Here is a 144,179-nt window from a genome sequence, read left to right as displayed (position 1 = left end):
ACAAGAATAGTTCAGCTACAGTATAACAGAGGAGATACAAAGAGGAGGGGTGGGCTGGGGGATAGCAGATGCTGGGATCATGCACAAAACAAGTATGAAAAGGCATCACTCCTGTGGTCTGATTACAGAGCAGCCACAGGGGAGCGCAGCACGGAAACTTAATTAAAACCCATCTTGATGGAAAATGCTTTACGAAAAAATGGCGGTTTGTTTGGCTACCAGCAATGAAAATATGTGGACCTAATCATGGTTTGTAAGAGGCAGAGGATTAAGAATGATGAGAAAATAAACGTCATGATTCAACACCAAAACCAGACGTCAACAAGTTCCACGTCGCTGAATAGAAGCTCAAATCTGAATGAAAAAGGTTGACCCCATGAAAGGACATTATAAATACAATCCAAAGATAATTAATCATAGAAACGGCATTAAGATATTTAATTAAATCAAAGCCCAAAAAACCATCAAAGCATTGCAAGACAATGCTGAAAAAAAGGCAGAGAAGTAACAAAGTGCTTTACAAAATGACAATAGAAATGCAAACAGTTACACTCAAAACATGATGGTAAAAACAACCCACAATCTGCTGGAATCAAAACGCTTTCTGAAGCAAATAGTTTTTCGGTTTTCTCTTAAAAACATCAACAGCAAGTGTAAGAAGGCGGAAGATCGTTCCAGAGCGTTGGGGCGACCGCCTGGAAGGAGCAAACTCTTCTGTTCCTGAAATGAGTACGAGGGGTTCTGATCCAGAGACCTCAGCCTCCGAGAGGGGTATACTGTATATATATATATATATATATATATATACCTCAGTTCCCATTATTGCTAGCCTGGGAATACCCGTGCTGCTGTGTGCGCTCGGATCATTTCAAACAGCACAGCCTGGGGACCATGGCTGAAATTTTTGAATGGATATGGGGACCAAGCATAGAACAAGGAGGGATGGCAAGACGATGACGCACTATTCGACATACGTGTTCTAAATAGTTTAACTTGAAAGTTACAGCGGGTACGTCATACGTCATCGATATGATGATATGATTGGCTATGGCTACGTGCAGACGCATTTGATAAACATTCGTAGCGCCCAATAAACGGCTATGGACAATCATAAACCACACGACCTACGAGAAAATGAATTGGTGGTCCCCAGACTAAAAATAACTTGTGATATTTAGGCTACATTATAGCCAGATCTCTAGTGCAATATTGTGTGTGTTTTAAAAGGGGGGCCCAGCTGACCTCGCTTACACAAGGCGCTGAAGGTCAGCACCATGATTTTAAAATGGAAACAAAAAGGGACTGGGAGCCAATGAAGGTCTTTAAACAGACTTTGAAAAACTAGGACTGTTGCGTTGAAAGTAAATGACAAACATTTAACATCAATAGACAACAAGCTTGTCTTTCCATTCATTTATCTTGTGATCAAAGGAAATATACAACAGAGGCATCCGTAGTTGTCACAGTGGTTCCGGCCCAGCTCAAACACCAGAAAGTACTCCCCTCCCGGTGTGACACCTCATCCATATTTCCCTTTCATCGTGCACTCAGCCCAGGCATTTAAATGACAGCATGCCACAGCAGCTGGAGCCCATCTTATACATCCATTAAAAATAATGAGATGGCGATTTTCACGGGCTCCATACAAACAATCTATATCCCCCCATGTAGGCTCCAAAGGTGACAGTTTTGCATACAGTTCATTGAGGTACTGACGTCATTTTGTCCATGGTCCCAACTGCTGAGCAAACCAAAAGATTGCCATGTTAGGTGAAATCTCAAACATTATCCAGTTGTGCATTTTCATTTATTCCTGTTTCCAATTACAATGGCTGCTCTCACAGTGTTCCTAATGGGCTGTTTTTGTTTGGTTTTTTTTACTTGCGTATTGAAGCGTGGAAATGTGTGCTGCTGTAATAGTTTACCAGCAAATGATAAACCAAGCCAGAGGTAATTTGTAAAACACTGGTTCAGCATCAGCAATGTACAAAATAGTGACTCCATCTTTAGATGAGTGTGTAGCCAGCTTTAATTTAGTTTGCACTTGCATCCACTCAAATGCCTTACAGATTAAAAATTGTACTCATGAAAATGCTCCTTAGATGATATGCTTTGAATTGAAACCCATTCTCCATCAGTGGTGAAAGTTGTCTTATGTAGTCACCTTTACTATGGATATGAAACTCTAAGACTGAAAATGAGGTAAACTGTGCTTCAAGTAAACCACGCCTTGATTTGCTTTGTCTTCCTCAAATCACATGTCGATAGGTTCCAAATGTTGAAAATTAGACAGATTAGTGTGAAAGACGCATTTAGCGGAGAGATCTTCAGCAAACCGACCGGGACCAGAAGCAACAACGCTGAGGAGGGCTTGATGAGTGCTACGGCACAACCTCCTGACTGCATTAAAGCCCCCCAAACACATCATCTGCAGGTCTCTACATGAAACTTCTGCCATAATTGGTCCCGTAATTGTTCTTTCAGAAAACTTCAAGGTGCAAATCACAGCACTCTCACTATGCCTTATTTTGCCAGCGAGGTGTCGTAACAGGAACATGAAAACAGTCGTTAGAGGGTAGCACCCAGATGTTTCACCTGCTCTCTGCTATTTAGAGGAGACTTTGAAATGTACTGATTGGAGAGATGGTAGAGTCTATCTGTCCTGACCAAAGCTACTGTTTTGACCTGATGTGATCCAGTTGACAGCTCAGTGATTGGTCATTCTGATATGACCCGTCTGTGATTGCAAAAGGACTGATCAGGAAGAGGCAGCAGATCAGGCTGAATCAGACCACATGGAAAAAGAGGTGTGACTTTGGTATGTGACACTGCGGGCAAACTTTTAGGATTCAAGACAGGTTTTAGTCTGAACATTAAAAAAAATCGCACACACACAAATGCCTATTATACACATTAGATAACGCATTTCTTTATTTAAATGTTTGTGTTTTATTATCACACTGAATCAACATTCCTCAAATAGGTAGTTTCAAAGACCATCTTATCATTTCAACATGACAAAATGTTGCCTGCATAGTCAACAGGTGTGTAAAAGAGCAGAGTACATAACAAAAGAAGCTCTCACACACACTTTTTGTGATCCCGTTTGTGGAATGGTTGGGTCCAACAGATCAGCAGGCTTGAGGAGACGCTTTCATTTGACCACATCTATTTTGCCTTTTGTACTTTAACCTTAAAAAACAGAGAAAAACATAGATTTCCTACATATTTTTTTCATTAATAAATCAGGAATTCCAAAATCCCATTTTAGGGAAGCGTTGTATCTAATATGCCGACAAAGTAAATCTGAACCTGGCTGTATGCATTAGTATTCAGATCCATCGCTGAAAATGCCGAAATTAATGTACTTTTTTTTTCCACAACAAAACTGACAACGTTTGCAGTTATCCCGCATAACTAAGTGTGTTGATCCCTGTTTCATGAACTCCTCCAAAGGGAGTGTTTTGTTGGACAGACGCTCAGAATGATGTGCTCTTTATGTTGCTGTAACTTCTGATTTAGTACCAATGTCTAAAGTGGTGGAAACCATGAAAACGGTTTCATTTTGAATCCAGAGCATTGTCTTCACACCTCTCTCTCTCTCTCTCTCTGTTTTTCTGTCAGGTAGAGTGCCAGAATCCCAGGTGCTCTCATTTACACAGTAGCACCACTGTTTCCATGTTGTTCCAGGGTCTCTTTGATGAATATTTCATTGCAGCTTCTAAAGTTGCCACAGAACAGACAGTGCAGTTACTAACAAACTGCCATGAAAAGGTTGACATGTAAATGAGGTATAAATGTTGTTTAACAAAGAAATTCCAGGCCATGTGTTTCGGTGGAGAGGAGGCGCTTTGATTAATTCTCAAGATGCCAAGTCAAAACGGTTTCTGATCAAAGATGGTCCCTGCGACTGCCAAACCAACTGGGACCTTTTGAAACGAGAGTTTGCATGTTCGCCCCATGTTTGCAGTAGTTTCCTCTGTGTGCTCCAGCTTCTCTCACCACGAAAAACAAGGTCCTCTCTGTGGGCAAGGAGAGAGACCCATGTAAAATAGTTTCCGATTCTCAGAGGAACTTCCACTTTAAGTTAATAAAAGAAAACGGGGCAAATGCCATTTATTTCCATTATTTTTGGGGGTTAAAAGTAAATTCTTATGTTGGCTTTCATGACTATTTGAAATTATGTGTTTTGTATTTGTGATGTTGCAGGGAAAGAGATTATTAATGTAATTCTATTTTTGTAGTGTATTTGAGTAAAAAAACAAAAAACAAAAAGCATACCGAACAATATCTGCAGTTTATGTTAACACTCTCTGAAGTGCACATTTTGAAACTGTAGAGAAACCAAACAAAGCTGTCCGTCAGAGAATGAGACCAGTGCAGAAGCAGAGAGGGAAAAATCCATTTGTAAAGCACTTGGTATTGAATTGTGCAAACAGCTGTGCCCGGCCGCACCCAACACAAAAGAAAAGAATGGCCCCGTCTTTAACAAAATGAAAGCAATTTCCCGCACATTTCCTTTATGTTTTCATCAAGGAACTACAGGTCTGAACAACTTTACTTTGAGCTTCACCTTGAACTGACAGATGAATATGAAGAGGAAGGCAGAGATAAGAAGGGAAAGGAGAGTGATGTGGTGTCATGGAGGAAAGGTGACTTCAATGAACTCTTTAAAAAGTTGCCTTAAAGTTGCAACACAGGACCCCAATGCCAGATCAACGAAAAGTGTTTTTCTCATGAATTATTGTTAATGTTCGGTAAATAAAATGTTCAATGTCATAGCAAATTGCAATTCAAAGCATTGCTTTGCTGTTCTCAGAATATTTGTATGGAGTTTTGGCCTAAGTGAGGAACTAACATCAGTCAATCAATCAAAACATTATTTATAGAGCGTGTTTCAAATAAGGTTGCAGTGCAAAGTGCTTTACAGATTAAAAACAATTCCCGCCCACCCAACCTCCCTTGCAAATAATACATGCTTTTAGTAGGGGAAACATTTGTTCGATCATTAAACAAATGTTTGTACAGGTTCCAATGTTTGAGAGGTTTTAAACATCTAAAGAGAAGAATAAGTATATCAGCCTGTCATGAGAGGTAGGGCGGGGTGACAAAATTGAAAGCTATTGACATGAAGAATCAAGAAGAGCAAGGAGCACAGCAGAAATGCTATGCAGGTGACAACACCTTCGCTTACAGCTACATTCTAACAAAGGCATAATGATTTATTGAAATCTTGTCTCACCAGTTAGCATGGGAATGTTTGGTTCTGTCATCATACACCTTGTCATGGATGTAAGAATCCTTAGGATTGTCCTTGTTTAATGTTAGATGCCTGTTCACCCCAGTGTCTAATCAACAAGTTGAATGTAACATGCTAATCTGGCCCCTGCCATTCACCACATGCCCTGGAGGACAGTTGAACAACATGCGGCTGTCTGTTTGAGTGTCTAACCAAGCAGCAAAACACAGTTGGCACCGGACTCTCCGTTAATAAATTAAGCACAACAGGCTGGTGCCCTACCAGCTGTCCCTATCACACACACACTTTTGGTACACAAGGATGTGCCACTGTTTGCCATCGCTTGCTCATGCACAGAGCAGGCACTTCCCCTCCCTTGCTGGGAGATGAATCACACTGGCCATTAAACTCCCACTGACTCAAAGTCAGGCTTAAAACAGGGACATACTAGTTTTATCCTGTTTGAGTCTGATTTGCCTCTGACATTTGGGGAGGAGTGGCCTGAGTAGAGTTCATTGCAAGTGATTATTTGTGGTTGTCAGGTCACTTTCTCCAAAACTTTGAACCTTGATCAAACATGATTGATATTTACAGTTGCTGTGTGCTACGGCCAATCTGTGTGCTCACCTGCAGAGATGCAGGAAGTGCCAAATGTCATGTCTGTGTTCTATTTTAAAATTGCAGAAGAAGACAAAGTACTGTAGGACACTTTTGATTTTGTTCTATTATTACTGTAAAAGAACAAGCCAAACTAAAGTCGCAAAGGAAAAATAAGGGCTTTAGCTGACAGCATTTTGTCTGAGCCTAATAGTAGACCATAAGTACAGCAGAAGCCTCATACATGTGTCTAGTTCTATGCTGTATGAAACAAGTTCTCATTTGTGATTGTTGTGATTGATCAACCCATATTGATCAACCCATATACAAGAAATCAGTTGGAAGTCATGCATTTTATATATATTCATAGTTTACGAAATAGTTGTTTTATACAAGCACTTTTTTTTGTTTTTGATACAAACACATTTACTCTAATACTGTAATCATAAGAAAAGCACCATATTATGCTATTGTGCTCTAATGGTTCAATACTGTTCAAAGAAGTTGCCATTTTAGCATAGGGTTAACTGCATGCACTCAAATGTTAGAAAATGAAAATGGTGTAAAATTGCAGGTTGTGAGTCACACTGTCCATGGACTATGTAACAAAGACACATAGACAATAGTTTGATTACAGCATTGATGCGATTCGCTCTGTTAGGAGAGATAAATAATAAAGATTAAGTAATTTCTGCACTAATTGCTGTCAATTCCAAAATTAGCAAGCTGCTAAGACATCAACCCTGATAATGGAGTCTTTAATGTGCTGAAATGTGAAATGCAAAGAAAAATACCATTTGTCCCACATTGAGGAAATGTGTCGTCAGCACAGTTAAAAGACGACAGCCAGATGGTGAGACATTTCCTAAAGTTTAATTTTGAAGGGATTTTGGTGGTATCTACACCACGTTCCAAATTATTTTGCAAAGGACATTTTTCTCTGATTTTCTAAACTGTCAACTCAAATGAGAGTCAGCATAATTTTCAAGTCTTTAACTGCTAGAGGATCATTTGAATGTGGTTGAAAAAACCTCCCAGTGATAACAGTATCTTTTTCAAAAAATAGATATCGTAAAAAGCTAAAAATCTACTGAATATGGAACTCATTGTTTAAATACATTTTAAAGCTTGTAATTAACTGAAAATGGTCATTTGTTGAATTTGCAGCATTAAGAGGTCATATTTACTGAAATCAAAAGCTATTTTAATCAAAAACATGGTCATGTTATATTTTAACATATAGGAGCACTTCTTTGATAGCAGCTTCAAAATTCTTTCTGCTTGGATTTCTTTGCAGGATGTCAGAGTAGCCTCCCCATGCTGCTGTTTGGATGAAAACTGCCTCCCACCCTCATAGATGTTTTTCTTGTTGAGGCTCCAAAGGTTCTAAAAATAGGGTTGAGGTCAGGGGAGGAGGGGGTCCACATCATGAGTTTCTCTCCTTTTATGCCCATAGCAGCCAGTGATGCAGAGGTATTCTTTACAGCAGGACATGGTGCGTTGTCATGCATGAAGATGATTTGTTGTTGGTTCTTCTTTTTGTACCATACAAGACAGCGGTCAGTCAGAAACTCCACATATTTTTCAGAGGTCATTTTCACACCTTCAGGGAGCCTAAAGGGGCCGACCAGCTCTCTCCCCATGATTCTGGCCCAAAACATGGCTCCGCCCCCTCCTTACTGACATCACAGCCTTGTTGGGACATGGTGAGCATTCACCAACCATCCACTACTCCATTGATCTGACCATCCAGGGTTACACGGCCTCATCAGTGAACAAGACTGTTTGAAAATTAGTCTTCATGTATTTCTGAGCCACTGCAGCCGTTTCTGTTCATGAGCTTCAATGAACAGTTTAGGGGAGTCCGGATAGAAGGTTTATGCACAACTGCAGTCTCTGGAGGGTCCTACACTTTGATGTTAGGGAGACTCCAGAGGCAGCATCAGCAGCTTCAAATACCTGTTTGCTGCTTTGTAGCAGCTGTTCTCTTAATCTGATGTGTTTGTCTGGCAGAAACCGTCCATATTGTGCCTTTATCTGCACAAACCCGTGTGTGCTCTGAATCAGCCAGTACGATGATAAAGCTTAATCTTTCATGAAATATTGAAGGTTTTCATACCTAGACCAAGGCATTCAACTATTTCACACTTTTCATCAGCAGAGAGATCGTTTTTCTTTCTCTTATTGCTTGAAAATGATGATCTGCTTAATAATGTGTAACATTCTTTTTCAGTACCTTTTCCCTTAACTGGGCTTAACCTGACAACTAATCATCCCAGGTGTCTGAGATTGATGTCAGTGATTCAAAGAGCCCTGAGACACAATGCCATCCATGAGTTTCATCAAATTATTATGTATTTTTTGTACCTTTTTGACACTGAAATACAATTTACATAATAATTTGGAACGCGGTGTACTCAAAATCTAAATTATAAGGTGGAAAATAAAATAGAAAAGGCTTTGTTGCCCCTACATTTTTGCCACTCTTATACAAAGGTGCGCCTAATAGATTTTTATTGTCATACTGAATATTGTGTCATCCTACTGCTGTCTTCAGGAGGCCCTCCTCCGCTATACTAACGTGGCTTCAAAGAGAAAAATCTAGTCTTTCCAGCGCTGATAAGCTGCAGCTTATAGACCAGTGCGGCTTATGTAAAAATGTGTATTTATTTATTTTTATTTATAGGTTTATTTTGTATTGACAGTGCATGTTAATGAACACACCACGCTGGATTGTAGCCTTGGGCTAATTTGCATCCATTGTCCCACACTCACGCACACTCTCATTCTCATCCTATTGTACATGTTTTAGTGGTCGGGAAAACCGGAGTGCCCGGAGGAAACCTACACAGACACGGGGAGAACATGCAAACTCCACAGAAAGGTCCCGTCCAGGTGGGAATCGAACCCAGGACATTCTCGCTGTAAAGCATGAGCGCTAGCCACTGTGCTTCCGTATATTCAAATGCACGCAATAGTTTACGGTAGATAAAATACACATAGATTTGACTTAACATGGAAGAAAATGGGCCTGGTGGACATGTTTTAAGTGAGTTATCTTGGACATTTCCACAGAGACCAGAGAAGATTCCCAAAGGCGCATGTGCTGCGTGCTGGAGGGAGATCATATCCTATCAGAGCTGGAAAGCCCCTGGGCATGGCCTGAAGAGGAGCCATAGTCAGAGGCTTGTCTGGATTTGAGTGGGCTGCTACTACACCAGTCTGACCCACGGCACAGAAATCTGAAACGTTTTTGAAACGGAAGGGATGACTGCTTTGATCAAAGAGGGGAGCAGATTGACCATTATCCAATAGTATGTGATGTTGGAAAAAATCTGGCCTTTGATTTCATTGCAAAGCTTAATATCATATGTAAAGGTTTATCACTGCAATAGATATAGAAGAATCTCATCCATGGGCAAAATAAAAAGTTATTTATTTTCCAGTTCTTAGAAAATTCTCTTGACCTTAAAAACAACCACAACAAGAATGAGGCATATAAAATGTATGGCTACTCTGAAGAGAGAGAACATGCAAGGTCATAACATTATTAAATGGTAGGCTGTCATCTGTATTCAATTCTCCTGTGTAAGCTCCTTTAAGTGGACAATAGTGCCATTAGTTTGCTCCTTGTCCATGTCCGTTATTGTCGGATTGACTGAAATAGCTGATGAGGAGAATGAGAATGAATTGTGTCCCATAACGTGTACTCTATGCCAAGCAGCCTCTGACGTAGAGATAAAGAAGTGTAATTCAACAGTGAAGAAACCTTGTGCCAAATTGATTTTCAGTCCTTATATTAATCGGATATGTCAGCTTAAAAAACAATTAGCTTTGGTTAGCGCCTGTCTTTTGGGGAAGTTGCTGGGTCAGTAATGTAGTACGCTCCATAAGCTCCCCATGAGACCGGATTGATTGATTGATCATGTTGTTTATTTGTCCATTAATTTGTGTGTAATTGTTTGATGGCCTGCTCCCGCTGTCAGGGTAGATTTTATTACAGCTGCCTAATTATAAAGAGTGTGGGTTGCAAGACACTTCAGGACTCGCTTTGGTTTTGTCTCATACTTGCATGCCTTTTGTGAATAATTGCAATTGAAAAAAATTAATGCTGTGTTGCCTTTTAGTATTAATTACAACGTAACAAATAGTTTTGATCATTTTTTTTGTGGTTGTGGCCTCAAGACTACTAAATCTAAAAAAAAAAAAGTAAATCTCCATCAAGGACAAACATATACAATAGGATAATTCTCTCTATTTCTGAGGTTCCTGGATGGGGAGACGCTAAGGCCACTGCTGGGGACAAAATAGTCAGCAGTGTCCTTTGCGCTCCTGCACATAGTGGCTGATGAGGTGAGAGGGCGCACTATAAAAAGGAGGGTTCGCTATGCAGCCCGACCTCTCACCTCTGACGTCACCCGCTGCACGGCTGAACACAGGAAGCAAGGGCTGACACTGCTTAGGCCGGCTACTTTGGGCCAAACATGCGCTTCAGTTGCCGACTTTGTGCGCGCAAAGCCATGCAGCATTTCGGGCGTTCTGCTCTCCCAAAATTTCATCCGATGGGCGGGGGAGCGACTGAATTTTGCGGTGCATTATGGGTAACAATAGTCTTTGCATGTTCCGGTGTTCTGCCGGAGCATTTTCGTTCGCGCTCTGCTTGCTTCATACAATTCTGTAGCTGATATTTTATGATGCAGACTTCGACTGTTCCGACTGTCCCTGGGAGACTATAGTAAAAAGCAGCCATTTCATAAGGACTGACAGCCTCTGATTATCTCTCTCTGCCCAATACAACTTTATTGTGTCTGTGTTTTCAACATGAGAACATCAGCCATGTCAAAAAATAAAGCCGTAGCCGAGCTGCTAACCGCTCGCCCGGATCTAACTAGCTCCTTAGCAGTGCATAGCTCCTGTGAAAACAAGCATTATGCAATAATAACGTCAATAAAGCCGGTATAAAGCAGCCTCTGAGATGATCACACACTGAGCCAGGCTTGATGCATTTGTAGTTTATTGCACACTTTTCATCAACAATGAGCTGTAGGCGATTGTAGCAAGCTAACCATTGTCCACTGGCACAAATAATAGTCCTTTATTCGAACATACAGTATGGGCTGGATGAGCTTAAATACTAGGGAGATCCTTGCGTAGATCGTGTGTATAGCTATAGTTGAAGATCCATAGGACATGGCAGTAGCAAAGATGGACGAGTTAGAACCAAAACAGCAGTTATTTCTCAGTCCAGAGCTCCTTCCTACGCTTCAGAACACAGAAGGATTTCCAAAAACGTCCTTATTTACGAGGAACGCTTCGAACACTGTTTCTTGCTCTGGTTTTAGGGATTTAATTTTTTTTTTTTATGATTTAAAACAGACGAAAGAGCAGAAGAAAACATCGTATCACTTGCCGAGAGTGTAGTGACGGCTTTCGCTTCTTGGGGGAATGAAGTCCCGCCTCTCGGTGAGAGATTGGACCGATGTGGGTAAAATCGTGAAATGATAGGCAACGAGGAGCTGTCTAGACGGTTCTTCTTTTGAACAGAAAGAAAGAGTGAAGACTTTTATTTCAATGTTAGTCTAAAACCTGGTTGTTTTTAGCGCGGGGTCCAGTGCGCGTCCTGCTGCGTCTTATAACTGGGCTTTGCATGTGGCACTTAAACTACATATGGCACTGAACCTGCAATTGCAGTCATTGTGGTAATGGTATTCCAGCTGAGATGTGGCACAGTGGCGGCGGTTGAATGTTCCTAATGTTAATCACCATAGTTCTGTAAATCTTAGCTACTGAAAAAGAGATTTTCCAATGGTTTCTCTTCACCTGCCCTCTGACTGAAATTACACACAATCTAAAATAAATACTAAAAACAATAGACATTACGGTATAAATAAATTGGAGCTGATCTGACAGATAAAGTTGATAGCATGGTAAGCAGCAGCAGACTTTGACCATGCCATAGCTTGAAAGAACTATTGAAAGTGGACAAGCTATTACACACAAGATATTGATATTTGCTTATTTCTTTATGTGGTCTTATATAAATGTAATTGAAAAGGTGTCAAAGTTTATATTAACTTTAGACTTGTTTTCTTTGCTAAATTTTTTATCTCTTATTAAATTAAATTAAATGGTTTCTTCTTATGGCACTTATACCTCATTCAAAGACTATACATTACAAAAAGGAAATTACAGTCATAGAGGTCCTGCTGTTCAGGTTCCTGCTGAGACGTGGTAGGATGAATGTTCCCACTGCAAGTTTGAAGAAGTACAAGAAAAAGAAAAAAAAAACAGGGTTATGTTTGTTGGATTGTTCAAGCAAATGGCAAAAGTACAGTTGAAATGCGGCTATTTTTCCCATTTCCAATTTCCTATATCGACAAAAACAAACGTTTTTTTTTCGTTGAATTTCCGATGAATAGTTGATAATTATTTGTATGTAGTTTGGTTTTGAAAAATATGTGATATTATAAGCTCGACAGCTTGTGCTTCTACTTTGTTCTCAGTACAAATAAGCAGATTATATCAGCATCTTTGGTCCTTGGAGAATGTAAATATACTTAAGGTTGGCATCTAGATAGCGAGTCTCCATATTGATTAAGCTAATTAATTCAGCTCTCATCAGTCGCTTCACTGAACATGGATTAGTCGTCCATCACATCGACATCACAAACACATCTGATTCATTTAGATCGGCTGATTGTATTCAAATTCAGCTCAGCTAAATTTTGATTACACATAATCCTTTATTTAACGTCCGCTGTTGCAACCTACTTCTGTCTGTACAGATAAAGTGTTTGTGTGATCTGCAAAGCTGCTGTTTTCCTGTCCCGTAAATTCAATGAACCAATGTAAGACAAAAAGACGTTTTGGGGGTTTACTGTGGGTTCACTCACTTCGATGTTTTCAACTCGTTCAGGGGTTGTCGAACTTGTTTGGAACATGAGCCGAAATTCAGCCCCCACGGCAGGTCACGGACCGCATATATTGTAAAGGACTAATAAATAAATAAAGGGCTTACTCTTATTGCGCTTTATCAGCCTGTGTCACACGTTTCTCAAAGTGCTACATAAAGTCATTATTCATTCACTCCACAATTGATGGCAGTAAGTTACTGTTGCAGCCAAAGCCGCCTTGGGGCCGACTGACAGTTTACCACATGGCTATAATGTGTTGTTTATATCCTGATCTCTTATTATGTCAGTGCCCTCGGCTGGACATGTGTGGAATTCTTTCCTTTTTAAAAATTGGACCTGCCCCTAGTGCCTGGAGTGAGCATTCTGTTTATTTCTTTAAAGAGGCTCGATGCAAGTTAGTCATTTTATGCTCACTACTGCCACCTCAGGTCTTATGTGTAACTGCAGCTTCTATATTAAGCTTGTGCATGACGGCACTTCGGACCGAATTAACACCTTTTTGAGTGACAGTGCAGGATTTTAGAGGCAGTTGTGGTGAACAGGCCTGAGCTCATTCTACACATTAGGACATGCGGCTGAAACATGTAGGGGGATGAAAATGAAAATACCGTATAGTCCCTTTAAAAATCTATAACTCCTGACAGGGCTAGAGGGCTAGAGACTTACTTACTTTTTTTTTTTTTTTTTTTGACATTCTTGTGTTTGACACATGTGAACTAGTTGGATAACCATAACCTGACCTGATCTCATCTTGCAGAACATTGTTGTCCGTGAGGAAGAAGTGAGTAAGAGTCCTATAGCTGAAGATAAAATCAAGCACGGCGTTCAAACTCCTCTTTCAGCGCTGCGCTCAGGATTCCTTTAATATTTATTGTATGCACACGCGCAATTTAACTATCAAAGAAAAGTGTGCTTGTTACGGGGCGTGCATGATGCCATTCATCTCTCATCCCTTCTGTGACAACTTAAAGCCGCGAAATGACAAGTAGAACGTATTGCGATGTACAAAAATATGTTTGTTTAGCAGCTTGTCGTGTTTAGGTTTTGTGGTTGATCATCCAGGTGCTTTGATACTTTCATTTCTACTTTTATGTAGATTAAAAGCTGTATAATTTGTTTTTATTACTTTTGGCAAATAGGTATTATTAGACTGGACAGTTCAGCATGAATGGATGTGAAGAGCTGGGACACCATTTTCAGAACTTGAGTGTTCAATTGTGCAGCAACATTGTAATAATAATAATAATGGCTTACACTGTATTTGACGCTTTACAAGTTCCACAAAGCGCTACACTGTCATTATTCATTCACTCCATGCTTTGTGGGATAGACTGACGATCTGCGTGCTCTTATCATACCCAGTCCATCACGCTCATCACATTCATACATAGACAAGGTGGGTGGAGTGTCGTGCCCAAGGACACAAACAACAACAGGGTTCGAATCGCACACCAGTGGATCAGTGGTCGCACTCCTGTGAACTGAGCAATGTATGTGTGAGACAGTACAGATTGCTTTACAGAAGTTAAATTCTAATATCAATATTATACGAGTTCTTTCGATGAGGGCAAGCGCAAAATGTAAAATGCCATGACCTATATTAATTTATTTAAATGTGCAACACATGGCCCGGACAAAGTCATTTAAATGTATATTGAGACGAGCGTGCCTTCCCTGCTCCCCAGACACCGGCCTATGACTTTGGCAGGAAGACGGATGAACTGTCTCATTTTCATTTTAATGAAAACAGATGGAAGGAATCAGTAGCAGCACAAACATTGTTTCAGAGATTGATTCGATAGCGCTATGATTTTTTGCGCTTTGTAACTGTTTGCTAATGGCATTTCTCGGTGTCAGAAGTGCCATGCCTCTCTTTAATGAATTCTCTGATTCAAACATACAAGCACGGCGCCCTGTAGCCTCCAAGGGCAGCTCGATCCTGGCTGCTTCGTTATGTTAATGCAGGTCCTCAACCATGGACCCCATAATCAGTCATTTATCGCCTGACTAACTCATTCCTATTGACACTATTGTACATCCAGAAGACCTGCGGTAAGTGTCACATTAATTCTGGTTTTAATAATTGTTTTTTTTTTTTTTTTGCAAGAACGACTGTCACTTCAAAGGTTGCTATTGAGTGTTGTGTTAATTTCTTTATTTTTCTATAGCCCTGTTTATCTATTTTACCCTGCTGTAGTGCTGACCTTCATGTTACAGATGTAGTTTATTAAGATGCTTTGTCTCCCTGCTATCAACTGGTGTATTCACGGTCATCATTTGCAAGTGTCAATAGTTGCATTTGCGTGAGTGTCTCTGACTCTTCGATGGACATTAAAGGGATATTTCAGGATTTTTGACATAGGGCCTCATTTCCTAGTTATGCAGAATGTTGTTGATTTCTGGAGATATATATATTTTTGAATTCATGCAGTCCTTATATTTGACGAGTTTAGTGGTACTAGGCTAGTGCTAGGCTAGCGCATGTCTATAGTAACCTGCATTAAAAACCTCTTCAAAATCATCGGGTAGTCCTCCAAACCATATCTGATTTGTAGAAAGCTCCTTTGTGAATTCCACATCCTCTAGAAATCAACAACACTCTGGATCTTCTTCATGCGCTAAACATGGTGTTTCCTAATGCCGCAAATACTGCTATTGACCTGGCCTTTTTGCATTCAGGACTATTGTAAAGTTACTAAGTTAAGAAAAAATCTCTGTGAACTTTAATGGTAAACAATTATATTTGAACGAGAACAATTTTTGCTCTCGGTTTATTATTATGTATTGTACAACTAATCCCAGAATAGAGGTTATGCAGCTTCTTTATCTATTTAAAACTAAATAATCTCTATGCAAACAGTTTTTAGCCAGTTATCTGCCATTTTAGGATAAGGGTTACTTTCTCCAATTATGCCTATTCAAATTCCAAAGCGTATTGACAGGAAAGCTTATAGCGTATAGTGTGATACCTCATTTTAAGACCTTCTAGTTTCTAAAAATATGTGTAAGATCTGTGTGAGCGAAACACGACTTTCATCACATTTGAAAGAATAGAATAGAAACACGTTATCGTCTACCATGCACAATGATGGCAGAAATGTGCCTTTGGCTTGCTCACACATTCAATACATTTACCCAGCAATGTAATAAAAAATACATAATACATTTAAGTCCATTTTAAAATCAGTTTGTTGCAGACACAGCAGCAGCAGATTCCCTTCATCAAAATAAAAGGAACCATCCCTTGCCTTAACCCTAACCCCCTGATCAGGGGGGAAACAGGGTTCTGCATATCTCTGATTTATATACCTAATCCCTTATGAAAAGAAAAGCAGTGAATATACAGAGTTACCGTAAATAGAGCCACTTCACCATCTAAAATTATATGCAGCCTATCATTAATGCAGTTTGACTTCAAATGCTAGATCTGGGTTTTACATGCCAGTAATACGGTGTGTTTTTGCTACAACAGACATTAGGCTGCATAGTATGAATAAAGCGCATCAGTCCCACATTTGGCAGGACATTCTCATTTCTACATTTTGATTGGAGCTGATGTTCTGACAGCTAAAGTTAGCAACAAGCAGCCGCAGACTCTGACCATGCATTAACTTTAATGCGTTTTTATCAAATCACAGCCATGGAAATGGGACATGCTATTACTCGCAAAAGGCAGATATTTTGCTGTTCTTTATATGAGCCTATATTTGTAATTTAAAATGTGTCAGGCTTTGTATCAACTTTTGGCTTGTTTTTCCTTTGCGCTGTTATTTTTCTTCTTTTACTTGTGCTTTTATCAGTTCCCTCCATAATAAAGAGTGAAAATCTAAAACCTTAGTGAATAAAATCTTTTGGTGAATAATGAATATTTTATGGCTCTGTCAAACCACATTGCCTTTGTATCAGGGAGTGGATGACGACACAGAGAAGCCACAAAGACATGTTATTTATTATTAAAATTGTACAGGCTTGTGCATCTTTAGCAAGTGTTTTACTTAATCATTTATTATTTAATAGACACAAAATAGTAGTGGTTCTCAGATATTGTAGCTTTCAGTCCGTAATGGTACAGTATATTTATTATCTAAAAAAGCACAATATTTTTTCAGGAAGTCTGTTAACACAAGCAGTGATGATCATAAGGCTGACTATCAAAGCAGTTCATAAACAATTGTTTTTGGGCAAAGGCCTGTCAGTCCGTTTTAAGTTCTAACCCAGCAGTTGATTTAGACTCACCAATTCAGATATATCACCAAAAGTCAAGGCATGAACATAATTAAAGGGGGTTTTCAGGATTTTTGACATCGGGCCTCATTTCCTAGTTATCAGAGAGTTGTGGATGTCTGGAGATTTTTTTTTTTATTAATTCATTTGGTCCTTGTATTTAAAGAGTTTAGTGGTGCTAGGCTAGTGCTAGGCTAGCGCATGTCTATGGTAACTAGAAGCCTGCATTAAAAAAAACGCTTCAAAATCATCAGGTAGTCCTCCAAACGTTGCCATATCTGATTTGTAGAAAGCTCCTTTGTGAATTCTACAAGTAGTAATTCCAGCCGCAGGTAAACAAACTATTGTAGATCCGGTAACCTTGCAGATCACTCCGCCGCTGTGTAGCTTACAACCAGGAAGCTGATGCTGCTAAAATAAGTTCTTTTAAATGCAAAAGGGTTGTATTTAAACAATTATTCATTCAACACAGACATTTATATCAGTAGTTTGGTGTTATAAGGGATTTGCCTCAGGTGCACTGTGCTTGGGTCAGACTGTTTTTAATGCAGGCTACTAGTTACCATAGACATGTGCTAGCCTAGCACTAGCCTACACCACAAAACTCTTCAAATATAAAGACTGCATGAATTAAAAAAAAAAAAAAAATCTCTATGGCCCTATGTCAAAAATCCTGAAATATCCCTTTAAACCTCCACATAGGTCTGGCAGGAGAGCTATGCTAACTCTTTGGTCACGAGCAAGGTTCTGCGTCCCATTGCTGTTTTTCTCCTTCCCACAGTACTCCATGTATTAGCAGTTCCCTCAGTTCAGATCCCTTCCAGCCTCAATCACACGCAGCCTGCACTCTGAGGATGCAAATGGACCATGAAACCATAGTGCTCAGCAAAACATTTATGCTGTGGTAATTTTTATAATTACCCTAATAGGCCTCTATCTTTACAGTAATGGCTTATCTAATACGGTTAAAACTATGTGTAAAGAAGTGAGCTTGAAACGCTGTTAAATTATCAAGTTCATTGTTTCCATTTGAATGCAAACTGATAATTGTATATACAATGAATATATCATTATACACAAAGAGAATACAGAAATGATGTCTTGTGGTATTACTATATTACTAGCAGTAAAACAGTGATGTAGGAAGCCAGGGTTTTTAAGCCAAGGATATTCAATTTCATCAGAATTAAAAGTACAGGGTTCCCTTTGGACATGCAAGATTTTTTTGTTGTTGTCATCTTCATTGATATAAAGGCAGAATTTCAATCAGACAACCAAAGAAATTGGTTTACAAGAGAATGTGGGAGTGACGTAAAACAGGTGAAATACAGAGCAGTGGCCAGGCAGAACTCTTTTTGTACTTTTTACATATTGTCTGGTACTTTGGTGTGAACTCGGATTAAAGGGGGCATATCCAAAATCAATTAATTTTAGCTTTAACCATAATGTTCCCTAAACAAAAACACACCAGGAGAAGTCTTTCATTGCTCTCTAACAACTTTTCTTAATCCAGCTTGATTTGGTTTGTTTGTTTTCCCTTTCACTGCTGGAATCTGTATCCCCTGGATTTTTTGCATAGATAGAACACAAAACATGTCTTTTCCAAATTGTAGGTCCATAAATTATTAGTTGACCTTTTCTAAACGCATTTTATCACAAACAAACGTGGTCGACGTTTACAGTGTTTGCGTTTCTAAAAGGCCGCAGCGCAAACTTAGCGTATAAGACCAGATGAATATGCAAAATACAAGTAGGGCAATTTTTCCACAATGCACTATCATGACAATATTAGATAAAATGGTGCAAGAAATTAGTATCTTAGAGAAACGTCCTTTTTGCATAAGGACAGCAAAATGCATTTTGCGCACCAATGTGGTGTTCAAAACATTTTTAATTTGTGTATCTATATCTCATTTATAAAGATAAAATAATAATTGTGTTGTTTTGATTATGTATGGGGTTACACAGAAAACGCACTTTACTTGTGACTTTGGCTCTCATTCTATAGAACTGGAGCGGTTCACAGCAGCTGTTCATCAAACGGCTTCAGGAGTCTGTCCCATATTTGAAGTCCTTATGCAAACCGTTTGGTCTGTGTACGGTGTGTTGATGATACTGACGCAGCTCGTATGGTCTACTGTCACCTGTTCCTTCCATCCCGGGGCGTCAGTGCGCGAGTTTGCACGTGTTTCCTCTGTGCTTTTTCCCGTTTCAGTCCATGGCAAAATCCTCATAATCTTCGGACTTCGGACACGCATTCGGCAGCTCTGGTCACCTTTTCCTTAAAGTTTTCCATTCCTTTTATTCACAAACTTTATTTTCCAACTATGTCACACAACAAACTATTCATACTGCTATTCACATCCATCTAAACTTTTCATGTTGTTGCTATACCATCAGAATATCTGAAAATGCATCTGTGAAACGGCCTTCGTTCTCTGCTGTATTTTTGGTTTGTAAAAATCCATGTTTGTTGCCTTGAACTCCACTTTCTTTCATGTGCTGCTCCTCATGCCGCTCTCTTTGTGCCACTTGAGGCTTGCGAGTCTGCTGTGGTCTAACATAAAGCATTCTTCTGATGTCCTTAAGTTGAAAGGATTACCTGTTTCTATATGCATTAATACTGTTGTCAGTCTTGTTCACTGTAACTGTAAGTAAGAGAAAATGGTACAGTGCCCAGCCACATTGTTTTCCTCAGCGTGGTAGGTCCATTTAAGTTTGAGAACTACAGTGTATCTTCTTACTAATTCTCATTCAAGCTTAACTTCAGCAGTCACATAACACAGTTGACCAAGTTCATCAGATCTCTGCTCACTGATCAAGTCTTCTCGCCATACTCAGGAGGGGAGGACTGAGGTCCACTGGAGCAGATAACATACAAAGCACAGTGTGAAGGAATTTGCATGGGTTCAGTTGTAGCACTTGTCATGAGGTCAATCACACATTCTGTAATTGTCACTTGGTAGCTCCAGTCTTAAAACCTCATGTAAATCAGGTAACTTCAACCATAGAACTAGTCTGTTTGCCAAGTGTACAAGGCAGAGTTCTATGTAAAAAAAATATAAAATCCTTCTCACCTCCATGCAAAAAAAACAAACATCCATCAGCAACACATATAACTATACAATCAATAAACAATCTATCCATATAATTCTGTCCTAATCCAGTGAATGCTAAATTGAGCAAAAACATTTTAGTCAACCTGATCATCCAAAACCTTGTCATCCTTTAAAGTAAAAATGTGTACGAGATACTTAGTGGGATGACATCTAGTATACTTTTTTCTTTGCAAAACATGCACGTCATCCCCCTCTTTCTCATCTTGTAAAGTAAATTCAAGTACGTTTAATCTATTATGCAAAGCTTAACAATTCAAATTATAAAGCAGGTATGCAGAATGTGAAATCCACTTGTTTTTATATAAAGAGACTGTGTGTGTTTTTCGTACGCTGACCACTGACAGGCGGCCTGACTGGCCTCAGCTCAAAGCTCTCTCTGTCTCCTCTGCTTCTCCTGCCAGTGCACAGTAAATCCCTGCTGTTTAATTAGGCTCACTGTATGCACTGTGCATTACACACTATCTGCTCAGGCCAATTGCAGCTTTTTTCCACTCATTTGCATTGGGTTTTCAGTAACATAGACAAAATATTTTTTTTATTTTTTTACATAGTTGTGAGTGGTGTTTAAGTATCCACAGTGGGATTGAATCTCCTGGCCCTCACACAGACTTCATTTAAAGCTCACACACCTCAACACCTCGTGGCTCGTGGACAGTTGTTTTCATGTAAGAATACATAAGTATGCTGCTCTTGTTCCTGTGGCTGCAGCCATCTGCGTTAAGTCTGAGCACTAATGTGGCGTAGTAAAGAGCAGCATCTGTCACTGGACTCTGTCAGAATTGTCCTTAACAGCAGCACGTCACCTTCACTGACTCCATGACATTCACAAAAGGAAGTCTGTCTGCTATTGTCTGCCTTGTTATGTCTGTGGTCTACTATACTTCTGTCCATTGCCACCACTTTGGACCTTTATCTGAGGGGTGTGCTGGCGAGGTTGCTGTGAGGTGAGGACATGGATCTGTTATAATAAACGGGTGAAGGAGGTGCGTGGTGCAGCGCTGGTCTTCTTCTACTGTTTGCGAGTGTGGCGCACATGGTGGCGTATCTAAAGGCGCTTATTGGTAATGCATCGGTGCCGGACCGGCTACTGAAAAACACACACTTAAGAATTGTCTCTTGTTGAGAAGCATTTTCATTCTGTGGACTGATGAAACTAAAGGGAGGGAGGATCACACAATGTCATCTGTGGAGGAAAACTTGCTATCATCAATAGAAAAATGATTCAGAAGTTTATCAACATGTTTTGCAGAAAAGCTTGAGGCCATCTGTCCAACAGTTGAAGCTAAAAAGATGATGGGTGCTGCAACAAGACATTGACCCAAAGCACAACAGCAAATCAACCTCAGAAATTGTTTCAGAACAATAAAATACGTGTTCTGGAAGTCCTGATCTAAACCTGATTGAGATACTGTGGCATGACCTCAAGAAAGCTATTCACACCAAACCAGGAATCGTGCTGAACTGCAACAGTTAGGTAAAGAGGAATGGTCCAAGATTCATCCTGGACATTGAGCATGTTTAATCTGTAACTACAGGTAACGTCTGGATGAAGTTATTGCTGCAAAAGGAGGGTCAGTTATTCAGTTATTGAATCCAAGGGTTCACTTACTTTTTCCTCCCTGTCATGTTATTGGCAATAAAAATATGACAACATGTAATTGTTTGGGTGGTATTAGTTTAGGCAGACACTGTTTACTCATTCTTTTGATTTTAATAAAGATCAAACCACATTTTATGACCAATTTAGGAAAAAAATTAAGAAATTACCATGGGTTCTTTTTCCACCCACTGTAAATCCAGTGCATATTGTATTAAGATGTTATATTGAGATTAAGACGTAAACAGGCCTTTTAAAACCTATGCTTAGTTTCAACCAAGTTGAATTCTTTATTTGTTTATCAAGAAAATATATAATGCAATTCTAAAGCCATTAGTGCTGGACCAAGGCAGGATGCTGGTATTCCCTCAGTGTTTTCAGCCTCTTCGCCTCATTACATTCCCCACTCTTATTCTTTCTGTCTGTAGAATCACACCTCCTATACCAGATCATAAATCAGACTCCTGTGTTCTTCATTGTGCTCTACCACCAAACTCCTGCCACGACTCACAGCACTCTGACAGCATGTGTCAAAGAGAAGTTGAACTTCTGCACAGTTGTTGAACTGTACAATTCTTTTATACCATAAAAGAAGCATTTTCCAGGGAATATGACAACCATTAATTATGTAAGGGATAATGTATAGAATGCTAGTTCATTCCATCAGGGCAAAACAAGACGGTTCGTCCTGATGTTATTTATAGTGTTCTATACATTACTCCGCTTATTATATTTGCCAACTGAACACACACAAAATAAACTTCATACACTTGTTTAATGATTTTCACGGCAAATAGTTCCCAAACGTTTGGGCGTTTTTGGCATCGTTTGTTGTGATTCCAGGCAGTGTGGCTTGGCTAGTAGCAGCTAGCCTTGCTACTTAGTTGAAGGTGCAGTTGGAGAGGAGGAATGGTGGTGAACAGTGCTTAATTTGTATTTTAGTACTTTCAGGAACACTTTTGATCTGAAGTGATGGATTCGGGGAACAGGCCAAAACATTTGCCGGAAAACTCTCATTAAACACCATTATATCAGATAAATCTAAATACCTAAATATTTCCTGGATCCTTTACCCTGAAAAACTGGTGGTGAATCTCTGGGTAAGTTGAAATCGGACTCCGGTCAACTTCACAAGCGATTCCCCAACTTTTATATTATGTGTATGTAAACATCTGGTAGGTCTCAGAAAAAGTAAAAATCAGCAAAGTTTGAAATGAGCTATGGCTGCACCTCAGTAGGACACTTTTGATTTTTTCTTTTTTTTTTTGGCCACATGAATAAACACAGATTCTTGTGGTACCGCTCTGATGAATGTTGGAACGTACTGGATTTTTTTTTTATTCAAGTACCCAGGCTTTCACAAGGCTGTAGAAGCATGTTGTCGCTCTCCGCAAATCTGAATTGCATATTAGCACCCACCAGGAGACAGCTGCTGCTTGCAACGCCTTCTGCTCTCTCCTCTCAACTCCTCAGGTCCACATAATTAGACACAACTTCAGCCCTCAGATCTTGAAATGTAAATTTGTTTTTCTGCACAGTCAATTAATATCTACAGATGGAGTGGACATTAGGAAATCCTTTGGAGCTAGAAGTGTTTTTTGATTGCATACAAAGAGGGCTCTGAACAATGGGCATGTTTAGGGGTGCCGCAAATTCCAAGTGACAGAACAATACTGTAGATATTTTGTGTATAGAAATGAGACAATGGCCACTGATGACACATTTTATGTTTTGTGATGCAATGATGCTTCAATCTTTGTAATAGAATGACACATTTCTCCTTGTTGTCCCATTCCCTTTTAAATGAGTTAATGCCGCTGGGGTGACTTGTCAGGAGCAGTGGGCAACCACAGAGCAGCGCCCAGGGATGATGGGGGAAAAACTCTAGAAACCCACACAAGCTCCACAAAGAAAGGCACATGGTCCGGGAATTCAACCCAGGCTCTTTTTGCTTTGAGGTAAGAGCGCGAACCACTCAGCCACCTTGCTATCATGCCACTATGACAACTTTGCTGTAACAGTGACATCACCTCAAATGTCACGAAAGCATATGGAACTGATGATTTATAATGACTTTGTTTTTAATTAAATCATTCCTACCACTTGAAGAAGAAGCTACTTGAATGGAGAAGCCGAGGTTTAATTTGCCGCCATAGCCTAAGGCAGACACGGAGCTTGCAGAGTGGAAATGAAATTCTTTGTTCATTTATTTTGTCATTTTGCGACTAAATGTGAGTAAAACGCTTGAGTTAATTATTAATTTGAAAAAAAAAGTCTTTCAAGTTATTAAAGCTGGATTTAAGCAAAGGTTCAATCATACAATATAGTGTGATTCATTGCAAACCCAAGCGAATAAGTTATTTCCATAGGTTGATATTTTTCGGGCTGGGACAATGCACTTTTGATCACAATCCGATGCGTAATACAATACTTAGGGGCCGATCTGATACGTATGTGTACAGTAAGTAATTATGATAAGTAATATATTTACCTTAAAGCAGTACTAAGTAACAATAATAATAAATATAATAATACATCCTTTTCGCAGTCCCTCTGGGGGTAATAAAAGTGTTGATGGGATGATTGGGGGGTCTTTCATCTCCTCCTGGTGTCCTGTCCGGAAAACGACACAGGTTTCCTACACACTAATGGAATCAAAAAGAAGCTAACAGGCTAGCGGGAAAAGCTATCTGTGGGCTAGCACCACTTGAACAGTATTTACAGCCGAGTTTGAGTGAAAAAAAAGATCTCTATTGTGCAATTGGATGTACAATATCCCTCTCTCCCTTTGTCTTTTCTGTCAGCGTATATTTACTCTCACGGACAATTAATGATCAAAAAAAACATTACGTGCTACGACACCTGCAGTGGCGCTTATGGCCTCTAGGGGCATGAGTTACTAAGTACTGCTTTAAAATGTGTTGATAAAAAACAGTCATGTGCTGTGTAGGAGTGCATAAAAAAAAAATACATAAACATGCTTATTGCAAATGGCTTAAAATTTAACCCATATTATAAAATATTGAAAGACACGAAGCTTTGAGGAAAAGTATCAGAAACTGGATGTGCCCAAAAATCAGCTTATAATAATAACTAGGACAGTTTTGATTGGTTGTTCATCATCATCATCATCCTTTTAACTTGACATATTTCACAAAAGTATTGAAAGTATAGGGATTTTTTGATAAAGTATCGATACGTGGCAAACCGTAACCACGAGACCAAAGCAGCAACTAGCATGGTCATAAACTACAAGCTTGAGATATTCAAGTTTCAAGTTCAAGTTTCAAGTTTCATGGTTTTGTATAGCCCCAATATCACAACACCTCACAGTCGCCTCACAGGGCTGTTCCAAGCTCTGTTCCCTCTTCAATCAATCATTCATCATCATCAGCTAAAAAATTTAAACTGCTTTCAGATACTGGATTATGCAGAGCTACTATTTGTTTTTCCACACAAAACTAAACATTACACAAGGTTCCAAAACTGTACATCCTCCCACAGATCTGCATTTTTCTAAATCTCCTCAGCAACAGTTAGCTCTGACCTCCAGCGCCTTTGCTTGTCCTTGTGGTGAGGATTTTGTTTGTTCTTTTTGTATGCCAACGCTGGGAGAGGAGCGCGCGATCACGGCGTGTATAATGAATGAGTCCCGACACCGTGCCAATTAGTCAAGGTGCGTGCAAATTTCTCTCTCCCGATTTTCAAAGGCTGTTTAGTATTATTCATAAATGGCAGGAAGCGGACGCCTAAAGAGAGAAGCCAGAGTCGAATCCCCAAATGGCATCAAACACTGAAGGCATGAAGCGGTAAACATAGAAGAACATATTCAGCCACATCCATCCATCAGCATTAGGGCATTCTCTTTTCTTGCATTGATCTAATTAAGTTCCAGCGCGGCGCTTCCCTGTGTGTGGTTGGAGACTCGAGGGAGGTGGCTTTGCATGTGCAGAAAGAGCGGAGAGGGATTTCATTAGGTGTAAAAAAAAAGCTGACTTTATAGTGATCAATGATGGTGCTCATCGGTCACCTGGAGTGGCCTTACTGACCACTGCATTAAGATGGATGAAGGCGCCGGGATGGAGTGGAAATAGAAGAATGCATCTGATGAAAGTATGGTTAAGTGGATTGGGAGAGAAGACAAATAGACACGACCTTCGAACCTCTGCTGTTCACACATAAATCTGGAACTGAGAAATGGAAAAGAAAATGGTCATAGGTTAGGAGAACTTACAGTAAAGAATGGAGAACAAATTCATCCTGGGAGCGCCAAGGCTTCCCTGATTCATTTGAGGTGTATGGATATAATGGGAATCGTATGGCATAGCTGTCATAATGCTTTGCGCAAGAGGTCAGGGTTAGACGCCCTATAAAAAGCAATATGTCCCAATAATGCAGCCTTCCCTATACGCGAGCGAGGCTGTGTGGTCACAGCTTAAGATAAAACCTAACATTAGTCCTCTGCTGTGACTATTTTTGACATCATTGATTAGCAGTGCTTTCACTGTAATTACAGGATTTTCTTTCAGACATGAAGTGTTGCATTTATTACATGTCTGCTGTACAAAAAGAGAATTCTAAAGTACTGTTCACAGTCAGAGGTACTGACCACCTAACTAACTTATTTGAGTACTTATGTTTCTAAGATCTGTATTTTTTATTGAGAACTAATTACTTTTACTCCATTACATTTTTTTTTTTTAAAGGCTCTGAAGTAAAAAGTATGAAGTCAGTGCCAAGTTTTGTCTCATTTAAGAGCCTTTTGACAGTACAAGACTGCCAAAGGTAGCCTAATGATACAATAACAACAATGAGCATAAATTTACATTAAGGAATATGTATGGGAAAAGTATTTGACTGTGAATTATAAGCATTATATATCATTCTATCGAGGCACAATATTGTTGTAAAGATAATTTTCTGGTTTTGGGACAATTTGCGGTCTGAAAGGAATAGGACACCATTTTCCCATACTGAGATATGTTCTTACCTGAGCTTAGAAAAGTTGATACGTACCTGTCTGGTCTTAGTACGTGCCCGTGGAAGACCGTGGTAGCTTCAAGCTTCACCCTGTTTGGAGCTATAGGAATACATTGGGAGAGGCCAAATGCTAGCATCATCTTTGGTCATTTTGCGTGACTGAGGGCACGCACAAAGACCAGACAAATATGTATCAACTCATCTAAGCTCGGGTAAGAACATCTGTGTGTAAAAACGGTGGTCTGTTCCTTTGATATTTACATTTTCACCTGGTCTTCACAACAAGGTGTGTAATTATTGCACTTATTCAATGTTTATATATTGATTCACAAAAAAACGATGTAATGGCGTGTTACAGTTAGTAAATGTTAAACTACCTGTATGACCCACAAACTCCCATTAATAGATCAAATCTACCCAACAACGCCACCCTGGGTTATAGTGCCAGGGACAGTTCCAGAAAGGCCTCACAAATTCGTGATTGAGTGGACCAGGAGAGTAAATATGAAAAGTTACAATATTTATTTATATAGGTCAAATGCAACAGAGATGCAGGTTTTGTTCTATATTTAAAATATCATAGGCCTCATTCACACATAAAATCCAACATCTGTACCATAGTTAGACCACATTTCCCAAAGCAGCAACCCCCCAAATGTTCCAAGTCTGTGCTAATATGTCCTACTGGAGGGTCGCGCCAGTCCACGCAGTGGCAACTGGCTTGGCACGGCGCGTCAGCTGCGCGCACCGGTACAGCCGACCTGGGACCAGGTCAGTGTCCGCGCTAGTCTCTAGCAGTCTTTACACAGTATCGTTCAGATTGGGGGTGAGGGGCAAAGGGGGCGAAGGGGATCTTGAGCCAGGTGAGGCGGGAGAGGGAGGGAGAGGAATTGGGGCCAGGAACGAAAAGCCAATGACGGGAGAATGGACAAAAGGAGGAGAGGCCTTCTCGGATTCCAAACCCATAAGCGCTTCGGCGAGCTGCACGTATTCGAAAGGGATAAAGCTAAACGGATGGTTTAAACTGAGTGCCACGCGGAGTGTGGCACGAGCGTTGCGCGGCACGAGCCTGGTGTAACACCGTCGTGCGTAAAAGCGCTCGCCTGACGCTGCGCACGGGACTTTGTTAACGGAGATGCGTGCAGCACGAGCCGAAAGTTGTTCCAAAGTGACTGAGCCAAGCTGTAGAGACAACACACCCGCTGTGTGTCAAAGGAAGTGTAGAAAGACAACGCTTTCGGATAAATCGCTGGTTTTAAGCCCAAATCGATTGGCAAAAATTGTTTGGCAAGGCTCGGCTCGTGCTGCTGCCAGCTCCCAGGCAGCGGGTGACGTCAGAGGCGAGAGAGAGCTCGCGCAGGTGAGGTACCCACCTTTTAAAGGCTCAGTCGGCACGCAATAGGCCGCCCGCGGTTAAAGGGCCCTACTACCACACAAGCAATTGTAATGTTCAGGTAAATGCAATGTCCAAATAAATCTAATAAATCTAAATTCTGTGTTATATGTTTTTATGTTTAATGTTGCATGTCTTCACTGAGAAAAAAAATCCTAGTTTGTAAACCTGTTTACAAACAATGGCAAAAAAAACAAAAACTATTCTGCAATCTATTAGCAAGTTCTATATTTTCACTTAAAAGTACTAAGTTCATTAAAAACACTTAACGCAAAGTGAGTGGCTTCTTCTGCTCATTTACACATGATCATGATGGATACTGCTGAATACATAATCCTTTAAAGTGGTACAAGATTATTGATTTTTTTTTGTGTGGAAAAGTTAGTGCTGAAGAAATTATCAGGAATGATTCATTGTTCTTGATTGATTTAAAGTGCACAGTGTGAAGAGTCTGACCCTACATTATTTCATTAGGCTTGAATAGCATGAGTTGGAGAGAGTTCTGATGAAAAGCCATATTTAATGGCTGCCTGAGTCACAATGGGATGTATTTTAGATTACTTAAAACAGACGAGTCTTAGCAGGTGGGAGAGAGTATTTTTAACCTTGCTCGTTAGGCCAGTTTTTTATTTTTTTTCATTCAGGTCCTTACACCTTATATGTGTAAAAAGTAAGTGTTAAACTAGAGATTTGAATGTGCTTAGTACTGGAGCATTGGGATACGTAGCTCTTCCAGGATTGTGATTTTCTTAATTTAAGAGGCTATAACTAGAAAAGACAACACATTCTAGAGTTCATGCAAAACAAAACAAAATCAGTTTGGTTCAGATTTTCAGTTTTACTTTATTTGAGTACACAGAATCAAAAATCTGTTTCTCTTAAACCCTTTTGGAAAAAAGACAATGGCTAAATACTGAGAATATCAACTATATTTACACAATGGGAGGCAGCAGAGCGAATGATGGGAAGAGTTCATGATGAATTAAGTTTCGGTCAGTCAGTTGGACCTGGTTTGAATTGACCTGAGCCCTAACCCTATATATCTCTGTTTTTGTTTGTTTGTTTTCTTCATTTAAAATGTCAATACTATTTATCTGTCTATTACTCTATTCAGGGTAAAACTAAAGTTTGGTGGATTGGGACTTACAGTGGGAGGAAAGAGTAAGTGAACGCTTTGGAATTTCTCACATTACATGGTCTGATCTTCATCAAAATCATAACAATGAATAAACAGTGTTTGCTTAAACTAATAGCACCCAAACAATTACATGTTATCCTATTTTAGCGCTCATGCTTCACAGCGAGAAGGTCCGGGTTCGATTCCCACCTGGACTGGGCCTTTGTGTGTGGAGTTTGCACGTTCTCTCCGTGTCTGCGTATGTTTCCTCTGGGTAAGTTTCCCCTACCACTACAAACATGTGCAATAGGTGAATCCTCCAGCCAGGTGTTTCTGACCATCAGCCTGGCTCCACATATGGAGGTGGGTCCCCTGGCGTAGTACTGCCGCCGCCCACTGCTCCCTACGGGCTGTAGAGGGATGGATCAAATACAGAGGATTATTTTCGTTGTACAGTTGATGCATAATGACAAATAAAGCACCTGTTTTTGCAATATACTCCCCTCTGCGTAGAGCGTAGTTCTGTATTTGCCAAAGAAGCATCAGCACGCAACAGGAAGTGGGTGTGGCTGTGAGGAGTGCGAGGCGTTGACGGATGCCACTGGCACACAGGGAGAGAATAAATCAACTGAATGAAAAATAAGAAAACGCAATTTGTCACCGCATTGTCGGCTTTTTCACTTGCAGTCGCTCCTGGTGCAGACGAGGCGCCCCGCTGCTTCACAAGCCCGGGCCCGTTTGTGCATGTGTGTGTCGGCCCCAGCTGCTGCGCCTATTTAGATGAGACTCTCGGCTTCATGAAGTGAGACTGTGCAATATGCAGTGCCATGAGCCGCGATGCGTTGATGAAGGAAATAAGGCACAGTCAAAACATGGGGCACAGGCTGAAGAATAAAGTGGCAGAATACAGTAGCTTTGCAGAGTGCAGGGGGACGATAATCAGTGGCAAGGGTGAATGCATCCACTGTATAAAGACAAATCGTGTTGACAGGGAGAAAGCCGCCATCTCATTACTTGTTGTGTCACCATCTGAGACTTCGAGGTACAAGTCTCTGGTGTTTCATCAGATGCAGAAATAGTATATCGTACACACGCAGTCAAACTAATGAAACACTTTCATGAACTTTCAGGAGTATATAGAGAGTGTAAATGTCATACCATGGGTTGTTGGGTGATCTATGTTCTCTTGCAACAATTACCCAGTATTCCTTGTTATCTTAGGCGCTGAATTATGTTTTTCCCAGTGGTTGCCCAGTCAAAAAAAAGAAAGAAAAGAAAAGAAAGATGAGCGTCAGAATCTCACACTCCGGACGGACAACACGGACGTGTTGGCTCATGATTTACAGGTTATATCTATTGAATCATTTTGTAAATTTGTGCAAATTTGCTTGGGTGCCCAAAGCTTTGAGTGGCTACTCAAGCCTCGCTGCACTCACGGGACTGGCACCTGTGTTTGTTATTACTGTTTGGTCAAATAGCTACTACTGAATTACTGCAGCTGGTCCACTTGGACTTGAAGTATTACCTTACAACAACAACCACGAGAACATTGCATAAAAAGTTGTTTTGCCATTACAGTTGAAATGAGGTGCAAAATTGGTTTCACTTGGTCCAGTGATTTAGTGGCGCTGCCTCACAGTATCACAGGCTCCTATAGGGGCACCAGGTTTTCCTTGGAATATAGTTCAAGGTTCAAGGTTCAACTTTATTACTGTCCCGAAGGAAATTATTATGCAGCAGGTGTCCACATTCTGAATCTTCAGGTTGTAGGCACACTAAATGTAGTTGTCATACCCTAGTAAGACATGCCTTACTAATAAAACACTCAAAAACGACAACATCATGTCAGTAAGCATGGAATTGTTTCATATTGCAGCAGTTTTTAGGTCACTCCAAGCATTAGATCGACAGCATTGTTCAATATGTCATATTTCACTTCAGGGCATATGAGGCTTTTTTATTGCCCCAATAACCCAATGGATTATTTGTCATATCCCTTTTCCTATTGGACAATAGTGACAAGTAAGTACGATCACAAATAAAATCACAAAGTGCTGTACAAGAGAATAGTTAAAAATATACATATATATATATATAAAAATGTATATAGCACACATATGTAAAATTAAAGTGACACTAGTGAAGCTTTCTTGGTTTCTTAAATAAACACCCTTTCAGATCCTTTTCAAAAGAGGCAACAGAGTTGGCTAGACGAAGAGACAGGGGCAGGGCGTTCCACAGTCTGGGGGAAACAGACTGAAAAGACAGGTCTCCTTGGGTCTTATAAGGAGTCTTAGGGACTACAAGCAGGTTCTGGCCAGAGGATCGACGAGTGCGGCCAGGGGAGTACGGTCTCAAAAGGTCCTGGATGTTCTGTGTGGCCTGCTCATTTAAGGCTCTGAAAGTCAGCACTAAAATCTCAAAAATCAATCCTGAATTTTACAAACAAAATGATGTTACTGTCCGAGCAGTCCAGCAGTGCATAAAGCTACCGTAAATGCTACAGCACACTTACCATGAGAAAATTGAAATGGGCAAAGACACTCACCATCTGTTGACTGAGTGGATACAGCTGTGACTTATCCACATTTACTCCAAAACATGGACGTTGACACATTGTGCACGCTAAACACCAGACTAGCCCTTGGGGGTGTCAAAAGACCAAAAGAGAGAGAGCGAAATATGTCACCAAACAAGCTCTTGCCGTCTGTCAACGGTGTGATTGATGAAGCCACTGTCATGATTCAAAGCCACTGTTTGGGTGTCATTTCAAGCAGCTGAACCAGGAAGATGCTTTTCTTCACTTTAATCATGTGTCAACACTATAAGTTGTGATTCCTTGAACTGGTTTGAACACAACTCTTTGGTTATACAAGTAGAACTATCCTTCTCATCCGCTCCATCGGCTTCTCCTACCACCACCACAGGGCCTCTGCTCTTACGGATATATTTCCCCAAACAAATCTATAGACAATAGTGCTAATGAACTTCGCAGTATCTTTATGAGGTAGATCTCCATAGAGCAGGGATCTCCAGCGCTACAGCCTTTTACAATACAATCTGAAACCTTTTAAAGTACCGGTATTTAGAAGGAAAAAAAAAACTCAAGTTATTTTATTTTAATTGCGTTGCATAGTATTTGCCAGGTGTCTTTGAAGATTGATCTCTGCCATTTTTGTCACATGAACAGCTCACAGGCTACTTGAATTTAAAGAGCACTGTCAAAGGTACATGCATTGATCAGTCAGCAAGGAGGCAGACTAAGATTCAGAATGAAAAGATAAGAAAGTGCTTGTAAAGATAATAATATAAAAGTTATTAAAATTTAATCAGCTTTACTCCACTTCTGTGCCGTGTTTCTGGCATCAGAGTTTGGTCTCATTGGGCTTGGGCGGGCAATATTTATGAAAAATGTAATAATTCGCAATATTAGAAATCAGCACACTCTTCTTGAGTTGAATTTTGCTACAAGCACTGCTCCCCCGCATACATCCTACTCAGTCTAAAATGGAGTCAGTAATGAAAGAACCATTCACTGCCTCCTCCCTCTCAATCGCCAACCTCTTTATACAAAGATATGAAGACATGTTATATTTAGTCTATACTGCCATAAGTAGATCTCTATTTTAATGCCATATGTCCAAGTTCATGGGTTTTGGTCATTCTGTTCTTTTTATTTCTTAAACCAAGCGCGACACTGTGGAAACATAGTGATTTTGTGGAACTGTCCCCGACCTTTGCCTGAAATGCATTTGCTTTTGCCTTCACTTTGATGAGGACCCTTTCATCTTTTACTTTGTAAATATTCATCATCTGGTAAAAAAGCACATTTACAATTTAGACAACCCTTGTGTCCTTCTGCTCTTGTTCTCTTGATAAATAAATAAATGAATAAATCATCTTTATGTTGTCTATTCCCTTGTCTTTTCCAGTTCTCTTTTGCAACTGTAACATGTAACACAACTCAGTTTCAACAACCGCTTTGCTGGTGTCTGTACCTAGGTTGTTATCGAAGTTGTCAAAGAGTTTGCCACAGAGGCTGAGGGTGTCAATCGAGCAAACAGGGTGCGATGATGGAAACCTGATAATGGGTTGAACCTGCTCTTGTCCCTAACCTTAACCATGGGGAGCAAAGGTACCTACTGCACTTGGAGTTATATGATCCATGCCGGAGAAAATAGAAAGGATCCCCTTTTGGGTACAAATTTGGGCTCAAGAAAATTACCATATCATTCTAATGTTGTTTTACACCTGATCCAAACAAGGTCAATAGATCTCTCATGGCTTGAATTCCTTTCAACTCAAAATAAATCACAAAATGCCAACAGGATATTAGAGACATATATTTACCGTATTCCGCTTGGCCCACTTTTGCCTCTTTTTGCTTTGGATTGGCACTTCTGTTGTTTATTGACAATCCCAGTATAGCGCAAAGTCCTTTCATAAGCAGAGAACGAGAAGGGAAACGCTAAAAACCTCAGGAATAAAATGAATTAACTAAGTGTACTAAGTGTATGTTGCCTTTAAATGTAAAATGGCAATTCTAACAAATCAAAGATGCCCTCCACCTCATTATTGTCCTCTGTGCTTTCTAAAATACTACGTGTACTCAACCAAGAGCTCATCAGAGGTTGATCAGCTACTTGGTAACAATATTGACCATAATGCAAATATTTCAATGTAAAAATAATGGAAAATGTACTGAATGGAATGAATATTTATTTAAAGGAACAGGCCACCGTTTTTACATATTGAGATATGTTCTAACGTGATAGATTAGCTGATACATACCTGTCTGGTCTTTGTGCATGCCTCCAGTCACGCAAAACCACTAAAGATGTTGTTAGCGTTTGGCCTGTCCCGATGTATTCCTACAGCTCCAAACGGGGGTGAAGTTGGAAGCTACCACGCTTTTCCACGAACAAAGACCAGACAGGTACGTATCAGCTCGTCTAAGCTCAGGTAAGAACATATCTCAGTATGGAAAAACCGTGGCCTGTTCCTTTAAGTGTCATACACAAACAGTATGTGCCCAGCCCCCATGTGCTTATATGACACTATCGACAATAAGGAAGACAAGCCAACACCTCAGTAAACACAAACATACTTTCTCTCTTTTAAATAACCCGGGGCCTGTTCCGACGTGGGCGGGACTGTTGAGACATTTTTAATCGTGATGACAGACAACAAAAAAGTAGATCACGGTACAGTGTCCATTCTCATGATGCATGTGTTTATGAGATCAAAGTCACATTGTGAGATGGGGCCAGTGTCTTTGCTTCCTCATTCAGACATTTCTTCACTTTTCAGTCACGAAATGAAACATGAATAACACTGCTTACACAAATATGCAACTAGGAAGGATTGCTTTACCATGTATAAAGTATAAGATTTCTTCAAGTTGGCCATGACCAAAGGTGAACGAAATTATGCTGTGGCCTCAACAAGTCTACGATAATATTTCTGAACTTTCCCCCAGGGATCAGAAAAGTTTCCAAACTGAATTTTCAATTAGATTGAATTTCAAACTGTACTTGACCATAAAAATGATATGTGAACATTGCTGGATTTGTATTGTCAGGGCCTTTAGCTGAGCAGCCTCTCTGTAATAGCGCGTGGCATGGACAGTTATGGCAGTTTGGAGCTTGTAACTGGAAAAGGGCAGCCGGCAGCAGGCGCTTGCCAAACTGAATTTTCTGGATTCTGCTTGGGGGCTTTTTTTTTTTCTCCGTAAAACTCGAACTTTTAAATAAGATCACTACTTTGTGTGTGTGCCTGTAAACACAAACCTCCCAAGCATGGCATAATTCAGTATCATTTCATACACATTTGAATTGCAACAAGTAAATATGGTCTTCTCAAAACTGTCTGTCCTGTTTTGTCTAAAACTTTTCAAAAGTCTAAACTTATGCGTTTCATTCAGATATACTAAGTGAAATTGCTTTTTTTAGGCTTTAGTCATTGTTTTAGTTATCATTAATTACTTTTTAATTAGTTTTAGTTGGGAAAAATATGACTTTGACAAAATTACAAAACGTTTTCGTAGGCGACACTAACACTGATGTGAATGTGTCGTATAAATGGGACAAAGTTGATTCTACTGGTCGAGCAGGGTAAAAATCCCAAATCCCTGCAGATTATCCTGTTGATGGAAGCATCTCCTTTCTTCATCGTCACAGCAGAGACCGCATCACCCGATAAACAAAACAAATGGTTAAATAATGGTTCCACTTTAAAGAATCTGATTAAAAAAATGTATTTGGCCTCGCTTGAGAAAATGAATGTATCTTATTGTGAATTAGCAGACCCCTGTGTTTGTTTTTTTGTTTGTTTGTTGTTGTTTTGTCTTATAGATTGTTTATTTGAACATGTTGCATCTATGTGTAAGATGATTTTGCTTGAATATGAGCATATTGTACTAAATTGTATAACTTTGCACTGATGTTAAAAAAAAAAAAAATCAGTGAGGTGATGTAAGGCAAAAAAAAAAAAAAAAAAAAACTCCTTTCCAAGCTTCATACTAGTCATTTACAGCAGCCTCGCTTTCATCCTCCCAAAAAAAAAAAAAAAAAAAAAAAAATCCACGTTCTCTTTCTCTTTTGGCAGCATGAGAGACACAGGCTGGGCTTCTCATTTCCATCTGTCTGTTAGTGTCACCCGGGGGGCGACACCGCTGCAACCTGCACCTGTTTACCTCACTTTTATTCAATCAGCCAGAGCGGTCCTACACATCAGGTCAGCTAATGCGCGCTAATTGCTCTGGATGAACAGGGGCGGGAAATGGCATCAGTGGAACCAAACGAGTTTTAATTACTGCCCATAAGCAGGTATATAGACTGTACCAGCCTATCTGTCAATCTCCAGCTCCGCCGTGTTACAGAGAAGGCGTATATGCGGAGGGGAGCGAGCGGCTCGGAAACAAAAAAGAGAGATTACCGCGAAACGCAAGAGTTTCTCACCGAAAGAGCGCTGTCCCTGTGAGGGGAGGCTGCATGACACACTGCTGCCCTCTAAAGGTGACAGACGGGACTGCTGCTGCATGGGTGGAATGGTTGTGACGAGTGTTCAAATGTGAGCTGCTCTCAGAAGAATCCGATGCGTAAAACTTGAAAGGGAAAGTATAGCTGATGTCAAAAATCGTTCATAGCGTTTGGCTTTACCCAAATCTAAAAGCTTAAAGGAATAGGCCACCGTTTTTACATACTGAGATATGTTCTTACCTAACCTTAGCCGAGTTATTATATCCCCGTCTGGTCTTTGTCCGTGCGCTCTGTCACGCAAACGGAGCACATACGCAGCCTCTCCCACATGTCACATAGCTCCAAAAAAGCTCACGATAGAAGCTACCAAGCTCTTCCACGTGTTCACTATTTAAATAAAGTTACGTGAAGTGTTTTCAAGCGAAGTATATTTACACAGAAATGGAACATGTCGATTTTATAAGCAGATACAAAGGGGGACTATATTGTGAGGCGTAATGATACGAGGAGCACAACGTCCGCACTGTAACCCCTAAAGACTTCCCCCGCTCACTTCCGTCAATAACCTTTAGGATTAACATTTCTCAGTATGTAAAAACAGTGGCCTATTCCTTTAAAGGGACTACGGAGTTTAAAAATGTTAAAATTATGTATCTTCCTCCCCCTACATGTTCGAGCAATGTCCTATGGTGTTGAATGAGCCCAGACCTATTATAACTGCCTCGAATTGCCATAATGCACGAGCTTAATAGAAGTTGCAGTTACACATATGGCCCGAGGTGGCAGTAGTGAGTATAAAGTGGCCAACTTGCATCTAGTCTCTTTAACAAAAAAGCATCAAAATAGTGACGAAAACGAGGATGAAAACGCAGCTGTGGAAAAAACATGACAAAAAACAAGAGAGACGAAAACACGTCAAAAATGTGACAAAAAACGGGGCGACAACGTGACGAAACATAGCTATGATCACTTTTGTAAGTCTTAGCTTTCAAATGAGGCGTTACTCTGTTGCGCTCCAGTTGAGAAGCTTTTCGATTTGGGTAAAGCCGCACTGGAGAAAATGCGTTTGGTTAAGGCGCGGGGGTAAGGTTAAATATTCCATCTGTGCATACATTTTTTTGAATATTTTATTATTTTAGAATAATTACTATGATTACGTGTACATTTGTATCAAAGTACTCAACATCCACTGCTTTCATTTAACTTGAATTTTCAACACTGAATGACACCACACACATTTAATTTCAAGATTGATCTGGAAGTTTATAAACCAAAAGATAAAAGTATTTTGTCATACTTTTACCAGTTAGCTGCCTGACTGTTGAGCTTGAAAAGTAGAAGCTAAGTAATTCATTAAGAAGCAACTGCATTAAAATGTAAAATGTAAAATGTAAAATTCTCCTTGTGTACAGAAAATGGAGTGCTTGGTCAAAAGGTTTAAAGCTTTAGATGAGGGTTTACGACCTGGGATATGCAGGTGGTGAGGAGGATGGCGATCAGAGAAACAAACACACATCAATGTCCCTCTGGTTAGGTCAAGCTCGCAGTATTTCTTCTCCGTATGTGTGGTGATCGTTCACTTCATCATCACATACAGGCTACCTGTGGTGTGAATGGAGCTGCTGTGACATTTTCAACATGCGCGTGACAATCTTAATCAAAGGCAACTCAAGCTGAAAAAGAAAACACATTGATTTTTTTTTAAATGTCAAGATGTAAAAACTAAAATGGCACTCACGCAGGACGGGCAATAACATCCCCTTTACACATGACTTGATGCAGGAAGTCATTGAGGGGAGGTAACTAAAAAGATGTGATTTTATAGATGTATATAGACTTTCCCTTTGCCCCTGGAATTATGCAGGCCCAACCCAATGTGTTGATTTTCTATGTCAATTTCCGCTCTGTTGCAACACTATTACAGAAGAATACAAAGCAGCAAGAATGTAGAAGACTGCAGATCAAACTGAAGCATTCTGCCCGTCGAGAATTTCTGTAATGAGCACAGGATGGAAGTAAAATACACCTTTAGAACATCAAATTTACATAGGTTCAATGAATATTTCTGGTGTATTCCAATAATCCCAATTCCTTTAATGAAAAAGCACAATACACCACAAAAAGTGTGTGTGTGGTGTGTGTGCACAGTTGTAAATCAGTGTTCATATTGAGCTTACCGTTCACTCACATGTGTTGAACAATTCCAAAGAGGCTGGTGCTCCATATATCGGAGCAGAGAAGTCACAGTAAGGTGCAATAGACCTGCAGACTTCTTCAAGTGAGGTTGTGGCTGTAGAGCCATAAAGCACCATTCCAGTACCTGAATCCACTATACGGGTAAAAGGGAAATGCTTGAACAATAAATCGACTGAATGAAGCTTGTGACCAATAGTGTGGAAATTATGGGGGCAATTATTTACAGAAAATTTCTCACACTGTAAACTGTATGTTTTATGAATATCCTTATATTCAAAGGTGGTCACTATTGGCTTAATAAATGCTCAACATAATTTCTAAAAAAAGAAAAAGAGTCAGACTTGTATTACAAACTGTCATGGCCACCGCTTCCATTCCTCTGACCACTCAGATCTGTAAAAAATGGATTAGCTTCATTTGTAAAGCAATTTCCTCCCAATAAGCCACAAGGAGGGAACGACACCCTTTAAAAACCCAAAGATAGCGTGACATTTTTTTTTTGAAGGGGCCGAGCAGACATTTTCCAATCAATTCTAATTATGTTTCAGCTTGCTTTTTGGCAGAATGGGCTCAAAGACGTGTCCAACAGCTTACATGTACAATATTGAACTACGTCGTAGTGTGGGAATCCATTATCGACATGTCCGGATTTGAAAAATGTGACAAAACTGTAATCCTATTAGATATTAATGAAAATATGCCGCTCACTGTGGAAGAAGGAGTAGTGATCAGAATAAGTTGTTTGATTTTAGCGTTGACAGCTGGACAGAAAGCTCTTATGTATTAATTAAATTTGAATAGTGTTTGATCATGGATTTTCCTGTACTCCTTTGTTTCTAGTGATACATGTATAATCAGAAAATTTTAATTAACTCAAGAAAAACTTAATCTCCACTCTGTAATAATAAAACACATTTAAAACTATTGTTAAAGGCCCTTCCTGCTGGTGTAATACTTCAAAGTAACTCATCATACAATTTTGTTGAACCTTATTATTTCCATTAATCAGATATAGGTGGGTATCTGTCCTCCCAAAGCTGTCTTAGAGGTGAATAGGAAACATCACTGTCTCGTATTGCGTATGGTAGCCCAAGAAGCTCATTAAAATAAACCTTAATAAAAGCCACAACAATGTGAAGAACAAATTCTATCAGAATACTACTGTTTTGCATTGTGAAAATAGAGCCTTAAGGGAAACAGGCCTGATTGCATTATTGTACATTTACTATGTACTTATTTCATAATAATTCATTTGAATGAATTTAATTAGTTACCCATTTCTGCGCTCCAAAACACCACTGTTACCAGCTGAGGATTTATAGCCTCAAGAGAAGCAGTTTAAATAATTAAAAAAAAATCTTATATCTCAGACAAACAAGAAAGTGATGTCACTGTGCTTTTCACGTAATCAGTTTAAAGGAACTGTTTTTCCATACTGAGATATGTTCTTACCTGAGCTTAGACGAGTTGATGCGTACCTGTCTGGTCTTTGCGTGTGCGCTCAGTTACGCAAAAAGACCAAAGATGTTGTTAGCATTTAGCCTCTCCTCCTCTCCTCTATGGGGCCAAACAGGGGTGAAGTTAGAAGCGACCAAGCTCTTCCATGTTTTCCCTATTTAAATACAGTTATGTGAGTAGTTACACGAAGTATAGTCACACAAAATTAATCATGTCGATTTTCTAAGCGGCTAAAAAGGGGTACTATATTGTAAGGCGTAATAACCTTAGGAGCACCTCGACGTCCGCGCAGTAACATGTTCACTTTACTGCGTGGACATCGAAGTGATGGTGTAACCACTCATCTAAGCTCAGGTAAGAACATATCTCAGTATGGCAAAACAGTGGCCTATTCCAGACTAAAAACAATAGTGGGTGGCACCACCTCATGGGGCACAGCATTTTTTATCTCTAGGCAAAGAGAGGGAATGAATGTGCACTTAACATGCACTAACATGGAACACTTACTTCACAACAAGACAGCACCATCAATCACAGGGAGAAACAGAACAATTTAAAGAAGTACAAAACATAAACCACACACAGTGCTAAAGTCAGGGATTTTTTTTTTTGTAGAAGAGATTTAAAAGCAGTTTTATGAGAGCCTTATATCATTTTGGTGAAGGTGACAGGAAAGTTGAGGCGCAAAAGGCCTGCTGTTTCTATGGTAACCTGTAGTCCACCGCGTTATCCTTCTCATATACGATGTATGACAGGAAGGATCCACCCCACACACATTAGGGATACCCCCTCCAGGGAGCATCTCTCAAGGGCATCCTTTTAACAACTGTCCCCTTTATGCTTTTTTATCCCCCTCTTACTTCACAACTCAGCACCATCAATCTGCCCATTTGCTTTAACTTTATTTCTCACCCCATTAGTTTCCAGGACACATAGCAGTAGCACAAAAGGGGGTGCGGGGCTGGTGCCAGTAAGTGCATAAAAAAATATATATATATATATATATCAAGCCAATGGAAAGTTTGACTCCTTTGAGAGATAAAATGTAATTTCACAGTCAACTTGGCGTGCCGTATTGTTTTGTAACAAAGGGATGTGAGCCCCGCTTGGCAGCTAGAGAGGCAACAGTTACAACATTAGCAGAGCATCTACGAAGAGATACCGTGAGTCTATTGTATGTGTAAATAACGTTGCATAAACACAGAAGTTGTGCAAATACCTAAAAGATTGAATTCAAGGGAGGGGTTTATGTGTGACCTTTCTGATTTTTTTATTTATATGATTTTTGATTTTTTTTACCGAATAATGATTTGTGACTTGCAAACCAAAAATGCATGTTTAAAAGTACTTAATTACATAAGTATCTGCGTCTGCTTATAAACAGAATGATGTATTGTTATATGATTAATGCGCCACATTAAACACTAAAACACTAGCCAACTCGCCAAACACGGCATGGCTATTTTTCCAAAACCAGCAGTGGCCAATGAGCAAAAAAGTTAATGTTAAGCCCTAATGAGCCGGCTATTGCAATTCACCACAAGAAAATCTATCTGTGCTCTTGTCGGATAATGAAACGAGAAAGAAAAGGTCACTCACTAAAATAAAAAATAGAGTGCACAGTTGGTTCTATATTATGGCTTTTTAAAGCACAATAGCACTTAAACTTGAGAACAGGGTTAAGAAAACCAAACTAAACTGGAAGTAAACCAAAAAATCTTTACTACACACTATAGGAAACCTAAAAAGATCCCATGGTTCAGCCTTGATCATTTATTCTATTATTTGCCCTTTCGAAGTTCCCAAAGGTGACTTAATATATTAAGAGTTTTATAAATCCATCAAATACAATACAGATGGGGGGCTTTATTCACCCGAGGAGTAGATTAAATGAATAGCCTCCCAGCAGTCAAGACAATTGAGCCAAATTACAGCATTACCACACTGTTTATTTCAATAGGCCCGCTCCGTCAAGCCGGTTTCCGGAAACATGGGGCTCCATTGATGGATGCCAGTGTCTGTGCTCCATTAGCCACAATCTCTCAGTCTTTAGAAGCACGTACGCAATTTCATACAGCTCTGTCCAGAGACAGCCATTCTGAGCCCCATGTACACACTGAGAGACACAGCAACATGAAAGAAAAGCGCTCCTTGGGTTTCATAATGCGGTCTATAAGAGGCAGAAGCACCATTCTGGTTTTTGAGTAAATCAAAAGTGCAACATCAAAGATCATATTCTTATCAATATGATTATATAACATGAATAAACAACACAAAGCACGAATCGCTAAACAATCGTCATTCATTCTTAGATGCACTTCATTTTAAGTCGAACAGTCGCTTCAGTCACTCACTTTTAAATTGTTGAATTATTAATTAGAATAAATGCCTTTACTTTTTGTTAAATGTATATATTATATTTGTAAATGTTGCCTACATACAGTTGAATTTGAGGAGTTCTAATTTGTAAAAACAAGCAGAGAGGACAAAAATTGAATGATAAACTTTTTGAGTACTTAAGTGCACATTTGTACAATTTTAATATCATAACTTGCTGTTCTTCTGAAACTGGGTCACTAAACTGAGGACCTGCTCAGATGCAGTAATGACCTTGTTCTGCAGGTAGAGTGCACTGTTCTGGGAGGTCTCCTTTAGAAAGTAGCGATAGTTGACCATGATGCCGCAGGAGTTAGCCACACCCCTGGGGCTGGTGTCTGCGTGCCAGTTCAGCCTCCACATAGTGGCTCCATTCTGAAGGTGGAAGTTAGCCACAGGGTTGAGGGCGTAGCCTCTCCTCTTCTCTCCGTAGAGGTACCAGGCACACAGGCGCATAAGAACAGGCTCCAGGAGCAAAGAGAGTCTTTCAGAGCGCATCCAGTCACTGGTGCCAATGAGTTTCCTCAGGGCATCCATGGCCCCCATGCCCGGTGCACTGTCAGTGGCCTTCTCCACCTCCCTCCACTCCTGTTCCGACAGCAGCTCCAAACCGCGGCCCTCCTTCCGACACTGGCTCAGCAGGCCCTGCAGCCACATTGTGAAGCCCGGGATGGGAGACAGGCTGGAGAACAGGCACATGTGTGGGAACTCACTCTGAAATCACAAGGGGGTACATGTATGACATCCTGTTCAGCACTGAAGGGATGATGAATAGGGCTGTTACATGGGCCAAATGCAGTTGTATTTTCAGATTCAACATGTGAGCTGGAACAACCTTGTTCATTTGTGTTCAAAATATATATGTGTGATGATACAGTTCTTAGCTAATGAAGGAAAGCTCACAGGAACATGTGAACCCCACCAGAAAACAAAAGCCATTATTACAGCGTCAGACCACAGCCACTCAAACAGGAAGTGAACCCTTCGCAGCAGATAGAGAAAGACAATTGCTCCCTCACTTCTGAGTTTCTGGTACTTTTACCTCTAAAAATGGTGCCGTCCTTTAAACCCTCAGTAGTTCTTTTACGCTGATCCTCTCTCTGCCTCTCGTCTGGTAGTCTAGTTTGATAAATGACAGAGCCATGAGGCGAGTGAGAGGAGTGAAGATCGACAGATCAAGGTGTCTAGGCATCCCCCTTAAGGGACCAACCGCAAATACGTATGTATAGCTCCAAGCATAATGTGGTTTTCCTTTCCACTGCCTTGATTTTGCTCCCACCTTCACAAATTTTTCACAGTGAAAATTCAAAGGTTTTGTGCTGGGTGTACCTCTGGGCATGCTCTCAATCTGTGGAGTCACGCTTTGTTGGCTCTAACCTTTACTTTTACCTGCCGACAGCACCCGTGGTAAAATTGTAAAACAGTGCTTGTCAAACAGTGGTAAACCAATTAACCAGGAGGGAGGCTAGTTTGTCAAGGTTTACTGGACTAGTTTAATTCTCATTCAGTCCAGGTGTACACAGATTTGCCGGGTCCACTTGTTTAATCTGAGTTCTTTTTGTTATGGCTAATTAAATTTAGCATCATTTACTGGTTGCCTGACATGAGGCCTCTCTGTTCTCTGAATCTTTATTGTACTTTAAAAACAAACATATCTCATTGGTATGAATAGGTGGCAGGATACAAGGTTTTCAGATTACTCTCAAGGAGCAATGAAAAAGTCATCATGCCAGAACAGCTCCCTTGTGTCCGATCCACCAAGACAAGCTGGACCACCTACCTTCACCTCAAATCACCATTGCGACCTTTTCTTTTCCACTCCATCATCCCTCTCTCATCTTAGTGTTCCCCTTGTGGCCTGCAACCCTCTAGTCCTCATCTTGTACATACAGATAAAGCCTGCCAGGTTTCAGTCAGTTGCAAGCTCAGGCATGTGAGAAACAATATGCAATTTACATCGAATGAGTCCATTAGGTTCACAAAACATGTACACCAGCAGGCGATCAAAGGCTACAAATAGTAAAGGACATATGAACTTATCTTTGTTGAGCTTAAGTGATCTTTTCCCAGTAGAAAGTACACAGCAGGACTGAGGTCAAGGGCAAGTGGCTCTGAATAATAGCATTACTGATAAAAAATGTCTGTGAAATCTAGATTCAATAACAACTTTTTGAAGGAGTAATGTGAAGTGTCGCACAGTAAATGGCTTAGTTTTGTTTGTGGAAGCAGGAGACAACTGTTTTCAAGTGCATTAAAGGGGGGGGTATTATGCAAAATCGACTTTTTCAAGCTTTACATCATGTTATTATGTCATTCCCTCATTAAAAACATGCCTGAAGTGTTGCCTTGGCACATTCACGTATTTTTGAGTAATCTGTAAAAACTCTGAAGGCAGCCATTTTAGGGATATGCATGCCTGAGTCCTCCTAGGAACGCCCCCACCTCCTGGAGACGCCTCGGAGCTTTCGTCACCAGCCGAGCTTTCGTCACCAGCCGAGTAACCAACCACTGCTCCTCAGCAGAGCCCCCTCCCCACTGATGCCACAGACAGCATGTGGAGGGGGCGTGTCAGAAAGGGTCAGAGGTTCTTAAAGAGACAGAGGCCTATTTCAAGACATTCACTACAGCCATTTTGAGTGAGCAATTTTATACAAGGCAGTTATTCTAATTTACTGCATTTACAAACCAACAGAAAGTTTTGTCATCATTATAGTGTGCGATAGACTGGTGCTATGTGATTGAAAAAAGCATAATACCCCCTCTTTAACATGATGAGCGTGCATATAAAAGCACAATGTCATATGTCTAATACCATATAAGAAATGGTAGATGGACTGTTCAAGGTGGCAAGTTGCTTTTGAATATATTTCCCTCTATAATTTACTGTCAAATGTTAATAGCAAGTGTATTTATTGCCATGCACTCTTTACACTGACACTCACGACACTTGATGAATGTGGCAGTGCAATAGCAAAACGTCTAGTCAACATATTAATCGATGGGCTTCTACATGATGTTTATTCAAAACAATGAAAACAATGACGGCGCAATGACTGGACCCGGCTTTACAAGTGCCTAATTCAATCAAACATAATTCCAGACCGCAATACCATTCAAATTGGCAAACTTGGCTTAAATGCATGTGTATAATTGGCTTTTTGGGGCCCAAAGCGTGCATCCAGGTGTACCAAGTAAAACTGCCAGTGAGCATAACTGTCGAAAACAGTGTTAGCTTTTACACTCTGAATAAATCCAATGCTGAGAGCTAGAAACAAAGCCATATAAATAAACGAACATTTGTACTGTTTGGCTGATAAAAGATGCACCTGCGTGGGTATCAGGTGGGTCTCATGCATTGTTTTGTTCTGCCCTAATTTGTGAATTGATGCCCCTGGTAGATTGTCATTACTCTAATGAACAAACTGGCCGTGTTACAAAAATCGTGCATTTTTAGTCATTTGCTTGGCATAATTAGTCATTTGGAGTTTTTGGACTCAGCAATGCAGTCATTCACACTATTTAGTCAATTTGGTTTCATTTCAAAAGCTAATAGGAGAGTACTCCATAGTGCCAACAGAGCTATACGTTTAATTAGCATCTATTTCAGTTGAGCATGTGAGGAAGGAAGTGTTAGGTGTCGGTTTGGCGGAGGGGCAAAACACCTTAAATGAGTTAACAGTGAACTCCCACTTGATTGGGTATATCGGATTTTCACAAACACCACACACACCTACAACAACAGCACCACAGTCAAATACAGATTGGGAAATTTACATACATAAGGTGAGCCTACAAAAGCACTAAAACAACTGCGCTTTTCCCATTCTCTTTCCAGGTATTGCAATTTACGCATTTTAATTTAGACCTTGGTTTTGAACAAACAGCAAACACAAAGGAACTGTATGAATATGTTAGTTCACTATTTTCTCACACAGTCATCATTAAAGGGATATTTCAGGGAGATTGCAGTCCTTATAGTTTAGTGGTGCTAGGCTAGCGCATGTCTATGTTAACTAGTAGCCTGCATTAAAAACAGTCTGACCCAAGCACAGTGCACCTGAGGCATTTTGCATTGAAAATAACTTATATTTGAGCAGCATCAGCTTGTGTGTGTGCTTGTGCTTGTGCGTGTGTGTGAATTTGGATCCTATAGCGGACTTAGGACTTTCGTTTCGCACAATAGCTACTGATTTGGACCTGAAATTCTCGAAATGGCTTTTACCGTCGCTGTCACTCACCTGCAACTCCCGCACCACTCGCTTGATGAGGTAGTTGCCCAACTCCACCCCTTGCAGACCGGCCTGAGTGGAGGAGATGGAGTAGAAGACTGCTGCGTTTATTTTATTCACATCCTCTTCTGCATCCAGCGTCGAAAACTCCCGGACAATCCCCTGTTAGAGACACGAGCACAAACTGTTTATCTTATCCTTGTCAAGTTAAGAGCGCTTTCAGAGAAGCGATATACAGACACTACAGCTATAGATAAAGTTATTGTTTCATTTTTTAACATTTTATGGTTGTTTAAATGTCAAGACCAGATAGGCATGCAAGAGGCTCAGTAGCTCCCAGGGTAATCCTCACTTTAAAGGTCTTGTCTTCTGTTCACTGAGCAATAATGCATTTGTCACCTGGGAGTGGGTACAAACCAGTAAATCTGGAAAGTATCCTTGAAGGTGCACTAAAGTGAGACAGAGTGATAAACCATGATACGGCTGTAGCTCTCTCTAACCTGGATGTTGTTGGATATCTCCTCAGTGAGGGCAACGTGAAGTACGACCAGCGGCTCTCCGGGCATGGCGGCGTGTGTGAAGGCGTAACAGCGACGGTACGGCCCCACTCTGCGCTTCAGGTCAGTCCAGTTCCTCATAGGATGCACGGCTTCATATCTGGGTGAGGTAATAGAATATGAAAATAAATATAACCCTGTTTTAAACCTCTTAGCCCCCACCTGAACCCACCAGATTTTCTCCAGTTTAGCAGTACCCAAATCTGAAAGCTTCTTAAAAAAAGCGGCAAAACAGCAACAAAAAACAGACAGAAAAAGCATGAAAAAGTGACAAAAATGCCAACAAAAATGTGACAAAAACGCAACAAAAGAGCGACAAAAATGTGATGAAAACGCAAACAAAGGAACCACAAAATTGCAATAAAAACTCAGCAAAAACATGACAAAAAAGTGACTAAAAAAGCTATGAAAAAGTGACAAAAACACACAACAACAAACTGATAAAAAAGCAACAAAAATGTGACAAACGCAAAAAAAAAAGTGACAAAAGGAAAAAAAAGTGATGGCATCAATGCGAGGAAAAAAAGAGCAATTTAGAAGCCGTTAAACTGGCCTATAGGCTATAAACTCCAGTCAAGAAGGTTTTAGATTTGGGTAAAGCCGAACTGGAGAAAATGCACTCTGTGAAGGTAGGGGGTAAGAAATTAATGTGAAAGTAGACTTGCTACAATGTGTGGCTAGTCCTTTTTTTTTTTTTTTTGTCTTAGCGCGTTTTGTATGTTTTAGATCTATGGCTAAAATGAAAGATCGAAAGGAAACTTTTTAAGGATGGCAGCATCCTTAAAAATCCATCATCATAGGCTACATGGTGCTGGAATTAAACCAGAGAGCGTCACATGTAAACCATAAAGCAAGTGTGCCACCAGTTGTGCTGTACACATGGGTAGGGTTAAAAGTGATTCAAATTTGACTGGAGGAAAATTCAAGTGTGGATTTGTCTGTGCAGTTTGTGTAAATGTGTTTGTCAAATTTGCATAATTGTGAGAATGTCCGTGTACTTACTGGCTAACTTTCTGCAGAATATCACAGGGCGACTGCCAGGTGATCCTCTCCAGTTTTAACAGCCCCACTGAGAACCACTCTGAAAGCAGGCTCTTCAGAGTGCTGTTCAGATCCTGTAGAGGAGGAAGAAGCAACAATCACAAAAGGGCAAATCACTCAAACTGTATTGCAGCAGACTAAATGAAATCAAAGCTAATGCACAAATAAGTTAGACTGATGTGACACTTATAACATTAAGTACTTTCATTCAACTTCAATGAATGGACTGCCATGCCAGTATTTGGTTTTAAATAAAATATATTTTCCCAATCCAATGTTTACAATGTTTTATTTCCTACCAAAAAAGTTGCCTCGGCTTTAATATGTTTTCGAGCTGCTCCAGCACATGCCGTGTACAATGTGGGATGAACCAGCCCTTGGGAGTCTGGATGCTGTTTGGGTGTTTTCACATTAGAGGGGGTGATTTGTTTGAGCTTGCAATTGGTGTCGGAGATCCACTCCAATAAACAACTTGCCATTTCAGAGGAGGCCTATGCGCCTGTAAAGGTCAGACTTCATTTAAAGCGAATCTCTTGTAAACACACAAACAAACCAGTGGTTCGACTCCGCATGCACATCGCACAAATAGAAATCGAGCAGATTCACTTGCTTCCCTGTGATGAAAGGAAATGTGATATTTCAGCTAGGGTTAAATGTTTTTACAGCATGTAGCTAAAAGCAAAATAAAATAAATGCTGCTGATACAAACTGAACTCAAGCTTCTCTTTTCTTACATTGTGTGTGTAGGCCCCAATTTCTGAACATCAACAGCTTGGGGTGAAATAATCTTTGATGGTAGATAATCCTAAATCTGTGCTTTCGGGGGGGGAAACAGCAAATCCGCAGTCCATGAGAGGAGCCTTTGGCTTTGGGAAGCCAATTCCCACTCGCACAATAGCAAAGCCAAACAGAGATGTGCATTACTTTGACCTCAACGAAAGATGGCAGAAGTCTTTTGAAATGGTGTGGTGATGGGCACATCATTCAGAGCCAAGTAAAGGAAAATAAAAATAAATCTTAACTGCTCACTTACAGAAAGAAATGGGAGCATTTTTTGTTCAATAATATAACTTTGTAAAAGACCATTACTACTTTGTGCCCACAAGTTAAATGCACTTTGGTCTGCTTGGTAAAAATCACTTTCAATTGTCTAAGAAATAGTGGAAGATTAATAAAATACAATGTCAAACTTGCCACCAGGGTCGGCAGGAGCTCAGTGGGTGAAAGGTTGACACACTCACTTGTTGGTTGCAGCTTGATACCAATAGCCAGTGCCAATCGCTGAAACTGTGTGCGAGTTCTTTCTCGCCTGACAGTAAATTTCATGGTGCCAAAAGTGCTAAAAAGACTAGTTTTTCCCTTAAACTCCCAAGACTGGGTCTTAGCTTGGGCTGGCACAACCTTGGTACCCAACTGAAGCGGCAAATGTTATCGAAATTAAATGCAGCTCTGCAAAAACAAAACTGATAACATTGAGCAAAATGGCAAAGTCTGGAGATCCACAAGCAATTGTCACAGGGGTTCAGAAATCCACAAATTGGCACAAAGCAATGAGAACTTAGCCCATTCTGTTGTGAACAAAAAGTTCTTCAGCCGTTATATTTGCACTAGACCTACAATGAAAAACTTGCTTGCACAAACATTATTCTGTATTGTTGTGTAAATAGTGGATAGTAAAGTAGTTAAAATGAATTTACACATGCTCACAAACACATCTGGAATGATATCAACCAGAAGGAAATATGTACATTTCATTATTTGTAAATAAGAAACTAAATATATTTATACATGTCTTTTTGAGCTCCCAATAATTGCAAATATAAACTTTAACAATGTAGAATATATCGGCATATTTGTGTATGAAGGCCTAATCAAATCAAGCCAATGCAAGCAAGTCACTCTTTCAAAAATAATCTGCATTTTTCTATTCAGTGCGCAAATTGCTCGGATTATTGTGTGATTCCACAGTCGGACAATAGCAAATGAAATTAGCATATCAATATTGTGCTGGACAACTGCCTAATATGAATCCTGCGCGCCATCTCCACTGCAGGTTTAGGCAAACAATGCCACTCTGAATAAAACGTGCATGCTTAATAAGGATACAGTGATGGCCCAAATTGTAAACAGGGCTGAAAAGCTTAATAACTTCACGAACTGCACAGCAATCTAAAAATGCAAAGTGCCACCGAGTGAAACAGATCTGACCTGCTCATAGCCTAAATCAGGATGGAAGGACTAGGCGAGGAATACAAATGAGGTAGATGAGGGAATGAAGTAGATGTGATACATACAATCTGAACTAGCCCAAAAATACATTTCTAGATTTGTTGCTTGCCATTAATCTGGTGCCTATCAAATGTAAAGTGTTGAAGCTTTGAGAACATGTCTATAAATACTCTCGAGGAAACTCTGTAGGCTATAGTGAACTGGGTGAAGGGTCAGGCTGTGCGTCACGGAGCAGCTTCACGGGTGCCGTTATGTTTGGGTTTGCAGTTGTAAATAGCTCCATTGCAATGCCCCCATCATCTATTTTACGTAACAGTTTCAACACATTTTGATATTCTGCTTGAATGAAACTGAAAGCAACTTGGCTCAGACAACCATCTGTGGAGGAACATCTAAACACACGGGTCATTCCATGTTAAATCAACAATATATTGTAAAGAAAAAGGGGAGACTCTGGGATGCCAGTTAAGATATTCAACATCAGAGCATCAGCATGAGTATTACAAAGGGAGCTCTTTTCGCTGGTATGGTTGTTTTTGTCGTGAAGGGTGATCTGAAGCTTGTTAGACTGAAGTTATGGGATTGAATTATGGAATAATAATAGACTATTTTCAGTGTTTTGCAGGCCATAATGGTTACATACGTTATACAAGATTTTCAATGAAGGTTCTTGCCTATGTTTTGTATCCACTGTAATTGATCAATTAGAGCTAGTCATAGTTTAGAATTTTACAGCAGATATGGATGGACATAACACACACAAAAAAGGACTAACTCCAATTTCACACTGTTGGCTATATCAACTACAATCATGCCAAGTTTGAAGCAAATCTGAGATGGAGAAAAATGCATAATTTCTTGATTTGACATGGAATGACACTTAATGCCTTCACCCCAAGGATGCATTTATAAGATGTACCCTAATTTGCGGACTCTCGCTAGCTTTAGATGAAATTATTTCCAACAGCTCGGCCCGAAGATCCACCAAAAACTTGACTCCCCCCTCAACTCTGCTGATATGGCTGAGAAGCTGTCTGTAACGGGGGGTCAGGCTGTAACGTAGCCGGTCTTCAACTTGCAAAATTGTTGCTACGTCTCGGAACTTAGAGTCCAAAAGCTTAACCGTGAGATCCGACACACTTTGGTGGTCCACCCCGAAGTCCTGTGACAGTTTTGTGAGGAAACTGAGCCTGTCTTCCTTGTCCAAGCTTTTGTAGAAATGCATAAACTCCAGGCTGTTGGATTCAGGCGGAGGGGGAGCCTTATCTCTGGTCTCGTATGTGGGCAAAGGTGCAACCACTCTGGACAGTATCTCCTCCATGGCCGAGGGACCGCCGCCACAAACAGGTGCGGAGAAGCAGCGCCTGCCGCCGGACTGCTGGGCCTGGACAAAGGCTGGACGAGGGACACGATGTCGCCAACACCTCGCACCACTCCGAAGAGCAAATATAAGGCGTTGGGGTAGCATCGCCGGGGAGAGCACGGTGCTGCGAGAAACTCCAAACAGAGACAGGAATAACTTCCGGGTCTCTTAAAGTGACAGTGATCAAACACAGAAATCGCAAAGATTTTAGTGAGGAGAATGTATAATTTAATTTATTGATTTGATCTCGATACAAATACACCTTAAATAGTTTTTTCTTTATTTAGAACGGATACGTCAATTTGTATTTTGGTCTCTCTCAAAATATGAATGACTTTTGACCCCAGACAAACATGGCAACTCCGTCAGCCAATCACAGGTGTCTTCATCTTGAAACCACGCCAGAGACGATTTGGTCAACGACACGGTGAGTAAAGTGTATATAAGTTCATCATAAGGTTTTTTTTTGGCGCTTTTTTTTTTTTTTTCATCTATATTTATTTTAGGCCGGCCTACTTTGCATTGGTTTTTCGCCGAATCTGTCTCGTGGCGTTTGCTAAAAGCGCATGCATGATCAAGCTAGCCAACGTTCATCTTTGGTAAGTGCGTTGATCGATCAAACACGGTTGTTGATCGCTCCGTTTTGATTAAAATACGATGTTTTGTGTTTTAATGAAGAAATGGGAAGAGAGAAAGAGGCTGACGGAGAAGAAAAGGTCAAACACAAGTCGTTGAAACTGAAAAGGCTGAGCGGCCATGAAAGCGCTGGTGCTGGTGGGGGAGACGCAATCGGAAACAGGTGAGCGAGAGGACCTGAAAAGTACTTTTTGCTACTACAATGCCAAGTCATATGAGTCACTCGAACAAGCAGTTTACACCGAAATCTATATTTTTCTCTACAATTGACAGACAGTGGGCTCGCTCTTCTCCACCCCTTTTCCAGCTAAGTCCCCATTGACTCAAGCTACATTGACGATGTTGCTAAATCAAATCACTGTCTTCAGGGGTCAAAGTGGATCGCCCTCTTTGCGAAACTAAATGCAGTAACATAAACTAATACGAGAAGCTACTATAAATGAACTGTCTTTATCTTGAGATTACAGCATTAGCATTAACACTGACCATTTTAACCGCAGTCCTCCATGTGATTTTAATAAATTAACTTTGCTTTCTGATGCTATTATCTCCATGCATGTGAGGCAGACAAATGAATATGAAGTAAATGATAAAAACTGATTGATTGCACCTCTCTGGAAATTGTTAAAATTCTGGCAAAATGTCCTTAACCGAAATATTTTGTGCTAAGACAAAACGCTGAATACTGATGGATGAAAAACGTGTACCCCTGGCCTGTACCCTAACAAAGTTCTGTATGTGCAAGTTTTAAATAAGCCAAAGTTTGTGAAAGGAATCGACCACAAAATAACAAAAATACAACACGTTATAAATAGCAAACTAATGGTTCGCTATATTTTTGTTCCATATACCCCCTTTTCATCCATGATTTCAACCTGACTTGATTTCTTTCTTTTTTTTAGGGGGTGGGATAAAAAGTTTACCCATGGGGCCGCCTCAAAGCATATCTTTGGCTTTTGCTGAGCACACACTACACAATGTTTGCTATAAATTTCAGTTGCCGCATTGTTTTCAGCCACGACTCATTCTCAGATTCAGATTCATTTATTGGCCATTTGCAGTTTGAAAAACCACATTGGAAAAAAATGTGCAAAGAGCTCAACTTTACAGCAGCTGTTTGACGTAAATATGCGGCGGATTTTTATAAAATAAGCAGCGTTTTGCTGATTGTGAACCAGAGAACACATTTTCCACAGTATTTGTTTCTGTGCATGAGTTTATCAAACAAAGAGGCCGTGCCATGACTTCTCTCCACTGTTTCTGGCGTCATGAGGCCGGTGCCTGCCCATCTGCTTTTCTTATTAAATCCACTGGAAGTTCTTTGTGTCGCCTACTTTTAATTTCTATTTGAAATTTCTATAAACAAGTTCAGGAAGACTTGTACCTGTGCAATTGAACTGTGTTGTTCCACTGCCAATAGTGATCACATGACACTGACCTTTCTGGACAGGCAGTTTTTTTTCAGCTGTTTGACAGACTCGTGTAGTTTGGCCGCTCTCACAATTCCCATTCTTTACAAAATCTTTTAAGACTGAAACAAATCGTGTAGTCTGTGCTCAGCTTTACTCAGCACCTTACAGACTTTACGTAATGCCTGTATTTCTTCTTTTGACTACTGGTTGTGCTACACTTCCCAAGCTAACAATAAATGTTCTCCTCCCTCAAGCGCAAATTCAGATAAATCCTCCAAGAAGACTGAAAATGGAAAGGTTCGAAAAAAGGTATTGTTGAGTTTTCATTTTGGCTGAAAGCCTTTTTTGAATATATTTGAATACATTGTTTTAAAACTTCCTCTAAAGTGTGTTATGATAAGGATAGGGATGTAATAATGCGCTCAAGCCCTGATTCAATTAAGTTCCCAATTCAATTATTAGATTTTTTAAAATGCGTTTTGGCTTAATCGTTACAACCCCTACTATTATGCAACTTTTGATATGTATACCCTTGTATATTATTTTAAAGACATAAATTACGTATTAACTAAATAAATATCATTCTAATCTAAAAGAGCAACTATAATTATTTGTGTGAAAAAAATTTGTATTGCTGCTTTTGCTTCTTTCCTTCAAACTTTAACACTCTATATGGACCATGGTATCTGCGTCCTTAAAGTCTATATAATGGAGAAAAAAAAATAATACATTATTATCATAATCATAAACTTACTCTTCTTGTCCTTCATGTGCAAAAACTGTGGCATCAGAATTTGATTTTATGAAAATCACCAAAATATTGAGACCACTGTAGATTCAATAGCCTTTGTTGTAGTTTTCAGATGACATTTTTTGGGGGGGTCAAAACACTTAACAAGTGTCACTTGCGATGGCACACCCTTGTTCCTGCACTGTCTGTATCACTGTTTTCTTACATTAACAAAAGTCTGTGCTTTGATTTACAAATTCTCATCAGAAAGAACTGACTCTGAAAAATGATACATTTGCTGATCTGTAGATTTGAATAAACCCCTTTGAAATGACTTAGTTCACAAGCTGCTGTTCACTGTCTTTTAGTCACAATCACATTGGCAAATAGAGTGGCAAATCAAAGCATAGCGCTCTGTTGATGAAATGCTCTCTGCCGTGCTGTTGCTGTGTTATGACATCACACCTATAACCTCTATTGTAGATTGATGCCGTAGTATGTCACTGGATGAATATTTATCATTCATTCTTTTTAGGCTAAGACGGCAAGTACGCAAGCAGACAACAGGTGAGATTTGCCTTGTTTTTTTTGTAGAACAATTTTACAACAATGAATAGGTTGCATCATCACAACATTGGTGGGAAGGTGAGACTTCCATGATGGTAAGTGACTAGGGTCTAAAGATCTATCGGTGCACCAAATATTATTGACCGATATACTGTGTACATCGGCCAATAATTAGTATCCCTAGTCTCAAACAGACAGATTTGGTTTTACAATATACATTTTTGCTTCATTCATTAATAGGGCTGGGACAAAATATCCGATCGGATTTGGATCGCAATACTTTGTGCTGCAATACCAAGTATCGATACTTTTTCAAGTATTGCAATACTTACAACTTTACTTGTGTTTGGAGGCATTTTTATCCTGCACTCCTGTGTTTTCCAGTAACAGCACCTTGTTACATTTTGTGTTAATGCACTGTTCAATCGTAACACTTGAATAACTGTCAAATTGGGTTTATAAACTTTGGACACATGACAATTTTCTTTTTTACAAATGTTAAGGTAAACATTATTGCAAATCATAATTGTCGCAATACGTATCGGATCGGCCCCTGAGTATCGTGATACATATTGGATCAAAAGTGGATCGTGCCCAGCCGTAATAAAATATCTTTGTAAATATCTAACCAAAAGTTATATTTCACTCAAATTGTATTTGATCCCTTTAATATTTTTCTAACAAACTTGAATATTTGTCCCATCATAATCTCTAAAGATATCTGTGTGAAGCACTGTGTCCCAGACAAATGCATTATGTATTCTTTTGTCTATATGCATTGTACATTATACACAACCTTAGTTTATGTTGACTCTGTTAGAAAGAGTTCATGAACAGACGAGTCAATAATAAAATATATATAATAGTGAAAATATGCAGATGTATTTGTGACACAAATGTATTTGGTGGTGTTAGTAATATATTACTTATTACTGAGTTTTCTGCAATGGTCAAAATGTGGTTTGTGCAGTGAGCAGGCAGAACCAGCTAATGAAGATTTTGTGATGAAGAAAAAAAGGTTGAAAAAGCCAGTGAGTGTTGAGGATGATCCATTGGAAGGTCCTTCAGTGTCAGTTACGTAAGTCAAGGAAGTTAGTGTAGTACTTTGCCATAGTAGACCTTCATTTGGATACTCAAGTTTCAAAGTGCTTTTGGTAATCCTTTTTATTAACCATATTTTTTTTCTCACTTATTGCTTTTGAAGCAGTAATTAAGTATGCAAGTTCATTTGTGGAGCACAATTACACAAGGCAAATCAAAGTTCTTCAAAGTATTACATTTCCAACATTGTGTAAGACTGTACCTAGTTCTACCATGTATAAAATATTTCTTTTTGTCAAACGGTTAAAACCTGTGGAGTGTTTCATTAAACTGGCGCATTCTAGTATCTGTCGAGTACTTTTTGGGTCGGAGTGTTCACTCTTCACTTGTTTCATTCCTCTCCTTGCATCTCAAAGACAAATGGCCACTCCTCCATGAATGCCCCCCTCGTATCCTCAAGGGATTGTTACTAAGGTGGGCGTTTCCTCTGTTGTTTTGGATTGATGCTTGATTGTATCTTGGCTCCTTTCCCAAGAGCTCCCTGCACACGGCGATAGCGCGGCTCATTCAATTGGACTGGGCTGAGCACGACTCAGGGAGGCCTGAGAGAGTGTGGTGAAACAGGCTGAACTTGTGTGTTAATGCTCATTTTAGAGAGAAGTCAGGCCACAAGCCTCGCTTTTCTGAGCCAGTTTAATGAAACACCCCTCAGAACTGATAGTCATTGGCAGAGAAAACTAATTATATTCTTCATATGCTCCTGCTAGTTTGGATACTCCTTCTCTGACTAATTTAAACTGAAAAAAATGTGTCTAGTGAGCGCATAAAACAGGAACCTGAGGATGAGAATGAAGACTTTATTCCAAAGAACAAAGGCCAGAAAAGGAAAAGGATTAAAGAAGAACCTAGAGAGTGTCCTTCACCTACACCGAGGTAAGTTGCCTTTTTTATTTTGTCTCATTGCGTGACATGGCTTGGCTATTTCTGCTACCTGAAACTTTGTGTCAGTACTTCCCATCCCATGTATTTTTTTTATTTGTTTATTTGGTCGGGACAGTGCTTGTGAGGCCGTTTTCACACACATTGGAGCGCTTGTAGGTCGCCCCGAGACCGCCCTAGTTCCAACTGCATTTACTCCAAAGTTAGTTCAGTCCACATTCACACATGTCTGCACCAAACATCTCAACATCAGCCACGTAACAACAATCAGCTGTTCAACAAACTTATTCCCATGACTACGGGTAGCAACCTGTCAATGTGCCGACGTGCGTGCACATATGCACACTTCCCCGATGCTACGGTCACTCCTCTCCCTCGTAGTTAAATACAGCGAGGGTGATGTAGGCGAAGCAAGGAGAAATGCTCTTTAATTGGCTCATGAAGAGGAAAGTTTCACTACAGCAGGAAGGGAAAGAAAGGTGTACCTTGATGATTTAAAGATGATTCTTTAAATTCTTTAAATTCTTCGCACTCTCAAACACTCTCATTAATCCTGGCCTATTACATTTTTGTAGTGGTAGGGGAAGCCGGAGTGCCCGGAGGAAACCTACGCAGACATGGGGAGAACATGCAAACTCCACACAGAAAGGCCCTGTCCAGGTGGAAATTGAACCTGGAACCTTCTAGTGGTGAGGCACGAGCACTAGCCGCTGTGCCACCGTGCTGCCCGAGTTCCTGTTACTGTAAATACTTCACTGAAGGAGACGTCTTGAAGCTAATACAAAAAAAATTACAACTATAGACAAGGTGTTTTTAAGAATTAGTTCTAATTTGCAGCACTATTTAAAAATGTATAATGCGGCTACTTGCTGATAACTTTATGACAAACTCGCCTACCTTTTTATCAACGTCTCATCTGGTTAAGTATTTATCACATGTCAAATTTTTCCCCCGAACTCGCTGTTTAAAAAACGTTTGGATTCTAATTCTACACTGGCGCACAAAAGTTTAGGGTTGCGGAATTTGCATTTTATGCCACGTGCCAATAAGTTCTCAGAATTCATGTTTTTGATATATGCAGCTCAAAAAAACCCAAACCGAAACTGGAGGTTGAATTCTCTTCCCAGAAGAAAAAGAGTAAAAAGAAATCAGAGAAGGTACTACTCTGTGCTGGATGGACTTACTATGATGCAAGTGCATGCAGATAATATGACACGTTGTTTCTGACAGTCAGTCAAAAAGGAGGAGGAAGAGCCAACCACAAGTTCAAAAAAGCCTAAAAGGACAAAGGAGGATATTAAGGAGGCCAAACTGCTAAAGATCAAAAAGAAAGAGGAAGAGGAACAGAACCGCTGGCGTTGGTGAGAATTTTAATTTAATCGCTATAGACATGCTTATTCACAACACAGTATACGGTATTGTATGTAACCATACAGCTTCAATCTCTTTGGTAATTTTTTTTTCATTTTTTTTCATTTTTATGAAAGTGTTTTTTTTTATTGACTAAAAACACACAATATGACCATTGCATCTGTAACAGGGACATTCATTGTTGGACTGCCGAGTTTCAAGTAAACTGTGTTTCTTTCATCTTTGTCAGGTGGGAGGAAGAAAAGTATGAAGATGGTGTCAAATGGAAATTCCTGGAGCACAATGGTCCATACTTCCCGCCAGAATACCAACCTGTTCCCGACAGTGTTCATTTCTACTATAATGGTCAGTTCTACTTACTATAGCCTTCCATGAATAGCATTTAAAGACTATAATGCATTACTTCATGCAGGTAAACCTGTAAAGCTGAGTCCAGCTGCTGAAGAGGTGGCACTGTTCTTTGCGCAGATGTTGGATCATGAGTACACCACCAAAAAAGTGTTTCGGGAAAACTTCTTGAAAGATTGGAGGATGGTAATGTGCAATAATTATGGGATGGAAGCTTATTTGTATAGCGCTTTTCACATGGCAATTATTTGTTTAATTTGTTAATTTAATGACATATTATGTCATGTCATCTTAACTGTCGTATGAAGGAGAAAAAAAATTGTATTGTAAATATTTGCATATTCGCTATAAATCGGGGGGTCTGTGCAGAGCAAACACTAGAAGGAGTTGGCAACCAACCACTGCTTGGTGCTCAATACACAAATACAATTTGTGTGCAAGCAGTGCTATGCTAATCCACACAAGTAGCTCCCTTGCATATGAACAAATCCAATTAAAGTGTTTTATTATACCCGGAAAAAATGTCCACGCTTCGCTGCCCTCAGTGCCCTCCCACTACAAAGTGTCAGTCATGCTTAACACATGCAGGCGGCCTCTGTCTTAGTGCCTTTGAAGAGGAGATTCACTCTTGTTGCTTGTAGCTATAGCTCATATTAGAATACATTAACTCTATTACGGTTTTACTTTTTTTTTTGTTCCAATTGTAGACTGTGCAGCTTTAATATTTTTTTTCCTGTGGCCTTGGCTTTCACACACTGAACATTAGCAATTAAATGAAAAGTTACTGATGTGCTTGGATCATGCTTATTTTGTTAGGTTAGAATTTATACAAAGGCTGTGGAAGTGAGCTATTGTAAATATACTGAACCTAACAGTGCACATTCTCTATTGATCTTTCTCCCAAAGATTTGTGCACACTTTTTTCCTTTTGATTTCTTTCTAAACTCCATCTCATCTCTGCTTTGTTTTTAAGGAGATGACACCAGAGGAAAGGTCACTTATCAAAGACCTAAACAAGTGTGACTTTGGGGAAATGCTTGCCATGCACAAGGCGAAGGTGGAGGCTCGAAAAAACATGACTAAGGAGGAGAAACAAGTAAGTCGAGATTTCTAAACACATTTACTTTACTAACTGATCAACTTCAATTTATTGCAGGCTCTAAAAGATGCCAACCAGAAAATTGTAGACATGTTTGGCTACTGCCTTCTGGACCACCACAAGGAAAGAATTGGCAATTTCAAAATTGAGCCTCCAGGGTTGTTCCGAGGAAGGGGGGAGCACCCTAAACAGGGCATGCTGAAAAAACGGATCCAGCCAGAAGATGTCATCATCAACTGCAGCAAGTGAGTAAAGACTCTGACCTGGGACAGATTTAAGTAAAAGACAGTCCATGCTCTGTGCAGGATTGACATTAGTTGTGTTGTATGACCATATATAAGCATATCAAAAAAATCAAACATTTGTTTCAACAGAGGTTCCAGTGTCCCAGTACCACCTGCTGGTCACCATTGGAAAGAGTTGCGTCATGATAACAGTGTGACATGGCTAGCCAGTTGGACAGAAAATGTCCAAGGCTCCATCAAGTACATTATGCTCAATGCCAACTCAAAGCTAAAGGTAGGCAGTTAATCGGTGAAGTCCTACTGATGCCATGGCGCCTTATGAATGCACTTTTTTCCCATTAATTAAAGTGGCTAATGCACTAGATGCCATGCTGATAATGTTGACATCCATTCTGTTCGATAATTCTACTTGTATCTTGTAGTTCTTGTAAATATCTTGTAGATCTTGTAGTTGTGGTTCTGGGAGACTTACCAGTGGCTTCCTTAAATGCAGGGAGAAAAGGACTGGGAGAAATATGAGGTTGCACGGAAACTGAAGACATGTGTGGATGACATCCAGTATCAGTACAACCAGGATCTTAAATCCAAACAGATGAGCACACGCCAAAGGGCTGTGGCCCTGTACTTCATAGACAAGGTTTGTATTGATCACCGTTTTTTGTTGTGAGGCAATGCTGTCAGTGTTTTTGATAAAGTTCTACAAAAAATGTAAGACTTCAGTGTTAGTAAACAATTTCTGTTCTTTGTGTTGAACGTCAGCTAGCTCTAAGAGCGGGTAACGAAAAGGAGGAAGGGGAGACGGCAGATACTGTCGGCTGCTGTTCTCTCCGCGTGGAGCACATTACCCTGCACGATCAACTGGAAGGCAACGAGTGTGTAGTGGAGTTTGACTTCCTGGGAAAAGACTCTATTCGCTACTACAACAAAGTCCCAGTCATAAAGAAGGTAAGAAAAATAGTCCTGGATTTGTCTGGAGTTCTTTTTATTAAAAAAAAAAAAAAGCTTGTATGATTGTATCAATGCTGCTACATCCTGCAGAATGATATTAATGAATAGTAGTCCAACATAGGTTTCAATGAAAAAATTATAATAAGGCTTCTTGCTGAGTTGGCACACAGCAAGAGGTGGTACTTTTTACTGCAGATTTATTAATTTTCCATAATTCTCACCTCAATGGCTAACATTTTTGTGTAATGCAGAGCTGGCAATTAAGCAATGGCTTAAACCTTTGCTAAATGTACCCGCCATGTCACTTGTCACTTTCTGTCCTCATGGAACTTACTGGTACTGGCCTGTGCTATCTTCGCTCAGGGAATTGGGAAAAGAAATGTTAACACCTGACAGCCAAAGTGTTTTGTTTCTTGGCTGGACATATAATTATTCAAATGAGTCTATTCTAAATCAACACATTAGCTCAAATTAATTAGTCTTCTGCATATTTTTGCATCAACAGTCCCCATAGAAGAAACTGTGATTGCTGCTAAATGTCACTTAGACTGAAGTGTAACATGAAAAGCAGAGACGAAAATGTTTTCAGTTGTCAGAAGTCACCCTTAACGTTCTAGCCTTATATTGAACTACATATTTTAATTTCTTAATAGAGTAAAATAGTCATGTTTTATGTCTTCTTATATTGTAGGTTTTCAAGAATCTTAAACTGTTTATGGAGAACAAGGAACCTGGAGATGACCTCTTTGATCGCCTTAATGTGAGTATTTTTCTCATATATTTAACCGTGTAAAAAAGCAAACCATCCATACATTTTATTTAGTGATTTTTTTTGTCACACTGCCAGGTATTGCCTTTTGGAACTAAGAGTTAACTATTGTAGAAACTGAAGACGTATGTATAACATTGTTTGAGAAATTGTCCCCTCCCTGAAATTACTTTTGGGAACAATAGTCCAATTCAGTTACTTCGCTCTTGAGTTTGAAGATGATTAAATGGACATAGTGCAGCAAGATGAAAGTGGAGCATCTGAGGTGAGGAGAAAGGAAGAATATTGAAAGCAGGGATACTGAGAAAAGCGTTTGAGTTTTGAGGGAGTGAGGGGATGAACTCTGGCTGATAAATATGAAACTGCACAAGTGAAAATTGAGACTGAGCATGCTGCGTGGATAAAATTTCCACACATGAATTTGCTACATTTTTCCTTACAGGCACCAAGGCCGTGCAGAGTAGGCGGTTTTATGCATGGTTAGGTCGATGCATGCATTATTTTTTTTAGGGCTTCAAATTCAACAGCATAACATATTGGACTTGGCTACCAGTTAACATTTGTCAGTGGGAACATATTTTTAAATGTTTGTGCACATAGAAATCAAGCTGCTGCTGCTTCCTCCTCCTCATACTTCACCGCTTGACCTTGGGTTAAGTGTATGAAAAACAAACACACAACCTATTTTAGCTCTGAATGACATCACGAGGGTAAGGATTGGGTGCATTATAGAATGAATGAACATCACAGAAATCTAAAGAGCCTATAGTTTAAAATTGAGGTGGAGGGCAACTGAAAATTACATGATGGTAACTGGCGAAGGTATTAGTTTTTTGCTAATACCTCAGTCATTTCTGGGAGAATCTACATGACACAGAAACTGTCTCAAAGTTCATTGTCTTCTTTGTCAGCACATATGAACTAATGTCCAATTATTTTCTCTGAAAGGCGTCATAAAGTGGTGACCATGATGAAAAAAAACAAAACGTGAGCCTCAGGTTGGTCAGTAGTAGAAAGGACTTTCAGCCATAAGAATAATGTGCCAGGTTTGTGAATCCAATCACTGTCAAATACTGATGAGGGGAAATAATTGGACATTTTCTTTTGGGAGATTTCTTAGTTTTTCTCCCATAGAGTTGTATTGGCCCCTGCCCTCCAAATAATATGACAACCAATGCTTTAAGTGGACAAAAAGAAGTGCCGGTACTCTATTTTTTGCCAAGACCCCCCCCCCCTCAAAAAAAAGACCAAAAATAGGCCTATATATAATATGTTATATTTTTCCTTCTTTTCTTTATTATTTTTACAGCGTTATTACAGTATAAATTATGTTGTAATAACGCTGGACTGTGTCATTTATATCATGTATTCACTATAATTTGTCAGATCTGCTCAAATAACTCATGATGACAGCCCATTGCAAAGAAAATAATCTTTGTGAACGTCTATATGCATAATAAAACAGTAATAAGAGCCCAGTCTTACCATTAGAAGACAGACTGTTTTAGTTGAACTCTTACAGGTGAATGTCTCTGAAGCTCTGTTACAGAGGTGATTCTTACAGGCTAATGTCTGTGCTTTCCAAAGTGTCCAGCAAACACTTCCATGTTCTGTGCTGTCATTGCAGCTTGTCAGGCTCCGTTCTGTCTGCAGTCACCTCATCTCAGTCCATAGAAGTTTGTTTCAATCCATATTTACCGCTTTGTTTTGTTTTGATCGCATCTACGAGGCCAAACGGGGCACATGGCTCTCGTGTTCGTCGCCACTTGTGAGAACCTCAATGACCGCGGTTTCAGGTGGGGTCAGCCAACGCAGCCAGCCTTGTTCTTTTACTCCTCTGAAGCAGGAGAGCATAAGTGTTCATTGTTTTTTAACCGAGCAGCGATGTTTGCGTTTCACACCTCCCCGCCACTTGTTTGTGTGGACGAGCACCACGTTAAGTTGTTTACAGAGGCTACAGTGACGCACCGCGCTTTTCACTCATACAACTCAGGGGTGTCTGGGTAATGTAGTCTCTGCTCATGGTGGGACGAAGTAGGAAGCGTGCATTGTGAAGGGCGCTCTGAAAAGCAGCGGAGCAGCCAAAGGATTTAAACAGATGTGCAAATGAACGTACCGGTACGCTAAAACACGCTAAAGAGCTATTTTTGGAAGTGGCGGTACTGCATACCGGTGTGTACCGGCCCACTTAAAGCACTGATGACAACACAACTTATTTAACGGGAAAAAAACGCTCCCATGCGTTGAGTGCCAAAAACAGAAAAAAACAGGTTTTGCAGGTTTTTTATTATTATTGCGAAACTAGACACTCTAATACACCTTATATGCGATTTTGGTAGCTGTGATGAACAGAAGTGGAATAAATTACGATTAAAAACTTGTGAAAAGTCACAATCTGGACATTTTATTTATTGCGTTTCTTTTCCTTTTTTTTTTAGTCCGAGGGGGCGTGGTGTTGCGTAGCTAACAGCTGTAAAGCCGACACTTCTCTCTCGCTCTCTGGAGCGCGTTTGACAAAGCAGAGCAGCTTCCCATGGAAAGATCAAATTAGAGATTTCAACATTTCTCTGAGTTTTTAAATGGTCAAAATCAGTCCAAGGACAGCTGAGAAACATTCGCTTAGCTTAGAAGCTTAGAAGAGTTGACTTACCTGTCTGGTCTTTGTGTGTGCCCGTGGAGTGTGGTAGCTTCCAACTTGACCCCCGTTTGGAGCTATAGGAATACATTGGGAGAGGCCAAATGCTAACAACATCTTTGGTCATTTTGCGTGACTGACGGCACACACAAAGACCAGACTGGGACGTATGAACTTATCTAAGCTCAGCTAAGAACATATCTCAGTATGGAAAAACGGTGGCCTGTTCCTTTACGTCTTCAATCTGAGAACCAGGCTGTTTAAATGCACACACGATACAAAGCGATCGATAACACGCAGTGTCCAGAGAGGATAGAGGAGGAGAGAGTTGGAGGGAGGAGTTAATCAGAAAGAGTGTTGCATAAAACCCCCGTTATCTCAGTTTCTAGAAAAAAATCTGTGATTTTGATCAAAACTAGCCTCTGCTTAGCTTAGACTTTTCACCTACGGAGAGCTTAAACGAGCCATGGCATATGTCCATAGCTATAACATAGAATATGCTGTGGTGTTACAAATATCATGAAAAATGGTCTGGATTGTTGGCACTCAACAGCTAAATCCCCAAAACAGTGCAGCACTCAATGTGTTAAGAAAATAGTAAATCATGTAATGGGAGGGTAATGCAGCTACATCTTGGCGTACAAAGATTAATTGGTAATAAATATAAGAAAACTGGATTAGTGACGAGACAAAGAAAACGCAGCTGAAAATGGGGTGCCTCCTTCCTCCATCTTCCAGTGTGACACAAATGTCAGACAGTGGTGGAGGTGGAATGGTAATGGCGGTTGTGGGCAGGACTGATTGACATATGGAAAGGCCAGGCCACTGAGAAGTAGGGGTGTGCAGGAGCAGACAGGAGCAGACGGGAGCCCCAGGGATGCAACAACTGGTCCAGGTGAGGGCTGGCTAAGAAGAAATGCTGTACAATGATGGCCGGGATGAAAGGTGGAAAGGAAAGACGGGCTGTGGTAGAAAGTCGGAAATGCAATGTGGAAATGAGAGAGTAAATATATCCGGCCCCGCTCTCAAATTGAAAAAAAAAAGTGGACAGGGAAGATGAAAATTGAATGGGGGAAGTTATTTTTCTGTAGTGATTCATACAAATATGTGAGATTGAAAGGAAAGTTGTAGAATGGTCAAAAAGACACGGAAGTTGAGGAAATGAGAATAGGTTAACAATCAGTACATGTAGGTCATGTGGACCGGCTTTGAAGATGAGGAATGAAATGGGGAGGAAAGAAAATACGATATAAAGTGTGAATATATGGTGGGCTTTGTTTTGTAGTTTCTACAATTTGGACATAAAAAACAATGTGTTGCTGCCTAAATAGTTATTTGTCCGTTTCAAGAAGTGAATGAGTAAATGAAATCTTTATGGTTCCTGTAATGAATATTTGTATTGTACATCTTTATTGCATTAGTATATGGCATTATTTGGAATGGTCTTCTCTTTGTCTTAAATGCTACATAATTTGAATAAACCTTGCTGTAGGATTATTAAAATACTTAGAGAAGATATTCACAACACTTGCCTTATGTTTAAATGATTGCAGTTAATATGTTAGGTTTTAAGATATTTTGTTATAATAATAAATATGGCATATAACAAAAGTGGCAGAAGTGCTCATCTTTGTCCGCAGATAACTTGAATCTCAGGAAATGATACCACAGTGCCATCTAGTGATTCATACATGTTTTCGATGATGGTGATGAAGTGATGTTTGGAACGGAAAACTGTCTTGTAATAACCATGTTGTTCTACTTTTTAGACACAAACGCTCAACAAGCATTTGACCACTCTAATGCCAGGGCTCACGGCAAAGGTTTTCAGGACATACAACGCTTCCATTACCCTTCAGCAGCAACTGAAAGAGCTCACAAACAGTAAGTCATTCTGATATCAAAGTGTCTCATATTTTGACAGTTTATATTTTTAGCTTGATTCAAGATAGACTGGTGTCAGACATCAATCAGTTTTCCAAGCTGTGGCAGCAGAAACCGTCTCTGCCTGACTCTTATCTAGGCCCTGTAAGCTGCCTGTGCCACTTTTCATTCAGAGATAGAAATGTCACATCATCTTTGACTTGCAGAAGTAGTGTTTCAATTCACATAGCTCAGTGCACGCCTGAAGTGTGGAATAAAACAAATGCTGGAAATGGTTGACTGTAATATTGTTTGTTACTGTAATCTTAAATATGATATGAAACATTTTTAATTAAAATAACTGGTTATTCTCTAGAGGGGGACAATGTGGCTGAGATGATTTTGTCATACAACAGAGCAAATAGAGCCGTTGCAATTCTGTGTAACCACCAGCGTGCGCCGCCAAAGACCTTTGAGCAGTCAATGGCCAACCTGCAAGCCAAGGTAAGTTATGTGATCATTTTTCGTTTGTCCTTTTATATATTGATACTTAATAATTGTCTTCTAGATTGATACCAGAAAAGAACAACTTATTCTTGCAAAGTCTGAATTAAAACAGGCTAAGAAGGAGGCAAAGTCCAAAGGCAACTCGGATCCCAAACTGCAAACGCAAGTGTTCTTTTTAGTATTTCTCCAGAAAAAAATTCAAACAGAAATGAGCGGAAGCAATAAATAAAAATCACCGCTGTAGTGTCCGTAATATTCTATCATAATATGATAGAATTCATTGGTTTTTTTTTATATTAATAAAAGAACATGTAGTATAATGTTCTTTTATTCATATTTTCATGTTAAATATATTCGGCCTGTGGCACACCCTGACCTTGGAGTGAAGCATGATTTCTCCCTGGGTGATATTGACAGTATCCCCATCAAATAATGATCTGAAATCAATATGCCGTAAAAATTTTGTCCCCTTGTCTACTGCTGAAGTGTGTCAACAGATTAATTACAAAAATTTAACAATACTTTCATAGTTCCGAACCTGGAATATGGAAAAAATAATCATTATCCCTTACTTGCAGGCTGGTGGAGCGGAAGAAAGCAGCAGTGAAGCGTTGCGAAGATCAGCTGCTAAAAATGGAGCTTCAGGCAACTGACAAAGAGGAGAACAAACAGATCGCTCTGGGCACCTCAAAGCTCAACTACCTTGACCCACGAATCTCTGTGGCTTGGTTAGTACAAAAATCTTAGCTTTTTTCAAACGATAGTTTTTATGTGAACAAAGATGATTTCACTGTCGCGTATTAGATTTGTCTTCAGATAATTTTTCATTAGACTTGACATTATTCTGTTATACATATTCTTTCAATTTGCAGGTGTAAGAAGTATGGGGTGCCCCTAGAGAAAATCTACAATAAAAGCCAAAGGGACAAATTTGCTTGGGCCATCGACATGACGGATGAAGAGTTTGAGTTCTAGACAGTAATGTTAAAGGTTTGAGACAAAGCACCTGAGGAACTGAACGAATTAGTGATGATGAACATACAGCACTTTCTATCATTTTACAGGATGGCTGCATGTGTCACTTGATACTTATTGAAGCACTTATGCGCTCTGGTTTGACATGTTTTTTGTTAAAATCTGTTCAATTTGTTTGAAGTATTTTTGGCACTTCATAAACTGAAGTGCTCCTTAAGCATCTATTATTTTGGCTTTTTTTTCCTTTTTAAATAAAAGTTCCTATGCTGCAATTAACACCAAATTAACTTGTATACTGCTTTTATTTTAGATGGGAACGTTGCACATACCAGTGATGGCGACAAGTTAATCCTCATGTTACTCCCTGTATGTGTGAGGGACTAGTTCTATTTAATTTGCGTATCTTGTCGCTTGGGTGGTGAAAAAACGTATAAACAAAACAAATTAACTAAAGTTGATCAACCTTGCTACACTAGTTCACAGCTTTAGGTTTTGTAAAAGAAACTGCATGCATACCAGAGAACTGAAACAAGACACATCAAATGACCAAATATTTACTTTTTAATATGTGGTACAGAAGTGTAGCAAATCCTATTCAGATAATGGTCTGTTTGGAATGCTATAGAGATGGCGGTCACAGACTCACAGGTTGAAAAATTTGTGGTTGTACAATATTAACAGAATTTCTATTTCAATTCAAATGAGTTTTGAGACATTTGTGAGTGCAACCGGTGGGGGAGTGACCCACATTTTCATGTACAGGACTTGCATAAATAGGATAGAGGTAAACTACCTGCTGTATGTGAACCAGCACCCGGTACAGAAGGGCATAATCACAATCTACCAACAAATAATTGTTTCAAGTCATTACACAACTGTAACCATTTCACAATATTCAATATATAAAAAGCATTTCACGCAAAACACATCAAATCAATAAAACTCCGGTCACTAGAGAAAAGTCTTCCACTTCTGAATACTGGACCGACTCCGCATTCATTAAAGAACCTGTAACAAAAAGGGTATATCTAGTGTTATACTGTGTGCTTCTTTTATACAATATAGACTTATTACAGTGAATAGCAAGTGTCCATATTGTGTCTATATTACCTTCAAGAGCCTTGACCCTCTTTAGGTTTTTCTGGTGTTCCTTCGATCTCTTCAACACCTGCTTGTGTCATCAGATCAGCAATGTTTTTCTCCAAATCATCAATGCGTGTACTCATCTCATCAAGTGGGATAACAGTTAAGGCACATTCAAAATGATATGTATAAACAATGCATCACTGGACAAACAACAGATTATGTAAGGATATTCCTTCCAATGATTTGATCGGACATTGTTTGGAACTTATCTTGCATTTGTTGCAGCAGAGTCTGAACCTACAAAGGAGAGAAAAAAATGTGGGTAATTAAACATGACAATATTTGTGTATGTAGTGGAGATTGTTGGAATTTTTTCACCATTCACAAACTAAACAATATTGATGGCTTCGAGTCCACAGGCGGGAGAGTACCCTTACATACTGGCCTACTTCAGTAGTTCACTTTTTGAAGTAACGACTATTTGGAGTCATTTTTATTTCACAATACTTTTACCTGAGTAAAATTATATGGCTTTACTCGAGTAAATATGTTGCTACTTTTCCCGACACACTGGTAGAAAAACAAAAGGATGAACAACCAACTTGCTGGGAGTGTCTCCATGACAACCATAGATTTGATCAACATTGCATTATTATCAGTCTCCATGTTTTCCCTTTCTATACTATATAAATGAACCGGAATTAATAGCCTACAGCTACTAAATGTTTGTAATCATTTTATGAATGCACATGATGGCCATTTCATCGAACTGAATGAGCGATATTCAATTTTAATGCAATGCTATGTTGTTAGATTGTCAAGGACAGTTCGACAATTTATGCCACAAGCACACTTGACGGTGAATTAATAATTTAAATGAAGGGGTATGTTTAACGTTACTATGTAAAAAACAAAATGTTAGTTTGCTGTTATCCTAGCGTCCTCTAGCATAGGCTAAGAATGCTAGCATAGGCTGAGAATCACGATCTGTACTCACCACATTGGTTAGATCCTGCACAGACTTGGGATCCGTCTCAGCCATATCTTATTGGAAGCACCGTATATCTTTACAAAGGTATGAAGAATGTATGTTCAAAAGCTAGCCAAGAAGCCTGTAAACTCAAATTAGCAGCTGGTCCTGTCCTGGAGCCTCCCTCTGTACGGTCAGCTGTTCTCAACACAAAACTATCGCGAGATGTATACCAGCAAGGAAAAATGCATTCGCAAAGCATTGTGGTTTATTGAGTTTTAGCTAGGCAGGGAGCGCTAACGCTGCACTGCAGTTTATGGTATCTTGAAACACACAGTAGCAAATTAGTCATCGCGTGTCGGTGTTGTTGTTCTTGTTCTGCGAAATGCAATGCCATCAACTAAGTGAAACTTTATGGAAATGTTCTTGTGTGTGCGCGCGTGTGTGAGCTGCACATACGTTCTTGGGATTTGAAAGTTGAATCTAAACCCCAAGTGAGAAACAAGATAGGCTACTCGCGTTTGTCTCACTTGGAAAGAAAAAAACAGGTAGGCAAAATCTTTCAGTAAGTTCAAAGTTGATGTGCATTTTCAAGAATTAACCCTTTGATAAGCTCAGCCAAAATATTGTCCTTTCTCTGGATGGTCTAAAATGCTGGCATGTTGTAGAATAGCTATTTCGCCAATTCATTGATACGAGGGTAATACCATTTACATGGGTGCTGTTCTATGCAAGTTTAGGCTGTGCAACCCAGCCCCACAGAACTATGTACGGGACGGGATACTACTAACAGACAGTTGCCAACTTCAAGATGTATTTCAAAGGATGGAAAGAAAAATCTTTATGTTCTACTGTATTACTGAACGACTGAGAGCGCTCATCCCCATCTCTCTCTCTCTCTTTCTATTTCGTGTGTGTGTATATATTTTTAAACAATGGCTTTGTCAGTTTTAAGCTGCAATGACTGACTTGTCAGCTGACTGTTAACACCAATGTTGAACATAACACTTGCATTTGTGAAAGAAAAAAAAGACAGTTGGACCTCCTCAAGGTGATTAAAATCTTCTCATATCCTTCAGCATTTGTAGGTCATGCCTTTGTGTACATAGCAACATACAACATACCTGCCAGACCATAGGAAAAAGCACAAGCAGGTGAGCACAATGTATATTTTCATCGTTGACATGTTGGAAGTGACTAATTATGTACTTATGTAACGCAAACCTGTGTTGAATTTGTAAAAAAAAAAAAGGCAGTGAGGCGTATACGAAGTCAAGGGAACACAGACACGTGTTAAGGCTTGTTATCTGTACACACCACACCCCCCTCAAACAGGCCTTCATCAACCACAAAAGTGTCCCTAGGCCTACTCATTTTCATCATTACTGTTCCCCTTTCACCAAAGTTTGTGTTTGTAGGATGATAAACTCTGATCACAGACTTTATTTTGATATCTAATGTGATAGATATGTGTGGCCTAATGCATGATTGTGACATATGCCAAATGTTCAGATGCTCATACTTTTTTTGCTCATACTTTTTATTAATGATGAAACACTAATATCATATCATCATATCATATAAGAAATATAGGCTGCTGACTGAACTGATCTTGTATTTCTTTACTGACAGTGTGTGAACAATGGATCCTGAAGTGGGCTTGCAGGAGGAGGATGTGGAGGCCTCATGGACACTTCTGTCCTGGTTTGCGTCTTGTCTCATGGTTTTTGGCGCGGCCCTGCCATATGTGCCTCAGTATCAGGAGATCCAGAGGTCCAGCAACACAGAAGGATTCTCCACCAGAGTGTGTCTCGTGCTTCTCATTGCCAACATCTTGCGCATTTTTTTCTGGTGAGGAAATGAACTTGTGTAATTTAAACTTAAAATGAGATTAAAATTATCAACCTGAGCTGCCCCATTCATTTGCCCTGGGTGAAAATGGTATTGCGAGAACACACCAATGTGCAAAGTTGCAAAACCATATGGCACTCACTTAGTTTTAGAAATTTCTCCTAAACTGTGCTGTGTAAAAGATGGTAGGTTTTGAAAAACATGTCAGATCAATTTTGTTCATTTTGTCTGCCTCGTGCTTACACAGAATGAAAATATATATATATTGTTTTTTTCATCAATTTTTTCTAAGCTTTTCCTTCACGCTTTTGCCTTGTGTTTCTTTGGTAGGATTGGAAAGCAGTTTGAGCTGACTTTGCTTCTTCAGAGTGTCGTGATGATCTTGACAATGTTTGCCATGCTCCATCTTTGCTGTGCCATCCAAAACACCAACAGAGTGAGCACAAAACTGCATAGACTTACAGGTAATTTTACACTAATGCTTAAGAACTTGTGTTCTGACCGTCCCAAAACCTCTGCTCTTGCCAAAAGAGGGAGCCATTGTTGAAGATTTCATTGTCAATCCTGTCAGAGTCATCTGCTGTTAGTTAGAAAGATGAAGGCATAGTGGCTACTGGGATTCGAAAAATTAACTAGAACATACTGCTTTAAAGAAATGATTTGCAAGTAGCTCTTTGTAGGGATTAGCAAGTACTTTGTACTTTCCATGCTTAAGTAAATTGGGATAGCCATAGAGAGCTGCCAATACTAATAACACAAAATGACTATTGTGCAGCTTGTTCTCTCTGCTATCAGCAATGGCAGGAAACAGAACACAAGTTTTCAAAAGTAGTCCCCTGGACTTGTTTTTAAGTTTAAGGGTCAATGCTCCCATTGCAATTAAACCATATATTTGAATTGTCCCTTTCTAGATATTTTAGACCCTGTTTAATATTTCCTTGCATGATGTGGATTGTGTCTTCTATCCATAAAAGCAGCTTGTGCTAACCTCTTCTTCACGGCCCTAAATGTTTATGATAGTGTGTTTGACATGAGTTCCTCGATCGTATCACACCCCTCCCCTGTGAGGTCATGCTGGAGGTCCAGTTTCATTGTGGGCTGTCATGTGTGCGAGGGCTGGTGGGTTCAGGACTAAAATAGCACAAGCCTCTGTCCCAAATGTCCCAACACTCTGCCCTCCATCTTGCCCAGTGTCCACTGATAAGTCCTTTCAGCTAAACAGTTTTATTTTATGTGAAGTAGTCGCTTTTCCCCAAGACTCATGTTGGCATGAATTCAGAATATTAGGAATCTTTGATACATGCTTCAGTTTTTTCACTGCAAGAATCCCACTTGATTTCAATTCCCTCACATTCTTTCATCTGTTTTTTTCTGCTTCTGTTTCATCTATTTTCACCTCATTGTTCTCATTTGTTCAAACGAGAGCATCGATATCATGTGTGTCACGAAAGGGTCAGCGGGGATTTCCTTACAGCTGAGGGCAACTGTTCAGACAAAATGCTCTAATCAATAATAATTTTATTGTACTCATTTGTAAAGACACGTTTTATGCTTTGTTTAGGACTGTAAAGCAGTAAAAGTACAAATCAAGGAAGAGAGTTTGCAAGTATCTCTTTTTCCTCATTGGTTTGAATGTTTGTCCTTCAGGTCTTTTTGGGCATGAACCAAATGATGCAGCATGATCTATAATGCTGAGAAGGCACTTTCAAAGTGCTGCCTTTTTATTTAAGGCCAAGAGAAAATCAACTTAATTAGTGCAGAATTGAATTTTCTCGGCGTCTCCTTCATTATCAATAATGAGCAGTGCTTGGAGAGAGGTGAAAAAGAATTTCAGTCCACTCTGCTACCTTTAGCACTCGCAAGGCCATGCCACCTTGTGAGTGCTGATCCCGGCAAATCTCAGAAACAAAGCTGGGTTGGGCCTCGTTATTACCTGGGTGGTACACAGTGAAGGAGCAGTCTTCACTGTGAGAGTCCGTTACGTGTGTGCCTCTGCTAGTCTAACACAAGGGCAACTGTGGCAACACTTTTTAAGTATCACATTGATTTCTATATCTAGGCAAAATGATGTATTTTAGGACTACCTTATTTAATGTAATAGTAATTTTTCAGCTCTTGGATGACCGACTGACTTTGTGAAAGGACTTAGGGCTGTATTGAAGTTTAAATTCATGACATTGTCTATGCATTAGTCCTCTCTCTGAGCTGACTCAGAGTTGTGACTTTGCAATGACTTCTAGTGAGGGCTCCAGGGTGCCACGGGAGCAGCCCGGGCCCAATGACACGGGGATTGGGAGGCTGGTCCAAGGAGATGGACTCTGCTCAAAGCCAAATGTGGCCCCGGGCTCAGCATGCCGCTGCAAAAATAGAAAAGACAAGAACTACAGAAATGCCAGAAAATCCTACTTCTGGTATACAGTGGGGAAAAAAAGTATTTGGCCAAAATCCAATAGAATGTCTATGTGAAACTGACCAAATACTTTTTTTCCCCACTGTATATGTATGTATATATATATATATATATATATATATATATATATATATATATATATATATATATATACACCTGTGGCCCCTCTATAGAAAGTGCACACAATAGGGGCTAGTAGTTGCACTACAGCAGTTCATTTTAATACCCTTTTCAATTGTAATACTTGTCATTTGGTTTATAAATACTATAAATTACATCGGCCTCTGAATATCGTGATGCGTATCGGATCGTATGTCCCAACCTTTAAGGCAATGCTAGGCTTCAATGAGATTGGATCAAAATCTGATGTGATAACAGCCCCCTCCATTGGTGACTTTGAAAACTTACACCTCTTCTTCAAATGCTCACAGTTTTTGTACTGTTTATGGGAAGTTTGCAGAAGGTTATGATTTAAACACATTTACTCAGCAGACAGCTCTCGCCCACTGCAGGCCTCTGAGTCAGCGAGCATGTAGCCCACTTTTCTATTGAGCGTCCTGCTTGTGTGAGGCAGGAAGAAGAGCCTTTACTGCAGCTGTAAACAGAGGAAGGGCTGCTTGAGAGTCAGTATTGACCCCCCGGTCATCCTTAAAACCTTCACCACTCAAGAGCTGAAAGCATTTCAATTTGTACAAGATAACCTCTCTGGCAGAGGTGAGAAGTAGACCTTAGAAGCATGAGGGGAATTACTTAAGGAAAGAACAGTGCCCAGATCTTAATTTAATCTCAGAGTTTTGAATTGTGAGTCCTTTAAGTGAAGACAAAACAACACTGAAGTCTTTAGATGTTATATTCATTATTTATTGTGATCATTTTTCATTTACAGGTTGACATTTCCAAAAATGTCCAGTGTTTAGCATGGGACCAGATGAGAGCAACAAAAACGCATAAGAACTTGATTCACGTATGACATCCATTTAAATTATTATTTAGAATTGGTACACAACTGCAGGGTCTTAGATGTTATTGTCAGCAAGGTCAGATTGAAATGGTTTTTCATTGGTGTATACCACCCGATATTTCTTGTAGGATGCTGTGTTTTGTACAGTCTAAAGTGAAAGAAGACATTAAGTGAGCTACTACTGAGGATGTGTTGGATGAAGTCAGGCGAGTCTATCTTTATGCTGAGAACTAAAACTAAAAGATTCAGGGCAGTGTTTACATTAAAGCTACACTGTGGAACATTCCAGGAATTCATGTTGGTGCATCTCAAGAGCAACAAACAAAGCCAGTATAGTCAAATTTTTGGGCCATTTTCCCCACATAAACCCCTGTAATTAAATACATATTTAGTCTATTATAGGGTGGAATGTTTAACAATATGACTGTAAGTTGAAATGTATGAACCTGATATTTTACTTTAGCATTGGCACATTTGATGTTTTTGCCCTCTCGATATCTTTCTCTTGATGCTACTGTCGTCATAGAGTGTGTCCAGTTAAGCCCCTGCTAACGGTTTAAGATGATTCAAAGCAACTTAGGCGCGAAGTGTCATAAACTCTATCTATTCGATTACATTAGCATGGGGATAATGTTGTGTGCCTTTTAGAAAACAACAGAAATATTCTATTGTGCTTTGGTGAAGTAAAGTTGAATTGAGATTTTAATCTCTGAAGTGCTTTTGTCCTGATATCTAAAGAAGGGGTGGTGGCATTTACAAAATATTGATAGAACGTTGATTCTGGAAGCTACACAATCTTAATTTGATGTAGAAAATTGTGTAATTTCAGTTTAATGTTGTGGCAAACCTTTGTTTTGATTCAGTAGGGAGTGGACCCTTGCACAGATTCAAAGTCTGAGATTTTGGTTGAGGTACCTTTTAAAAAAGAGCCTCTGATTTAGGCAACAGTGGTGCAAATAGTCTAAGTAATGGTAGGATTCCATTGAACAGCTTTGCTTGAATATCTTGGCACAAGATCCCAGCTTCACTGTAGCTATAACACTCTTGTTAGTAACACCTGTACTTTTTTTTCTCCCAAGTTTGGCAAGCTCCAAATATGCAGTGAAAAATGTTCCATTAGTTCAGTCGCTTTAAAGCCGTTCTTCATTTGCTCTGCCAATGAATTTGCATTTTAACACCTTTTTTGACAAGACCATTTGGAATAAAGGAACTTGTTGTATACTTAAACGCATTAACCAATCGTTTCCAGTGATGGGTTCAAAAACAAGGATCACTCTAAAGTATTTATTTAAGTACGCTGGTGGCTCATCATATGTTGTTTTAAAACTTGCCCAATAAAGTTTTTACAGTGAGCACCTGTTCTTTTTTTCCTGCTGTATAATGCGGTTGTACCAGGAAGTAGCCTAGTTTATTCCCTGTGTCCTAATTGGGGAGATAATGTTGTGCTCTGGGCACTGTGCCCTCTGTGAGAAACTCAACTTTTCTAACTTCCAGCAAGTTTCCACAGGTACATGAACTACATGCATTCAAAAATATGGATATATTAATGCAGAAATGTTTTGTTCTTGTAACTTACTCTGCATACTTACTCGGCAAATTGGAACATTTCCTTGTCTGCGTGGAAAGACAATTGTTTGTCCTCTCTATATTTAAATGTGCTTGAAAATCTATTCATTATTGCTGTGTCTGTTTGTTCTTGCCATTCTACCATGAGATATCAACAACAATAAAGTATGCATTTATGTTTTGAGTGGTGAAACAGGCAGTGCCCAATGATGTAACCTCCAGCAATAACATTTGCGCTTGCTTGGTCTTTGCTGGATTTTTTTTCCTTCTGATTCTGTCTGGTCATACAATCCTCACTATCCTTTAATCCTTTTTGGTGGGTAGTTCATCATCTTTATTAAAAACAGTTCTCCCTACTATAACCTGACATTGTTTATTCCCATCAGTTGTGCACATCTAAATGAGTTACCCGCTATCTAATTTAAATAAGCCTGCATATTTTTATTATGGGTTTACTGTAAATACGTATGTGTAGTTTGCATACTGAATGTTAGCAGCAGTGCTTGTTGGAGTGATGTGATGAAAGGGGACAATTGTTCATGTCCATAATATTAGGAAATGTCAACATGTGCCCTAATGCGTTTGGCAAATGCATAATGATATTTGCACAAAACCCCGGGCGATTATTGCCTTACTGCATCAACTAAATTATGTTGTGTGTAGAAGGCACGCATGCAGAAGTTCAGGCAGTACTTTTATTTTTTTTATCTTTGTATTAAGATCACAACAGGGACCACAGATGATAAATGGCCCTCTGGCTTCTTGGCGTTTTATTGTCATGTCACACTCTATGTTCAAGCATGAGTTAAATTGGAATATTCATTATCAATTTGACATAGATATTAACGACTTCTGTTTCCATTTGACACAATAATTTACGGTGAGAACCACATGTTTATATACACTTCATAAAAAGACGCATTTGCATTTTTTTATTGCTATCACTGTGATTTAGAATTTTTTCAATCATTTCTATTTGTCAAATGCCAGAAGAATGAGATATAGAATTTTCTACTTTCTACAAAACCAAAAGTTTACAGACACCTTTAAACAATTTGAGAAAGCTCAGATGACAATGCCATTTGCTTGGAAGCACAAGTCTGGTTCATCCTTGGGTGCAATTTCAAGACACTTAAAGGTGTCATGTTCATTGGTTAAAACAATGATGGAAATGTCCAGCCATCATCCAGATCAGAAAGAAGGCGGGTTCTGTGTCCCAGAGATGAACGTGCTTTGGCCTGAAATGTGAATATCAACCCAAGAACAAATGCAAAAGACCTGGTGAAGATGCTGAACCTGGTAAGAGTTTGTCATTATCCAGAGTGAAACAACTACTGTACCGACATGGGCTGAGGGCTGCCAGGATGGAGCCCTTACTCCAAAAGAAACACAAAAAAAGCCAGTTTGGAGTTTACAAATAAAAAAAGGAAAGGATAAAGACTTTTTTGGAGGATAAAGGGGGAATCTTGCAAGCCTGAAACACCCTCCTTTGAAATACGGGGATGGCAGCATCATGCTGTGGGGTTGTTTTGCTGCAGGAGGGACTGGTGCACTTATGCACTATGTGGAAATATTGGAGCAACATCTCAAGGCATCAGCCAGGAAGTTAAAGCCTGGGCACAGATGGGTCTGCCAAATGGACAATGACCCAAAGCAAACTGCCAAACTGGTGGCTTCACAAAGTCAATGTTTTGAAGTGGCCATCACAAAGTTCTGATCTCAATCCAGTTGAAAATGTATTGGCAGAGATGAAAAGGCACTCAAGGTGGCCTACAAATGTGGCTCAGTTACACCAGTTCTGTTTGGAGGAATGGACCAAGACTCCTCCCAACTTGTGAGAAGCTTGTGGAAGGAAATCCAAAAAAAGTTATGCAGTTTAAAGGCAATGCTATCAAATGTTAATGAATATTTGGAACTTTTGGTTTTGTAAAAAGTAATAATGGATTTATGTCAGACTGTGAGTAAAAATGCAAATGTGTCTTTTTAAGTGTATGTAAACATATGGTTCTCACTGTATATATTTTTTGTTTTGTGACATTTTGCCAGTGGTAAGTGGTACCAGGACCAATGTTTTTTTTTTTTTTTTACTGTATTTTACTTTGGGTTCTTAATGTCACCACCGTTCGAAGTCCACCGTTTGACAACACGGTGTCATCCATGTGAAGGTGACATTATTTGATTTGGCACGCTTTAGTATGGCACACACGACACAATGCAATTACGGATCCAACAATAGCACTGCCGGCCCTGCCCCGCTTACTTTGTCTGGCCCGTCATTATGTTTGATTCTGCCCGCGCTTATCTCTATAGTATGGAAGCCTCCCGTTGATAATGTGTCTGAACAAAGGGTCTTATTAAGTTTAAAAGCCCTCTGGTGCCCAATGCTGTTGTGTCCTTATCTCAACCTCAACACGCTCATCGACTACAGGGTTATTATCGAAGCAGATCACCTTCATGCACGTATGGGTTTAGCTTTGGCTCGTTCTATTACGGCAAATGACCGTCACTCCCCGTTCAGCCCTTGTTCAGACGACTCTCATTAACACAGTTTATTCAGCCTATTAATGGTGAACAGATCACTCTGAAAATAGTAAGGCCAAGTAAATGCCTCTGTGACTAATCTGGTAGCACGGAATGTGACTTAAGCTTCGTGCCTCATCTAACGGTCAAATGTTTGGAAACACTTTTCATTTATTGGCATTTCTTTATTTTCAACACTATTTACATTGTGTGATCCATTCTCAATTCTCAGTGAGCTTCTTAATTCAGTCCCCTGACATGTTTCTTAACAGTCTAAAGAGAAAACTTTCTGATGACATATTGTGAAGCCCATTGAGAAAATGTCAAAGGTGTGCAAAGCAATCACAGCAAAAGGCGGCTATTGTGAGGAATTTATCAGGGTATCCGCAGGGTCGTTATTAAAATGATTAAAAATTGCCAAAGTAAGACCTTTAATAATTGTTGAAAAAGCTTTAAAGTGATTTTCTGAGGTAATATTTTTAGTTTTTTCATTGACTTTTCACTATTATCCATGAAATTGATTATGATAAATGATATTAATGGATAATTAGTTTACTCTTTTCCCCCTCTATATTCACTTTTGCCATGTGCGGTGTCACTTAAAGTTGCTCCTCTCTCTGCGGACCACCATTCTGTGAAACTACTATGAAACTTGTCAGTCATAATAAATAGGGAAAGTCTAAGTTTGCCAGTTCCTGTTGAAGTTGAAGAATTTTAAACCTTTATAGAAGCTGGTCAAAGATGCCGTGAGGCCTGAAAGTCTTTAAAGGAAGTCTTAAAGTCTTAACCCTCGCAACCCTCAAGTGCATTTTCTCCAGTTCAGTTTTACCCAAATCTAAAAGTTTACAGATCTTTTTCCTCACATTGTTGCCGTGTTGTCGCAACCTTTTTTGACATTTCTTTTCATTGCTTTTTTTGTTGCTCTTTTGTGGTGTGTTTGTCACTTTTTCCTGTAACATTTTTGTCACTTTTTTGTCACTTTACTGTTACTCTTTTGTGGCTTTTATTGTTGCATATTCGTCGCTTTTTTGTCACTGTCCTGCTGCTCTTTTGTGGCATTTTTGTTGCTTTTTTCGCCACACATTTGTATCACTTTTCTGTTATTCCATCATTTTTGTTGCTAATTTGACTCTTCTTTCAAGAAGCTTTTAAATTTGGGTTTAAGAGACTAGATGCAAGTTAGCCATTTTATATTCACTACTGCCACCTCAGGTCATATGTGTAACTGCACCTTCTATTCGTGCATGACGGCCATTCATGCACGAATGGAGTGCAGGATTCATGCAGTGCAGGATTTTAGAGGCAGTTGTGGTGAATAGGTCTGGACTCATTCTACACCTTAGGACATTGTTGGAACATGTAGGGGGAGGAAAATACATAATTTTAGCATTTTTAAACTCCAAACTGAAGAAAATGTGCTTGGTTCAGGTGGGGGTTAAAGAGGGGGTATTATGCTTTTTTCAATGACATAGCACCAGTCTATAGCACACTACAATGATGACCAAACCTTCTGTCGGTCTGTAAATGCAGTAAATTAGAATAACTGCCTTGTATAAAATTGCTCTCTCAAAATGGCTGTAGTGAATGTCTTGAAATAGGCCTCTGTCTCTTTAAGAACCTCTGACCCTTTCCGACACGCCCCCTCCACACGCTGTCTGTGGCATCAGTGGGGAGGGGGTTCTGCTGAGGAGCAGTGGTTGGTTACTCGGCTGGTGACGAAAGCCCGGAGGCGTCTCCAGGAGGTGGGGGCGTTCCTAGGAGGACTCAGGCAAACCTATCCCTAAAATGGCTGCCATCAGAGTTTTTACAGATTACTCAAAAATATGTGAATGTGCCAAGGCAACACTTCAGGCATGTTTTTAATGAGGGAATGACATAATAACATGATGTAAAGCTTGAAAAAGTCAATTTTGCATAATACCCCTCCTTTAAGAGGTTAAAAAGGCATTACATTTGACTTTGTTTATGTCAGCTTTATGGTGGGGTTTAAAACATCATTCCATATGTGTTCATTCATAAATTAATGACTTCAGTGAGAGTCTACAATGTTAATGGTTTTGAAATAAAAGAAAAAAACAAAAGAGTTTCCAAACCGTTGATGGGTACTGTACCTCTGGTTATCTTAGTTCATTTCCCCGTACCTGCTGTAACATGAAGGGACAAGCAATATGAAATGTAAATGTACCAAATATTAAAATGCCACTGCTTCCATTAAGAAAGTCCTGCACTACTCACTCTTTGAATATGTGTTTTAAAGGACAGAAAAGTAAGGGGAAAACATGTGCTAGTTGTTTGTTGGCCAGAAGAAAGCTGGGAAAGGGAAAGCAAAGAGCCCAATTTGCTCACCTGTGCTGCTGTCCGTCATGCCCTCTTACTGTGTTCATAAAAGAATAGAGTGCTGATGCTTCACCTCTTCTACACCTCCTCTCCCCCCTCTCGGCTCCAAGGTCACTGCGGCTCAACGCTCCAGGCTTTGTGTCTTATCTTTTCAAAGACAACCAGAGGCGCCGCCACTTTCTCCCAGCCATTCAGAGCAAAATGAGGATGACTTTTACAAGAATTATACAGCATGCGTGTCTGTAATGGAAAGTCACAACTCAGCAGTGAAGAGAAGCGGTTGCTCAAATCTCACCTTGACGACATTTTACTTTCTACAGAAAGTCAGTGAGGTATAGACGTTTTCATACTTCAAGGTATCTTAACATTGTCGACGCAGCTTTTATTCTGTTTGGAAAATATTGCTTTACTATTTAAGTATCATCAGTATGTCTGCCACAAGCTTGTCCCAAACTCACATAGAGATGGGTCAACAAAATGTAGACATTTTGTTGACCCATCTCTATGTGTGTTTTCCTTTTCTCTCTCTGTCTCTTAATACATCTTTATACAGTATCTACCAAATAACCAAAATTGTTGACACCATAAACAGAGCAATAAACTTCTGCACATTTGGGGGCAGCATAAGGAGGAAAGGGAGAGTTCAGCTTCCCGACAGTCTGGTGTAAGACGCAGTCCTTAAATCAATGGTTCCCAACCTTTTTTAAAGGTACTCTCCATGTACCCCCTACCTCAAGGTTGTTGCAGATTATTTATAAGGGATATATAAAATTACTCTCAATTAGTATTAAGACAATGTTGTGTGTTCAAAGTAAAGCTAAAATTCAAACACCCAAAATAATGTACTTCATGTAATAATAATAATAATGCATTGGTTTTATATAGCGCTTTTCTGGACACTCAAAGACGCTTTACATTGCACTATTCGTTCACTCCATACTCGGTGGTGGTTAATGTAGTCAGTTTCCTCTTCCTTTTTAATCTGAAATAATTCCAAGTACCCCCTGATAATTCCTTTCAGGTCCCTGTGCCCTTGGTTTGGAAACACTGCTAGTGGGATAGTGGGACCTGACACAAATCAAGACTCTTTTAAGTATGCACATAGTTATTTCTTTTACATGATATACAAATCATTTTTAACAGATATTGGTAAATGGACTCAACTTATATAGCGCTTTTCAATATAAGCACTTTACAGTAAGGAACCAGGTCACCCATTCACACTCTCATTCATACACCGGTGTACGCAGACACTGGAGGCAAGTAGGGTGAAGTGTCTTGCCCAAGGACACGACGACGGTGTGCATTTGCGGGAGCGGGATTTGAACCTGCGACCTCCCGATCACGAGAACTGCGCCAGGGTCATACTTTTGTACTCCGCCTTGGCATCGCTTTAAACTCCCTTTTAAAGGCAAAAAAATATAACTAGATTAACCATGGTTCCCACAAGTTTACTGTTTATACTAACAATATGAACTATTATCCTAACCTACAAATACTTGCACAATGCAGTTATCAGGGTTAACACTAATATTGTGTAAAATGAAGTCATGTAAACTAACTGTAGAAAAGCACAAGTCATCTCCCTCTTTTGAAATGTACACAGCCACAATTACAGATTGAAGCCCAATGTGAGAAGGCAGCTTTCCCTGCTGGCTGTCAGCTCAGTGTCAGTGCACTGCTGTGATGCTCTCTTATCAAACCAGCATTCAGCGCCTCAGTGCAGTGCAGCCTGACAGGGAGAGCTGCCATATCGCAGTCGGACAAAGAAACAAAGAAAACAGCAGAATGTATTGCTCATCTAAATCTCACCAGCGCCGTGCTTTATCAGCTATTTTTCTGATCCCAGTGGCAATCATTATTATCACTCTTTTGAAAACTTGTGTTGCTTTTTCGAGATGGATTGTAATTGCCATTATCTTAAATTGAGCTGTTCTAGTGATTGGTGTTATCAGATTGCTGGTAGTTTCTGTTGCTGTCCTTTTCAAATAAACATCTGAGTTATGATTGCTGTTGGTGGGTTGCAGCAATTATTTTGAGGGTTTCTGGTAGGTTTACTCTGGTGGTGGAACTGTCTCCATGGTTAAAGCAGTACTAAGTACCAATAACTTGTTTACCTCAATAAATCCTTTTCATAGTCCCTCTAGGGGTAATACAATGGGATGATTGGGGGGTCTTTCATCTAACCCTGGTGGTTCTTGCCAGAAAACCACAATTTCAACTTCGCTGCCTCCGGGTCAAAGCCACCAATACACACTAATAGAATCATGAAGAAGAATCTAACAGTGGGCTAGCACCACTCAAACAGTATTTACAGCCAAGTTTGAGTGAAAATAATGATCTCCATTGTGTGATTGGATGTACAGTATAGGGATTCCTTTGTCTCTTCTGTCAGCGTAGTATTTACTCTCACGGACAATTAACGAGTAAAAAAAAAAAACTACATGCTACAACACCTGCAGTGGCGCTTATGGCCTCTAGGGGCATGAGTTACTTAGTACTGCTTTAATGCATTCCATCCAGAAAACCTACCAGAAACTGTAAAAAACCTGAAATAAAATTGGTCCTGGAGCATCATGACCACTAAGCTGGAAAGAAAAAGTGCCATGTTGACCACCCATACAGCTACGGGGTCACTGAAAGTTCAAATGCACACTAATATTAACTTTGCATAAGAAGTTGCATAATGCCACTTGCATAGACTTGCCACTCTGCTGATTTGGCTTGAGCGTCGCCAGGTCTGAGTGCTTTTGGTAAGGAAACTATAACCTGCAGTGAAGAGCGGAGTCGTGCACCTGGCTTAAGTGGTGTTTTTGCATAGACAGGCTGACACACATTTATCTCTGAGCTACAGACTACAGGCCACAGACTGTCAGGGACACAAGTGGCCCAAAGCACTCGAGCTGGAGTGAAACATAAAGGCAGCTCCTATGATACTAATATCCCAGAACTGTCTCTGAAAACTGAAGTGGAAATGTTTCAAAGTGTCGAGACATGACATGCCTTCTGTACTGACTTGTGTTTGGTGTTCTACCAGAAAGGCCAGATGGAAAATACACACCCATTATTTATTCTACTACAATAATGTAAAACAATTGGACATAGATCTCTCTCTGCCAGGGCATTGGTTCTGTCTTGGAGGCAAAAAAATAATTATTTAATTTTTATTCACAACCAAAATGTGTATATCTCATGTTTGTGCTGTGTCTTTTTCTGTCGTAGATACATTTACAGTAGTAATTGTCTTTTATTGTGTAAGTGCCTAAGTGCCTGTTATTGTTTTTCTTTTGTGCGTAATTATGCAGCTCATTATAACATATGTTAAAGGTTATTGTACTTGGGAACATGTTTACAAATGTGCACTACATTAGTACACTGCAGAGGTCACGTGAGTCACCAAACAGGTATGGAGAGTTGTTGATGCTGATGTTGCTCATTAGTGAGAAAAACATTCAAACCGATATCCGGGCAATGTTAGATAATGTAGTTAAGAGTACCACATGCAAGGTCAAAGCTGTCGCTGCATTGGGAAAAAACACAGTATATACAAAGTGACTTCTAACAAATTAAATTACACCCTGGAAGTGTTTTGCTAAGTCTACTGTGCTTTTAAGAAATAACTGGATTTAAAAAAAAATCATTTTAATGGAAATCTTGGCAATCATTGAAGCCTTTGATGCCTTTTGTGTCAAAGCCAAACACTAATTCCACTGAATCAAAGTTGTCTTTCACCAAAAAGTAATAGTTGATGCCAAATGTGGTTGTGGTTGGAGGGTCCCTTAGTGCAGATGTGTCTCAGGAAAAACTGGCTGCATGCGTAGCTGAAGACCAAAGGCTATGTGGTAAATAAAATATCCCCTTCCTTACTTAGGGTGACTTGTGTCATGTGTAAAATTCTCTTCCCTAACTTACCAATATTTTTATACAACACACCTACTTTATTGCTTGTCAGTGTTCCCTTGACTAAATAAAACCGAAAGCCTAAAAGCAAATCACTCGCCTGTGTATAGCTATAATCATGTGGCAAAGTTGAACCCATGCAGTCTTTGTTACCACAAATAGCCGATGAAACGCATCACTGAGATGGAGTGTCTTTTGTAAAAAGCATCGGTGTTAGTACAGCCTGACATTTAGCAGAATTACCTCTAAAATGTACCTCCTCCGGGAAAAAAACAGGACGGGCATGAGACAGCGAGTGTGAAATAAAGTGGATAATGCAAGACAGATAATGCGGGATTATTATTTTAATAGGGAAACGGTAGATATAGATTTCCCTAATTGTAAAATACAAACAGCTAGTAGTGTGCATGGGTGAATGAGTTAGGGCTTTGAAATTAGCCAAAGAAATTACTTCTTGTGCTGTATTTCACTTCTATTGCCAATAAAAAGTCCCCTTTGGAGTCAGGAAATAAGCTGGAACGGTTCAGTGGCCCCATGTCTGACTAAAAGACTGTAGAGTGCTTCTGCGGCCCTATTTAAAAGTTTACAAGAAGGTGCCAGTCAATATCCATCCAAGCCATGTTGATAAATCGGAAAAAAACACACGCAAAAAATCAGCTTGTTCGAGTGACTGAGCATGGCTTCTGTGGATGGACTTCATCATGGCCCACCTGAGTAGATGTATCAGAGATGTCAAACTGCAGCCCTCACACTCACACGCAACACACAGAAGAGTGGCTCTTCAAACTGACAGTGCTAAGTCATCCAATCTACCTGCGCTACAACTGTCAGACTCAGTTGGCATCTCTGTCTTGCTTTGGACTGGGGGCTGCATCGTATTGTGCTGCCTGCTTGGCCTGCTGGGAGTTTGAGTCCATCTACTCAACTCAGTCAAGGTTAGCCTTTACTCTCTTCTCATCCATCCAGCATCTGACAGAACATCGACCGTGCCAGCATTGCACCCTTGACTGTCATCTTTCTCTGTAGCCTTTTGCAGATATTTGGCCCTATTTGGGGCATATTTAATTGTACAATAAAGATACTTAATGACAACGTGTTCTTAATAAGGCTTAATGTTCCAGTAGTAGTGTATAAATGTACAATCCACTTTTTTCCACAATTGACTTTTTTTTTTTACATGCAGTATATTGTGAAGTAACTGCACTTACTTCAGTTAAAGCAGAACTAAATAACTTGTTTACCTCAATAAATCCTTTTTGTAGTACCTCTAGGGGTAGCACAAGTGTTAATGGGATGATTATAGTGTCTTTCATCTCCCCCTGGTGTCTCTGGCCAGAAAACCACCCTTGCAACTTTCTTTGCACCGGGCCAGAGGCCCCAATACACACACATGCAATAGAATGACGAAGAAGAAGCTAGCAGGTAACTGTTGGCTAGCGCCACTTTTGCAGTATTTACAGCCAAGTTTGAGTGAAAAAAATATATATATCCAATGTGTCACAATGTACAATATCCCTCTCTCCCTTTGTCTTTTTTTTTGTATTTACTCTCACGGACAATTAATGAGTAAAAAAATGTAACATGCTACGACACCTGCAATTCCGCTTATGGCCTCTCAGGGCATGCGTTACTTAGTTCTGCTTTATGGTTTCTTATCTCAATGTTACAATGGTGCAAGTAATCTTTCAAACTCAGTCATTTTTTAATTTTTTTTTATTGAATCACTACTTTTAATATCTTCGTGTATAAAATCCTTTGAAAGTACACTCCAAAATACTACAAAAATACTGGAACACTGTTAAAGTTTTATGTGCAAACCATGTTTTTTGAAGGGAAGACAAGTGAGGGAACTGTTGAGTTTTTGTGCCTTGTTTGAGGTTAAAAAAGTTCTTCTCGGGCCTGTCTGGGGCTCCCTCCATTGCCACCTTTGTGATTGAATTTTATAAACAACGACAAAGCGTCTGGGGTCTTTGAAGAGCGCTATCAGCCCTCATGTCACAACACAGACAAGATGCTGCGCGGAAAGGTCAAGTCACCTTTCTGTCTATTAGATGACAAGGACATGTTGTGTGACTTCACTATTTTTAGATGTTGACTTGTCTGACAAACTGGGAGTAAAGTAGGTCGAAGAAGTAGAGGTGGTGATGTTGGGAGGGGATGCAGGGCAAGTAAAAGAATGGAGTTCATGAATGATGCATTGGTCTTCATTATCCTTCTCAGCGCTCTTCGATCCTGCAGGTAAACACAGGATGTTAAGATGGAATTGGAGACTGCTGTAATATGTGGAAGAATATTGGATTGTTCCATAGAACGGCAAATGGAAGTGAGCAGAGTGTTTGCTGTGCATTCATGATGGAGGAAAGTATATTAAACATTTAGTGATGGGATGGAGGGAGGTTTATGGGTCAACTAAGTGCTTCCCGCCGTAATAACTGAACTTTTGTCCCGTTGGATGTTATGGTTTTACAACAGTAGGTGTGTTTTTGCACAAAAAAGATATGATGACCTTGACATTGAATTTACGTGTTTACATTTACAGATGAGTTTTTGTATTTTATAATGTTTAATGTTTATAATGTTTTGTGTGACCATTTTCCCCACACACCCTGAACTTAACTGATCCGTAATCACAAAAATGTTACTTTTGGACTTACATATAGACGGAGACGAGTGGTCTGGCAGTTCTCTGGAGAAATCAAACTGCAATCAGAGTAAATAAGAGAAAAAGGAGCCTAGTCGGACTACTCTGTACAAACAATCATGGTGAGTGACTATTCCAAAAAGCCCCTTGTCTCGCTCATGACTTTTTACAACAACACTTCTGCTCTTGTTTGCCGCCTCCAGTCAATTCAGCCTTCACCAAACTGACCCTTTTTTTTTAAACAAATGAAATCCTTTCTTTTCTATGATGCTAATAAACAATGGCCTCTAGTGGTTTTCCTCATTGACTCTCAGAAAAAGCCGCTTGTAATTCATCGGCGTAAGCAGGCACATGTGTGTGTGCGTAAAGGAAATCACGCCCCAGCAGCTGATGGTATGTTTACTCGCTTTCCCACTTTTCATATTGTCAGCTGGCCATGTGTCTTGTGTGGCACTTTGTAATAAAGCAATTAATCACCTTGGCCATAAACATGTCCCAGTGAAGAGGAAGATGTCTCTTTCCAGTTTCCAGGTTTCAGTGGCAGATGCCGCCTGCCGGAGTGTAATGAAAACAGCCTCATCTCACGCTGTTTAGGGCTGGAGCTGGGCATCTGTACACGTTTCAGCTTACATTCAATAACACTTTAGCATTGGAAACTATAAATGGTAGAATTTGGAATGTGTGGAATAATTGCCTGATATTGCCTGATAGAGCTTGAGAAAAAAAAGATGATAAGAAGAACTGCACTTGAAAAGTCATTGCAATTGTCAAAAATACAATTAACAAATTGCCAAGATGGCCAGAAAAAACAAAAAGTCCTTTGAATTTCAGGTTCTTCAGGAGTTGTTTGAAATTCTGTTACTCCTGATAAGTACTATCCAACCAAGCAGCGATGTTTTATGTCTGCAAAAGCACAATGATTTATTACACTATTAAATATGCATCCTAAACAATCAGAGGTTATATGCCAAACATTACAATGATATGATTTGCTCTGAAGTGGATGTTCTGGGCCAGTGACAAGCAAGTTCTGCTGTTTAATAGTCAGTTTGGGCGTATGCAGTGTTCCACCTGAGATCCTTCAATAACTAATGTTGTCTTATTAGTCTGTCACTCTTTCTCTGCTGAGGTCAGCCCCTTTTTAACTCTGTGGTTATACATAAGCAATGAGCTGCCATCAATCATGTCACTTTACGGTTTCCGGAGGAGATGATTCGCTCTGTCAGGAAGGTTTGGCAATGCATAAACTTTCTATGAGGTCTTCAACTATTTACCAGACTTTAATTACTTACATATTGGTTTATCGACGCTGAAACTAAAGAAAACCTGTCGCCAGCTCATGCTTCAAAGATCCCACAACCGCTCGAGACAACATTGGTTTTTGTAGTCATTTGAATTGTAAAAGATGCAGTTGAATAATAGGTTTGTGTCAGTGAGGAGATGGCTTGAGACTAAAGGCAATAAACTTTCCAAACATATGGTCTAGCTGCACCAACAGCAGGCTTATTCCAAAGTAATACAAATGTAAGAGCTCGGGCGGATCTCATTTATCTCTGCTTAGTTCAGCTATGTATGTGAAATATATTGATTTAGGAGTGCTGCCTCTGCAGAATTCTCCCACACTAATGAAACGCTCATGGTGCTGCTCACCTCTTTCTTCTATAATCATTATGACTCTCAATCTGCCTGTCTGTGCCGCTCCTTTACTTCTATTTGCAAATGTAGTTGCCAAACAATCACCTGTAGATCTTTCCATCCCTTAAACCCTGAATGCTAAAAAGGGACACCACCAGGTTAAAATATAGATCTTGGGATTCTAAGTGTTATGGGAATAGGGGTGCGTTCCAAAATAAAATGCTTGATTCGTTGTTGACATAAAAGCGTATGAACAATAGAGTGTTTCAGATGACTTTATGTGTCTTATAATGTGCAAGAAAGAAAGACATTTTTGAGAAACACACTCTGAACTTATATCACGAGCTGTACCCACAGAAATGTGGCTTTCGGACCTGCACATAGAACAAGATGAGCGGTCTGACCAGCTCTCTGGAGAAATCAAACCAGGATGGATGAAAAGCCTAGTCGGGCTTTTCGCTGTATGAAGTCACATGGTTAAGAGGACTTTTCGGGACTGTCACTCACAGAAATGGCTTGGCATATGTTTTTGGTCCTCGGCCACTGTGGATAATGGTTTACAAAAGTTATTTGTCACCAACTGCTTTCACTTGGCAGAACAACATTTTAAATCGTTTTGTCATGTACTTATGTTTCAATTTCAAATGCAATGTTAACACATGATAGATTCGCACAGAAGAAAAATAAACTAACTATAGAAAGACTGCTTATTTGATAATGTTTTATTGTTGCAATATAGTACAATGGTAGAGCTTTAGCAAGTTCAGTCATGTTTTTTTTTTCCAACCATTTTTTAATTATATTTTTCAGTTTATTTCTGACCTACAAGGAACATTGTGCTTTTCGAGGTGTAAATAGCAGTCATTTGGGCAAAGCAGCTTGTGGATTTGTATTATAGAAATTATAGGAACATTGCTATTAATCTTGCTTTTCTGTTTTCTATCAAAGAATAAGTAAATTTGCACTACTCGAATCAAACCATGTGAAAGTCGGAGGTTGTTGAGCAAAATCTGTCTGTTGCCTATATGCATTTCTAGCTCTCACAGACTCTCACACGTCCGGAGTGTTCACAAGTTAATTAGAAACTCGTCTCAGCCGGGGTTCATTGACAGAGGGTTAGAGACAAACTTGACTCTACTACAAGAAAAAGAAAACAGTTTGATTACCATAGCTTTAAGCTTGCACATAAATGATAAGCCTGCATTCACACTCTGTTTTCTTTTATTTATTTTCCAACAGTTCTTTATTGACCTGTGCAATTCACTTTTCCCTCTGACAGATCTGGACTTGAGCTACTTCTGGAAGTGGAGCCTGTTTGAAGACTACCTCCTGTTCTGTTTCGGCTTCACGGTGCTGTGTGCAGTGGTCACTCTGCTGCTGCTGGACTCTGCTGTGTTTGTGGAGGCGCTGGGCTCTCTGGCTCTGCTGTTTGAAGCTATGCTCGGTCTGCCACAGCTCCTCCAGAACTTCAACAACCGCTCCACCAAGGGCATGAGGTACAATTCACACAAAATCATTATTCATTTCTTAGATTGTCATACTGCCAGTGCTTGTAGTGCATTTGACAAGTTTAACTACATTTTCACCAGAGTATATTTAACACAATTATATTCAGCTTTCTGAGCTCTTGCAAAGCTTATTCCTCCCATTGCAGAGCACCGGTAGTGTCCGTCAAAGCTACATTACACGACAGTCTGCTCTGATTATTTTGGCTTTTGTTGTGAAGGGGCGGCACGAGCTTGTTTGTTCTTTGAACCTGGAAAAATAGCTAAGGGAGCATTTGAATAATACGACCTTTATGCAATGTACTTCCATTATGGAGCAGTGATGTATGTATTCTCATGAAAACATACTAATAATCCTCTTGTAATGATGAGTGAAATTAAGTAATAAATATCTCTCAGTATTTTGAGATGCTACATCCAGAGACCCATAAAGCCGTGTCATATTTCATTTCTCGCAATGAATGGCTTACGACTAATAAATTCAAATTGACTTTAATTTGATGATGATGATGATAAGGTTCTGCGGTCCAGAGATTTGAGCATGTATTGCTACTTTCCAGAATTGGCTGTATTTCTTTCAAGGTCAATGGTCAGTATATAACAGATAATATAAAAGGTTTATTGCGATGGCTCCTGAGAATGGCCAGTCTTTCAGAGGTGGACAGAAAGAAACATGTAGCTGTCATAAAATGACAATTTGTGGGGAAGCTTTTTTATTTTTTTTTATCACAAGGCCAAGGTTGTTTGCTTTCCTCACCTCTATTCATCATTATTCACTGTCCACTGTATACAAGCTGTACATTTAACTGTTATTTCACTCTATTTTCCCTTTAGGTGTGCTGTTTGTTGAACTGTACTACTTTGCTTTACCACTACTTTACTTTTATACTACTACTAAGCACTGAATAAAATAATATCACACTGTAGCCAAAGTCTAATAGGTTTTTACAATCAATGTGAGAATAAATCCAGTGTGTCCCAGCTTTGCATCTACTGTATATTTGACCCTTTAGTCCTCTTCACCTCTGCATCTGGGTGTCCGGTGACTAAAATAGCCTGTGTGTTCTTTACGGGAACATGACCTAGCACCGTGCAGAGGTCATAGTCATGCTGTGATTAAAATAATACCCTATTTACGCAGTGTGTGTACAGGTCATTGTGCATACTGATTAGCCTCTCAGGTAGAAGACTATAGGATCAATTACGCCCCTAATGGCACAGAACCTCACTCTAATTATGATCATTAGTCCCCCATTATGCGTCTTGTCTGTCATCATCAGTGCTGAATGGGTGCGCCCTGTGCTCCGGTGCTGTACATGGATTTTGCATACTGAATGTATTACATGCTTCACTAGTTTGTGAAACTGTTTGGAATAAGTCGTGTTCTTTACACCACCAGACAAGAATGGAACCTGACACGCGGGACACTGCTGTAACAGTGGCGGGTTACTGCCACCCTCATGACTTAATGTACTGTACTTTTTCAAAAGCAGCCGTGGATATGGTGTAAACTCTTCCTTCTTCTGGAGCTCAAATCTTTCTCCGCACTGGCATGTCAGAACATTGTAGTCCCTGCTGAAGCTCCTCTGTGTTTTTCATCTTCACCAGACAAAATTGTTAGGCATTTGATGGTAGCTATGTATTTCTTTTTGAACAGTGTCTCTCTCATTACACAAAACTATTTGCTGGTGTTTTATACAAATGTCGTGACTAAGACTGGGGGGATATTCTTATATAGACAAATATTATAAGCTATTTAAGCTACAAGAAAAAACATGGCTAAATTGTCCAAACTAGTTTAAAATTTCTTTAAAATAATTGTGACCAGCTGCATCCCTGTGTGGTCACTAGACCTGCACCCAAAGACAATATTCCTCTTTTAAGTCTTTTAAGCATTTTGACTCCACTGTAGACTCTGAAAGTGGTTTATGGTTTTCCACACTGATTCTCTAAGTGCTGTGGCTCATTTCACATGTAGTATCCTCAGGCTGCACATCTGCAGCTCACTCTCACTAAACATTAGAGCTAAGATTAAGCATATGATGATAACAGCAACACAATATTAGTGCCTCAGAGATGACTGATACTTAAGTTAGGGACATCAATTCATCAATTGCAGTTTTTATAGTCCCAAAACAAACGTGTATTCACAAAATATCTGTGTGGGTATCATCACTCATGTTTTCCAAAACGATTTGATCTTCAAATTGTCAAAAGTTGTGCACCACTTTGTGCTTGTTAGTTGACAGTTTACCAGTGGTTTGGTTTTCAGCCCCAGCCCTGTTCCATATGTCATAAGAATACCTTGTGTACAATCATTGACCTTTCGGAGACAATGACACAGTCCGTGGTTGGCACTCCAACTCATACTATCCCGGGTGATGTTTGTTTATTACACACAATTTTTCCCCTGAGCCCCATTACTGAGGTGTGACTGTATAGACCACTATAATATGTGCTGCGTATGGGCCTATGAAAAGAAAGAGCATTCTCTGTTATTGTTGACTTTGTGGCTATTAGAAAAAGAAACAAACCTTCCAAGTGCATCCAAGTCTGGTGGTTAAGACGACAGCACATATGGTGCAGACACTTTTCTATCCTCAGCGTTGTTAGTTCGACTCAAAAATTAGCTGAATTTCTTTCCCTCTCCTTCCAGAATCCATTTTCACCCTGGTCTGTCTTTTTAAATAAAGTGTATGGGCCAAAATATAGATGGAAATAAATGTATTCATATAAAATTCACAGCTGTTATGTATAACAAAGCAGCTAAAACATACTTCAGCCGGCGTTGTTTGAAGTTACATTACATGTTGAGCATTGATGGTACTTAATAATGTATTTATTAGTGAGAGTTTTTTTCAAAGAGTGTCTGTGTTGATGTGGTGGTATTCGAAAGTCCTCATTACTCTGTTTCAATTGAACGCTGAAGGTGGGATTTGTTTGCATACATAAAGTGTGGTGCCCGGGTGATTGCTCAGCGCTCTGCCTGGCTGCCCGGGGAGTCGGCCTGTTTTTCTCTTCTCTCTCATTAACTTTATCTATTTTGCCGCCTCTCCTATTTTCCCGTGCCAGCTCTGCAGAGAGCTGCCAACCTTCTCAATGTCACTCTCAGACGTGAGGGGACATCGGCGGTGGCAATGTGTCTGCAGCTGACGGTGTGTGCACAAGATACACTTTTATAATAAATCCATCCTATTTGCATTTCCTGGACATGCTCATGGTCATGTTTGGATTTGTAGACAAAACAGGATTAGTTTATTTAACAGGGACAATGTGCAAAAACATTATTTAAAGATGCTTTACCCCAGATTAGAGCTTAAGATATAAGCCCTGTGCAGGCGAGTCAGTACAATATACAAAATGTGTCCATCCAAATACACAAACACACTATTTTGAATACAATCATATAAAATTACATCAATTAAACTGAAGTAAGACCATAATTCCAATTACTATTATCAGTGCTGACAGTGCTGGTTCAGATGAAGAGGAAAGTTTCAGAATGTGTGGGAGTTTGTTCCATTCTTAATTGTCTTGAATGAGAAAGCTGTCTGTGCAAAGGCTGAGGTACATTTAGGCAGTTTGCAGTCGTGGGGGTGCAATATTATTCATCAAGATTTTAAAAACTAATCGCACATTGGATTACACAATTTAATTATCCCAATTTATGTTTAATAGGTTACACATATACATGTAGCATGTTATATGTCCATTCAAAGAATAACACAAGAATAACATTGCAGAGATGGCCACTCAATTTTCTTATGACATCACACGCATAAACTCTTTTATTACTATTATTCACAATATTGCATTGGGCCTCTTTACTCAAGGGCACTCGTTTAAAGAAAGTTCCTTCAGATATTTTATAAGTTGCTATGTCTTGTTACATGGTCATATCATGGTCAGAGAGACTTTCAGTATTGATATTAATTCTTGCTATTCAAAAGCATAGTGTATAATTGCATTTCTTCAGTATGAGGTGAAATGTAGAGCCTTGTTCAAGATAGATATTCTGTTTCTAATGGCGTAAACATCCCACAGCATTCTTGCTGTTAAGGCGCTGAGACACAAGTTAATTTACTTTCCCCAGCTGAGGTCGTATGCTCTCCTATGAAAGCTAATGCTACACTGTGTATGTAATGGAACTGCTTTGTCACTTTGCTTATCCTCTCACCTGTCGTGCTTCTATAACAGGGATTTTCCTCTGAGGCCTTTATTGTTTGTCTGACTTTGCGCAGATGATGAGATCAACTGTTCATGACATGTATTCGATTCATTTTCTATTTATTGTAGCCAACATGCAAGCAGTGTACCGGAGCCTATTGTGTTTGGCAGTTGTTAGAGATCATGTTTAATCTGCATCACTTTCAGATAAGACTTTATAAGTGACTGCAGGTTTCCTTTTGCATTCCTATAATTTAACCCCCCTCCCTTATCCAAAGCTACACCCTATTTTCACTGATACTGGGTAAAAATAGACATTGCTAGAATATGTTGCCTGAATATTATCACAAATAAAGTAAATAATCAAAAATATCCCTGGGCTAACTCTTCCTCTTATCCGCCCCCGGTTTGCTTCCTTTCCTCAAGTGGAATCCATCTTTTTTTCCTCGCAGGTTGGGAACTTTTCTGTGTTTGCCTGTGTGCGATCGATCAGCATGCATAATTCATAGTTAGTGGGTTAAGAGCAGTTCTCCTCTCCAGGTCTTTGATATCTGTCTGTATGTTTGCCTGGGGGAGTTTTCCGAGCCTGCTGGTAAATCACCTCACATACATGCCCTCTTGTGTGGGCAAACACGTACGTACCAATGTGTGGGTGAAACGCAGCAGAGCTCATATGCATGGATGAGCCACAGAGTGCAGGGAAATGCTGAGTGTTTGAAGTTTGAATCTGCAGACCATGGATGAATGTACAGCTGTTTATGTCACGGAATTGAACTTGGTCAAAATAAAGTCAGTTCCACCAAAATATACAGTATATTATAGAAAACAGTGAGTACTCCAGAGAATTGTAATATATTCCTTTTACTGTAATACGACTATCTCAAGATTTCAATATGATACTTACTGCAACTTCTCTCGACTACTAATATTACTGCCATTGTTAACACAGTTCTACTAGGTTTAGCCTACTGCAGTACGGGCCGGGGTCAGTCCTTTGTTCCCCGGTACCCATGTTCCCCCTCTTCTTTTGATTAAGCCCACTATCCTCAAAGGTGCACTACGTAACTTGTTATGTGAAAAAACACTCTTGATATTTGTGCATATTTAACCTTTTAGTGACTCCGTGGCGTTATGGGTGCAGCATGGCACCTTTGCTTTCCCTCACAGCATCACTATGATGCTCCAGAATCAATAGTTTTGAGGTTTCTGGCCAGTTTCTGTCCAGTTTTTGGTACAAACCCTGAAAAATAATTGATCCCGAAGCGTCATAAAGGCCACTGTGAGGGAAAGCAAAGGTGCCATGCTGCACCCATAACGCCACTGAGTCACCAAAAGGTCAAATATGCACAAATATCAAGTTTATTTTTTTTTTCCACAAAAAAAGTTGCATAGTGCTAAGGGGTTAAGGTATAGGTATAGGTTTAGGGTTAAGCTGATTGATATATATATGACGTTTCACTCTTATGACTAGAGATTGGCTGATGTACCAACTCACGCCCGGGGAACATAGGTACGCACCCCTGCAGTACAACTTCCACTTGGCTAATCTCACTCCTTTTCAACAAGATCCAAAAACTGATTTAAAAAAAAACATTCTCTAATCGTGTGTGTTGTGTGGTGATGAGCTAATATGGCCGTCCTCTGCAATGGCGACGTTTTCTTTATGACTGAGATACGGTGCTTGTAATTTAGTGTTATGCAGTTGTCTCTGTTTCCAAACAACCATTTTATTTTCCACACCGTTTTGAAAATCAACAGTGGTTGATGGTGTTCTGCATACTGCATGAGACGCTGAAATCTTTCGCTTGAGCACTGGGATGGTACTTTTTGCCGTCACTGAAAACTTTCCTCCTCCGTCTTCCAGCTAATTACGTTCAACATCAGTCAGCAGCGCCGTAGCTTACTGTACATCTATGTTTGATGCACACATGAGCTAATCAGGAGCTAACAAGCTGCACCTGTCTCATTAGCTGATGAGCCCCTCTCTCCAGGTGTTTATGCTGTGTATGTAGTGTCACACTGAGCTGACTCACGGTGCACCTTATTACAGATTTACATTGGACATGAACATTCCCAGCCTGTCTCGATAAATTTGTGTCTTTTTTATTGAATTGGATGATGAAAATGTCAACTTCGACCAGTAAGTTAGTTAGCTTGTAACTAAAAATGATTGTTGCTACATGTATGCTCTTCATCGTGCGAGAATTTTCCAACGTAGAAAAAGGTTCCAGTCTGTCATCTGTACTGGGTTCTTTTTGAATTGAAGGCATTTTGCTTCTCAACACAAGAGGCTTCGTTGGCATCTAAACATCTGGAGCAGTAAGCTAGACCTTTACTGTCTAATAGGGAGAAGCATATCTTGTCATCAGCTTCACCTATTGTTAAAAGCTGCTTCAGATTTTCTCAATGGCTTGTATCGGTCAAAAAACCCACACGTCGCCATTTTGGAGGATGCCAATATTAACCTATCAACACATGATTGATATCACATGGTATCAATCGTGTGTGCCACAATGGCAACGTGTTGGTTTTTTTGACCAATTGTTTGTGAGTATTTGCATGTTCACATGGATTTGGCTGTAGAAAGAGGACAGATTGTATCTCACCAATTTAAAAGCTTTAGTTCCTGACAAAGCCACTCGTAATGAGAGGCAAAACATCCTCAATTCAAAAACCACCTAACAGATGGCAAATTTTTACTATTGCATTACATGATGCACAATGAAAAAACTAGCAAACATTTGGTCTTTGTATAGCGCCTCCGACCACCACCATTCGTTCACTCAAACATCATCCATCCTGGCCTATTGTACATGTATTTACAGGAGGGGAAACAGGAGCATCCGTGGAGAACATGCAAACTTCACACAGAAAGGTACCTTCTGGTCCGGGAAACCACCCCAGAACATTCTTGCTGTAATAGCGCTAACAGCTGCCCCGCTGAACCGACCATTTGGTCTTTTTGAGACATGTCACCAGAGGCCACCATATTTACACCACAGTATAGAGTATAGAGTTCACGTAAAGCTACGACTGTAAAAAATCATTCAATATCTGGCTTTTGACATTCATAACACAATATGACACCGAATACCCAATTCCTGGGAGTAAATTCCAATCCAGTCACACAATGTAATTTAAGTTGTTGTTTACAGATTCAAACTCCTTCAAATCTATTTTTTTTGTGTGTGTAAACAAGACATAGGTATAACAGCATGTGTTGGTCATACATTTCCAAATCCTCTAAGTCAATGTCAATGAACACTTCAATTGTAGCATATGGTGTTTTTGTATGAACCAAACTAATCTTCCAACTTTGATTGATGGAACTACAAAGTTTTGTAGCAATTTGGATCTTGAAATCACGCTTGTCCTTTTATAATTATGTGTCTTTGCCTCTATCCATCCTTATATGTCACCCAGGCCAGTTTGCGGCAGAAACGCTATACATGTCCACTTAAGCCGCCTCCCTGAGCTAATAGTGGTCCTGACAGCTCTGGTTCGATACACACCACAATTACTGGCTTGGCCCACATGTGGTGCAGTCCCTCACTCCCCCCCACAGAGCAATCACCCACCCCCCGGCAGGCACTCCCCATCGCTTCTGTCACTTTCCTACTATCAGGGTGCTTTTGTCCCACCCGATTTATAGCCCCCTGCCCCCGGTTCGTTGTCATCTATCTCTCGTCAGTTTCTCCACGAACACGTTTGGCCTCTCCGCTCCATCCCCGAAGTATTCCCGGCGCACCATTTTACCCTCCGCTTCTCTGGCACTTAGCTCAGATGAACGTGTCAAGGCCTGTGGTGATCAATGGGAGGCTTGTCCAGACTGTAAACAAGTCGAAGTATGGCATGGAAGAAACTTTTTGCATGTTAAAAGTTTGTAATAGGTCTGTGTATTTTATATTGGCAAACTTATGTCATTATGTGATTGGCTCTCTCACTCGAGATTTTGAACTTTTAGGGCTCAATATTTGAGATATTTTTAGTCTGATAAATCTGTGAGAAGATGTTGGATTAAAACTGGCGCTGACTGCTCTGTGTTTAGCGTGAGTGTTACATAGGTGATTTGGCATAAACCAATACTGTCTACTAGGGTAGGGTTTGCCTTGTCATTGGCTCCACCTGTTTTCATTCTTAAAGCTACTCCCAATTTGTTCAGTGGCCTGTATTGACTGTCTGAAGTCTAAAAAAGTTACTTTGAGAGGTAATATAAATTATTAACGTTTGAAAATTTCATTCTCTTTTCGAATGTCAAATTGATTTGGCCCCGCAGTCCCTGAGAATGTTTGTGAAATCTTTTAAAGAGGCAGGACTTAGAACAGCCTCCAGAGGAGACTTTTATGTGAACTTAAGATCCTTGACATTTGGACAGAATTGCTTCTCTGTCAAAGCTGCAGGGATGAGGAACTCTTTGCCATTAACTGTTGGAGAGAGTTGCACCTTGCAATAGTTTAAACTTAACCTGAAGAAGCACAAACCTGGTAATCAGGCTATTTATTAAGAAATGCAAGAAGGTAAATGAAATTGTAAATATTGCATGTGGACTGTTGTTGAGGTGATCCTTTGCCTATGCTTTATCTGTATTTAAATTGTGAATAGACTCTTAAGTGAGAATGCTCATAGTGCACTGTGTAAAACTGCTGTAACTAACTGGTCTGTGCAACACATTTGTTGTGCAATGTCCCTGTCAAATAAATAAATAATCCATGGTGTTGGCTATTGAAGTAGTCAGCAGCTGTGACGCTTTCTATGTATTCTCTAACAACACGGTTTACTTGTAAAGTTTTGGGGACAACCAGAGGCTCTACATACTGCTTCAAGCCGACATAAACATGTTTCTCTCTCTTGGTAATGAATTAAGCCAGTGTAATGTCCTCTAAGAACATGGAATGGCCAAAGTCTGTGCCGAGCTTAGATAGTCAGTATTCTCAATCAATACCATAATCACTCGTCTCTCCCAGCGGACCCTTGGAGCTCCACTCAACACCAAGTTCAATTGTTTGCTCAGTGCGTCTTCCACCAGGCGTCAAGTGCGCAAAAGAACCAGGATAGATGGGATTTGGAGTGATCTGACACTAGCATGACAAACACAATGTGTCAAATGAAATGTCAAGGTAGATCTGCAACAGCAAAAAGATGTTTCATAGAGCCTGGATCAGGATTTACATTTTATACAGGTTGACTTTTTTTTAGCACCATCACATGTGTACCACAACAACATTGATTTAGTAGCATGCTATTGGCTAAAAGAGTGCTCCAAGAAACACTTGCTTATGTTTGTGATAAAATTACTACAAACCTGATTACGCACAATACATAGTTGTCTCTCACTCTTTACAAAGGCTGACTTATTGGCAGAGAAAGGTAGACAGCTCGTGTCAGAACTGCTGCATTTAAGAGCAAAGCCCTGAATCATCTCTCCATATTGGGATCACATTTAGATTTTAGTCGATACAAAGTACAGGTGATGTTCTGACTAAAATTCCTGAAAAAAAGGGCACAGATGACCCCTGGCCTTAATTACTCTGTTTAAGGCTTGGTCTAATTAATGAAAGATGCCCTCCTCTGTGCACAGGGAGTAGCCAAAGCAGGGCAGTGATTTTGGGAGAGTGAAGGTACAGGCCGGAGGTGGAGGCTTGAAAAGGAATGCAAAAATACTCAGTAGGAAGTAGAGAGAGCTGATGAGGCAAAGTTAAAATTGGTTTTTAAAAGTTGTGAAAGCAAAAGTTTTTCCTTTAACAAACTGATGGAGCAAAAGTTGCCATTCATGTGAAGACTATCAGTCAGAGCAGTCATTGGTTGATATGTAGTAAGGCTTAATTTTGTACAGCCATTGCAAAAGAAAGTCACTTATGTTCATCAGCACTGGTAAAAAATGTCATCTATAAACATACAGTATTTCTAATTGCATAAATAAAACAAGGAGGAATGTTGTGCAGAACACCAATGAGGATACGGATCAAGGTCTAGCACTACAGCCAAACAAAGTGTTATTGATTGGTTACTGACGATATGTTTTAACAAAATATGCAAGTAAATGATTGTCTTATTTTGTTGACACATATAAGAGGATGTGTAAACAATAAGAAGCAGCACAGTGATTTCCTCCGGCCGGTGTCCCCCACGAAAACATGTACAATAGACCAGGATGAAGGACGTGAGTGAATGAATGGTGGTGGTCAGAGGGAGCGTTGGTGCAGGTGTGAGAGGTCACGCCTCTGTCATTTTACCCCAGGGGAAACTGTAGCTATATATGCAGCTTACCACCACCACGTGTGGAGTGAATAAAGAACAAATCCCCTACACTGTGTGAAGCACTTTGGGTGACTTGCTTTGATTTCATTGTGGTCTATGATCCTGCTTTTATTTGCAACCTGCTCATGACCTTATGTTGAATCCAGCTTTACTGACATACAAAGAGAAAACAGAATGAATGAGTGTCATATTTTTTTCCCAGGCTGTCAGTTTAAAATCAACTAAATTGTTAATATTGATAAAGCAGCCCTCCAGATAATGTCTGAAGGATAAGGGTAGAAACAAATCTTCACACACACAAACTGTTGGATGTCTTATTCCTAGATTGTAATTTTATTGTTGTTGAAAGACGAGGAGCAAGGGTTTGTGGCACGTAGCAGCCTCACAGTGTGGGAGTAACCGCGATGAAGGTTTTCTACCGTCTAAACCTGACAGTTTAATCTATCCAGGTGCAGATGAGTTGCAACATCCAATAAAAGTAACTTAATCCCTTTTATAAGAATCCAACTAAAAGGCAAATTGAAATGTGTAAAAGTAACAATGACAGTGCAGAGACGGAATAGAAAGGAGAGTCGGCGAAACAGTGAAATGTAAGGTTCAAGAGTGCGCTGTGAAGCGAGAGAATAAAAGCAGCGCGTTCCCTGCGGATTGAAGAGAGCGAGCGAAGGAAAGTAAAAAGTGTGACAATTTAAAATTCTTGCGCGTTTGTTATTTTTGGAACCGTTCGATCAAAGTGCTGGAGTCCAGACTTTATGAGAGGCATCGCACATGAGTGAAGCTCTGAACAAGCTCTCTGGTCAGTCAGATTGGAAATGGGAATAATTTGTGCTAAAGGCTCCAGTGGTTTAAATCCATGTGGGTGGATGGGACCGAGGCGGCAGAATCAAACCACTCTGCCATAAGGTAGCTGATTTAGTACATGTCTAAATGGACATATGCTTTCTATTTGCTTGTTTTCAACTTGTAGAAGGGGGTAAGACAAAAAAAAAAGAAGAAAAATCTTAATCTATACCGTATACAAGTAGCACCTGAAATTGAAAAATCACCATAGATCTTTGATGAGATTTCTGTAATATTCCTTTGATGAGAAATAAACACTCTCCATTTCCCTATCTTAAAACTAATCTAGTATCTATGTATGTACCTCAGCATCACACAGAGTAAACCCATGACTGCAATTTCGACTGGGTCTGAAAGTATCCAGATGTGCGACAGCTCCCCTTCCATCGTCTTCCACATAAAATGACTGCTCATTTCCATGGCGCTCTGTTTTACAGCCTATTACCGCTTCTGCTGTTGGATTTGGTGCAGCCGCAAAATTTCAAATAATTACATCTTCATTCTCGAGCCATTTCTATGCCACTGCCGTATTTGTGCCATTAACCGTTGCTGTTCCCTCTGGGCCCGAGGGACGAGGCCGGGGGGAGAGGGGAGCTCGACATTAGTGCGCAAGGAGAGCTCAAGGATAGAACCGCTGTCTCTGTAGTCATTAGACTGTCTTCACCAGAGTGCGCATTGCTCTCCCCTGTGGCTTTGTACTGTAGACTTAGCCCGGGCAGATAAATGCTTTTCCAGCCTGTCCCTCACCCCTGCACCCCAATAGTTTGTCCCACAGATGACCGACGACGACAGCCCTGTCCCGCACATAGTCAGCATGATTAGAAGGGTCTCTGCTCCCTAGATGTGCAGTGTCTGAGGGGAAAGTGTGGCGAATGGCTAGCGGCAGTCGGGGGTGAACACAGCGAGAATTGGACCAAACTCAACACGGCAGTAAATGAGAATGGATCAAAGTGGAGAGGACATGTAGAAGAGCTGAAGTTGTGCAGTGATCTCTGGAGTGCGTCTTGGGACTGCTCTAGGGACTTGGGATGTTGTGGATTTGTGAAGTGCCCTTATCCTGAAAGTCTTTCCTCTGAGGCTGTGGCCTTCAAATAAGGTCTGGAGTAGGGCTGGGGGTCGTTGGTACAAAAAGAAAACAAATCAACTTCATAATGAAAACTTAGATAATGAAAAATATCGCAACGGTACCAATATGGGTTTCCTTCAGATACCAGTACAGTTAAACTCCTGGTACCAATGAATTAAAAATGAAATCTGAGGTACCCAGCCCTAGTTTATAGCAACAGAGCTCACCCTGTGGTTTATGGTTCATATTGAAATCCAGATGGTGTGCTATTTTGATTCTGAAATACACCGATCTGAAGTGTACTGCATGCTAAAGACGGTAAAGATAAGCCACTATTCTTCGCTTTTTATCTCAGCCTGATCAAAGCACTGTTTGGGAACTGCTCCCAGATCATTGATTTCTCTCTCCTCCCATTTCCTGTGGACCAGGCACTAGTCGAAACCAAATGTTGTTTCTGAAATGAAAATGATGTTGTTTGTTGTCAATTATAAAACAATGGCATATATTTATTCTGGGATATTGCTTGTCACAATATTTTTAAACCACAAATCTTCAACTGTGTGCTACTATTACAAGCCGCACTGTGGGATGGGGTGTTTCTTTGCACGTTTTCGGATAACAAAAAGAGTGTTTGTTACTACTCGACTGGTATTGTCTTTTTCACTGCTTTTTGTTCACACTTCCGTTGTCTTCTTTTCTCCAGCGTGAAGATGGTCTTGCTGTGGACTGCGGGTGACGTCTTCAAAACCACCTACTTTGTCCTGAACGACAGCCCGGCTCAGTTCTGGGTGTGCGGTTCTGTCCAGATCCTCATCGATGTGGCCATTCTGCTCCAAGTGCTGCTCTACAACCAAGACACTCGCGTCAAACTCGGCTAAAAAAAAAAAGTTCAATGTCGATGTTACAAATCAAGCATGTTTGTGCCTTTTTAGATTTGCTTTGGTCTTTATTAAGAGTTGACATGACAGAGTGTGAAAAGGAGGTAAAGGCACAACAATAACCTTTACCTATTTGGCTTTTGTGCCTATTCGGGGACGGCATGAATTCATGTACCCCTTTTATAAAGTGTTATCTTTCAGTGCCATGAGCCAAAAGACTCTTCGAATATGATACTAGCTCAAGTTAAAAAGTACTTTTTTAGAATCAAAGGGCTTCATTAAATGGCCCTTCGGCTATAGCACTGTCACCCACACTACATTATTATTTTTTTAATGGCAAATATTTATTGTATATTTTTCCGTTATTCAAGAATAGGATCATGCATAACCCACATGGCAGCTCATCTGAGGTCTATCAGAGCTGCTATAATGGTGTCTGTAGCATGTACAATTGCAGCTAAAGCTTGTGTTTGACGGTGCCTGGCTGCTTGACTGATACAGGTCTCCCAATCCCACTCCTCTCTACATCTCGCTGGCCTCCTCTCAGAATACATAATGCATGCGCTTGTGTGTATTGATTTTCGCCTTTAGCAGTGAGAGAGCTGGTAGAGTCATGGCCATGCTATACCAGGTAGTGGTAACTACACACTCCATCAGGCTGCATCATTACGGTGCTTTGTGGCCTGACTGACGAGCCAAATGTACAAAGACAAACAAGCCGCACATGCAAAGAGTCATGCAGTTACCTCAGTATTACTTACCTAGTGTAAGTAAGTATTACTTACCTAGTGTAAACGTGGAAACACATGTGAAGATGGTGAAAGATATGTTTTAGATGTTAATTTTAAAGTTGGATATTTTTAATCTGTTTAGAAACTAATCAAAAGAAATAGATCATAAAATGATGTATAAACTCCTGATGGCTCCTGCTGGTTCAACTTTTAATTCCACAACCAGGCTTTATTACAAATGCCTTCCCACCAAACACATTCATGAAATGTTCTCAATAATATTGTAATTTATAAACTTGACTGCTCACTTTCTTTTTAATATATTGATGTCTAGTGATAAGGATTACGTAATACCCCTGTCTCCATCTACGGACCATGTTGAGCTTCATGTTCTTCATGTTCTGATTTATGTCCGGTTACTGTCAAAGCATTGATAATCTGTCATTTAAAGGAACTTAGATCAGAGCAGTAAAAAGATGAGGTTATAGACTTCAATTATCCCTCAGGCAAGGTCATTTACCAGCATCATCTTCGCAGCACAGCTTTCACTGTTTTATCTACTATGGATTCTGCTTTATTCCTCAGACCCAATCTGACTGCAAATGGGCACACTCTTTGTATAATAGATTGTGGCTATTATCGCAGCACTTTTAAGTCTATACATCACCATTTGAACATGCAAATATGCACAAATAGCCTCAGGTGTTGGTTGTTTTGAATAGTTTATCTTCTAATCAGTATTCTGCACTGGTGCCCCTTAGGATGGTTTAATTATGTAATAAAGCTACATGCTTATTAATAGGAATGTTTTTACCCCACCAGCACATACTCATGTGTTACCTGAGTGTATTGAGTTCATGTTTAAATTTCACACTGCACCGGTTTGGGCTTTGCATTAATTAAAGTCACAAAGCTATGGAGTACCTCCTCCGCCATATGTGTACAAAAACATAGAGCACATGGCGTCTGCTTTGGGTCTGTATTAGACACTACATTTTATGGTTATTTATGTGATTTTAGCCATTGTAGCCATTTTTATTTGATTTTATTTTTTAACCAAATTCTGTAGGAAAGTCTTGAAAAGCCAAAGAAGACTGTGAGCTTTCATAGCACAAAGATGTCAAGATTTTAATCATGCTTTACATTGGATGCAAAATGTATGACTTCTTGTTTGTGTGTGCTGTGGGTTCTGCAAATGCTTTTTTCAAAGCTGTTTATACCATACAGTATTGAGTCTTATCTATTGCTCCATCCTGCTCCACTGCGTGTGTTTCAATATTGTATGCTCCTATCACTAGATATGTATCTGACTGCAGTGTGTATTGTTTTTATTCTGCCACTACAGCCTAAACACAGCGCCGCTAGATTGTATTCAAGGTTTATACACCTGCCTTTCTATTTAAAAGCCACAGTGAGTGAGAAATTCCCTGGAATTACTATATTGTGCAACTCAGGGTAAAACATCATACTAAAACATTACTGGATATTTGGAGCAGAGAGAACTTATATCACATGTCAAAGCATTTAAAAACCAAAAAGTAGATCACAGTGCTGTGTTGTCTGTAATTGTCCTTTTGGAATACTGGCTTACTGTCAGTAGAAGTGGGTCACTTTTGTGTGAACAAATACAAACAACTGAGTCAACAGAATCTACTAAACGTCACCAATGTCTTGGGCTCTGCCCTAAAAACTGTTTTGAGTTGGGCACTGATTTTTAAAACTATTGTTACTTCTCTTGTGTTTGATAATCATTAATGATATAGCTGTTTAACTGCTTATTTCAATGTCCAAAGTCCAATCAATAATGTTTGAATGCTTTCCCGTCAGAGGGATCTTTAGGCGATGAATTGATAGTGTGATCTACTGCATTATGTTACAAACTACCTGAACATTATGTTACATACTAAGTGAAAGCACAGAGCCATCTTTGTTTTTTTTTTATGAACTATTTATGCTGTATCCATATTGTATGTTGCATTGTGGGAAATGTCGCACAGTGTTTTTAGTGCCATGTGTGCCTGCTTGTGCCTTCAATACAATATTGATTCCAAGTCTGTTGTTCCTTTATCTTCTTTAATAATGAATAACTGTCTAGCAGCATATTTCACGTTTTGCATTTGATCTTCTGTCACAGCAGATTCACTTTGTGTGAGCTAGCAGGATTTGGACATTAAACATGATCTAAGGCCTAAAAATTTAGCCAGCTCAGCCAGCTGTATTACCCTGGACTGTTCCATTCTACACCTGTGTATAATGCTTTTCAGCACACTCCATTCCTCAGCGGGTTTTCACACACCACAGTGATGTATGGTGCACCTGGTGTCCTGGGACAACCTTGGCAAGCTCTGCTAAAGTGAAAGAGAATACCAGGACAAGCATAAATCATAAAGAACCACTGAACTGGTGTGTAGAGGTTAATAAAGACCTACAATACATTATAGTTTCCAAGCTTGAGCACACATTGGCATAGCACATGGGATAATGTGCTGTAGTGCTTCATAAATTCATCAGATGTGATGAGATTGTGATAATTCTGACCAACTGTACTTGTCCTTCTGATATGAATGAGTTGGGTTCTTGTCAGCTTTAAGACGTACTCTTTGATATGCTGACAAGTGGATGAAAGCCAAGACGGACAAGGCAGTTCTCCTCTGGAAGAAAAAGCCCTGTGGGCACTGGTTCGGTGGATGTGAAAAGGCATAAAACATATGTTACAGTCTTAGAAGGCAGACTCATGACAAGCAGCAATGTGGTGGTTACTCAATATTAACTTCAGGTACCGCGCCTTATAAAAATGACAAATTCCCCTCACAGTAAACTTAATGTCTCCACCTAAGCACAACATTCCACTGATTTAAATGATTAGCTATTCATCACTTTCCCTGCATGTAAAACATATTAATATTATATATTGCTATTTACTTTTAAAATGTCACCCGTCCGGTGATATGAGAAACGATCTTACATTTGCATCAATCAACATAACTGGGCACAAAGAAAAAACAGTGGGATTGGCTTTGGGTTCAAACATTCTTCTTCTTCTATTTATGTTGTGTTTTGCTGTCTGTGTGATTTTAATTTGTTTGTACAGTTACCAGTCCAGACAAGACACATGAATGGCAGGAATCTCCAGAAGGTCACAAAGATTCTTGGAATAATCAGTATCCTAATGCATGTTAAAAGTACATTTCACCAAACTGTATTTATTGCTTGTGTCAAATACTTGTATACAGATTGTTTGTTTGGTCTCGAGGGGGGGAAGCCCTATTTGATGTGTAATCTAAAGTACTGTCAGTATCTCCATGAGAAACCATCTTGCTCCTCTTTATCTAACCTCTGTCTCTCCATCTCCTCTCCACAGTCCCCTTCAGTCCATCGTCACATTCATGATGGATGAGCAGGATTAAAATAGTCCACCTGCACTTTACTGCTCTAATGCTCCATGCTCCATGCTCTACACTATTTATTAATGACAGTCACTTGGCTGTGTACACTCTGATGCTATTAAAGAGTTCCAAAACATCATTTATTTCAAGCCTAGTCATGAAGCCAAGGACACATTCAGAGCAGATTGGTGATGTAGATATGTATTGTGCCTCGGTTAACAAAATGTTTTTGGCCGGTGCCTGGCTTAGATTTTACACACTCTGAAAGAGATTTGTTGGACCAGAATGAACAATTTAACTTTGATGCGCACCCAATCAGGTATAGGACGTTTAGCTGTACATCTCATTTTTATTAGAGGTTTGTATTGTGTTTTTTTACACTGTTGTTTGTTGGCGGTAATCTGTAACCACCAATATCTTAAGCCAAACATTCAGATTTCAATTTAAACTGTATTCATCGGGCGTTTTCCTCCTTATTTGCATAAACCGATGCAATTACCAGTATCCATATGTGTATAAAGCTGCCACCGGTCCATCTTCCCCACGAGAGCTCCCTCACTATTTCACATTTAGAATCTGAATCTAATCCACGCATCCACTAATTCTTGGCAGCCTCACTTTGCCGCCACATCAAGCATCCCCACATCAGACATATGGCCATTCATTTTCATCCTTAAAAGGCAGAATCGGCACTAATAAATGGTGAGATGGAGTGGAGAGAATAGGCGCAGGGCTGTTTGAGTTTTGTGTGTGTGTATAGGCCCGAGCAGGCAGATTGTATGGTGGAAATGGAAACAGGTGAGGCGTAGAGCACTTGAAAAGCTCCTTAGCATGAAAGAATAGAAGCTATAAGTCTGTTATTGTGTCCTGCCATTTTGGTGCTCGAGTATGGAGTGAGACGGACTGTATGGAGTGACATCTGACCGCAATTTACTGCGGAAAGAAGAGTTTGGACAGGGGTAAAGTAACATTGTACATGACTTTTTCATAGTCGTGCATAACTATGTATTGCAGAATGGGTATTTTACACTCTATAATGAGATGGACGCAGTGTGCAAAGATGAGGTCAGTCACATATTTCAACCGGATGACAAACTAGGCCTTTTTTTTAAATAACTTTTAGAGAATATAGTCCAAACGTTGATGAATCGGTTAAAAAGGGTGACCAACACCACTGTTCTCACTGGCATAAAATCATCATCTTCATCTCTTTTTTGTCATGTTTTTGTCACATTTTTGGTTGTTTTTCCGACACATTTTTTTGTCACTCTTTTCTTGCTTTTTTGCTGCATTTTCATCACTGTTTTTGTTGCTATTTTTATTCTCCCCCCCGCCCACTTTAGATAGATAAGGTAAAGCCAAGCTGGGGGAAAAATGTGCTCAGTTCAGGTGTGGGTCAAGAGGTTAACAAGGAAAGTCTCAATATGTTCACGTTTCCATGGTTATGGTGGTAGAGGAAACTGAACAATGATATAAATTGCTACAATCTGCAAAACAGAAAACACTACCTGAATGTGATTTAGCTTCATCCTCTTATCTAAATATGGTGAAGTAAGACAATCCAATAAGGTCTTTTAACAACAAAAGTATAAAACAAACCAATACACGTGAGTATATTTTTGAGCTTAGAAAAGTCTCCTTGCCTCTCTTTCAGGACGTCCACAACAGTGACCCTCCATCCCCTCCGGCTATAGGATGACAGGCCTAGCACAGCTGGACTGCATCAAACTTAAAAGATGGATGGGTTCTTTTTGAGGGCACGCGTCACAGAACAGAAAAAAAGGTGTCAGGGGGAGAAGGACACAGCAGCCAGAGGACACACTCTCATGCACGAGCAGGAAATGGAACAATAATAAAGACATGGAAGTAAATCTGAAAGACAGACGGGGTAAATGGTGTTTAAACTCACTCTGACCTTCTGTAAAATCAAGTGTTGACATGATTTCTATCACATTCCTATAAGGAGGTGTACTTTATTGTTCCGATGTTCCATCAGGAGCAGTGGGTCAATGTTTTGGGAAACACATGGACAAAATGCTAATTTGGCGTATATAATGTGCAATTTTCTGGAAAAAACTTGACATTAATTGTAAATACTGTAATAATGACAAAATAACAGAACTGATGTAAAGTGATTGTAAAGTATCTCATAAGCTCTTTTCTCTGCTCCCTTTCATTCAAGCTGCTTTGGCAGGTTTTTTTTTTTTAAGCAGAACTAAGTAACTCCCCTTAGAGACCATAAGCATCACTGCAGGTGTCGTAGCATGTTGAGTTTTCTTTTTTTTTTACTCATTTTTTTTTTACTCATTAATTGTCCGTGAGAGTAAAACACGCTGACAGAAAAGACAAAGAGAGAGCGATATTGTACATCCAAGTTCACAATGGAGATATTATTTTTCACTCAAACTTGGCTGTAAATACTGTTTAAGTGGCGCTAGACAGCAGTTAGCTTTGCCCGTTAGCCTGTTAGCTTCTTTTTCGTGATTCCATTAGTGTGTATTGGGGCTGCGGGTCGGAGCAGGGAAAGCTGCAAGTGTGGTTTTCTGGCCAGAGAGAGAGATGAAAGACCTCACAATCATCCCATCAACATTTGTATTACCCCCAGAGGGACTACGAAAAGGATTTATTAAGGTAAACAAGTTACTTAGTTTTTTAAAGTTGTCTAAAAGGCGAATTTCTGTAAATAAGTTTCTTGGTTTGAGAATCGATTGCCAAGTTTCCCCATGTCATAGTGTTGCTTATAGCCACTTGAAAATACAGTCCAAAAAAAAAAGATGCTTCTTGTACAGTTCGCTGTCTCACCTAGTGTAACTCTTTTTTTCCCTTGTCTCTTTGTGGCAATCTTCAAAGTTTTCAAAGTTTGCTGCAAATATATATATATACAAACATCTCTGAGAAAATCCAGTATGAAACACAGCTTATGTGTGAAACTGGGTCTGCTAACATCTTATTTAACTCTTGGCTGATTTCACCCCATTATCGTAAATCATGAAAACGCAGTTACTTGCATCTGCCAGTGTGCAATATAGACTTTGAGCACAGTTTGATCCACTGATGTTTCCCTGCGTGCATTTTTACGAGGCTCATTTACCACAAATTGATCTGTTTATCCCAAAAGGTCTGCGAGCGGTGCAGTGTGTCAGAGGAGGGAGCGCCGGGGGCAGGCCTGGAGCGGCAGATGGTCGAGTGGCCTGGGCATCTCCTCGCAACGGGTCGGCTTCAGACCGCAGGCGCTTGGAAAACTGCTGTGAGTCTGTGACGGAGGATCTCAGCTGGCTCCACCTCGTCCAGCCATGAAGTCCTGTCACTGGAGACAAGGGACGGCGTCACAGGTCAAAGAACACGCAGGCGAATGGCGCGAAAGCACGCTCAACACCTGGGTTTCACGCGCTGCCTCATGTGCAGCGTCTACCTGTCCATAACATGCATGTCTTTGAACTCTGCGAGCATATGGCTGAGTGGCAGTGTGTGTTTTGAAGTCAGCAGTTCAAGCCACTCTTTCAGTGCTATTTCAGACCTGATTCAGTCCAACTTTGTATAGTCCTGTTATAGACTAGATGGGATGATACTCAGAAATCCCATTTTTAACTAAGCTGGACTTGTTTCTTAAAAGAGAGCTGTTCTCAAGCCTTCCAGTGCTATTTTAGGAAATATGAATACACTTCTTTCCATGTTCCAGCTTAAAGGGCTGATTGAAATGAGCTAATTTAAAACTAAAAATGTACAAAATGTGGATTGTAAATGGAATAGGCCACTGTTTTTACATACTGCGATAGGTTCATACCTTAGCTTAGACGAGTTGATGCGTAACTGTCTAGTCTTTGTGCGTGCGCTCAGTCACGCAAATAGACCAAAGATGTTAGCATTGAGCCTCTCCCAGCATAATCCTATAGCTCCAAATTGGGGTGCTTACATGTTTAATTTTGTGTAACTAGACTTGGATCGTGTAACTTTTCATTTAGCTGTATGTAAATAGGGGAAAAGCTTGACCACTTCTAACTTCTCCCTTGGGGCTATAGGAATGGTAAATGGTCCACCTTTTCCACCTACATTCCACCTACATTAGGCACTCAAAGCGCTTTACAGCAAGGATCCACTCACCCATTCATACTCTCATTCATACACCAATGTACACAGACACTGGTGGGTGAAGTGTCTTGCCCAAGGACACAACGACAGTGTACACTTTCAGGAGGTGGGATTCGAACCCCCGACCTTCCGATCATGAGACGACCCGCTCTACCATCTGCGCCACTGACGGAATATGCTGGGAGAGGCTAAATGCTAACATCTTTGGTCTATTTGCGTGACTGAGCGCTGTTTTAATATTATACTGCCAAGAAAAGGCCTTGTAAAGTAGAAACTGAAATGTCTCGTTCCACCCAAGGTAGGCTGCTGCACCTTCAGTTTGGTAATAATCTCTTTCAGCTAAGGAGCCATTCATTGCACTTTCTCAAGAGACTCCACATCTCAGAGCAACAATAATGCGTTCCAAACAAAGTCTACCAACGATCTACTTATTAATCACAAACGTAACATCTTCCTTCATGACCTCAGTTGTCACTCGCGCTGCATTATTATGAACGGTTCAGTGATGCATAACAAAATCAAGCTTATCTCATAACATACTATCCATTACTACGAGTAATAAAGCGTCATTATTGTAGTTGTTAACGTATTTGTCCATTGTCCCAAATGTCAACGGTTCGATTTCATCTCCGGCCAGTGCACATTGTCGTTGCGTGTCCATGGGCAACACACTTTACCTGCCTCGCTTGTACGCTGGTGTGAGAGTGTGCGGAGAAATACCTGTTGTTTCTTTACACGTGACAGTCTCCAGCTGTCTTGTGTAAAGAAACAATAGGTATTCCTTAAAGAACGAGCAGCATTTTGAGGATCTCTGTTGATGAATTGATGTTGTTCACTCTTCAGCTCTGCATGCACATTGTTTGTTATGCATCTTTCAAATCGGAAAATACGCCCTGTAAATAATCAGTAAGCATATTGAACGAAGGGGCCGTGCAATATGAACAAATCTGACAGCTTTCTTGCAGCTTCTGTGTCCTCACTTCACCCACTGCTCTCTTGAAGAAACTTATTTACGCTCTCCTTGAAATGTTTCCATCTTAGAATCCACAGATGGCCGACTTGTGCTTCGCCCCAAGTTACATTTAGTCATTTGCATTAAAAAACTAAAAATTGGGGTTAACACTTTGATGCTCGCTTTTCTTTCTAAGTGAGCAATGGACATGTATTTTTGTGTATTCTTGCTCCAGGCCTGCGATCGTGCGCGCGCTTGTTTACATGCTGTCTGTCACAATGACAGTGAAGCACAACACGTGTCACGTTGCACTGGCAGGGGATGTTTATGTGGCAGTGGAGCCAGACGGCAAGTCAGCAGCCATTGTAAACTGATCAGCGATGACACAGACATGTAAGGTAAAGACCGTGGCATGTTCACAGGCTCCATCTAAGCTTTTCCTCTGCTTCATCTTCTCTCATTCAACCCTCTCGACACCCTCATTTCCCTTTCGTAACCCATTCAATGCTGTTCGAAAGGCCTTAATGTGATTTTATTTCAGTGCTGTTTTATATGTAATGTGGTCAGACATATGAGACTCATGCGCGTAAACATATTATTTTTAATTTTAATTTTTTTATTTTGCCACGATTCTCCACAGCAGGATCTCTCATCAGTAACTCAATCGTTCTTTCTTTTTCTTTTTTGTTCTGAACATGCTAAAAAACATCTGCAATCCTCATCTCGGCAACTAATTGTGTCCAGTACGAACTCCACCTACGACCCAGAGCCTCTCCGCCATTTTGATTGGGTAAAAAAGTAGCTCACGGAGAGAAAAAGGATGGAGATCGCTGCTCTATAGTGACTTTTTATTGTATCATCAGATAAATAACTCTTTGTGCTTCTTCTGAGAGATTACACTTTACTCAGATTGGCATTCATTCATTTCAAAGTTACTAACTACTCATGTAGCATTTTTTACTCTCACTTTGAATGATTTGAACCACTACTTTTTACTTTTTCTTGAGTAAAATCATATCAACAAAGAAAGTCGATCTTACTTGAGTGAATATTTTAGCTACTCTTCCCACCTCTGCTGACCAAAAGAAGTTGTGGTGGGGGAAATGTGTTTGAGCATAGTGCTGTACTGAATCACAGTATGCAACTGGGAGATTGATTTGGACAGTCACGATTCAGTTTTATGTTGTCACAACCCAGCCCTCAATCTTTCTTCTCCGACGTCTATGATATTTCCAAATAGATATGATTGAATGAAATGTTACCAATCATTTCCATTGCCATTATGATTACGTATCAACACACACAAACAGAAAAACACGCTGCAAATTGCATTGAATGATACATGTAATAAAACAAAAACTCACGGAGGCCATAAAAATATAGCTGATGATACCCCAATTGATACACATCAATTTAAGAAAGTCACCCAGACCTCATGAAGACGACCTCATCCGCTTTCTTTCAGCTCCCCGTCTTTTCCAAAGGGCACAAACTTCCAAAGTTTAGTAGTTCGATCTCCCAAAGTTTGAATTGCGCTTCTTCCTCCTTTTGCTCTCTTGACTCATGGATGCATTTAAAATGTTTGAGCAAACTTTCTAGTCCGAGCTGACTCAGCGTTTCTGTTGATTGTGTTTATGCTGCGTTCCATTTGTTCTCGGAGATCGTAACTCTGCTGACGGAGACAGTTTTTTTTCCAATTTACTGTGCGCCAGTTGTCAAGTCAGAGAGTTTAATGACACTGACAGTAAGACAAAAGGTTTATGTTACGAAGCTGGTAAAAATCAGACAAAATATGTCCCTAAACAAGTAATAAACCAAATCTACACAGTGTGGTTGTATTTATGATTGAATAGATAATGCTACAAATCAATTTAAGAGCATAGTTGGCTCTTGTTAGACTTTAATTTCTGTAAATATCAAATACAACCAATACTTTTCTACTTCACCCCAAGCTACAATGATGTCAGGTCACTGCTTTAATAGCTGTACTCCTAGATGTTTGATAATGTCATCTACAAATGTCTAAATCAGTTTATGCTCCACTGCAGCAATAACCACAGCCGCACTTATTTCAAAGGAAAGCGTCATTTTGAAAAGTTTCACACATCCCACATCTCACTGAGTCACAGACTGTAGTGCACTTACAGCAGGATGGACTGTGTGGATCATTTGGTGGATGGACAAAGGGCAGAAGTCTCCCTCTGTCTCTGCAGTTGGCTGAGTGGCTCCACAAGTCTGTTTAGTAATGGAGGGAAAGGTTTTGGTCCAGCTAAGGAAAGGACGACCAACGTTTGAGGGTGTCAAAGCGTTTCGGTTCTCATTTTATCAAACAATATTTTACGTTATTCCGAGTTTCACAATAATAGCGTACAACGAAGTTGAGATAACGATTCTCCCATGGCCTAGTGAAAACTTGGCTACTTAAAACTGTGGCACTTTCTTGCTTAGATTCCTATAAAATATTGATTCAGTTCAAGGCAAGCGTGAGATGTGTTTTCTTTTTATGAATCTGCTCATGAAATGTAAATTGAGTACATTTTGTCATGGACCATTGTGATGCTGGTATAGGCAGCTGCTGTATGTCCTTGAGTGTACACCGTCCCTGCTGCAAACATGTCCAACATACTGTCAGAGTGGGACCGTTTGTGTAGCTACAGTACGGTCTGTCTCCCTCTTTCTCCGCATCATGATTGCTTATTCTGCCGCATTCTCGCTTCTATTCAGTCGTTGGCATGTGAGGTCACACATGCCGCAGCCCCATATAAACATCAGCTGCCCACGCACTCACCAGCTGTTTCTACCGCGTTAACTTCCTCGGCCAGAAAGCTACATCCAAGGCAAGCTAAGAAAAAAGCAATCAAATCGAATTTTGCTATTTTTAGCTTCTGTATTTGTCTGTATCCTGACAAACTTTTTATCGATGATACAATATTTCCCTTTGCCTAGCCTAGATAGTGCTCACATTACAGTCCCTTTCACAAACACTTTTGCTTCTCCCCTCAGCAATTAGCTCTGGATTAATTGAACTGAGGTCAATGCGGTTTCTTATACGTCGTTTGCGGTCTCATTTTGTGTGACGATTTAATCTGCTCCAGTGCCTTTTTGCAGCAAAACAAGTTTTCTTTTTCACCTTCCTCCCACTTTTTCACACTTCAATTTAGATTCAAATGAAAGCGGCATCTTTAAACTGGCTGTAAAAGTGAACACTGAGAATCTGAGATGAATCCTTAGTCCCTGGATCATTAATCTTCTACTGAAAGCCATTCACTGCAGGTAATTATGGCAGAGGTTTATGGTAAGACAAAAGAGGGGTTTGCAGGTACCACTCATCATTGTTTAAGACTGTCTTGGGGATGAGTTATGCTGGCAAATAGTTATTATGACGACGCAGTCATCCAAAGACTTTATTACACCAGCACCAAACCAGTTTCCCTCCACATTCATTGCTGGGGTAGAACGAAAGAGCTCCCCATATGTCACAGTCCATAGGTTTTACACACCATTACTGACTATCATTGGAGCCACACTCATTTGCATGTTATAGTTCCAGAGCATTATCTCGATGAGCTCGGAGTTTACTGTGCAGAACATGTGACGGATGTGATCTGATGCAAAGGTCATGAGCTTTGTATCTTGAGGCATGAACAAAATGTTAATTCAGAGATTCATTAATATTTTTATTATTTATCTGTTTGCCCTTTCCAGGAAGACTCAAGCGTTGTTAGCTGCAAACTGTGGGCTTACACAGTACTGATTATGTGTCTTAGTTTTGACACAGTGACCTCACTGTAAACTAGTACGAGTAAACTCTACTGCGCTAACTGGCTGAGCAGTTAGCGCTCTTGCCCCACAGCAAGAAGGTCCCGGGTTCGATTCCTGGACCGTGCGGGCCTTTCTGTGGGGAGTTTCAATGTTTCTCTCCCCGTGTCTGGATGGGTTTTCTCCTGGTGCTGCAGTTTCTGCCATCACCTGAAAACATGCACAATAGGTTAATCCTCCCGCCATGTGATTTTGATCATTAGCCTGGCTTCACATCTGGAAATGGCTCCTCGGGCACTGCACTGTGGTCGCCCACAAATCCTGACAAGTTGCCCCAGTGGCATCGAAGGATGGGTCAAATGCAGAGGACAAATTTCCCTTCGGGGACGATAAAGTACAACTTAAACAAGTACGTAAGAATGTAAAAAGCCACACAACCAGAAGTGTTGCTACGCACACCGCCAATTCTCTTTTTGCAATGAGTTCTCAAAGTGTATCATTTGGAAGAGGATTTGGAAGACCTTATCTCAGTAAAGACACAGACACATTACACACATTAAATATCGACTAATATTATAAGGTAGATAAAAAGTCTGATAAAAGTCTGATGAACTGAAACAGTCTGACATTTCTTTAGACAGACAACAGATGTTTCATGATTAACCAAATCACTCCTTCATGGCCAAAGTTGGTAAAGTGGGAGGTGACACATAAAATAAAATAAAATCCCAAATCCCAAGCGTCCTCAATTTATGAGACTTTGTTTATTGGCTAATAAAGTTTTATAGTCTAGCAGTAAAAAGTTACAACATTATGCTCCATTAGCTATAACTTGCATGTAGAAAATGTACACAGGCTAATACAATAATTATTATTTCAACAAAACCTCGACAATACAATATGCCAGCGTCAGAACCAAGGACATTGCTGTAGCTTATCTAAAATGTACGCATGAACTCCTGAAAAGGTTAAGTGTATTTTCCATAGCTCAATACAATGTACTTCCAGGCTCGACTTTGTAGCTCATGGTCATTACTATTCACGTGGCTGTTTTTCTTTCCTCCAGCCCATCGTATCCAGTATCTACAGTCCTTTTCTGATTTTAATGAGAAAAACTGCTGCACAACTGGATTTTTCTACGGAGCTTTTGATGTACTACATAAAGGTTGGCTAATCCCTCTGACCAATATGACCCCTGACCTGTTCAAACCTACTTTGCATAATTCACATGTTTTAAACCTGCAGTCATTAGCTTCTGCCTAATGTCTTAGCTATTCTCTCCCCTTTTGATCGTTTAAATTAGCCACTGTAATGTCCATGCCCGTGTTTCTTGGCTGTCCTTGAACCTTTACTTAGCATTTCTTGTTTCTACAGCGCTCCTCTGTTGTCAGTGCCGAGCATAACACAATCACTCACCGAAGTCCACAGTCCTTTAGGAGAAGTGAGCTGTCCCTGACACTGAAGGAGGCTGCACGTCGCCCCCTCTGTCATTAGGAGGAGCTGCGTTTGAAAGGTTAGCGAATGGACCAGGCATTATGTTTTCCAGACCGGACTGGAGAGATCAGACCTCCTGCCGTGTGGTTGGTTGGTTAGTCTGCCTGCAGCCCATTGGGTGCTCTGCTCACTCTTCTCAACATCTACTTTCTCTTTGTATTGATCTATTTTGACATTTGAGTCCCTACCTCTTTATCTTCTCTATCGACTGCCCCTTTCCTTAGCCTTCAGAGAGTAATACTTTGATACGGGTAACTTTTGGAGTTTTTGAAATTTTGGATTCAGTTGGCTTATCACAATGGCACAAAAACCTGACAAAAGTATTGCTGTATACACTATTATTTATAGACAATGCCAAGTAAAAGTATTTAGTAAAACATATTTATATTGTTTACGTTACATTGCTTTAAATTCACAAATCTTTGCTGTTTACAATGAAAAATCATATAAAAACAAACACATATTTTTCTTATTTAAATCTTGAAATCATCTTGGGATCCCCAACACTGTCCTCACGACCCCTTTGGGACTTATGCCACTTAAGATAAGATAAGATACTGTAAAAAAGGACTTCATTGATCTCACAATGGAGAAATTCCCTCCAAAGAACACTCTGGGGGTACATAGTAGAAAGAAAATGTGCTATCAAGTAGTAACTATAGAGGTATCTTATATACGATTAATAAAAGCTTTCAAGAGCAAACATATATATATATGTATATATATGATTGCAATGACATGATATGGTAGGTTAGTGTTATTAGACTTCTGCAATTTTCCCACTATATCCATTGCAATTTTCCCACTATATCAATCGCAATTTTCCCACTATTTCGATCATAAAAACTGCATACATTTCTTTAAAAATCAGGAGATCTGTTTTCATGACTTTTGGCTTTCTAACAATCAAGTTTTGGGGAACGTTGATGGCATTGACAGAGCCTCTGTGTCAATAGCAACATAGCGAGCAAACTTCTATTCGTTGTAGGAGTGCAGGCGAGTTTAGCCGAGCGCCAGCTCTTGTGAATGGGAGAAAGACATTATTTCTCTAAGAGCAGAGGAGCTGGCAGAGTGAGGCCAAAAGGCATTTCTCTGCTCTTCCATTGATGGATTCTACTTTCTTGCTAAAAGAAAAAAAAAATATCACAAAACCCTCCATCAGCTGTGAACCTTTTCCCACTTCTATCACTCTGTTGTGCTGGAGGGGTGGGGGGGGGGTCATGGAGTGATGGATCCATTGGAATCACCAGCCGTGGCATGATGCAGTATTTGTCCTTCATGGATAGAGGCGTGTAACAGACAAGCCCTTGATGCATCTGTGTGCTTTTTCTTTTAGGAGATACTAAATAACCAATGGCTCCTGTTGCCCATCTCCATAATGACCCGTTATCTTCAGCCTGGAACAAAATACGACCATTATCTCTTTCTCATTACACCTATGCTCACACACAGGAAATGCATCACGGTCAAATAAACAGCGTGTGCAGGTCTGGAGGAGAAACATTGACATGTAGTTACTCAAACAGTTCCATTAGAACAAAATTAAACCCTTTTTTTAGTCTTGTTCTCTTGTTTCTTGTGCCTTCCCTGTCTGATTTTCTGATGTCATTCCACTGTTTGAGCACTGGTACCTTGTAGTCTCTTTCTAAAACTCATGAAAAGCCTTTAAAGTCTCTGCATACATTTCCCTCACTAAATACAACAAAATATGGGCATTAATTTTATTATGGGTGTTTCCAAAACAGCATAAAAACGCATGTCTTAAAGCAGAACCTTTGACTCAATTGAGTGGTCTTATCTATTTCACACTCTCAAACTATTTGGGTTTGGAGAAAACTTCATAAAATGGGTGAAAATCATCTATTCTGCACCAAAATCATATGTCATAACCAACAATATGGTATCGGACAGCTTTGAACTGCATCGTGGGGTGAGACAAGGCGACTGCCTTTCTCCCTTACTTTTTAATTTAGCCTTAGAACCACTGGCTATTGGTTTAAGAATGAACCCCAATATTAGAGGATTTCCAGTGGGCTCATCAGAGAGTCTCATCTCACTTTATGCAGATGATGTACTTGTTACACTTACTGATCCAGAAATTGCATTACCACTACTTTTAAAACATGTAGACTCTTTTGGTAGAATATCCGGTTATAAAATAAATTGGTCCAAAAGCGAGCTTATGTTTATAGGAGAAAATGTTAAAATCAGTCAAAACCCTATTAAAGTCGCAGAGAACTATATATCCTATCTCGGTTTGAAAATAGCCAAGAATTATGAATCATTACTAAAATTTAATTTCAATGAAGCTTTTGAGAAACTGAAAAGATCCATTGAGTATTGGAAGACCCTTCCCCTCTCCATGATAGGCAGAGCGAATGCTATCAAAATGATCACCCTGCCAAAATTTATTTATCTCTTTCAAAACCTACCAATTCTCATTCCTAGCGATTTTTTTCAAAAAATTGAATCCTTGGTTCTAGATTTTGTGTGGGGATATAAAAAACGCAGAATATCAAAGAAGCACTTATTCAGATCTACAAAGGAGGGGGGACTGGGCCTTCCAATGTTCAAAAATTACTACTGGGCAGCAAATCTGAAAGTCTTAACCTATTGGAAGATAGGGTTTCCAAACGATGGATCACTTAACTCTGCTCCTTTGTGGCTGAAATTGGAACTGCAATCATTAATTAAACCTTACACATCATTGTTATCTCTACTTTTTACTAAACCAGTCTCTTCTATTAAATTAACAAGCCGCAGTATAGTGGTGAGAAACTCAATCAAAATTCTTTCTCAAATAAAAAAAATATTTAGTATTCCCAATATAACTATGTATTCACCAACATGCCACAATCATGCATTTATTCCATCTATAACAGACAAAACATTTCTTAATTGGCACTTAAATGGGATTAAATGCATAAAAGATGTTTACCTAGAGGGCAGTCTGGCGTCATTTGAGCAATTGCGAAAGAAATTCAATCTGTCCCAATCTTGTTGGTTTCGCTATTTGCAGTTTAGGAAATTTATTAAAGATAACCTATCAAATTCTCAGTTGCTAAATGGAAATCACCCCCTCCTAGAAACACTAAACCTACCACCCACAAGCAAAAAGCTTATTGCTAAATTTGCTAGTTGCCTCATTGTGCCCGTCACATCAGCAGATGGTGTTAAAAAAGCATGGGAAAAGGAACTAAAAACAACAATACCGAAACAACAATGGGAACGGACACTTTCTCAAATTCACAATTGCTCAATTAACAGCAGACACAGGCTCATGCAGTTCAAAGTGATTCATCGTTTCTATTATTCCAAAGTTTCACTACACACATTCTATCCTGACGTATCTCCATTATGTGATAAATGTAAATTGGCTGAAGGATCACTGTCGCATTCATTTTGGGAATGTCCTATTATTCAACCATTTTGGTCCAGCATCTTTTTCTTTTACTCAGGGGTGTATCAGAGAAATCTTGTCCCTGACAGGGATATGGTCTTGTTTGGGTGGTCTTCTGAAACACAAAACCTTCCACAACATATTAGGGCTGTGTTGCTTTTAGGGACTGTCTTGGCCAAAAGACTCCTTCTCAAAGAGTGGAAAACCTCATCTGCACCGAACTTCAGGAACTGGCTAAATGAACTTGTGAACGTAATGACTCTTGAAAAAATAAGATTTATAAACTCTACAAATATGAACAAATGGGAAATAACCTGGAATCCTTTATTGAAATATATCGAATCCTAACTTGTTGGCATTTTTTTTTTTTTTTTTTTTTTTTCTCCTCTCTCCAATATCTATTTTTCTACATATAATTCTTTTTTTTAATTTTTTTTTTAATTTAATTTTATTTATTTTTTTATCATTTTTTTTACTATAATGTTTCCTTATCATGTTTACACGTATCTGTCTCTATGTATGTCTGTATGATGGTTTCAGATTTGTTTTTGTTTGTTTTTGTTTTTTTTTTGTTTTTTTTGTTTTTTAAACTTTCCTTTTTTAGTGCCTATGTGTGAACGGCTGAGGGGGTCCCCAGGAAGTGATCCAGCGATTGCTTCCTGGGCTCCCTTGATGCCGAGCAATATTCATCCATCTTGTTATGGACTGGATCCTCTGCAGATCGTGAGCCAGTACAGGATGGATGGATATATACAATATCCGACTATCCTCTCAAATAATGTAATGTCTCAATTGCCCCTCTCTCCTCAAGTGTGCATGTGTGTGTGACAGAGTGAACGAGTGAGTGGATGAATGAAGTTAAGGGTATGAATGAACAAAGTGTGAGTGACCAATGTGATTTTAACTGTAAATTCAATAAATATATTTGGATTAAAGCAGAACTAAGTAACTCCTGCCCCTAGAGGCCACAAGCGCCACTGCAGGTGTCGTAGCATGTTACGTTTTTTTACTCAATAATTAATAATAAATGTCCAGAAAACTGACAAAGGTAAAAATGAAACTCTTAATGCTGGAGCTCCATCACCTGCTCACTCTTCCATTCATGTTCTCATTGACAAGTCAAGAGGAAAAGGGGTTTGAAAAGAAATCATGGAAAATTAATGTTGCTGGCCATAATATACCCAATTTCAACAAGAAGATGTAGCCGAAACTTTGTACTGTAAGTAAGTAAGTGCTTTCATTGTCATGGACCAGATGTTGAGTTAGTCTTGAGTATTGTGGGGCACCTGACCAGCAAGTTTTTGGAGGTAGGGGAAACCATTCCTGTTTCAGAGCGTGGTGTCCTGCACTGGTCAGCTCCTCCACCTCCTCCTTCCTCCATGCCGCATCCTCTCGTTCCTTCTCGTCTTCGTCTTTCTCCTTCTTTCTCCCCTGACTCTGACGCCTTTCTTCACCTGAGGGTCACCGCTTTACAGTTGAGCCAGTACTCAGTGAAGAGAAAAACACAAACTATAAAGCTTTTGGTGATCGGTATTTTCTTTTGCTTTAAACAGGCCTATTTGTTCTACATTCTGCAGTTACCACATACTGTATCTACCGTAATCATCGTCCTTTGTGCCTGTAAACTCTGAAGATGTAAATAGTTCAAATGCCTTGGAGAAATTTACGAATGAGAATTTTACTTTCAGAAAACAGAGCAGTTTTAAGGTGGGTGGGAGTGTTACGCTTTGTTTTAACACAGTGCACACATTTTGTTGAATCATTTGCAATGAAATAAAACGGACCATGTCGCTGGCCCACTCACATTTTTAATCAATGACTGTGCCCCCCAAAAACAGGGAATATATTATAACACGTTCTGAATTTATATATAAGTCTGAATTGGTCTGCAGGGAGTGTTCCTGATATACAAGGGCGCCAGAAGCTCAGCCAGCAGCTTGACATAAGTGATGGTGGTGAGGTGAGAGGACACAAGAGCCAATCGGGAGGAGCGGGGCATGAGAGGCGGGTGAATCTGAGTGTGAACGCTAAGACCTTCACGACCAGCCAACCTGTGTGACATGGATGGGCGGGCAGGTTTGTGGAGGAGATGATAGACCTGAGAGGCTGTAAAAGGCAGTTAGTATGCATCTGGACACTCCTCTGGCACACTCCCGTCTCATTATTCTCTGTTCTGGGATGCTAAAAAAAAAGGAAAGTTTGTTGGTGATAATAGCCTCCCCATCAAAGTGACTGTTTGTTGTAGACGAATAGAGAATAACAAGTGAACAGGCGGCAGCTGTGCAGTGGTGAAGGCTGCAGTTGTACTACCCTATAGTCGTGTATGTGTGCGCGGCGTAAATGCTAAGTTATGGGCTGTTGTGAGGGTTGGCACGGATTGCGTTTGTGAACTTAAAATAAACTAGCTGAGAGTTGCTGTACACTCTGCGCATATACAGTCTGACAGTTGTGTTTTTACAAGGTGGAATTTACCGCACAACGTGGGCCAATCTCGACTGAAGGTTTGGCTTGAGCTTAAGCAGTTTCAATCATCGTAGGACATTCTCTTCTCATTCAGAGCGGATATTGGAGGCAAAGCACAAAAATTATGATTTATTCATGGTTCTGCTTCGTTGGTTTTCCGACAGAATTGATTTCTTTTTTATTAAGCATTCTCAGTTAGTGAGAATCGCTAATGAAAACTGAGACATATTTCAAACACCACGATATTAATCATTTATTTCCCTCTGTTCTCAGTCGACAACTACGGGCATGCAGAGGGAAAATGCCCACTAAAGGTAATCACGTGACCATTGGCAGGCCTGTAATAGACAACATATCACTCTTTGTTTGCAATTGGAGCGCAAGCATTGGCTACAGGGGTATTTGCTGACTGTATTGCTTTAGTTATAAGCTTGCATTTAAATGGAGCACTGTATGAACCTGAGAGCCTACCTAATAGATAGTAAACAGACTGTGCATACACACCAGTTACTGTTTTAGATTCATCTATTCACTGACAGTAATAGGAGGTACCAAAATGCAACAAGACGTGGACATGACTTTATATAGGATTAACAACATTTCCACTGTTCATTATGCCCTCAGTGTTCCTCCTTCCTCCGATCAGCTCCCCGTCTGCATCATGGTCTGACACGCAGACTGTGGCTTTAAAACTCTGAAAGGTATTTTGTATAATCCACAGAAAATCCGGCAGCTCACTTACTGACCTTGACGAGAACTGCAGAGGAGAAAGTGACAAAAAGACTCATTCAAAGTACAGAAATGTGTTACTGCATTGAGGTCTGTTTCTTCACCTTTCAACAGCGGTAGAGGTATAAAATACATTCCTATGTGATTATTATGATTGTCAAGAGAATAGAGAGAAAGAGAAGAGGACCAAGGAATTGCAACCTGTTGATCCCAGAGACTGAACACAGAGAGATAGCCGGCAGAAACCTGTATTAAACCCACTATCGTTTGCAGTATAGCAGAAAGACCTTCCAGGTTGTCACTCATACATACAATTCCCTGAGATTTTTAGTAGCTTTTTCTTTTGGCTGAGTTTGCAAGACATGTGACCATCTCAGTCAGTAATAATATCACAATACAGTACTTTTTTTTCTTCGATATATTGTATATAAATGAAAAAGAGATGTGCCTTTTGTATAAATGTGAAAGGGACTAGATGCAAGTTTGTCATTTTTATACTCACTACTGCCACCTCAGGTCTTACGCGTAACTGCAGGTTCTATATAGAGCTCGTGAATGACGGTAAAATCGGACCCGAATTAACAACTTTTTGAGTGACAAGTAGGATTTTAGAGGCAGTTATGGTGAACAGGTCTGGGCTCATTGGGAGGAAAATACAGAATTTTAATATTTTTAAACTCTGTATAGTCCCTTTAAGTATGGCGTATTTATTTTGTACGACTGTAAACGATAAATCCTTATGGGACATTTTTGTACGATCATAAACCATCCATATTAATAATGCACAAGCACAGACTCATGCATCTGTTTGCATGAGTGTATGCTTAAAGTCTATGTGATGTTGCTATGCATGAGCAATAAGGGGTCGATTTATATAAGCTCTTTGAACTTCATCCTACTCCTTTTGAGCACAATAGTCTTGTTTTTTTCTTTCATCTATAAAAGATGGTTCAACTACTTTTCTGCTCAAATGAATTAAAAAATGAAATGAAATGAATACAAAATAAAAAAGACTAGAAGAGAGGCAAATATTTGCCTCTACAAAAAGCTCAAATCTTGTGAAGTTGTATTTTTGTCTAATGGTAGATTTCAATTCAGCGTGATTGTTTACACAAATGGCTAAAAGAACAATATTATAAAAGAGATTTTGAGTAACCTGCCAAGCACATGTCTCTAGCATGTACCGCTAACTGCACTGGTCTGAGCTCTTGTAATCGGAGCAGTGATCAGCTATGGCTAACTAAATAACATCGACGAAATCTAATTGTTTCCAGTCCATTGGAAACCCAGTCTGGGACATGACGGTGGATGGGAATGCAAAGACTTACGCCCTTTCATGTTACAAGCAGCAGCATGAACATATGAAACTGTTTGGCTTAAATATATGGTTAAGTGAATTCAAACGCTCAATTAAAACAGACTTTGCAGTGACAGTATTAGTTGTAGGATTATTGGACTGAAACACAGAGCAGTGACTATACAGTACCACCTTTTGCAGTTGGCAAATCACGACCAGTATCGGGACCAACCATCACCTCAGGTTGCGGTGCAAGGATTGGTTCTGTTACATAAATAATGTAGACATATTCCACTTATTATTATTACACAAACCTAAAGCTAGAATGATGGTCAAAACTCAGCATCACCCATTCATCATTTTCTTCAGTGCATTAATATTTGAAGAAATGTTCTCTGGTAAAGGCAGGCAAGCCACTGATAATGATTCAGTTGACCCACTTTTATGTCCCAGCCACACCAGTTGAGAACCATTGCTCTTAAGTGCACTTTGAAAGGCTCATTGGTCAGAGCTGCACTAATGTTTTGACCTCATACGTCGAAAGTCTGCTGATGTTTTCTCATGTTTTCTGCTGTGCTACCCAATGAAACAAAGCCTACACGAGGACAAGAATCAAATACATTCATAATGCACAACAGCATCAAAGCTAACTTTATAGTATACATTCACCATTCTGGCCCAGAGTTTGGCTGGAAATTTTTCAGAACTTTTCTAACAACTTCAAAATATGGACAAAAGTGAGGACATGTCGGTCTGTTGGAGAAAGTGGAAAGAAGTGGAGTATGTGCATATATTCTATAGCTACTCTATATTCTACAGCTTCTATACAAAACTGCTGGTCAGAAGTCATGTTGAAAATCAGGCAGGTATCATGAAGTGGAAAAGGTACCACTCGGAATATCACCGGAAAAAATGAGAATATTATATATAATAATATCTTTCTCATGCAGCAACGAAATTGCCAATAAGTACAAACTGGATGGACACTATAGAAAATATACAGCTTATGGAGAGACTGTCCCATAAAATGAAAAATAAAGAAGAGAGGAACTCAAAAATAACCAGACTCTACTTAGTGTGTATGAAGTATAATATTGAGATACATTTCAAACCTATAGGATGACCAAAGTAAATGGAAAAGTATAGAAAGTTTTAACCAGGTGTATGAAGATATAAGACAGTAAAATCAAGGAGGGTTATACACTTTTAAAACTATTAGAGGATGCATTTACTGTACATTTCATAATTAATATGTATGCGAAGAGCTGCATATGTATATTTGAATGCCCCAATGTTTGTAGTTGCTCTTGTATGTATATCTGTGTAGCCTTTCAGTCATACAGGAGTTGTCCATGTTCAATGAAAGCTCTTGAGTCATCCTTTGTACTCACCTTCCCCCATTGTACAAGTGGAGTAGCTGTTAGGAGGGACTGAGCCCAGCTGAACTCCTCCCTGTGGTTTATATCTGGTCTGCAAGTTGAGCTGGAACTTTTTTGGATGTGAGGCGAAACGTTCAACACTTCAACTACAGAGTACAGAAGATGACTCAAGAACCTTTGATCTTGTATGTATATGTGTATATACAGTTGGATGAAAAGGGAATTTGAATGAATTCACAGGTTTATCAAGATATTTTGCAGAAAGACCTGAGTCATTCATAACAGCGTGGAATAAGTAAGTGAACCCTTGGATCAAATAGCTGGCTGACCATTCTTTTGCAGCAATAACTGCTTTTCTGTAGTTGCAGATTGGACGCTCACAAAGATCAGGATGAATCTTGGACCATTCCTCTTTACAAAACTGCTGCAGTTCAGCGAGGTTCAGGGGGTGTACTTACTTATCCCACGCTCTTCTGTGAATGTTTACCTGTTTTGGCCATTAAAAATATGATCAAATGTATTTGTTTGGGTGGTATAAGTTTAAGCAGACACTGTTTAATAATTCCTGTGATTTTGACCACATTTAGTGACCAGTTTTGGCAGAAATGTATGTTACTTTTTCTTCCCACTGTAGAGCAATTTCCTTTTATTGCCAACATAATGTATTATTATATCGTTACTGGGTTTTTTTGTTTTGTTTTTTTGTTTGGTTGTTGGCACAGGGTGAAAAAAAACGTGTAAAACAAAAAGGCAATGCTGACGTTGAAATTGTGAATAGTCTGTTGACACAATAATGTATAAATATACAAAATGCCTCTAAGATGTACAAATTGGTTCCTACCCGGTCTCAGTTCACTTTTTCCCCGGATAAACAACTCCTGTAGCTGCACCCCCCCCCCTATCTGTCTCTGCCCACACGGAGGAAAGCTCGCCTGATCGCTCGCATGTGCGGCGGCTCTCACTTCTCATGCTTTCCCTTCAGAGAGAAAGAGAGAAGCCGGAGTCCTCCCACGCACCTACAGAAACTCTCTTAACCAGCTGTATCACTGCCAGCCGTATGGACCTCTTGTTCCTAGTGTGAATTATTAACCATGCCTCTACAAACCCAGACAGCCCACTGGAAAAGAGCAGCAACACTTCAGCTTAAAATATTTGTCCTTTCTGGCAACAGACATGGCCCTAAACTTCGCTGCCTTCCATCAAAAATGCTTGAGAAAATGCTTTGAGAGTTTTCTGTTTGAGTTGTGTCGTCACGTGGCTCAGCAATTATCTGTCATAATATGTCCTGCTCTCTGGTCAGTAATGTATATTGGGTAAGAAGAGCCTGATAATGGCAGGTCATTACGTTGGATGCTTATGCCGTGGTGAGGATTATGCAGGTTCTTTTACAACTGGGCTCTGATTTCGGTAAGCCTTTCCAGTCTGGTCGTTTTCGTAAAAATAAAGCTGGCTGAACAGAGACGTGATAGTCTCTATGGCTCGTCGTGGTCATGATGTTTTACCTCGGTGTGCGCCCTAAAGATTCACACGATGAATGCCCATTTTAAAAGTAGCACTGCTGTTTCCTAAATATTAAGGCCAAAACAGTTTAGCAATGTGGATTTGTTGTTTAGTTCACAATGAATAAACAGTGTGGGCCTTTGGTGGGATGCAGTGCACTTAAAGTACAGAAAATAATGTACGATGTGGACAGATGTGCACTTAGTAGATTGTTCCATATTTTCCCCCCATTTCTGAAAAATCACAGTTCACATGTGTTGCTATGTTCTGGTGATCCCCTGCACACTTCACACAGTCTCTTCAGTGCGCTTCCCTCACGATGGAGACTGTAGAGTCTTCACACCAGGTCCAGCTGACTGAAGATCAACTGTATTCCTCAGGCTGTCAGGAACTGAAGTGTGTCCCTTCCCTGCCCTCCCTGTCTCTGCTGCCGCCAGCATTTACAAACTGGTCCACTGGAGTCCTCTCAAGGACACTGAACTCTTAACTATATTGTATACTGTTTGCCCAAAAGCTTTGATAGTATCATATTTTCAATTCTTTGCATGTGTCATTCATGCACTTGAAATGACAATAAAGCTAACGATGTGCTCTTAAAACGTGCAAGTCTTTGATAATCTTAAATGACAGGATCACTGTCTGAGATTTGGGAGTAGCGCTGTGCTGTGATGCAGATGGAGTCAGTATGTGTAAGTTCCCGTTGCCCTGGAGTGATGCAAACTGTCCTAAATTAGTCCATTTTGCTTTTGATTCCAGCGAGTGCAATGGCCTAGATGGAAGCCAAAAAATGTTTTAAAGAAATAAAAACGCGACGTGGTGCAAAATACAGCATGTATTTTCAAAAGCAAGATTTGTGTGAACGGATCAAAGCATTGTGGCGACAGTGGCGGTGCACACTGTCATTGTGTCCTTGGGCAAGACACACCCAAGTGCTTTCAGTGCCCAGTGTGGAGGTGGAAATGTGCTGCACAAGATGAGACCATTTACCATTACGTGCACATATGCGCCATTTTGACTAATATATTTTTGATAAAGAATTTGTTGCAGAGTAAGGAAATGGCCTATTCCTAAAACTGTAAGAGGAGGAGGGCGTGGGGGCAGAATGAAACGTCTTCAAAAAGCAGAAACTTTTTGGAATGTGATTCTAAGAGCGATAACGTTTTGCCTTTGCAAAGTTGGAGGACTCTGCATTGTGCTCTTCAGGGCTTTTTAGTTACAATTTACGTGTCAAAATGGTGTCTATTATTTTACATTATTACTGTTAAAGGTGCGCAATGCAACTTTTTATGTAAAAACAAATGTTGATATTAGGGCATATTTGACCTTACAGACACTTTGGTTCCATAGCGCCTTTACCATCCCGGTGGCCTGTAGGAAGCTGTTGTTTTTTAGGTTTCTGGTAGGTTTTCACTGCTGATTGAACTGTCTCCATGGTTACCTATATATATACCATTTACAAAAACTACTAAAAACCCTAAAACACCTGAAATAAAGGTTATCTGAAAGCATGATAGGAGCCACCGGGATGTAAAGTAAATGTGGTCAGCTTACAAGCCCATTTTTGTACATAAAAAGTTGCCTAATGCACCTTTAATATGGGGTGTTCACATGTTTTTCCGTGTTGTTTGTTAAGATGGTGCCTCAGTTTGTACCCTGATGAAGGCACTTTCCAAAAACAGCCATTTACAAATGCAGGCTTTTTAAACAAGCCCCTTAGAAATTGTTGCTCGGCTGCATCTGCCTGGCTAATTTTGTTTGCACTGTTTTAAAGAAATATCCTTGTTGAGATAGCTTTGAGAGGTGTCTTGCTTTGGACTCTGTTTGTGGTACTGCATGACATTGTGGCATTGCAACGAGGCTAGATCTTTCCAGATTCACTAGCTTTGTAGTTTAATGTGAATTGATATGCCCTGTTATATAGTTTGTGCATATCAGACCACCGCTCACAATGCATTATCTTTTGTCCCATCCCCACATAACATGACAGTCCCATAACAGCCTCAGCCCCATTCATGACCGATGTCCGAGGCCCCTGTCAAAGTGCAAACGCTGCATTTACTGCCTCCGACTCACACACCGGAAATCATTTGATCATCACATTATATGGATCCCTTGTTCCTTTCAACGTATCATTTCAAGCGTGTGATACGTGACCCTTTTGCATGTTCACCGATAGCCTTGGAAGACCAAAGTAGCTACATGTAAACTATAGGCATGACCTTAGTGTATGTGTATGTCGTGTGACTTTACATAAGGGATAATTAAGTGCTATCGAGTGGATTTTTTTCTTTAATAAGCCTCGGTAAGCATGAATCAGTACATGTAAATTGATCAAAACAAATAACAATATCATGGATGTATTTAAAGGTTCCGGTACCGTTCTCTCAGACACATCGCCTGTTCGATTTGTGACTGCTCCGTGGAACTGAAGCAGAAAATCCCCAGAAAGGATTTTTGTCATAGAGCGCCATGAAAACAAACTGCTTTAGTTGACTGAGACGGGGCACCTACAGGTTTAAAAAAAGCTGGATTTTGTATCGATTTGTATCTATTTCATGGACTTTTTCACCCTTTGAAATTGTCTTGTTCAATAATGCACACCGATTGAGAGCCACAAATCAAGAATCTATTGGTTGACTGGTTAAATATTGTTTTGATCTTCAGGCGTCCACAGACAAAGCCTTCTGGTTGAGTCGTGACGTTAGAATTTGATGTTGAAACTTGAACTCCGCTGAGAAAAGCTGCTAATCCACCCTGTCATTGTTCGAGCTAGTGGTCATGCTGTGTGACTAATTGGCCAGAGTAAACCATTTTTTGAGGGTAATAAATCTCTTTAAGTAAGGTTAATAAAAGCTAAGTGAATTTTTTGTATTTTGCATAAAATCTGCATTTTCCCATCACAGGGTGCCTAAAAGGTTCATATGTCACACTGCTTAAGGTTTAAGAATTTCTAAACAGGGCATGAAATCTGTGGAATAAACATGTTTTGCTTTGCAGTTTTCTTTGCAGCACATTCTTAACATGGTATTACAGTGAAGCATAGTTCCATCCATCCATATTCTTCCGCTTTATCCGGGGCTGGATCGCAGAGACAGCAGTCTGAGCAGAGATGCCCAGACTTCCCGATCCATGCACACCTCCTCCAGCTGTTCTAGGGGGACTCCAAGGTAGCACCAGGCCAGCTCAGGGATAGTTCCTCCAGCATGTCCTGGGTCTTCCACAAGGCCTCCTCCTAATAGGACATGCCCAAACACCTCCCGGGGAGGCGACCAAGAGGCACCCGAAACACATGCCCGAGCCACCTCACCTCACAGGAGCAGCGTCTCTACACCAAGCTCCTCCAGGGTAACTGAGCTCCTCACCCTATCTCGAAGGGTGTGCCCAGCCACCCTGTAAAGGAAATTTATTTGGGCTGCCTGTATCCACGATCTTGTCCTCTCGGTCATTACCCAAATGTCATGATCAAGGGAAACTATATTCCGATGATATTTCCATCCGATTACCATGTTACTCCGGCGGTGTTAAGTAAAGTGTGACTCTTTGTCCTACCGTATCTGTCTCCATGACAGTAGTAGTTTTGGTACATAAGGGAGAAGATTGATATTTCCTGTCCGTTCTGTGGGAGAGTCGGCATCTCCTCCTCTGTCTCCTCAAAACAATATGTTGACTTCGTATTTAAATCACAGTATCATATCTAGTAAATGAAAATGCCTGATGTTTTTGATCAGTTGCATTATGAGAAAGGCTTTGTTTTTAATGTAGGTTCTAAAGTCCCCATAAATGCCAATCACGTAGCCTTTAGCAAAACAGTTGTAGAGGCTCTGACAGCTCATCATGATGACTGGCGCAGACTGGGCCACAGCCTGTTCCTATATGAGAGGGAGTAGGTCAAACTAAATATACCTCTCTTCAAAGTGAAAAGTTGTGAATAACACTTTGTGGAGAAACTCCTCATGCTTCAATAAAGCCATGTGTTAGCTTGTTTCCAGACCTATAATATCAGGGGGCAATGATTTATTACTGGACCAGGCTGTGATTTGCATTCGCAGCCAACCTTAATTATGAGATTGCTGATTTGAAGCACCGTTGGAGATTGCAGTAAACCCCCCGAACACAATAAAACATGTTACAAACAAGCCAATTACTGTGGTATATGGCTCTTACTCTTTTATTTATTTGCTGAGATTGGACAGACAACAAGCACTTTCATAATGTGGGAATACAAATTAGAGGATTAGCACAATGTAGGTGCAAGTGGACGGCTCATTAAATCTGTTGTGTCTAATGTTATGCTACAGGCTCTACAGGCATCTCTATTATTATATTGTTTACAAGCTGTATTTGCGATGCATTATGATTTTTTTTCTTTTATTATACCAACTTCCACCAAACACCCTGTTCTTACCACATCATTTAAATTGCTTGTCTTTTCCTTTACTACTAAATTGCATCTGTGTTAAAGCAACATGCCTGGGTCTCATCAGTGATAATAGGCCATGTAGCAGCTAAATCGACCTTATATTGTTACAAAACTCCAAACACATCGACAATAAGTCTGCTTTTGTATATCATTATTGTGTTTGCAATGTTTGTTAGTTTCCTTTAATAATCTCCCAGAGGAGAAATTTGTATTGGAACAGGGCAGTGGCTCAAAGTTGCACGCACACAATCACCACACAACATCACTGTCACCAGTGCACATTAGTGAAAGCACAGAAAGTCATTTCTTCTGTCTCTTCTCCAGCTCACTATTTAGGAGATTCACAGCGGTAGGAATTAAAGAATTCTTAGACCTGTTATGTTTGCATAGCAGTGTTCTTCTTCCTGAGTGCATAAATATGAACTCAGAATTTTAAAATGTGTGTAGAGTCAGATATAATCCTGCGGGCCTGGTAGCCCGTGCTTGTCCATTATTATGTCATTTGCACATAGGGCATTTACTCCACCATCCAGATCCATCCAGTTACTCCAGGCATCCAGATCACACAATCTGTTCTGGGAGAAGACAGCGGAGTCTCTGGGACAGGTCAAGCTGACTGATGATATACCTTCATTCATCAGCTTGGTTACGTTCAGTGTTCAGTGTGTGATGTTAGATGACAATGTAAGCCTATTCTACCAATAATATAATATTTCTATGAGGATTTCCAATGCTAAGAAATCTTGAATCTCAGTGGTTAGGACTGTCCAGCTAAAATGACATCTTGCATATTAAAAATGTGATTTTGCTTGATCTGACCATCAACAAAGGCTTATAGTTTGTAACAGATGCATGAAGCTTTACATACTGGATCTCCTGTATACACCGCACAACTTTTCAAGTGAACTATGATTCCTGGATAACTCAATCAGACCTGTTCTTGTCGTGGGCACACAGTAGTTTGTGTAAATGAGAGGCACATAGTGAGTGAACAGATGGATTGGCTATAAAACCCTCAAAAGCAGGACTATCAAGGTGCATAAGTGAGGAAATGCATTAAGACGGGATGATGAAAACCTCATATTTTTCTGTACGCTTCTCTTTGGGAAACTAATGAAATGCATTCACGCTGCGTTTCATCATTTCTCTAACACGAATCTCAGCTCAGCTCAAATGGGCTTTAAACACTGCTTCCTCTGTGTGTGTCTTGCCTGAGGTCACACTTCACACTATAGCCAAGCATTTCTTCCAATTTCAACGAACCAAAGTGCAGATAATGTACTTTTGTTTACAGTTAATGCTGCCAGAGAAGGACTAACAGTATATTCTCTTTCTCCCCGGACATGGGCAGTGTTTAACACACTGTGGGATGAATAAAGTTTGTCGTTTGTCCTGTGGGAAGCAGCAAGCAGTCAGTCCACCATGCCTGAGTCGACCCCTTTTTTCCCCCTAACCGATTCCCTCAGGCTACGACCGCTAGCAGTAGCCTGAGGGCAGGTATCATTGTTTTCACACAATATACCAATGCTGTGGATGTGCTAGGCGGAGGATTGGGCCCAACAGTTACTACCATATTTTAACAAATGAACAGCACATGAAGAGAACCAGCAGATGGATAGCTGCACTGAGGAAAAGCTAAGAAACCTGTGGTAGAGAAGAGAGACCTCAAGGTGAACCGGTGAAGAAGAGATCAACTCCTACAGACAGGTCATAGATGGCCCAAGGCTGAAGTCTCTGGAGCTAACATCCAAGAGCTTCAAGAGGGGCAAGGGATAAGCCAGAAAGGTCTGGAGGTCCACAGGTCGCTCAGAGATTGATGCCAGCCATCTGGGACATCTAGCACTCAGAGGCATCTACAAACTCCCCAGAAGAGAGTGGGGAAGAGGAAGTTGCATCAGTAGGGTACATACAGTAAGGAATACACTCACTGTTCCCATTCTGTGACATGCTCTGTGTGTCTGCTGCGTGTCTGTGCACAAACCAATCAACCATGCTGCTGAGAAGTTGCTTAGATTAGCACATTTCTATAGGCACTCGGATCAAACATGTCCTTTCTTAAGTTTCCTTTTTTAGGAAAAGCTGGTTCTCTATTAACAGGAATCAATTACATTTATGACCCGGATGCTATACATTTTTAATGCCTGCTTCATGTGGGAATTCATATACATTACACAAGACGCCTCTGTGTCTAGTATGACACTTTGCTTGATTTAATTGCCAATCATAGTAATGTTTCATATGCAACTTATCTGACTAGCATCAAAGTTTATGAATAACGAAGAGGGTTGAAGTAATTAAGTAATCTACATATTTTTCCCTACTTTCTTTCTTCTCTTTTTATTATTCCACTTGCAGCTGAGCTCCCCTCACTTTCTCCACTGCAGTGTTCGCGTCGTGTATTTGAGCTGGATTTAATTAACGCCGGGTTTAAGCTCGGGATGGAGGCGAGGATGTGTAGGGAGCAAGAAGAGGCTGACAGGAGATTGCTATGGATGTATGTGTGTCCTCTGAGTGTCCACGCAAACATGCCAGTCCTAGTAAATCAGCCCGAGAGAGCCCAGTGTCTGTATCGAGCATTACTGTACACAGGGTCAAGCACTTGGTTACAAGATGAAACACATTTTTAATTACTCTTGAACAGTCATTTGGGCGCTTCACTTTGTCCATGTTTCCACTCGGCTTTGATTGTGCCCTTTTCATCTAATCCTCTACATTTCTGTGAGATAAATGGTACAATTTCCTGACCATTTTTTCAAGATTTTTTAACTTAAAAGCAATTCTACAAGTACGGCCTCACCACTCAGAGCACTCAGAGCAGCCGACCCTTAATCACACTTTTAGACATGTGAGGGTGCAAAGGGTCCGCCATGACAATTTTTTGTCTTTTGTTCGAATTGGACTTGAGAGTGTAGAAAATCACTTTATGGGCTTTCAGTCTGACGGCAGTTAGTCACCCCTCGGAGGTGCCAGTTGTAGCAGTTGTCACCCCAGCACCTGTGTCTCGGACTAACAAGCAGCCGGCAGTCCAGAGTCCAGCCTCCAAATGAGGGATGAGAGTTAACGGGCACTGCCAAGCTGAGAGGTACCGCTTCTTGTCGCTCCACTTTCGCTGAACCTTTTAAATCTATTACAATTGTATCAATGCATTCCACAAGCCAGTGATCCTTTCCACTCATGCCAAAAGTATTGCATATCAAGCAAAAAGAGGGAGACACAGATCCAGTTCCTACTTCAATGCAGCATTTCTATTACGATATGATGCCGTTCATGATATCACATGATGGTTTTGTGACAATCATGATAAAACTGTAGGTTCCTGTTGAATCAACCGCTTAACCTCTTCACCCCCGTCTGCATTTTCTACTGTTCAGATATATACCGCACTCATCTAAACCGATTGTTTTCCTTTATAATTTCCTTTTTTAATTTGTTTTTGTCACATTTTTGTCACTTTGCTGTTGCTCTTTTGTGCCGTTTTTGTTGCGTTTTTGTCACGCATTTTTTGTCCGTTTTTCATCGCTTTTTTATTACCTTTTTTGTCGCTCTTCTGTTGCAATTTCATCCAAGTTATTGTCTAATTTTTGTGGCTTTTTTGTGGCTTTTTTGCTGCATTTTTTGTCACTTTTTCATCGCCTTCTTGTCACTTTTTTTTTCCAAGAAGCTTTGAGATTTTGATAAAATGTGCTCAGTTCAGGTGTGGGTTAAGAAAACAGCATAATATTCATTTTTCTTAACTTTTACATTATCTTATTGTCATAGGCAGCAACTCCATTCATGCAAGGCATGGTTCGTTTACATGACAACTTTACATGACCCCAATTCCAAATATCCAAGTAACTTTAATGCCAATCCCATACTTAGAACATGAAGATTCAGCATTGATTTATTTTGCGTACTAATTGTGCTCGACAAATAAACTTGCCTTGCCTTTCTTAAAGCAGTAATAAGTAACTTGTTTACCTTAATAAATCCTTTTCGCAGTCCCTCTGGGGGTAATACAAGTGTTGATGGAATGATTGGGGGGTCTTTTGGTGTCTTTGGCCAGAAAACCACAATTGCAACTTTGCGGCCTACGGGTCGGAGGCACAATACACACTAATGGAGTCACAAAGAATAAGAGGCAAACAGGCTAATGGGCAAAGCTAACTGTGGGTTAGCGCCACTTAAACAGTATTTACAGCCAAGTTTGAGTGAAAAAAATTATCTCCATTGTGTAATTGGATGTACAATATCCCTCTCTCCCTTTGTCTTTTCTAGCAGCGTAGTATTTACGTGGTGCTTATGGCCTTTAATAACATTAATTGTGTCTACTTCTTGGTATCACTTTCAAGGTTCATTTCGTCACTAGGATTAGAGATGTTGAATTGTTTTACCTTGACATGTCCCGTCCTCCGAAGTATCACCAACGCGTGGCCAGTCTGACAGTCTCTCACAGGGACCTGTTAGACCGTCAGACTGGCCTGCAGATTGCAGCTGAAACATGTATAGGTAAAATAATTCAACATCTTTAAATTAACCTTGAAAGGGATTGCCTTGTCTTGGCTTAAACCAATATTTAAGATAATAACTTTTTTCATTATTGTATCTCATTTGATTTACAAGCTTCCTTCTGCTACACTATTCAGTAAAGATAGTCAGGAGGAAAATGGCTGACACTGTTTGGTTAAATTACAATTCTTTTGAGGCGACTAATCAAGCCGCACTCTTATGGATCCACGGGTATCTCTGATGCGCAGCCTTCAAGCCTCGGATAACACACTGTTCCTCATTGAGATGTTAATGCTGTTTGTTTCGCTTGACTAACTTACATTTAACCTTTGAAATAAATTGATTATGTAGGCGTCTGACACCGCTGATTGCAAATAGGCACAGGGGACAGATAAACCTCCTTCATTATGATGTATTGTTTCACCTAACATGATAGAGGCAGACTGCACCCGAGTGTCAGGCTGGAACAATGAGACATCATGTTGGCCGTTCAATGATTTTGATTGAAACAACAGTGCGATGATCAACGGTGTGCGACGCATCACTGTAGGGTCCTTCGTGTGATGGAAGGACGCGATGAGCCTGAAGTGTCCCCCTGCCCTCTGCTTCTGTTTGTCTTCCTCCGCTCCCGTCATAGAGACTGATGACCAGCGCACCTCTGGCTGTGAGCACGTCGCTACATCTGCAGAAAACCCGCAGGCATGTAAGGGTAAAAAATGATGTCCGATATGCCAACATGCTGAAGGGACGCTCTGGTTAACAATGAGGCCAGAGCATTAACTTGGGGGGAAATTGCAAACACGGCACAGAGGCCAAGACATATTAGCATAACGATACACACAGAAAGTGATGTTTATGCATGAAAATCTTACCTTGTGTGGAAAAAAAAGATTTTAAAATGGCTGCTTTGGGGCTATACTGTAGAGTGAGGAAGCTATCAAAATGCAAGTGTAAAAGTGACCAGCTCAGTGGACTCATTTAAAAAGCAGCTGAAGAACTTTGGTTGATTTGTTTTTACCTTGTAGGGGAGACCGGGGCTATTTGTCATACGGGGTAATTTGTCACATTGCTTTTTATAGCCACACTAATGGGCACTGCACTGATATATGTGTATATTCATCTCTTCCGATAATAATTTTCTCATTTGGACTGAAGACCTGAGGAGAGGACAACTTTGAATTGTTTTTTATGCCTTTTCCCAAACTTTAAAAGGACCATACGGAGTTTAAAAATGTCAAAATTATGCATTTCTCCCCTCCTACATGTTCCAGTAGTGCCCTAATGTGTAGAATGAGCTCAGACCTGGTCACCACAACTGCCTCTAAAATCCTGCACTGTCACTCAGAAAGGTGTTACTTCGGGTCCGAGGTGCCGTCATGCACGAGCTTAATATAGAGACTGCAGTTACACGTATGACCTAAGGGGGCAGTAGTGAGTATAAAATTGCCAACTTGAATCTAGTCTCTTTAATGTCTGGGTTACTTTTGTAGTAAGAGCGTTTCCTTTTGTTCGTGCCATAAACAAAAGACACTGATCTGAAAGGCAGAGATATTGGTTGATGATTTGAGCCATTTTAGATCCAGCTTACATTTTTCATAAAGTGGATGCTTGGGGTTATTTGTCACAAAAACTGAGGGGTTATTTGTCACGTGGGGTATAACATGGTGGGACTTTTTTTGTTCTTTTGTGCCTAAAATGTATTCATGATCCCTTTATTTTCACATTTGCTTGTATAGAGCCCGTATGTTTGGGTCATTGTCGTCAATTTGTACATTTTACACCTCACAAAAAAATCTACAGTTAGTTCAAATGTGTGTTATGAACACATCTGGCATTGCATTGTTTTCTCAAAAAGCAAAAAAGTTACAAAGGTTTATAAAATTTCAATTTAACATCAAACACTCCATTTAAACAATAGCACCAACCAACCCCACACATTGTGACACATGGGGCACATTGTCACAGACGATTTTGTTGTGTTTGACGGTTAATGACTATTTATTGCAATATGATAGAGAAAAGAGGGTGAGGTCTACTTCAAGTCAAGGGTTCAAGCTTTCAATAATGCAGGTCTGACTCTTGTGGGATTTTCTGTTGATGAGCAGAGAACTCTATATATAACTCTTAGTCTCCCCTAACTTATAAAGTTAAAAGAAGCTGTAAAATGTGCTACTTCTTTATCATTAACTTCTTCTCAAAATATCTTTCCACTCCCAACAAACTGAGCCCAAATGCACATTTAAGTGTCTCCCTTTGACATCACATGTGCAGATATGTTGCTGCATGAACACCCCACGCGTCAACATAAATAGAACATTGTCTCTGCTGGAAGTTACACGAGAAACATAATGTGCAATTAAGCAAGCATCAAAATGTAGATTCATGCTTGTAGTAAATCAATACTTATTCAATTACGGTAATGCTGATGAATAGGTTGCCAAAGCCGATTGCATGCCCAGATTAGGTTCTTCCTCCGCACACTCTCAGGAGATATTATCACCCAATCAACAGCTCCATTCTAAATCCCAGACCGTGATACTGTGTATTTTGTTACCTGTAATGAAGTCGACTTTGAATGAGATGCACCCGAGTGAGAGGAACTTGAGTGTGTAATGAGAGTGCATGGGATTGGAGTTTCAAACACTGTGGCTTCTGTTTCGTTTGGGTTGTAGGTTGAGATAAGAATAAGGACAGAAGTAAAGAAAATGGTGGACCATAACCTCAAAGCAATTAAACCCTTCTAAAGACCTTCCCCCATTTAAACCTTACCTTTGGAGAGTTCATAAAACTGAAGTGGCAGCATGGTCCGGGACAGCGCCAGTAATTACATTAGAGCACGGCCATTCAGTAATAAAGTATCACTGGTAAACAAAAATGTGTCTGAAAATGATCACTTGCATAGAACAAAACTGTGGCGAATAAAGATGGATTGCAAATAAAAGTTTGGCTTTAATCTGGGAAAAGTTAGGAAAGTTAGAATTATAATGGCTGCGTTTTGACTTGTAAATACCCCATTATGTCGACATCCAGCCTGAGTGGACCTTTCCTTGCCCCTGGCCAGTTTAAGATTGAATAAAATAGCTATTGTGCTATTATACAAGTTCAACAAAAATGAATGCAAATGTGCTCTGCTGCTGAAATACAGACAGTAATATTCAGGGCCACCATTAACTGTGTGACATAACGTCTGGAGAGACAAAAGCCCGGACTAATATACAGCTTAGTGAAGACTTATAGAAAAGAAAAAACACATTAACATACAGTAGCGGCAGCCATAATGAAGTGCTGTGTATTCTTTGTGTTACTTTTGTGGAAAAAAGGTTAAGGCTATGGTGTTATACATTATACTGTATATTACTTATGTACTATACATCCCTGTGTGCTCAATTCTAAACATTGTGAAGTGGGATACAAAGAGTTTTGAGGGCATCCATTAAAATGAATGCTTTCCACACAACAAAGATCATTCATACTTAACAAACCCCCAACCAAGAGTTCTGTATTGAGAAACAATGAAACAATGAAAGAGTAAGCCACTAAATTAAAATGTTGGCGGGCATACAAACTCATCCCTAATCTTCTTAAAGCAGTACTAAGTAACTTGTTTACCTTAATCCTTTCCGTAGTCCCTCTGGGGGTAATACTAGTGTTAGTGGGAGGATTGGGGGGTCTTTCGTCTCCCGCTGGGAGATGAAAGACCAGAAAACCACAATTGTAACTTCGCTGCCTACGGGTCGGAGGCACCAATACACTAATGGAATCACGAAGAAGAAGCTAACAGGCTAACAGGCTAAGCTAACCGAGGGATAGTGCCACTTAAACAGTATTTACAGCTAAGTTTGAGTGAAAAAAATAATCTCCATTGTGCAATTGGATGTACAATATCCCTCTCTCCCTTCATCTTTTCTGTCAGTGTAGTATTTACTCTCACGGACAATTAATGAGTAAAAAACCGCAACACGCAACGACACCTGCAGTGGCGCTTATGGCCTCTAGGGGCATGAGTTACTTAGTTCTGCTTTAACATAGCATCCCAATTCTTCACAGAGACATGTTTACAGTCACATTTCACAACTTGCAGGGTCACCTTTCATGGTCACTTTCACAAGAATGCCAGGAAAATAGAGTTACAAGTTCATGAAATTGATACAAATTCTTCATAATTAGATCTACAGTGTTTTTCCCGCTGAGTTTACAATATACTTAAGGAAGACAAAACTAAATTAATTCCATAACAACAACAAAAATGATGAGGTATATCTCCTTTAAGGTCCATAGATGCTGTGTGTGAACCCTCTTCAGCGATGTCCCAGTACTATATCACTCCATATACTGTAAGACTATGGAAAATCTCTGATGAATAGAGCAAGACTTTCTTTTTAGCTAGCTGTCCCCTGAATCCAGAGATCATTTATCATACTGCTAAAGTACAGACATCTCTCCTGAGTTTTTTTTTTTTCATACAATTCTTTGTTAAGTTTCATGTATTCTTTCCCCACTCAATAGATCACTACTTTTTCTCATATAAAATGTCAAATGAGCTGAGTGACAAATTGAGATGTAAGTTGAGTTCTTATCTAATGATAGTATGTTGCAGATTTGACTTACAGAGTAACCTTTGAGGTTTATATAAATTAACGGTATCATTGAGCACAACATTAGAAAACCCAGAGATATTTTGGGGGTAAATCTATTCCCTCTGATACTGCTGACTCTTTCAGTGTTAATGTGTTTCATGATTGGCGGTTATTATTTGTCATTCAAACAATTTGATGGAAGCTCATAATCTCGGTGTAATTTACTACCATAATTTTAAATGTTTATCTGGAACTTTATTAACAGAAAAAGTGTTTGAAGAACCTTTTTTTTTTCTTTGATTGAATTATTTTACATAATGGTCATACAAGTTGCTAATTCTCCAGGAACTTTTACAAATCTTTTGAGAATGAAAGGGAAATTAAGTCCCCACTGTCTCCTCTCATCTTGTTTTTTTTTTCTCACAATCATTTCCCCATTTCTCAGTCATACTCCACACTTTCTTTCATTAAAGTTAGCGAAGATTGGTCCCAAGTAGCTCTGTTCAGCTCGATTACAGATAGCATCTGAACCTCAAAGTGCAGCGGATATTTCAAATGAAGATAAGAACTTACAACTTTAAAAAGCTGGATTTAAGGAAACGAAATGGAAACACCGGGAAAATACTTCGACAGCAGTGTGTGATGTGCACCTGCTATTCAGCTGTGTAGGATTTTCTTTTATGCTGAAAGGGATTTCGAAGTCAGCGGGGAGCCCTGTTGATAAGCTGTGAACCTGCCTCGAATATGAATCATTTCACTCTGGGCAGCAAATATGACACTGGCTCATTTTCCTCTGATTTAGCCATTGAAGAGGAGGCGGCTGGAATATTTTTACATCCACATTATCTTGAAATACAGTAAAGTTGATCATAAATATGCATCGCTCTGAAGGGCGATTGCGGTGCCAGCAGCCGTGTTGGAATTTATTAAGTCTTTACAGTCAGTCCTCTTGTCTAATGTTGTTTACATCAATTCATTCATTGCACGGGATTTGTTGTTTCCTTTTACAATGTTTACAGTCGTGTTTTGAATTAAAGTACGGACAGGTTTATGACGTCTAATGAAGCTTCTGCGCAAATTCAACCAGGAAGACCTACCAGCTGCTATCATTCATCACCTCATCACCGGCAGCTCTCTCCAATCATCCAATCACAGACCCTGCTCAAGCCGCACCTTCACGACAGCCAATCACCGCCGCTCATCGCTCAGGATCCCCTTTTTAAGCTCCCA

The 144,179-nt window shown here is 40.0% G+C and overlaps 4 protein-coding genes across 4 annotated transcripts; 2 read left to right on the top strand and 2 right to left on the bottom strand.

The window, feature by feature from the left end:
* Positions 1-41,635: 41,635 nt before the first annotated feature.
* mlycd (malonyl-CoA decarboxylase) lies at positions 41,636-51,749 on the bottom strand. The gene is made up of 5 exons (XM_079568295.1): positions 51,166-51,749; positions 47,979-48,091; positions 46,920-47,076; positions 46,429-46,581; positions 41,636-42,904 (listed from the first exon to the last, which is right to left on the bottom strand). The coding sequence occupies exons 1-5, from the start codon at positions 51,712-51,714 to the stop codon at positions 42,359-42,361; spliced, it is 1,518 nt and encodes a 505-aa protein (XP_079424421.1). The 5' UTR covers positions 51,715-51,749; the 3' UTR covers positions 41,636-42,358.
* A 365-nt stretch (positions 51,750-52,114) lies between these two features.
* On the top strand, positions 52,115-67,918 carry LOC306970961 (DNA topoisomerase I, mitochondrial). Its single transcript, XM_079567064.1, has 20 exons — positions 52,115-52,208; positions 52,288-52,408; positions 53,912-53,966; positions 54,923-54,954; positions 56,812-56,928; positions 58,016-58,091; positions 58,165-58,295; positions 58,535-58,650; positions 58,718-58,839; positions 59,627-59,749; positions 59,810-59,997; positions 60,127-60,271; positions 60,491-60,634; positions 60,757-60,942; positions 61,637-61,705; positions 66,119-66,233; positions 66,589-66,716; positions 66,781-66,881; positions 67,298-67,447; positions 67,592-67,918. Exons 2-20 carry the CDS (start codon positions 52,290-52,292, stop codon positions 67,692-67,694), a joined length of 2,220 nt encoding a protein of 739 aa, XP_079423190.1. The 5' UTR covers positions 52,115-52,208; positions 52,288-52,289; the 3' UTR covers positions 67,695-67,918.
* Positions 67,919-68,237: 319 nt separating this feature from the next.
* Positions 68,238-69,959, bottom strand: hsbp1b (heat shock factor binding protein 1b). Its single transcript, XM_079568314.1, has 4 exons — positions 69,778-69,959; positions 69,011-69,077; positions 68,805-68,928; positions 68,238-68,702 (listed from the first exon to the last, which is right to left on the bottom strand). The coding sequence occupies exons 1-3, from the start codon at positions 69,820-69,822 to the stop codon at positions 68,807-68,809; spliced, it is 234 nt and encodes a 77-aa protein (XP_079424440.1). The 5' UTR covers positions 69,823-69,959; the 3' UTR covers positions 68,238-68,702; positions 68,805-68,806.
* A 186-nt stretch (positions 69,960-70,145) lies between these two features.
* On the top strand, positions 70,146-104,452 carry LOC306971870 (solute carrier family 66 member 2). The gene is made up of 6 exons (XM_079568309.1): positions 70,146-70,298; positions 70,830-70,904; positions 71,383-71,601; positions 71,932-72,065; positions 90,851-91,067; positions 104,111-104,452. The coding sequence occupies exons 3-6, from the start codon at positions 71,393-71,395 to the stop codon at positions 104,283-104,285; spliced, it is 735 nt and encodes a 244-aa protein (XP_079424435.1). The 5' UTR covers positions 70,146-70,298; positions 70,830-70,904; positions 71,383-71,392; the 3' UTR covers positions 104,286-104,452.
* The last annotated feature ends 39,727 nt before the right edge of the window (positions 104,453-144,179 follow it).

This window comes from Gobius niger (assembly GCF_951799975.1).
Source record: "Gobius niger genome assembly, chromosome: 12".
NCBI lineage: Eukaryota > Metazoa > Chordata > Actinopteri > Gobiiformes > Gobiidae > Gobius > Gobius niger.
Note: the sequence above shows the minus strand (reverse complement) of the source record. Positions and strands in the feature narration are given on the sequence as shown.

Excerpts from the sequence above, each read along its gene's own strand:
- LOC306971870 (XM_079568309.1), top strand. The coding sequence starts at position 71,393 with ATGGATCCTGAAGTGGGCTTGCAGGAGGAGGATGTGGAGGCCTCATGG. Across the intron at positions 71,602-71,931 it reads ATCTTGCGCATTTTTTTCTG|GATTGGAAAGCAGTTTGAGC; the intron begins GTGAGGAAATGA and ends TTTCTTTGGTAG. Across the intron at positions 72,066-90,850 it reads AAAACTGCATAGACTTACAG|ATCTGGACTTGAGCTACTTC; the intron begins GTAATTTTACAC and ends TCCCTCTGACAG.
- mlycd (XM_079568295.1), bottom strand. The coding sequence starts at position 51,714 with ATGCTACCCCAACGCCTTATATTTGCTCTTCGGAGTGGTGCGAGGTGT. Across the intron at positions 48,092-51,165 it reads GCGAGAGTCCGCAAATTAGG|GATCTGAACAGCACTCTGAA; the intron begins GTACATCTTATA and ends CCTCCTCTACAG. Across the intron at positions 47,077-47,978 it reads ATTCTGCAGAAAGTTAGCCA|ATATGAAGCCGTGCATCCTA; the intron begins GTAAGTACACGG and ends TACCTCACCCAG.
- LOC306970961 (XM_079567064.1), top strand. The coding sequence starts at position 52,290 with ATGGGAAGAGAGAAAGAGGCTGACGGAGAAGAAAAGGTCAAACACAAG. Across the intron at positions 60,943-61,636 it reads AAGTCCCAGTCATAAAGAAG|GTTTTCAAGAATCTTAAACT; the intron begins GTAAGAAAAATA and ends CTTATATTGTAG. Across the intron at positions 66,717-66,780 it reads TGGCCAACCTGCAAGCCAAG|ATTGATACCAGAAAAGAACA; the intron begins GTAAGTTATGTG and ends ATTGTCTTCTAG.
- hsbp1b (XM_079568314.1), bottom strand. The coding sequence starts at position 69,822 with ATGGCTGAGACGGATCCCAAGTCTGTGCAGGATCTAACCAATGTG. Across the intron at positions 69,078-69,777 it reads TGCAGGATCTAACCAATGTG|GTTCAGACTCTGCTGCAACA; the intron begins GTGAGTACAGAT and ends TCTCCTTTGTAG. Across the intron at positions 68,929-69,010 it reads CGATCAAATCATTGGAAGGA|TTGATGAGATGAGTACACGC; the intron begins ATATCCTTACAT and ends CTGTTATCCCAC.